This window comes from Megalops cyprinoides, chromosome 8, assembly GCF_013368585.1.
Source record: "Megalops cyprinoides isolate fMegCyp1 chromosome 8, fMegCyp1.pri, whole genome shotgun sequence".
Lineage (NCBI taxonomy): Eukaryota > Metazoa > Chordata > Actinopteri > Elopiformes > Megalopidae > Megalops > Megalops cyprinoides.
The window spans coordinates 7,090,441-7,210,912 of record NC_050590.1 but is presented as its reverse complement, the minus strand read 5'-3'; the positions used below and the strand labels follow the sequence as shown (position 1 = coordinate 7,210,912).

At 43.8% G+C, this 120,472-nt stretch overlaps 3 protein-coding genes across 5 annotated transcripts; all 3 read left to right on the top strand.

Moving 5' to 3' along the window:
* The first annotated feature begins 5,245 nt into the window (after nt 1-5,245).
* LOC118782205 (relaxin-3 receptor 1-like) lies at nt 5,246-6,412 on the top strand. The gene has a single exon (XM_036535507.1). It carries the CDS (start codon nt 5,354-5,356, stop codon nt 6,410-6,412), a length of 1,059 nt encoding a protein of 352 aa, XP_036391400.1. The 5' UTR covers nt 5,246-5,353.
* A 7,689-nt stretch (nt 6,413-14,101) lies between these two features.
* On the top strand, nt 14,102-27,364 carry morf4l1 (mortality factor 4 like 1). Of its 2 annotated transcripts, none has more exons than XM_036534975.1 (12): nt 14,102-14,225; nt 15,791-15,837; nt 16,420-16,487; nt 19,099-19,185; nt 20,207-20,287; nt 21,254-21,279; nt 22,267-22,355; nt 23,622-23,723; nt 24,038-24,126; nt 24,444-24,616; nt 26,276-26,360; nt 27,139-27,364. In XM_036534975.1, exons 1-12 carry the CDS (start codon nt 14,186-14,188, stop codon nt 27,221-27,223), a joined length of 972 nt encoding a protein of 323 aa, XP_036390868.1. In that variant the 5' UTR covers nt 14,102-14,185; the 3' UTR covers nt 27,224-27,364. The 2 variants fall into 2 exon arrangements, with proteins under 2 accessions (XP_036390868.1, XP_036390869.1); XM_036534976.1 differs by lacking the exon at nt 14,102-14,225 and adding an exon at nt 15,313-15,330.
* An 18,769-nt stretch (nt 27,365-46,133) lies between these two features.
* uacab (uveal autoantigen with coiled-coil domains and ankyrin repeats b) lies at nt 46,134-100,725 on the top strand. 2 transcript variants are annotated; one of them, XM_036535027.1, is made up of 19 exons: nt 46,134-46,342; nt 75,117-75,247; nt 80,257-80,345; nt 80,879-80,943; nt 82,215-82,272; nt 84,311-84,381; nt 84,713-84,819; nt 86,156-86,337; nt 90,222-90,259; nt 92,071-92,127; nt 92,563-92,670; nt 92,823-92,855; nt 93,240-93,332; nt 93,717-93,747; nt 93,930-93,979; nt 95,398-98,097; nt 98,380-98,532; nt 99,916-99,981; nt 100,604-100,725. In XM_036535027.1, the coding sequence occupies exons 1-19, from the start codon at nt 46,295-46,297 to the stop codon at nt 100,673-100,675; spliced, it is 4,152 nt and encodes a 1,383-aa protein (XP_036390920.1). In that variant the 5' UTR covers nt 46,134-46,294; the 3' UTR covers nt 100,676-100,725. The 2 variants fall into 2 exon arrangements, with proteins under 2 accessions (XP_036390920.1, XP_036390921.1); XM_036535028.1 differs by lacking the exon at nt 46,134-46,342 and adding an exon at nt 73,745-74,136.
* Nucleotides 100,726-120,472: the final 19,747 nt, after the last annotated feature.

Below are 120,472 nucleotides of genomic sequence, written 5' to 3'. Positions count from 1 at the left end.
CTGGGTGAGGGTGAGGTTGTTTCCTCATCACTGAAACGTTTGCCATTTACAGTCAGTCTTGACAGCACGTTTAATTGCTGGACTGACACTGCTAACAGTTGACCATGAATAAGATTTTGTGTGTGTGTGTGTGTGTGTGTGTGTGTGTGTGTGTGTGTGTGTGTGCACGTGGGTGTGCACGTGGGTGTGCACGTGGGTGTGTGTGGGTGTGCATGTGCGTGCGTGCGTGCGTGCGTGCGTGCGTGCGTGTGTGTGTGTGTGTGCGCGCTTATGCTTATCATCATCATCTGAGGTCTCTCAGTAGTTGCCTCTCCTCCCATTAAAGACGCGGATTCTTCTGTTCTGCTCTAGTGGCCAATTAAACAGCCACCTTACGGTGGAGCGAATGTATTCCTTCTGACAGGAGGTTGCTGGTGTCCTGGGCCAGCATTAATGAAGACACTGACAGTGCTTGGGGTAGCCACTGACTCTGATGCATCAGACGCCAACCAATTCACAGAGTCCCATGAGTAGGAGTCGGGAGTGCCGCATGGAATTAGAGGACCTTGCAAAGTCGAGTTGGACTGCAGTGATGGGGATTAAACTTAAATGGGCCCTTGTCACTGAAGGTCATGCATCACTTGCTGTGCTTGCTCCTTTGGTAAGCCCCCCCCCCCCCCTTCCCCCCTCCCCCCCTCCTGAAGGGGAAATGTGAGGTCACAGGAATGTTACTGACTGTAGGCAGAACAGCACACTGACAGTTGGTAACACACTGTTTGTTTCTGATAGGCTCCAAGTACTTGGCTATGGATCTCAGTATGAAGCTTTGTTTCACACCCACAGCTTCCTTATAGACCACACTTCAGTGGTCACCCATACTAAATTATTAAAGTTCATACTCAGTTTCCGCCCATATATGACCTGTAGCTCAATATATGGATCCAACCAAGCATTACATATATACACCGATATCTGAAAAAAACACATGTCCTTCAATCACAACTGCAAGGTACATTTGGCTATAGTATCTACTGTCTGCTGCTGGTTTTGTAGAGGTTTTACGAAATCTGCAGGGCTCTCCTGTAATGTCATTCCCTCAAGGTCTTACACATGCCGTTAGTGTTGCAGCACTTTTTTCTTTTTCTTTTTTTTTTTTTTACGCCTAATTAGGCTTCTGACAGATATAATAGTCTGTGACAGCCGCTGTTATCAGCCTGTGTGTACAGCACTGTGTGGAGAGTGTAGGTCTAACCAACTCCAGTCTCAGCCGCCCTCCATGAAGCCCGGACAAAACAAGTCACCTTTTCCCCCTTTTTTCCCCCTCTGCTTGTATCTTCTGTTGTAGAAACCACAATGTTCAGTATTTTTATTTATTTTTAATCTGTGTATTTTTTACATTTTTTAAATGTCCAAGGCTGTCACTGTTGCAGCACTTGTTCTTTTTAATATTAATATTAATTCTGTTTAAATAGGTTCTTTGTTTCACCAATTATTATGTATTGTAACAAGCATCATGTTTTTTTTTTCCTCTTTTACATTAGAGAAAATGGAATGGGTAGCATTGGGCACAGCATGCTGTCTCAGTTCTGACTGTTATACAGAAATCTAACTGAGAAAGACTAAGCTATCTTAATGGCTATGCACTCTGCCATCTATTTGTCATCAGGCATGATTAAAAAAAAACTGAAAAAGAAATCTCATATTTAGGACCCACAGATCTCAGCTATAACATTGCAGTGAAGATGTCATCAAAGACTGTGATGGCAAACTTTAAATATTCCCCCAATGGTAAACTGCCGTGTGAAACAGGCAGAGATTGTCTGAAGTACTGTTTGTTTTATATCATATCCCTGAATTATTGACACATTGTTATTCGTTGCTGTCCTGTCATTTATGTCAGCTGACTTTATGTCTGCAAATATTGCATTGGACAGGTGAAGCACAGGCTAGCCTTTAGCCCCGCCCCCTTTCTTTCAAAGTTCTGCAGTCACCTCACAGCCACAGGGCATGTGGCTCTTAGAAGGAAAGCTGTTATTATTGGGTATTCTCAGTGTTGTGGAGTAGCACTTTGGAAGGTATTTGGTTTTAGTCAAGGTCTGTGACCACCAGGATTGTTTGACAGAAAAAAAAACAAACCAGTACCAATTTTTTGAAGTTTCAAAATTAATTTTGGTGGGTTAAAAAAAAAAGATTATCAAAGGGAAAATGTAAAATGTAATGTTTGTATTATTACTGGGAAATCTCAGGCAAGTTGTCCACACAAGGTTCTAGTAACATTTGTCTTTTTTGTAGTATCCAAAACATCAGATTAAATTAATTTATAAATATATAAATATATATTTTTAAAAGAAAAAAAACCACTAAGTGGACTAGAGATTCAGTCCAGCTTTCCAATGATCCTTGAAAGTCAGATTTGCTTACATCTGTGCTCACTGCCTTAAACTCACTGAGTCTGTTTCCTTAGGGCATGTCGAACCAGAAAATGGCTTTTTAAAAGAAAGTGAAGAAAAAAAAGATGTACAGTAAAACAATGTCAGATTGTATAAAGTACCAAGTGAAAAGAAATATTTATTACCTGCATTGGAAGAAATTGTTTACCTATTGAATGTTACCTGTTTATGTAGAAAAGTTTAGATGTAATAAAAAAAAAGCATTCAGCTAACTTGATGCTAATTCTGTCCTTATTTTTCTCAGTAATCTACCATGATCACATTGAACATATCACCAAAGAGTATGTGTGTGTCTGTGCGTCTGTGTGTGTCTGTATGTGTGTTTCTCCTAATGTGTCATATGTTCATCATGAAAAAGATTCATTACCCTTCAAATAAATGACTTTGTTCCAAGTCCATACAGGTGTACTCCTCCCTACAGCGCCTCCTACAGTCCAACTGTGGGAAGTACAGATTTTGGGAATCATAAAAAAGAATCCTCTCAAACAGTGGTAAAGTGTACAAAGGAGATTAGCAAGTTATTTCATATTTCCTTGAAATGTGTTATGAGATTCAAGTTTGCCTCCTGTCCGGCACATGATGATGCAAGTTCCTCCAAGGTTGCGGTTGTTTTTGACATTGAGGTGAGTGAGTCAGAATGGAAAGATCCTGCCATTCCTGCAGTGATGAATGAGGCCCATCTTTCTTGTGTACCCAGTGATGATGTGTCTTCTGATAACCAATGATTCTGCTGCAATGGGGTACTTATAAATATGCTCCACAACCCCCCACCCCCACTGCCCTGATCAGACAGAGAAAGGGTAGATCGGTGAGCAGAAACATGTGCCGTCTGCCTCATAAAGATCCACATCTTCAGTCAGCTACAGCAAAGAAGTACATTACATTGTTGTCATTTACCAGTCGTTCTTATCCAGAGCAACTTACATGGATTACATGTCATCCATTTATACAGCTGGATATTTACTGAGGCAATTTTGGGTTAAGCACCTTGCCCAAGGGTTACAGAAGCAGTGCCCAAGCAGGGAATCGAACCAGCAACCTTCTGGTTACAGGCCCTGCACCTTGCCACTATGTCACGTTACCCCCCCCCAAGTAAATATATATAAGAAAAATGAAAGCTAAATGATGCAAGGGCTGTGGCACAGTTGCTCGATATTGGCCCTCTGTGTTACCCTAAGTGTTAGGTGGCTCTGTATGCTTACGTACGCTGTGAGATGGAGAAAAAAATTGCAGAACTACATCTCTTCATGTCTACATATGGTAAAACATGAAGACAAAATTACTGTGTAAATGGAAAACGTGATGTCTGACAGACCAGTAAGATGACAGATAGAATGCACAATAATGGTATAGGGCAGGGGTGGCCAATCCTCTCCAAGAGAGCCACGTGTCCTGCGTGTTTTAGATCTCTCCCTGCTCCAACACAGCTGATTCAAATGATCAGTTTTATATGAACTCCTGAAGCTGCTGAATAACAAACTGATCATTTGAATCAGCTGTGTTGGAGCAGGGAGAGATCTAAAACATGCAGGACATGTGGCTCTCCAGGAAAGGGTTGGCCACCCCTGGTATAGGGTGCTGGTAGTTGAATTGGCTGTGTGCAAAAAAAAAAAAAAAATTATAAATTAATTAAAATTATAAAATTACTTGGGGAATGGGACGGTTGTGGTATGAAAAAAAAAATGATCGTGACCTTTATTAGGGACACCTTGGTAAATTAGCCGATTAGTGTGACTATTCATCAGATGAAGTAACCTGCGCTGTTACTATGTGTAACACGCAAACGAACCAGTAGATGGCAGTGCAAAACCAATACGGACTTTCTTATAAAATGACCTGCACATTATTGCCTAGAAAATTAGAGAATTGTTCGAGATGAGTAATAACAAACATAACACTTTGAAACAAATTTATTGTCATTGCTGAATCCAGAGAATCTACATGAGTCTACAAATTATAACGACGTGTGTAAATAATTTGAAAATAGGCCTAGAATGTACATTTTCATTAGCCATCGTTAACTTCAGAAATATCTTGGAAACGTGAGGAACTCTGTGTACATCATTGCTGGATTGATTTTATGAAGGAATTCAGTAGTTCCTCGTAAATGCACTCTATAATGACTACATTTCCGACTGTTGTGTGGTATACTAAAGGAGTTTAATGTAAGAGGAGGATTGTGTCGAAGTTTATGAATGATATCAGTCTGCCACCGTGCAGTCGAAACTTGTACCTGAGTTGCATCAGTTTGGGCTCGTATGTTTCAAAACACGGCAACTGATGTTGCTACGCGAAGTGAATACAAACATATCAGTCATACAGTCTATTTAATCCATGTTTACGGACAGACGCAAAAACGTTAAGGCAAACACCATCGCACACACAATCCGACTTGCTGACACAGTTTCTCCAGTTTAGACAGCGTATGTGACCACAAATTACACCAACAGGAATTGCCAACAGGCACACGAACAACGCACTGAACCGAAGCCACCTGCAGATGCATTTCAAATTGTCATTGCGCGTCCTGACACAACACGCCGCTGTGGCACGAGCGCACAAGTGTGCCAGGCGCAGGGAATGGTCAGTGTCAACGCTGGTTCCCTCGCGGGTCGAAGAGGACTGCATACACTGCATGATAAATTCATGAGGTATGTGAGGCTTCGGTTTGTTGTCAGTTCATCCAGAGGCTTGAACCCAAAGTCAATCAAAACAACTTTACCAATCCCCGCGTTCCAGGGGCAGGCTATTCAAAGGCACACGTGTCATAAAAGCGCTCAGTCGCGTACTTTTCCAGCAGATTGATACACGTTGGGTCCATGCACATGAATTTACGGTTGACTTTGACAGAGATATTTAACATCGTGGTGTGGTATCGTACTTTGGATTAGAATAAAGACGAAATACGCTAAACCTTCGTTGATATGATATCGGTCCACTGGCTGGTGCTGGCTTTGTCGTCTGGACTCGTATTCTCGACGGAAATGATGGGGGAGATTCATAACCACAATGGTAGTGGCACGTTTAATAGGTCTTTGACAGGTGAGGACAGATTCAGCAATCTGGAGGACATCGACGTAACTGCTGACGGGAGCCCGGTCCTCAGATTTATGATTTCGGTAGTGTACTCGGTGGTGTGCGCCGTTGGTTTGGTGGGCAACTTGCTGGTTTTTTTCTTCATCAAAGTAAGGCAGGGAAGGAAGAAATCCACTATTAATTTCTTTATTCTTAACCTGGCTGTGACAGACTTCCAGTTTGTGTTGACCCTGCCATTCTGGGCGGTGGACACCGCTCTGGACTTCAGCTGGCCGTTTGGAAATGCGATGTGCAAGATCATCCTCTCCGTCACCGTTATGAACATGTACGCTAGCGTGTTCTTTCTCACTGCCATGAGCATCACTCGCTACTGGTCTGTCGCCTCGGCTCTGAAGAACCGAACTCGACAGATAACTTGCTCGGTGAAATGGGTGAGCGCTCTGTTGTGGATCTCAGCGACTGTGGCTACGGCACCAACATCCATATTCTCCACAGTGACAAACGTGGCCGGGGAAAAACTCTGCCTTTTGAAATTCCCTCACGGACAGTATTGGCTGGCCGTGTACCACCTTCAGAAAATCTTGATTGCCTTTGTTGTACCAATGCTAATAGTTTCAGTTTGTTATTTGTTGCTCCTGCGATTCGTCCGCCTGAGAAGCATGAGCACCACCAACTCAAAGCGGAGGTCCAGAGTCACCAAATCTGTCACTATCGTAGTCCTCTCATTCTTTCTGTGCTGGATGCCAAATCACGCCATCACTCTCTGGGGCGTCTTAGTTAAATTCAATGTAGTTTACTGGGACGAAACCTATTACATGGTTCACACCTATGTGTTCCCTGTGACTGTCTGTCTAGCTCACGTGAACAGCTGTTTAAACCCCGTTCTTTACTGTCTTACGCGGAAAGAGTTTAGGAAGAAGCTGAAGGATTTGATTTTTAGAATTTAGCCTCCAGCTCATAGTTTCTTGAGATTAGACCTTGACAGGATGACAGGGTGTCCTGGAAAAACACGTTAACGTCTTGCAAGAAAAAAAAAAAACAAATTCACTCCTGTGGAAACGGTAAATACTTAGAATTCCGTCCACTGCAGAAGATCAGTCACGAAATGGAAACTATTTAATGTGTGGCAGGTGGTCTGTCTGATGTATAAAGTTAATTCACTCGTGAAAAAAGAAAACGGTTATCGCGTTTTCCATGACATTCCTCACTTCTCCTTTGCAATGTTGCTCATAACGATGAATGTTTCCAAAAATATCCGGGGAAAGGGCGCGCAAAGGCAAAGAGCTGGGCATATAGAAAAAGCAGCGGACACGGTAATACGCTTTCGAGACAAAAAAAAGCATGTTTAACGACAGGAAATTACAATAGCCAGTGAATATAATAGCACGTGGAGACATGCTGTCTCGCTTAACATTGAAATAGCTTGTGATGTTTTGTGTTCAAGTACTACATGGTGTAACGCAATGTGGTAATGCTTATTTATAAACACACAGCACATAAGTATTAATAATGGAGTAAAAATGTACACACTTATCAAACTTTAAACAAGACTGCACACGAAATAATTCTACAAATAACAAACAGCGTGCGTGTAAATAAGTTCAAGCAGGCACGTAGCTAATGGAAACCTAGTAAATGGATTTATTTCCATTTTAAAATGTTTCGAATTGTGCGTTTCTTGTTTTGACTGATTTGTGGTGCATGTAGATGTCAGATCTGCCATTTTATGATTCTATAAGTTGTATAGAACCACCTGCTATGTGCTATATAAACGTATGCTATCGAATGTTTCCCTGAAAAATGTGTTTTCAAACAAAATTATAATGAATGACAAGTCTCTGTGAAGCAATGCTGAAAAACCAATGCGCTCAATATCTAAAATATCTAACATGAAACTGTGAAAATGAGAGCTGATCTTAGTTTGGTCACATCCTGCCATAACTTCACTTTGTAAAAGCAAATTAAAGTGATTACTCAAATAAGGCCTATGTGTGTGTATGTCTGTCTGCCTGTCTGTCTGTCAAAGCGAATGCACCATAATGATCCTGACATCTGCGCAAGAGTCCTGTATGTATTTATAGATTGTCACATAAATGATCACGATCACTGCCTGTTCGTCGAGAAACATATTAGTAAAAAATAGTATTAGTATAATAGTGTCACTTCTTACTATCAATTCTTTTACATGGTCTGATTCAAGTCATTTCTAAGGTTCTGATAAAAAGGTCTACAAATGATTGCTTTACACTTCAAGTGAACAACTCAATGGGATGGGTTGAGCTGAATGAAGCATATTCAGCAGAAAATAACGAAAGAAAATCTATTGTTTTATAGATTGCATGTTGATGACTTGAACATTTTACTATCGCAATTAGGCTACCTTTATCAGGCCTACAACAGTAGTTTCGAAGCCGAGAGTAAAACCTATATCCCTCTGGTTACTGCTTGGCAAGCAAGCCGTTTGAACAAGTCATTTACCACTACTCTATACCGCCACCCCGTGGTGTAACGATAGTTTATAGAAATTGTTCACAATTCACAAGGTCAAGTCCTGCAAGGACTTAGGAAGCTGTTGTGCGCCCAGCACTCTTTATATGTGGCGCTAGTCAGTCTGCGTTGACGGCATACAACTTTCACTTGGTAGTTCTAGTTGGCTAGCTATGGTCATACGCATACGTCATTGCTAGTCGCAATGCCGCACGTACTGTAGCGTTATGGCCCTACTATTTTGAAAAAAGAAGAAATTTCTCCACATTGTAAATCGATCACTAGTGCCTCAGAAGCACATAACCCACCCCACACCTTTTCCATCCTTTTGCCGTCACATTTGGCGATGTGAAACGGTGAGAAACGTGTGTTACCCTGCACTCATTCTCTCGCAGAAAACAACCTGTTGCCACGTAAGGGGAAATAGCGGACGAAATAGGAGTTGCGGTGCGTTTCGACTGCGGGTTCATTGCCATCTATTTTACGCATCATGCGTTCTACCTGTTTTCAAAAGGGACATGTTTCTTTTGTGCCATATTGCAACGACTCATAGCCCACCTGCAAATGGTTAATTAATTTATACCAATTAGTCACGTTCCAAAAGTGAGATGTCACTTTAAAAGCAAACGCCGATACAGTGCCTGTGGAGACGTCACAGGGATGGAGATACAATCTAGGAAAATGCAGGTTTCGGCCGCTGAAGTAGGGACATAACAATTATCCAAACAATTCTTTATTTATTTATTTTTTTCATTTACTTGTTCCTGTATGTATTAATTGTATTGGCAGTATAACACATGGATACACGGTGGTTGCACTTCTACTATTAATAGTTGTATCCATACTAGCTATACAACCGTAGCACAGGTTAAAATAAATAAAATGCATTCTATTGATGATACGAAAAGGCCTACTTTCATTTTGAATAAAATACACATATATTTCCGTTACATTGGTGGAGACGGCTGTGGCACATTGGCATGATTTATGCCTACACAAACTGTATGAAACAAAGTTCAGATACATGATCCATACTCATCTAAACCGACAGAGGCTTGACTGGAGCAAAGATTGCTGATGCATTCTCGCATTTTGACAATTTCATCCGACACATACAGTTTGAAAAGAAAAAAATGCATGTTCTCTTCAGATGGTGAGATGAAACGTAATTGCATCTGAGACATCTCCCAGTCTTTGGCGTGACAAGGAGATCCCTGACGCGTCCCTAACACATCCCTAACCGCTGTCTACGTGCCGCCTGTTACATATAAATGAAGAGCATTTGCTTTGACTCGTACGCATGGCATGGGCGCGTGCTGTTTCAAATTAACGCTGCAACACCTAGCGCTGTTATTGTAGCTCTGACTGCGTCGTACTTCTACAAGCGAATGATTCGTGACGTGAAGCCATTTGTCATGGTCAGACTTTTCTTTGTGGAGTATAACGGCATCCTCGTCCGCTCGCTTTCGTTGGTTGCTGCAGTCGCAACCAGTTGAGACTTCAAAGCCCTCATTGACGCATACAGATGAGTTGTCATAAGCAGTGACAGTTTAACACATTTGAGAGGGCATGTCGTCATTTTGGGGACTTTAATCTCATGAATTAGTGAGCAAGTGAATATTTAGTACATTTTAAAAACAAACCGTACATTTCAAAACACAGCTGATTCTGAATTTTTGTGGGTTAACATTTCTATTATTACTGTATTTACAAAGGCAAAAGCCATAATTTGTCTTGTCTTGTAAATATGTCTTTGACACCACATAAGTACTTAGGCAAACCCACTACTTTTGTTGCAAGCTTGCTATATAGCTCAACAAGAAAGCTAGTCAAGTACACAAGTTAATCAGCTGATATTGATTGGGGTTATCATATCTGAAACAGTTGTTCAACACATGATTTATGAATATGGTTAATATACTAACCTTGTTTTCCAGACATGTCTTATTGTTTTCTGCTTTCTTATTATCACCAAAGATATAATGTTGTGGGCTACAGTAGACATTCAGGTAGAGAGCATTTTGTCTGCCTGAGTTTGCCTTGGGTCGCCCAAGGCAAATAAATAAATCTGGCAGTAAATCTGGCATACAGAAGCATTCACACAAAGTCTAATGCATTTTTCCCTTGTTCAACACTGTCACAATATAAAAATTGAGTCTATAAGCAGTGATGCCTATTTGATTATAATCTTGCTGTCAAGCAAGAAAAAAATAAGTCTGGGTGCAGACTTTATTGAAAAAGCCTCATTGGCTTGTCCAAGAACTGAAATTGTACTATGAGCAAGGCATACCTCATGTTTGTGGGGCAATTTGAAACACTTTTAGAAATGCTAATCCCTCACACAAAAACAGAGGAACAGCTACTGGCATCCCATCAATCCAGAACAATGTTTGGCAATGTTTTAATGGTGAGTTATGCAGGCTATTCCTAAAGATTCCTAAACATGAGATCTATAGACACCTCTTGTAGCCACCCATTATAGTAGATAGCCTAATCATTTTAGCTATTGTTGTCCTGTAAATGCCCAAACTACACTACATAATCTATGGGAGCAAATGATGCACCAGAGATGCACAATTGATTATTTCAATTTCAATTATTTATATTTATATTTATATTTATTTATATTTATATTTCAATTATTATTTCAATTATTATTTCTTCTAGGCAACAATGTGATCTTGCCAAACTTTGTTCAGAGAATTCAAGTCAACAAAAGTCTTTTCATGTCTGGATAGCAGGGGCTACAAGTGGTGGAATAAAAAAAAATCATAGATGACAGCATAGCAGCATAACATGAAAAATTAACAGGGTATAAACAAAATAAGGAAATCACTCCACTGTAAAACAAAAGAGAGGCACAGAACCCAGAGGATATCTGTTCAGAGTGCAATCACATAGGACAGTGTACCCACTTGATGAAAACAAGAAGCATCAATAACAGTTTGAAATGAGGAGTTATTATAACCTGACAAGGCCCCAATGCCATTCCAGACAACCAATCAGATTGCTTTTTGGCAATTTAAATCCTGAGGTGGGCCATAAGACAATGCATTGTATTGGCATTCTTCCCCGAGGACAGATAGCATGTGGGTCTGCCTGACCTGAAGGAGCCACATGGCCTTGGGACTAATTATGAAAACAGGAACAGTCACCTCTAAAGTCATCACAAATCGCAAATTATTACCCCCTAACTCTTTCAAGCAGGTGCACTTATGCAATTTCACTCTGAACAGATAACCTTCTGGGTTCTGTGACTGTCTTTCATTTTTTCAGAGTGATTTTGCCTTATTCCATTTATACCCTGTTAATTTCCCATTCTTTATGCTTTTATCGTAAGCTTTGTTCTTTTATCTAGGCTTTTTTATTTCACCACTTGAAGAGAATAAAACTTGGCAAGATCACCCCCCCCCCCCCCCCCCCCAGAACCAGCTATATCCATCCATGTTTTGCCGCACTAAACTTCTGAGCGCTTGCTCTGGATAGACACCCACAGCAAACCCCCCAGCCTAAGCTCTTCCTACATTAAAAAAAAAAACAAACAAAATTGACCTCAATATCGTTGTTACTTCTGTGTCTCGTTTGGGGTGGCCTTTGGGTGAGCTGAATGGAAAAAAAAATTGAGTTAGTTGTGTCACCTACCTCACTGCAGTCAATTCACCACACCTGCTGTTGCCACGTGGTTTTCCTTTCCTCCCATCTTCGCAATCGAGCGATTTTGGTCTTGCTGCTCGGCGCTTTATACCCTGAATGGATGCAATGGATCCCATGCCTTTCAGTCCAGCCGACAGACCCACCAACATATTTCCTGAATTGTGCAGCTGGAAATGTCAAAGCACAATGCCACACTCAGGGCTTCTGAAAACAAATTGTCCCCGGCTCTCTTTGGGTTGAGACTTGAGATCAAAGGCTTGCACAGTGTCACCGCTTTCCCTGACGCTGCAGCAAAAACAGAAAGTTTGAAGCAAAATTTCACAAAATTCTTCTCTTTGTGTGTAAGGTATGGTTCCAGTAAACAAACAGATATGATGGCTGGCATCAGTATTCATCTGGAGTCCTGGAGTTCACCTGTTCAGCCCTCTTCAGTATTTTGTTATGACCTAAATCGATCTCTAATTCTGATGGTATAAAAGTTTAAGAAATACTCATACTATCATACTATTTAGGTATGGGTTACAGCCTGAGCCTTGTCATTCATTTTGGTTGAGTTAACCTATAATTAAGCAGAAAGTGTGTATCGCCCCCTGGGAAATGCTACAAAGTTCTCACAGCAGCTTGAAATAAATTAATGGAAATAAATGAATATAAATAAATGAACATGAAAGTAAATATGAACTAAATAAATGAAAATGTAATCTAATTTCAGGTGTCTCAGTAGATCATATTTTATGTTGCTGGCATTGGTGAACCAGCCTTTTGGTTCATTGTAAAGGACACTAAAACACAGACAGAAAAAAAAAACCATCCAAATAATCTGAAATTAACACATCAATGCATCGCATAAAGACTTTAGAGAATGAGGATGGTTTTTTCAGAAGATAGTAACCACATATTTGTATTGACCTCAGGGGATCTGGATAAGTTGCTGTGTTTGCAGCAGAAGCCCAGGCTACCAATGGAGGCGGCTTGTACTGTGCATGTGTCTCTGTCAATAAGCCCAGCACATTGGACCCTCCCAATAAAGCACGTGCTCCTATCATGCTACCTCATTACATTATACTACATTACATTACTCTCATTTAGCAGACAGTCTCAGAAAAAAAAAGAAAGCTCTGCCAACATTTTGCAACATTTTACCCCATCTAAATGAGAAGATAGTAAGATGCTTAAAGCAGGACCAGGAAACAAGCCTGCTGGAAGAGGAGGCAGGGTGCAGTGGAGCACTGTGTTACCTCCCTGCTGAGGACAGAATTGCCTTTGTCTGCAGGCCCCCACATAGTCTGCAATGACTAACCTAAGGAACAGAGTTGTGACCAAGCAGAAAGGAAGAGGCGTCTGCTAGACACAGCCAGCAGATGGATAAGCTCACTGGCCATCTTCCGATGCAGACTGAAGACGCACCTCTTCAAACTGCATCTCAGTTCCACCTCGGTCCCCACCCCCTAACACCTGCTATTTGTATTACTACCTGTTTATTTTACATGCAGTATCACAATGTGTTTTGGATTCTGTGGCCTAGTGACTGATGTATGGTAGCATACACTTGGCTTCCCTTGTGTACTCAGGTTGCACATGTTAACTTAGGGTAGAGCTTGAATAGTGTTATGTTCACATTCACTGGTCTGGGATGGTTGTTAGCCTGGTTTGACACTGTTGCTCATTCAACTTGAATGGATACACTTCTGTTCTTTTGTGCTGGAAGTCACTCTGGATAAGACCGTCTGCTAAATGTATGTAATGTAATGTGATGTAATGTAAGATGGCTGTGTTCTCAAGCCCAGAGCAATGACCATCGTCAAGGTCAAAGACACATGGTTCATTACATACCATATTGCTCAACACAATAAGGAGCGGCTAGTGCTTAACTGTTGCTTTAGGGACAGAACACAGTCGTGAATGAGCACTGATCTTGTTTTGAGTCTGTGGTTGCTAGGAATCCTGATTATGCCACCGGTGAAAATCATACATTCTGGGATGCCTCAGAGCGAGCCAGTGGCTAAAAAGCCTGTCTGTCCACCAAGGATGAGTAGAACCATATTCATGCACGTGTATTATTAGTGTGCTTTCCTAAAAATATAAAATCTAATTATACTACTAGCTCTTGCGCCTATCATTTCTAAAAGGGAATCTGGAGCATTACTGTTAACCCATACATTTTTCCAATTATAGTTTACGGCCGAGACTACTTTTTAAGCCAAAGATGCCATCCAGGAAACCGGAGCACAACTGCTGGTCTAGCGCATCATGCACACGCGTACACCCAAAAGATACACATACAGCGCCCTCCATCTTTATTCATACTTCTTTCTAAATAGGGATAATATGCTGCTTAACCTTGATAGCATGGCAGACAGTGACGTTATATTTCTCTCAAACAATGTACTATTCAAGCGCGAAACACTCTCACTGATTTGCGGAACGATACGTTGACGCAACCAGACATTAGAGGCCACCTGACCGATTTGCGTCGCGCATCAGTGACGCAGCCAAGCGCCTTCACTGTGTCTGGATACAATCGGAGCTGGCGATGCCTGAATTTGATTTTTCAGATATTTTAATAGTTTAATCTGTGAATGGCGCCAAAACAGGACCCTAAGCCTAAATTTCAAGAAGGTAAGGAACGGCTGAATTTGTAATTTACGGTTAAAATAAGCCTACGTTTTCTTTGCAGCACACCCTGTTTTTGATGTGCAGTTAGCTCCGATTTGCGTGCGCTTGTTTCAATGGCGCGCCCGGGAGGCTTTGAAAAGGATATAGCCTGCTGGTAAAACCAGCACTGTCAGAAAAGCAACGGAATAATGATTTCAGAAACGTTAAAGCAATAAAATATGCACAAGTCTACCGACATTCTTCGATAAGTCTTTCGGTTTTGCATTTGCTTACGAGCTAGCCATTGTTTTCTCAGAAGTCGAAGGACAGGGCTGTTAAACCAAGGCCCTCTTTAGCGCTACAAGCGGGCTACAATAGGAAGGGCTAAGACTTGAGAGCTAGTTAGCTAGTTATCCGAGCCAGCTATGATCTGGCGTCGAAAAAAAAGCTAGCGACCTCGCAAGCGTTTAAAAAGATGTTGGTTGCGAGTTCGCTAAATTTCTGCAAGGAAAACCACTATCACGTTCTATTAGCAACCGAGTTAACCAGCCTCATTCCGCCGAGAAACACGGGTGTGCTAAGTTGGCTAGTTCCTGGCCGATTGTGAGCTAATTGACTGTAACACAAGTCACATTTTGATACCGAACCACCGTGATTTTTTTATGTAGCTATGTAGCTTGCTGATTGCTTTTACGAAAGCACAACAATGCTTATTTAACGCAGCATTTGTGCAGCCATCTGTCTTTTTGGGCAGGGAAAGCAGTCACACAGAAAGTTAGCCACATTGGCTAGTACATATTACATGGTAAGGTTGCCAGCAAGCCGTGCCTAAGATTAAAATTTGATCCAGGAATCACACAATAACGTATTCCGTTATCGCGTTGTTGACCGTGTAGAATTTCGAATTCCACCTGACAGAATTTCGAATTCCATCAATATTTTTGTCGTGGCTATCAAGTGTTCTCAATAAATAAATAAAACGTTTAGCTAAAGTTTCGCCTGCCTCATTCGCAAGGTGACACATTTTTCTGAGATGCCTCCTTGTATGAACTAAAGTTTACGTCAGTCAACTAGCAACATTGTGAAGAAACAACTTCCTGTACTATGTAACAGCAATTTGCCTTCATTGGTAAGTCTTCCAGGTTATTTCCACCTCTCCTGCAGAATTCTGCTCGTAACATTAGACCAGTTCATTTGACTGTAAAGTACACGTAGCATCTTAAATGACCTAGTAATGTACTCATTTCAAGCTGCACAAAATCCCCGCATTGTATGCCATCACTTTTTCCAATTTTTTGTTCACAATTTATGTTGTGAATACAACAACCAAGAGTGGGCAAGTGTCTGTAGAATTGTTTCAGGTGTACTGTACTGTCTTTGCCCACCCAGACTGTGTACTCTGATCCACAGACAGAGGCTTTGCTCAACCTGGTAGTGCTACTTGTGATTTTTGAGAAGGGTGTGTGCAAGCTTCCTCTTTAAGATGTTAAACTCAGGTGAAGCGGGTAAAACAATGGTGTTCACTCTACAGAGCATCTTGGTCCTGGTGTGATTGTAATGCCGTTAACGTTTGTCGTCTTGCTTTTCAGGTGAACGAGTTCTGTGTTTTCATGGGCCATTGCTCTACGAAGCTAAGGTATACTCCCTACTCCCTTGGTCCGCATTTGTTTTCTTTCGAAGTGGTGCCTGGAATAAAAATTAAATCATTTGCATTGTCTCTTTCAAAAATGGAAATGAGTCCTAACCCTCTGCGGGTGGGCGTAACACAATGAATTCCACGTTTGATCCTGAGGTGCATATTTATGTTTAAACAGACACAAAGCTGGTAGATTGAATTAGCTGTAGCATAGCAGTTTATGTTCTGAAAGGGGGTGGATGAGTACCAAGCATCTGTTTTAGAGCTTAAAGGTGAGCAGTTAAGTGTGGGAAGGGGGCTGTCCTCCTTGACCAGGAGGAATGACTCTGAGGAAGCCTTTGCCAGCCATATAAGAGATCTCTAATCAACAGTCCCTTGATGAATATAAAGGAAAAAATTAATCAAGTAGACTGGCGTTTTGTGATGTTAGAATAGGTCTTCATGTTAATTTGGCTTCACATTGTCATTTTTGTGCATGCTATACTGAAATCGTTATGTTTTCAGTGACGATATGCTGAGAAAAGTCTTTGTCGTGTTCATGTATATTTATGAATTTAACATTTGCTCTTTTTTTTTTTACAGTGTGTAAAAGTTAATATCAAGGACAAGCAAGTGAAATACTTCATTCATTATAGCGGATGGAATAAGAAGTGAGTTTCCAGATACGTTGTTTGTGTTGGTATTGTTGTGAATGGCACATATTTTTTAATCACTTCCCTTTCACACTTGGGAGTGTTTTATATGTGGGTGCACAGAACTGAACTTGGAACTGCTGTCGTTTCAGGTGTAAATGTATCAGACTTTAACTATGAAACACCTGCTAGGGGGCTGTTGAATAATGATTTATCTTGAAGAAAGTGGGAATATGTTAAAAAGGCAAAAGACTGGGAGGCACAGTCCCAGTTTAATTTAAAAAAGTAAAGTCTTGAACGTTTACTTGTCTTACTTTGGTGGTGCACAAAAAAAAAAGTCAAAAATCCCTGAGGGAGTTGCATTTCAGCAGCGTCCAACAGCCAAGAGCTGGAATTGATTAGTGTGTGTTAGGGTTTGCATGGTCGTACTGAGAAGGCTGGAGGTATCATTGACTTTGACTCAGTCCTCCTGTATTCTCAAAAGTGGTGTGTCTGTGCTGAAGCTGAGCGTAAGAGCTCTACAGATGCTTCAGCTGCTGTTGCGGTAGCCGCTGGTCTTCCGTGATTATAAGTCAAGGGTCAGCCTGAGCACTGCAGTGCTGATTCAAAATCAAGCTGATTACTTACGTCTTTTAGAAAGGAATAATTCAGTGCTGAAGGGTTTTGAGAGAGGGGGGGGGGGGGGGGGGGGGCGCGAGAGAGAGCGAGAGAGAGAGGGAGGGGGAGAGGGAGAGAGAGAGGGAGAGAGAGAGGGAGAGAGAGAGGGAGAGAGAGTGTGAGCGAGCCAGTTGCAGGCAACCTGCTGAGGAAACCATGCATTGCGCTTGCCGCCTGTTGTCATTGATTCTTCAGTCAGCACCCACTGATTTAATAGCTGTAAGTTTAGAAGTACTTGTTTCAGAGTTTTAAATGTTAAAATTGCGTGAATTCTGACAGATGAAATCAGGTGACAGTTTTTGTCCTCAGATTTCACGGTTTCAGTGGATCGGTTTTTTTTTTTCGGAGTATAGATTTGAACAGCAGTAAGGATATGCATGGCACCATGCAGGGCTTTTCACACTTACTTTAGCCCTGAGCTAAGAACTGTCTTAGCCCAGGCTAATGCAGCTTTTAGCCTATGGCTGAGCGCCGTTTCACAACTTGCATTCCAAAGTGGTATAACACCACCCTTACCCTTGGGTGAGGTTACTCTGCTCAGAAGCAGGGCTAGCACTGACTTTTTGGGGTCTATGGTGCTAATCACAGTGCTAAACTTGCCAGTGTGAAATGTGAGTCAGTTAACCTGGGGATAAGGAAAGCCCTGGGCTAAAAAATATTAAGTGTGAAAAGCCTGTATTTGTCCTGTTGCAAACTCTATCGGTGCATACCTCATTAAAGTATTCATCCACAGTTCAATGTCAAATATATCTATGTATCGTGTGTGTGTGTGTATATATATACACACACACCCCCCCCCCCCCCCCAATGTGTGCAGATGTAGCCAGTACATTTGTCCATTGATATTTGCATCGGAGTTGTTTTAATATTGTCCAGAACAAGGCAAAACTACGCATATCATAACATATATTTTATGATTTCGTTATTTTCCTCTGCGTATATCCTCTGCACTATTGTAAAAAAAAAAAAAAAAAAATCTTAGGAGTGCAGCGTGCCTGTGGAGGCAAACTAATAGTCTTTGATCCCTTAAACAAACCTGCCAGTCATTCTGAAATCGTGACGCCAGCTTGCAGGTAATAAAGCTGTTACCCAGCATTCAAGAAGCTTAATTTGTATCCACAGTGAAAGCTGATCACAACTGCTGCATTTAGCTACAGGATGAAACAACAGTAAGACAATACTAGCAATAAATATGGCTGCAAGCAGGGATAACAAGAGCAAAGTAAAGCTATATGTTTTATACGAAAAAAGTGGCCATTTTTCTTAAATTATGTGCAAACCTTCTTGTCTTCTTGCCACTCTTGGCAGGGGAAAAAAAAATGTAGAGTTCAAAATGTCCCTCGGAATTTGAATCTGTGGCATTTTAGGGGGAAAAAATGTGTTGCCTATTGAAGTGAACACATGTTGAAAATCAGTGAAAATAACATGGGTCACTAATTTCTTAATTTTTTTTCTATTTGTTTGGTAAAAATAAATATACAGTAACACACCTTTTATTAATGTATCAGGTGTTACACACACTTGAGAATTAGTCTACAAGATGGCATTATTAAACTAAAGGTTATAGTTATGACTACAGAAATGGCTAAAGTGCTGTTAAATGAAGGTTTTTGTGTCATAAAATGATGTTTTTACAAACATACTCATGGATCAGGGTTTACCAGATCATCACGGAAGGGTGACTGCCTGTAATTATGATTATGACACACCAAATTATCATTTGGTGTGTCAAATCATCTCTGCAAATCATCTGTCAAATTTCAAGTTGTATTTAGCCAGTTCAAATGGGAAATTATGAGGGAGCCAAATTGTAAGGAGCAGATGTGGAATTTAGCTAGGAAGCTCCCTACTGTTTTGTGAATGAGATTTCTAATGCAAAGTAAAAAAAAAATAATAATAATAATGAACAGGAGAGAGACTAACTGGTCTACACTTTTCTAGTGAGTGTGTGTTTTTTTTTTCCTGTTTACAGCTGGGATGAATGGGTTCCTGAGAGCAGAGTGCTCAAGTATGTGGATACCAACCTGCAGAAACAAAAAGAGCTTCAAAAGGCCAATCAGTGAGTCTTTTCATTTACGATGAGGTGGCGTGTCGAGGGCTTTGAATTAACCATATTTGGTATATGTGAGTTTTTTGTCTTGATCACAGTATAACTGTTTCAGGAATTTAATATTGCTAAAATGACACGTAAAGTATTTGTTGGTCCTGTGATTTGTTTGTTTCAGTGTGGATGTGGTAAGGAAGTAGGGCTGAGTTAATTGAGTGATGTGGTTTAACATCCTTTGAATTATCTTCTTTGTAAATGAAATTTGTTGTTGGGCTTATGTTTGTGACGGTGAAAATAAGGTGCACATACTTCTTAAAAATTAAGAATGCTGCCTCCAGCAAATTAATATTCAGATTGGTTTTTGTCTTAAATGAAATTCAATTTTCCAAACACTTGGGTCTGAAACAATTGAATAACTGCAATTAAGATAAACTGAACCAAGTGCCCCATATCCTTTAAAGGATGCATAACCGACAAAAATTAAATTTTAGAAATTGAAATACCTTTCCTTTTATATTTTTCACTAGCACAAATATACTTTAACAAAAGTTCATTAGTCATCTCACTGCATGGTTTTTTTTCAGATATCACTTAGAGGAAAATGGAAGACTGAAATCCAGATCAGCAGTCAGTTTGCAATGAAATAAATCTGTGTTTGAACAAAAAACATTATACAGTACAACCCTATGACTAATACTGGCAAATGTCCCTTTATCCTTTACCCTGTTGCACTGTTTCGGTTTTTCCACAAAGATTCACAAGAGTCTACTCTGCTACTTCTAATAGAAGCAGGGCCATTCAATGAAGCTCTCATCTGTTGCGATATTAATAGCTCCTTTGCTTTCAAGTGGTTTATCATGACGAGTTATGGCTGGTCCTTAGTAGCAGCCTATTTTTTTCTTTTTTTGGCCTTGTGAGGTACAGGAACAACAAGCCTTTACCCCAGTTCACTCCAATGCAGGTTGCTGAGAGACCTTATAGGAGGTTTTTCCCTGTGTGCTGTTACTACCTTGTTAACCTCTGTCTTCCCCAGGGACCATTATGTTGAGGGAAAGATGAGGGGCGTCGCACCAAACAAGAAGATTACTGCTGTGCAGCAGAAAAATGTTGATCTGTGAGTACCTCTCCTCGTTTACTCTCCTGTCTCTAAGCGTGTTTACACCAGAGGGAACATTTGAACAGGGTTTTGTTTATTCACAGTGTTCAAAGCCATTGACTACTCCACTCTTCAGTTGCAAGCCCTTAGTATTCAGACTGGTTCCCTGCACACACTTATGTATGTTTTCTGTATTGAGCAAATTTTAACTACAGATTGGTCAACCCTGTAACGCTGCATTGTGACATTGAGCGTGGAAGGATGTTATTTTCATTGGAAAGTTGGTGCAGAAGGTGGTCTTTTTTCCCCACTGATTATTATTCCATAGCATAGTGTAAACAGTGATGTTTTATTCTTGTCTAGATACAAGAAAGTCAGTTGAGGCTGTGTGTGTTGTCTGGCCAGAGCCATGTGGCTGCGGGCTCAATCGGGGGGCATTTCCATGCAGCTTTAGGTGTGAAGCTGAGATTGCTGTGACCTGCAGTAAAATTTCCAGTGAGCCTTTTGTTTCTCCCCCTGATGAAAAAAATGCTAAATATTTTGCTCTGTATGTTTTTTAAAAAAAAAAAAAAAAAAAAAGAAGAGAAAAACATTCATTTTCTCTCAATCGGGGGGCATTTCCATGCAGCTTTAGGTGTGAAGCTGAGATTGCTGTGACCTGCAGTAAAATTTCCAGTGAGCCTTTTGTTTCTCCCCCTGATGAAAAAAATGCTAAATATTTTGCCCTGTATGTTTAAAAAAAAAGAAGAGGAAAAACATTCATTTTCTCTCATGCCTTCCAAAATGAGAAGATACGACACTGTCCTCTGGGTCTGAATTCGAACTGGACTTGTGCTCATAGTCCTGTGTGTAGGCATAGTTAACACCACGCCATGACACAAAAATTAGTGACAGTGACAGTGCACTGGGTGTTGTGTGATCTGGTGTCTGCTTATGGTTTCTGTCAGTCAAGGTAACAATCTTATTTTTTTTTTCCCCTTCTAGGAAAACAAAAAAGAACAAACAGAAAAGTAAGTGGGTGTTGGTGTATTTTTTTTATGTGCCGTTTGTTCAATAAATGTTTGATTATTGCCATTCTCTGTTCTTGGGGTACATCCCTTTGTCACTTTTATGAAAAGGTATTGTTTGTGTTTCATTAAATGACTTTGTCTCATCGGTGTCAGGTGCTAAATTAATATTGACTGAGCAGATAAGACATTAACTGAAAGAGGATTTTACCTGCATAAGCAGAAACTTGGTCCAGTGTGCTGTGACAAATCAAGGATTTGAAAGGGTTTAACTGTGCAATTTTTGTTTGCAGTAATATGTTGTCACCGGCACTATCAACGTTTAAATAAATCTGGGCATCAATAAAAAAAAAAAAAAAAAAAAAAAATTCCCCTTTTCCTGTCACCCTTTGGTGTTTGCCGGCCTCAGAGCAGAGCAGTTATGGCCGACGCATAGATATGCTGTTTGATGAAAAGGGCTCTAACACCAGGAGACTGTTCACTGAATATTCATTCAAGTCGTGTAAAACTGACAGCCCATAGAAGAAATCTTGTTCATGAGCTTAATTTGAATTCACTGAACTGGAAGGGGAGCTGCCAGCTTGAGATTTTCTCAAAGGGTGTTGGTGTGTGTGTGGGGGGGGGATTTATCTATTCCCAAATTGATTCTTCTGTAACAGCAGATTACAAATACAAGTGTACCTATTACCACTCCTGTGGACAGCCTCAGGAGTTCAGCTGGCAGTGACCATAATGAAATAATCCTGTGTAGTGATAGTGATAGCACTTTCATTCATCTTAAATGTGATTTTCAAAATGACAGGGAATCGGAGTCCTCTGGAGTTTACATTGAAACAGGTCCTGAAAGTCTTCACTGCGGTATCGATCCGCTTGCGCTATCCTCAGACCTGGATAGTGTGCGGTGATAACCATATGGACTGACGCTGTAATAGTAATAACATGCACAGTACTGCACTGATATGAGTGTTGCTGGTGATGCTTTGTCTGCAGCTCCAGGGGCGGGCGAGGGTACCAGCATGGGTGAGATGCCACAGCCTCCCCGAAAGAAGAGGGCACGCGTTGACCCAACTGTGGAAAGCGTACGTTTGCCAAAAACGCTCTCTCGCACTGTACTGTCGTGTCCGTCTGAGCCGCACCAGCGTGGACATGCGTGTTTTACCTCTGTGTAATGTCAGCGGTGGGTTGTGCCAGACTGTTTTGGAACAAGGAATTAACGCCGGTACCTGGTCAAACTCAAGCCAGCTGTCTGCAGTCCCTTGCATATCATACCCACCTTGATCCCCAGGGTCATTGCTGTGAAGGAGACATTTAGAGAAATGGAGGAGTAAACCAGCGGTCCTGGTAAATAGCTTCATTGGTTTTGCAGTAACCATGCTTCACTTTGAGAATCTTGAATACGTGTAGCAAAAGCACATCAGTTGTTTATTATAGCTTTATTCAAGTGATTATTATAGTAGTTTCTCATTGAATAGTCTGTTTCCTGTACACTTGGATTAGTAAGAAGGAGTGCATTTGTCTGTCTAACGATGTCTGTCTCATGCATATGTGATAACTGCGTGTAATATTAAAAAAGGGTCTCAGAGGTCCTGGAATGCACTGAACTGATGAAGACCTGTGTAGGGTGAAAACATTAGCGTGACCAGACACATTAAATGGGAATTATTTTTCTTTAGAAATGTAATTAGACTTTAACCAGACTTTAAGCCTGTTGAAATTGAAATTGAAGACCTGAAAAGATCTATTGGCACACGGTTGAAAATGGTAGGGGGGGAGAAACGTGAGTCAAAATATGAATGCGTGTAACTTTACAGCTTGTAAAGATATTGTAGAAAATTCTCATAAAATTATGTGTGAACAGATGATCTTCTGAACAATAATGTGCGGTAAAATAAATGGTTAAATAAAACACAGCCACAGAACCCAGAAGGTTATCTGTTTAGAGTGCAGTTACAAAGAAGCACAGTGTGCCAACTTAACAAAAACAGGTGGTAAAATAAGACTAAACATCCACAATTAGTCTGCCAAGGCCCCAACACTCCCTTTGGTTAACCAATCGGATTACTTTTTTGGCATTGTGCACAACCCATGCCAACCTTGATGTGAGCCTTCAGAACTTAGAACTTGATGTTGGTGTTCCCCTTTAATATCTTGTTGTTCCCCCCCATCTGACGGAAAGGGGTGAGACCACAGTGCCACCACAGTCCCCAGATTATGAAATCTGCCTCTTTCACTCTTGGGGCTGTAGAGTCGGGTCGCTAAATTGTTCTGAGTGAGATGTTGAGGCAGAAGTGGTGTGGCTGGAAATGGGACGAGCATTTCACCTCACACGACCCGCCTGCTTTCAGGAGGAGACGTTCATAAACCGAGTGGAGGTGAAAGTCAAGATCCCGGAAGAGCTGAAACCGTGGCTGGTAGATGACTGGGACCTGATCACGAGACAGAAACAGGTGAATGCAGGACCCCCCCCCTCCCCTCCAATTTCGGCAAGTCCCTCTCCCTGGAAAATGGTCTGCGTACGCCTGGCGACCAAGCACATAGCCTGCTTGCCAGCCTACACTACCATATAGAAGCCATTTATTTTCCGTCTTGTTCCAGCAGTTCCTGGGACACCTTCTTTCCACCTCGTTGAGCTTATTCCTGAAGGAAATATCACAGTGGTTATGTTGCTGAATTTTCTATTAGCGCCTGCTATGAAGCGTTTTCTGGTTTTAACTGAGCCGAGGTCCCACCTGTGTGTTAACTTCCTGATTGATTGTTTCAGCTCTTTCACCTGCCTGCCAAGAAGAATGTCGATACCGTCCTAGAGGACTATGCAAACTATAAAAAATCGAGAGGCAACTCTGACAACAAGTAAGTTTCTTAAAAAAAAAAACAAAAAAAACAAAGAAATGGAGGGGGAGAAGGAGATCCCACTGAATCAATTTAAGTGTCAGTTTTTTTGGACTGCCCTGTGATTAGAGCCAATGTGTCAAGTTCAATTAACTCAGAGGCGGCGCATGTCGATTTTCACAAAGCAAAATGAAGTCAGAAGTTTTCCCAGCTGCCAAAGCTTGTAAATTGCAATATGGAATGGATCGATGTGTTTAAGATTTACTTATTTTAAGGTGTAGACCCCTCCCGGCATCTGAGATGCTAAATTTGCCCCCACCTTTCTTTGTCTGTTCCAGAGAGTATGCTGTGAATGAGGTGGTTGCGGGAATCAGGGAGTACTTCAATGTCATGCTGGGCACCCAGCTGCTGTACAAGTTTGAGCGGCCGCAGTACGCGGAGATCCTGGCCAACCACCCGGATGCACCCATGTCCCAAATCTACGGGGCCCCCCACCTGCTCAGGCTTTTTGGTAAATGGCTGCCAGCAGCACTGCCGCATTTTTCGCTACAGTGGAGTGCCCATCTGTCCGATGTGACCAGCACCAGGTTGTTTCCGTGAGAATTTTTATCATATGTAAGATGGCAGATGAGACTTTCGGAGCAGCCCAGGTTGGCAGCTGGATGTCAGGCTGTATGCGTTAATACATGTTCTAAACTTTTGCGGCTAAAAAAATGTATATTTGATGTTGGCATTTAATAATATTTGATGATAAGATGCTAAGGATGGCTTTTATATCCATCCTGAAGTTGTAGAGTGTGTTTTTGGTCAACAGAAAGGCTTGAGCTTTGGTAGATGTTCTGGCACATTTTTGTTGTTTATCAGCAATACGACTCTAGGGTGACAAATTAGGTCTTCCTTGAGTAATAGCTGATCAGGTCAGAGCTGTTCACAGAATCCTCACCTTGAGTCATGAGGCAGTTCTGTGTGAGGCCTTTGAAGTCATTCTGTGCTAAATGAGATTAACCTTGGCATTACCGTTTCATGACGTTGTCGTGGAGATTAATAAGTAATTGTAAATTACAATGTAAGTGACACATTGACTGAGATTTTCGTTTCTCCTTTTGGATCTGTTCATTTTTTGTTTTGTTTTGTAATTTTCAGGCGTTTGTATTGTCACTCATTCTCTGAGTATGATGACAGGGTCATTTTCTTGATGAAAGACTACAGAAATGTTAATTCATCAAGCAATCTAAACACAGTCTTTCACAGGAAACATTGTATTAAAGGCTCAAAATTGAAGTAAATATACATTTTATATATTTTTTAGCCACTGCAATTAAAGGAAATTAAGCAGCAAAAAGCATAAATGGCATTTCAGTGATACAAAAAAAGATGCAATTAGTGATACGATGTAAAGAAACTGCTTCCATAGCGGCTGCAAATTGCTTGCAGCTGTCCCCAAGTGTTTATGTTGATGAAAGCGCTTTGTTTAAACAAGAATTAGGTCATGCGGATAATGGGGAGCGTGAATGAGTGTGACAAATATAAATATAGTGATGAAAAGAAAACATTTGTGCCAGGTCTGAAGCATCACACAAGCTGTTTCATTCAGCGTGTTGTATATTGCGCTGGGCAAAGGAGGCCCTTGGAGCACAGTTGGTGGGTGTGAGCTAGTGTGTTTGCAGGTGGATAATGACCACACAGGTGTGTGTGATGTGATTGGCTTCACCTCTGTACAAAACTCCTTCTCCCCTTCACTTTTACCTGAACTTTCTGTTAAGATGTATGTGTAGGGAGATTAGTATTGTAAAAATGTTACTTTTCATGGAGTCGTAGACCTGTCTTACCATTGATGAATGGGATCCAAGCTGTTTTTTAGGATTTTGTGTTTGAATTACATGTCAGTCCTGTTGAAGATATTTGAAATCCCCAGTTTAAAACATCTGGGAAAACCAGCTACTGTTTGAATTGTTAACTCTAAAATGTAGAGATTAATGGTCATTCTGTGTCTTCTAAACTAAGGCTGATTTGATACTGTATATAAGGTTACATTAACTTTTGTAGTCAGCTGATAGGCTGCATTCAAAATGAGCAAAGTGTGACTTACATTCTTATGATCACAGACATAAACGGTCATGTGTTTGTGTTTCTGTGTGTGTGTGTGCGTGTTTGCATTTGCTTCGGACAGTGCGTATTGGAGCCATGCTGGCCTATACTCCTTTGGATGAGAAGAGCCTTGCCCTGCTGCTCAACTACCTGCAGGACTTTCTGAAGTAAGCAGCCCCTGTTGTTGACTCTCATTGTTTAATTAAATCAACCAGTCCCGACTGTGGCGCACAGCGGGCCTGAATGCAACGTGCGGGGATTAGTGCGAGGTGAATTGTGACAGGCTGTTGATTAAAGTCGGGCCTTTTGAGACTAAGGGTTTGTGAAGAGGACAGTAATCATCAATTCATGATGTGCTTTACTGGGAAAATTCATGGGTTTTGGCTGGCAGAAAAGAAAGCTGGCTTGACACCTAGCTCACCCTGCTAACACGCTATTCTGTGGCTCAGCGGTGACAGTAGATTGATTCAGTCAAAATAATCCCACATGCTGACCTCCGTGAATATGGTGTATTCTTTCTGATCAGTACTCTTTGGCAATGGGTAGTATCTTCTGGGGAATGTGTTCTGTTTGCAGCAAATATATATTTAAAATGCTGTAAATATATTAATACGAGTTGTTTTACATATTGATGACCATTGTCTCGTCTTGTGGGGTTTCCTGTCCCGCAACAGCTGTGAGGGTGTGTGTGGGTGTTTTTATGTAAATGCAGTGTGGCTAACAAGATGGCGTAAATGCTAACTAGGCTAGATTGTTTCAGCTTATAATTTACCGTTTTCCCCCATCATACCCTCAACAAGGGTGAGGGTGGACATGTAGGAGGACATAAACAGTGGTTTGGCTACACTTTGAGCGTGTTGACTCGGTGTCTCTAGTTTATTTGTGGCTTGGCAGAGCAGGTTGGGTTACAGAGCTCTCTTCATTGGCTTTGTCTACTCCCGCTAGGTACCTGGTGAAAAATTCCTCCACCCTGTTCAGCGCCAGTGATTATGAAGTGGCTCCGCCTGAATATCACCGCAAGGCGGTCTGAGCGGCCGAACCTTTCGGTGGACATTAGCCGATGGAGAAAGAGCAGCTTTGTTTCCTGGATTGCAGGTAACAGGTTCATCCTTTGAAAAGGAGGGGGAAAAAAAAGACTTGATTTTTTTTTTTTTCTTTTTGTTTTTTTTTTTTTTTTTTTTACACTTGGATCCAATTGAGAAGTTGACCACCCATACTCGGGGGGGGGGGGGGGGGGGAAAGAGAGTTTGCAGACACATGTAGATGTCAAGTCATGACTTGTTATTCCGCAGTTTCTTTCAAATGGAGATAGGCATGTTTCTACCAGTGTTAGAGAGACTTTGTACGTACCCCAGCTTTTGAGATTTTAAGCCATTCCATTGGATCATCTGTTTATTTTTTTTTTCATAATTTTCCATTGATCGCTTTTTGGAAAATGATTGAACTTTTTCCACAAGTGTATATTCATAAATATTTTTGGGGGGGTTTCATAGGACGTGGTAATTTGGGTGCTAAACATGAACTCTGATAAGAGGCAGTCAAGTGTGCGTGCCTGTGTGTATGTTCTGGAAATGTGGAAAAACCAGACACATACATATATTTTGTTGACCTTTTTTTGTTGTTGCCTGATTGGTATATTATCCATGCCTGTCTCTGAAATGTAATTATGCTTTACTGTTAAACTGATTCCACCTTGTACTTTTGTGTGTGTGCTTAAGGGATGGTATTTTTTTGTCTGTTTAACAAAACAAATTGAAAATTTGTGTCCTTACTGGAAACCATTTAAACATATTGACATGATTTTTAGGTCAACAAAGCCCCAGAACTGTTCTGAAATTTGAGAGTCAGCAGTGGTCATTTCTGTTTAGGCCTGGGTATAGGCAGTCCATTTCATGCTACTTTGTTCTTTATTCTGAACCTGGGATCCTATTTCAGTTTTTCCGATATCTGTCACAAGGTTCATTTGCATTATAATACATGTTAATTAATTGGCATAAATTCATTCTCAGAGTCGACGAATTGGGATCTGAAATCCTGTTTGGGATCATTTTACAGTTACGCAGCAACTTCTGTTTGGCTTTAATCCAAGACTCATCTGTAATTGGTTTGCAGACAGTGCAACAGGAACTATATTAAATGGAATCAAGGAAATTGAGACTGGAAGTTGAATAGATTTAAGTTTTTTTTTTTTTTTTTTCCCCTGTAAATTTGATCTGCCATTCCTAATGTGAATGTGGTTATCCTTTGGATGTGTTTTGAAGTGCAACGAGTTTCTGAAGTCTTTTTATTCATTCTCTCATTCATTGTGATGCTGATCAGATTTTCTCTTTCTAACTGAAGACCGCGTTATTCAGTGCAGAACTGTCTGTTTGTTTTCATCAGCATTCTGTTCACTCTCCATTAACATTTTAAATAAAACTCCTTTCAGAACTTCCTGGAGAAGCGGCTTATTTCACTTTTATTAAATATTTCATCACTTCAGATGGCCTGGCACAGCAAGACTTACAAGCCATCCAGGGATAGCAGTGTTATTTCACTTGTTTTTTTTATTTTTAGAGGTTAGTCAGTACTGTTTATTTTTTTCAGTTCTTGTGACTCTCGTTGCCTTAAGTGGCACAGATGACTATTGACGTACCCATTTAGGACATCTTCCAAGACTCCAGCGTCCTAGTACTGACACCCCCAAGTACTGTTAGGCAATTGATCTTGGTGTGGTGGAAAGAGGAAAAGTGCAGTAAGAGGAAGTCCAGTGGTGTCAGGTTAGGACATTACATTATAGGGATGTAACGATACCAAAAACTCACGACAATACCACAATATTTATCGCGATATTAAAAAAACGGAGAAAAATGACTTGAAAAAATGTCCTTTATTAAATAATAAATCAGCATTTTTTATTCATATCAAATTTGTTTTTCCTTTTAACTTAAAGTGCTTCTCCTTTCTTTCTTTAATAAAATAAAATTAAGGTAGCCAGCCATGACCTAAGCATGTGCAAAAATTGGCGTGAATTGTCTTTGGTAATGAATGATTGAACTATGTATGTACAATTCGGTGGCGGGTCCTGCCAGATCTCTCAGGGGGAGCAATTGTTGGGATGATGACATTGTCACATTGCATTGTGCAAATTAGTCAGCTAGCTAACTTGACATTGTCACATTACAAACAAAGTGTTAACTACTTTGCAGCCTGCTAAGCACGTTTTCCGCTCATACCAGTTCTGCGAAAATCCCCGGTTATACAATTTACCCCCCTCTGTAGATACTTGCTTGATGTTTAACTTTGGTCTGCGTGGTCCTAATTCTTTAGTTGCCAATTTATCCTGATTACTACGACGACCGAACGGTATTTCTCTTCATGACACGATCGAGTTGCTCTGAGTTGAGGTAACATTAGCCAAGTTGACCTTGAATGTGACAAGATCGCTGGCTGCCCCGGCGATCCCTACACCAGGTTCCGTATGACGAAAGCACGTTGGTGCAAGCCCACCCGGAACCCATACAGATTGCATTGCAGTGCCTGCAGTTCGAAAAAAAATTGACTGAGTCTATCAGAGCGATCTGGGCGATTTTCAGCCAGACTGAAATCGCCCCAAAAGGGGCGGTACTCCACAGAACACGACTTGACGCTGATTGGACTATGATATTCAGAGGCAGGACAAACTGTCAAGGACAGTCACAGCTAGCGTAACACGGTGGTAGAATGTGATAGAAAACTTCCCTTTCCCCCTTTGGTGGTGTGTTTCCCAATCACCCTAAGGAACAAACCACCCTTGGTACAACTGCAAAACAAAAACAATACAATTTTCGACAAGGAGAGATAGTAGAACGCAGCTATACTAGAGAAATAACCATTTAATATCCTGGTAGATTTCGCCACAGTCCCATGACGGTATCGAGACATTTTTTTATCATGATATTGTGAAATTTGATATATCCATACATCCCTATTACATTACATTCATTTAACAGACAATCTTATCCAGAGTGACTTCCAGCACAACAGAACAGAAGTGTATCCATTCAAATTGAATGAGCAACAGTGTCAGGCCAGGCTAACAACACTCCCAGACCAGTGAATGTGAACATAACACTATTCAAGCTCTACCACATGTTGTGCAACCTGAGTAGACAAGGGAAGCAAAGTATACTAACTTGCATCAGTCAATCACAGAATCCAAAAAACGCGATACTACATAAACTAACATAAAATAAGCAGCAAGAAAAACAAGTGACAGGTGTTATGGTTGGGGATTGAGGTGAAACCGAGACACAGTCTGAAGACGTGGGTCTTCAGTCTGTGTCGGAAAATGGCCAGCGATTCCGCTCTCCTGACCCCTGTGGGAAGTTCATTCCACCACTGGGGGTCCAGTACAGATAGGGATCGAGAGGAGCATAGTGACCTTGTCCGAGAGGAGCATAGTGACCTTGGTGGAACATATGGTTTGAAGAATCATTTTTTTCCGCTCAATGCTAAGACCAACATTCCAGCTGAGGAGCTTGAGAAGACTTTTATATATACATATATATATATATGTGTGTATATTTTATATATATATATATATATATATATATATATATATATATATAATTATATATATATATATATATATAAATATATATGAGACATAGGATATATATATATATATATTTAAATATATATATATTCAGCAACATGCCAGTCTGCTACGTTTCTAAATCATACAGTCTTTGCACACTGCTGTTTACATTATGGAGCTTGAAGCAGGAAAATTAACAAATTTCAACAAGATAGCCTTTGTGACTGTATAGAAGCTGGCTGACGCTTCTCCCATAAATGAGCCAAAAGAACAAAAAGTTAAAAGAAAGCAATCATTTATTTTTAAAATCCAAACAACAAAACAAAGGAAACCAGCCTATGCACAGCACCAGCAGGGACAAAATGAGCCTCTCTCCTGCTCTGCAGCCATACCTGTATTTAAATAGCCTTCCATTACTCAGGTGTGACTCGTTAGCCTGGTACCCCCCCACACAACTTAACACAGGTGCCCACTATTAACAAATGATTGACACACAATTGACAATTAGTTCAAGGGAGAGGTGGTGAAGACTCCCCTTGACAGTGACCACCTCTGAAATTCACCTCCGTTTAGGGTCAGAATTTGCACCCCTTTGAATTAGAAATGCCTTCATCCTTTCCTGGCCGTCGGTGAACAAGCAGCTTGATTGTGTTATGAAATTCTCCTACTCGAAGATGACATGAGGCAGGGTCCCGTCACATGACCTTTATTTCTCTGATCAGAGGGAACACACCAAATGCCTGGAACAAGCTCAAGAACATGCATTGAGCTTTGGGCTTATATATGGCAACACTGTTCGATCCTGTTTAAATGGTATTATTCTAATGATATATTTAATAATGCTATGGCCCCACATGGGCTCACATCTCAGAGTGTAAACCCTGTATGGGTCACCTCTCACAGGGCTCTCACACACAGGCTCTCCCCAAAGGTCACAGAAACTTTGTGTTACAAAAGGACACGCTTAAAAGAAACTATTACAAGCACACTGCTATTACGAAATTCATCCAGGCTTAGCAATTGGTACAGAGTGAAAATGGTGCTGGACAAATGTGCATTGTGAGTCAAAGACCAACACAATTGCACAGAAAATATCAGGGAGCAGTAACACTTCTGAGTATAGGAAAGCAAGTTTAATTCACAGGTCTGATTAATGTCATGAGACTTTAACTGTAGGAAAAAAACTGAATTCTGATTTGCACAGCTGAGCACTGATTATTACAGCAGTCATAATTATAGATTATTACACTGCGTTTCAGTGTTGTTTTCTTGATTCATACACTTTATAGACCTTGTGGAAATTGTAATGTAGATGCTGACTTTGGATGCATTATAGATCATTGGTAAATGGGGCATTCACTTTCATTTGCAACACAGCAATGCAAGGTTGTGCACGGGAAACTTTGAAATCTATGAACTCGGCTAAGAGCACAGAAAAGAGGGATGGTTATCACTCTGAAAGCTCCTAGCTGTGTTTGTAACAGGTCTTTCATTACACAGGAACTTATGTGCAAGGCATCCAGTGAGATACCTTGTAATGATTTCACTGTTCTATATATTTTTACCTCCCCAGTTAAGAGATTCTTAAGGATCCTGTTCCTCATTTTGAAGTCTTACCAGGAAATGTACACAGCCCTCATGGTTTGTTTTGTATAGAGGTTATTGAATTGACTGCCTGTTGTCCTGTATCAGTCAAGATGTCTAATGTGAACATCTTACCTCAGACCGAGTTCAAATCAATAATTTTCCAGCAATGCTGAGTCCAAATTGGAATGCTTCTTGGGTGTTATTAGTTGGGGGTGAATTGGGGTTTCTGTCTGCATAACAGTGGAGTGACAAGGTTCACCTTGGGGGTCTGTGTCTTCCAAGTTCAGCAGGAACAGCTGAAACCCTTATCAGAGGAAGATTTGGTGGAACTATGCCCTTTGTGCTTCAAGCACGGATATATCAGACAGAAAAAAAAAAAAAAAAAATTTACCAGGGACAGTTTGGAGGGGGAGTCAGTGGTAGTCTCACAGATCTACATTTCCCTGGATGCCCCGAAACAAGTTTCCATCGAACACAAATAAGACAATATCAGAGCACCCCACAGCTAAATCTGCCTGACTTCAGGGAGATCTGGAGTGCCGGTAAAGGTGAGGCCGAAGTAATCAGCCAGCAAAAGCACCTGATGGAGTGGAAGAGGGTAAAAGCCCTGGGGAGTAGGGGGCAGGATAACCAGGAGAAGGAGCCATTCAGAATTAGTGTCTTTGTACACTCTGTTGCATCAGTCTGTCTTGATAAGCGGTTTAATTACTGCACAGATAGCCCCCAGAAACATGAAGGGTGTGTGTGTGTGTGTGTGTGTAGAGGGAGTCGGTGTGGAGGTGCACTGCATGTCTCGGGAATGCAGAAGGACTTTGGGTCTTGAGGGCTGCTGGGGTCTCTCGGTGCTCGATCAGTATTTTACCTGTTGGTCAGGAAGCAAATCATTTGTGCAGCAGTCCTGTTATTATGTGCTTTGTCCCTCCAGGGGAGGTTTCCCCTGATGCCAGCCACTCTGCCAAGCTGATTGCACCTAGCACTGAAAGCTTTAATAATTCTCTCTCATATCTTTTCATTACAGCAAGGACATTTTTTTGATTAATCCGGCATGAACCTTCACAAGACGAGCAGGGAGTGCTTCGCAAACTATTTATTTGGGGAGTGGGGTTCCTCCAGGGATAGATTAGTGGTGGGAGAGTGAGGCTGTGCCTTTAATGGGTGGAGCTACAACGAGCTGACCCAATCAAAAGGCGCCTGCACCGCAGCAGAACAGTACAAAATCAGTGAGCCAATAACAATGCAGTACCACTCAGTCTGGAGGTCATGAAGCCTCGTCCATCACTGGGAAAGGTCCTTGTTTTTTTTGTTTGTACTTCTACAGCCCGTCTTAGGTGAGATATGGGATGTGACATAATTTCCTGCATAATTTCACAGGCTGCGCACGCCTTTGTGTGCATCTTGTCTCTTCAACACCTCATCACCACCTGTACTGTGCGTGTAGTTGAACGGATTGATCATTACAGTGATTGGTGGAGACAAACAGTGATGGAATCGGGGACCACAAACTCTAGTTTGAATAGAACGTCATAAATTTCACATTGTAGCAGTCGTGCACCTGCGTGATGCTCCTCATCAAAATGCCTCACAACCCACCTTGAGAATTTGATTCCCCTTCCCAGCTGTCAGATTTTTTTTCCCTGACTCTAACTTTGCTATATCCACATTTCAGTTTGAAAAAAAAAATAGACATTAAAAGTCGGTTGACTGCTTGCAATTTTATTGTCTTCTGGTTACTCAGGTCAGAGTTTTACAAAAAAAAAAAGAAAGATGTGCATATTGGTGTGTTAGAGCTACATCAAGGTAAAGCAAACTCCAGGCAGTCTCAAGGTGACATGATTCACATGGAACACAGTGCACAAAACCTTTACTTACTACTGTGAATCCAAATGCATCAGGCAGGCTTGATAGATGTACTAGTGATATGGCATAAGCATCAATGTTGTGTGTGCATAAGAGAAAGTCAGTGAAATGAGATGGATGTTACAGAGATACATGCACCTCCCTGCACACCTGTCTACTTGTTACAGGTGCACATTGAACAGGTAAGCTGTATCTTAGGCATTTCGCCGTGCTGGTTGTGGTGATGACCATGGGGGACAACATTACAGACGAGCAAAGTAACCCAAAATGTGTTTGTTTTTCCCTTTCATCATTAACGCATTAAGCAAGTTTGTAGACAACTGCTTGATTCCTTTGCATTACATTACATTACATTACATTATTCTAGCAGATTCTCTTATCCAGAGCAACTTGCAGCACAGAAGAATAGAGGTGTAGCCACTCAAGCTGAGTCCACTCCCAGAGCAGCGAGTGTGAGCGTAACACTCTTCAAGCTCTACCATCAGTTAACTTGTACAACCTGACTAGACAAGGGAAGCCAAGTATACTGCCACATATCACGGTCACTAGATCACAGAAACCAAAACACATTGCGATACACAGTGCGACACCAAGTAATATGAGTAATGCAACCTTTGCTCGGTGAATAAATGTATCAGCGCTGGCCATATTTTGCATGATGGTAACCAAAGGAGTGTACTGTCTGGCCAGGTCAGTTTGCTAATTTTACAACTGGTCTTGTGCATTCCTGGCCTGTTGTGGCTACCCAGAGGAATCACTTTGCCGAATGGGTTTTAATTAAAGCAAAGAAGGCTAGCTGTGCCAGGGAATGACTACATAACTATATAACTGTCCTACTTTAGCTGTCTATCCACCAGCCAAGCTAATCTCAAGAGCCAGGAGTCTCAGGGAGAAGCTGCTTTTATGAACAATAACACTGCCTACTCAAGCCACCAATTCGATCTGTGTAAGGGTTTTCAGGTGCGACTTGTGTGCAGGTACAGAGCAGTGATGATACATATAGAATGAGTGAAATACACCCAACTGTAGTGATAGCAATTCATTGAACCCCAACCCAAAGGGCAAGCCGTGCCTGCTGTTTTTTTTTTCTTGTTGTTTTTGTTTTTGTTTCTTCTCCAACATATTCACTTCCCAGAAGGGTATAAGTTTCTCAGAGATTCACTAGAGCATTGCTGTAATTAATGGATTCAATTAAATAAGCATTGACTTCTCTGGTAGTGTTCTCCTCAAATAAACTTCCAATTAAATTCTGTTGCATGGTAGATGTGTGCTCTTCATTTAAAAATATGACATTAATACTGCATCTTGAATAATGACCTTGATTCATTTATTTATTGTATTTTAATTACATGTAGATTTCCTTATTAAAACGATAATTATCCGTGAGGAGTCCATCTCTGGCTTAGAGCTGAGTGTGATTTTATACCACTTCTAGTTTTGTGAGTAAGGTAACATCCCCTTTAGTCTCTCCTCACAAAAATAAAAAAATAAAAAACAAACAAAAAATCCATTTCCTTCATTCCCTCCACTTTGTTGGATTATCAAATTATTTGAATTTTTTTTTCTCAAACTAAACATTTTCTAATGCTGGTTTAGCTTTGATTTGATTTGTCAGTGACACTAGCAACAGGCTGAATGACGTTAGACACCGCCATTGACGCATATCGGGCTAACCTTATTTTGTTCATCATTAGCAATAGCAGGGGCTATTGCTGAGAGCTGTTAGCTACAGCATTTCCTACTTAAACAGTGAGTCCTGTAGCACTGTATGTTATTTTAGGTCACATGTTACCCCAGCAAGAGACAATTCCATTTTGATTATGAGGAAATCATTGTAAATTTATGATAAATGTTAAAGCTGGAAAAAAAAATGCATAAGTGATTTTAATATTGAGCCACTACCTACGCTTTTCTCAGCAACACTGATCTACGGTCAGCACTCAGCAAGTGAGTGTGTGATGAGCAAGTATTTTGTGTGAGCTGCTGAGTGCTGGTCTGAGATCAGTATTGATTGCATGACATTAAAATAAGCCCCAGATGCAAAATGTACAGAAATACAAGAGCACCACTGGTAGATAAACCATAGATCAAGGAAAGAACAGTAGTAAGTATACCTCCATAAAGCGAAAAGAAAAACTGCTTTCACTTACTTATTTTTTCAGAGATGCATATGGCCAGTATGCTAATCAAAAGCGTCTGATGGGGCACTTCAATGAATATTCATCATACACGAATATGCAGATCATGAGATGCACTTTCCACATTTCCTGTTATAACAGGCCAATCTTTCACTGGTCTTTCAAAACATCTGATGAGATTCTTCAAAACATTAAGAAGGGTGCTTTAAAACTATTATGAATTGGCAATTTGAGATGCTGAGAGCCAGCAATCCAAGAGGAGCACTGTACAAGAGAACTCACACTTCTAGGTTATGTGATATTTACTTTTTAAGGATGCAATGTCTAATCTGACTGTAAGGAATATGCTAATGGTACTCAATAAAGAATTTTAAGATGAATGGAAAAAAAAATAATGAAAAATGAATGAATTATCTGTATAACAAACAGCTCTGCCCTTGAGACAACATGTGACAACGGAAAACTAAAAAAAGGTAATACGTTTTCCCCATTTTCTGATTGCAGGGCTGGTTTTGAAAATTGAAGTGTCAAGCAGTATATGGACTGTCCTACCATCAACTGAAAGCACTTAGATGATGACACAATTCAATGGTTTTGAAATTATACGTTTTCATGCTTTGATCTTTACTTTCTTTTAATAGCAATCTTTTGAAAAGACTGCTATTATGCTGAAAGGAGGAGGAAAACAGAAAATGTCATTGCTCTGTAACACCTTCACTGTGAATAAAATGACACCATACCTCAGAAAAGGTTGTTGGACTTTGGGCGTGAATGTGTTAGGTTTAAGGTGAATGAGGGGGGGGGGGGGGGGGGGGCTTTACGTGAAATTAGAGCGTAGATTTGTAAATTCACTGCTCCATTACTCTATCTTCGAGAGTCCCATGATGCTTTGGAACTCTCCCTCAAGGCTCCGTTCTAGAGTCCTCGCTTTCACAGTCACACGTGGCCCTTTTCACAGACACATCACAGGCGCAGACTGTAACAATGCCTTGCCGTTGGACTGCTTTCCCGATCCACTCTTTTTTACAGTCCAGCCAGTACACACACACACACACCACTGCGTCAAAGACCTCGATTGGACCTCATCACTCCACTGTACCTGGGGGCTGGAGGAGAACGGACGGTGAGGCTGCCTCACCTTTGCCACCTCTGACTTACTCGTTGGGTTCGTTTGAGGTTTCTTTTCATCTGCACCGCAACTGCCTCAAAGCAGGACCATCTATGATAGGCAAACCTAAAGGGGCTTATTTTAATTGACCAGCAAAGAATGGCTGTTGCCATTTCTTCCTGATATTTTATTGAGCTCTTTTTTGGTGTATTTTTTTGTGTCTGTCTGTTTGTGTCATTGATTTAATCCAGTTGTATCATTTAAATGGAAATGCAGGCATCCTTCTTACCATTGCTCTGCCATTCTGTTACATAGCTGTAATTTCATACTGTTTCTGTTATTGCTGCAGTATATTGACATGCTGTATCCTGCTATTATTTTTCCAGCGTTGTACAAATTTATTCACCCATTTCTATTTCTTGTTTTGTCCATACTAGTTCATTTCTGTTTTATTTTTCACATTCCCTTCCGTGTGTTTTAAAGTGGTTCTTTTTACAATGTTTTAATGTTGTGAGACATAATTAAAAATTGATTTATGGCTAATTGAATTGTTCTGCAAAGTGAGCTGCCGGAAACCTAAACTTAGTGTCATTGACCACTGCTGATATGATATTCGGGATGTTGTAAACACGATTGTCGCTGATTATTGCGCGCGTGGAATTAGAAAATTAGGAGGCAACACTGCAAGCTTCAGTGATTCCGCGGGGTTTATCAGTGTTGTTTGATTGTGTTCCGTCTTCTTCTGTGAACCCTCGTTCCTTTTTTACATCATGCTTTTGGCCTGGTAGAATGGTCCTCTGTGCATTATTTGAATTTCAATTTTGCAAGTAAAAAGTAATCTGCCAAGCCGGGGCGCGAATTGTATATTCCGCTCTTTGGTAATGGGCTTATGCAAATTGGGTGAACACACTGTCTCTGGGAATGGGAATGAATCAAATGAAGTGCATTACCTCTATGTTTATTCATTTGCTTAAATTAACTTCTGACTGTCCGAATGCTAAAAAGAAAAAAAACACACACATCTCAAGCCTTTAATCAAGATAGGAAAGCAACTGGTGTGCCTATAAGATCATGCAGATCACTGGAAAGAAAGAAAGAGAGAGAGAGCACTCATTCGAACAAATGGATCATTCCGATGGTGCCAGATAGTGAGGCTCATTGCTGTGGAACTGCCATGTAAAAACAGAACATTTGGTCCGCAGTGACATGCCGTAAAGCGGGTGGATGGTTGGCGTTGCGAGCAGCATGAGTTTCATTGTGTACCTGCCTCTCGGCAGAATGACGGGTGTCTACGCATTTGGCTGCGCGCTTCTCCTCTGATTTGCCTTCTCCTCCGGAGGTTTTCGAATCTCACCGCGCGCTGAGCAAAAGGCCTGCGGAGCAATTAGCCAGCGAGAGCACCTGAGCTCATAGAGAGGACCAGACAGAAAACATTCTGGGATGTGAGCGGACGATAAGGACGGCCGCTGGGAAAAGAGGCCCTCGCTCGCTCCCAGTGAATCCCTTTGTAGAGCCTTTTGTATCAGAAAGCACGGGGAAAGTGGTCCGTAATTACTGGATAGCTGTCACAGCTTTGTGTAGGTTTGTTACGTAACCTGTTCTGATGAAAGCTGTTCTTGTCTCCACATCTGCGTCAAACGCATTATTCCAGAAGTGAAAAGGAGGAATTGACCGCTGTCCAGAACTTCTCAGTCGAACAGGGTATTGTACACCAGCGCTAAAGAAGAGGTGCTGTTCGCAGTGCCAGGATTCACTAAGGGTTTGCAAAGGGCCTCTTCCCTCCCTAAGTGCTTCACTGCTTCTGTCAGCCAGCTCCTGGACAAGGCAACAATTTTGGAACAAGGAATCCATGGTAACGCTGTTACTATGGAGACCTGGAACAGCATGGAGGAAATCATCACCTGTTCCGGTGATGGACAGTGGGTAGGTGGGAGTCCTGAAGACCAGGGGTGCCGAAGCAAGACGATGTTGGAGCTGTGCGAACGTTTGCACTCCTCCAGCTAATGATGGCGCCATGCAGTTATCCAGTGATTTTAACTGTGATGAAAGTTCCCAAAATAAGACAGCCCTGCTGTTAGCTCGGATCTCAACAGAGGAGCAAGCCTAGGTCCACTGCATGGATTCAAAGAGCCCATTCACTCTGAGCGCAGTTTGCGGTTCAGCATATTGTTACAAATGTGCCAAGCTGGAACTCGGCGAAATCTAAAATACTCCCCCACTCTAAAATGCTTGTTAATGCTCCCTCAAAAAAAGAAAGAAATGTTTCAATTTCTGGGCTTGTTTCTGGAGAAAACCCGTTGATCGTTAAAATGGCCTGCTGCTGTCATTAGAGTCTGTTCCTATGACAATGTCACGTGAGACACACTGGAAGTTTACATGCGTTTAAAAGGACTTCAGTTCATGGTCCATATTTACTCATAGAGGGAAAAAAGTATGGTGCCTTTTCTGAATTATAAACTCGCTGCTTGTAAAATTCTGTCTCTCTCTTTTACATGTTTAGTATTTTTCTGCAGGTACCTTAACCTGGCTGAAGTTCGTAGTCAAAAGCAACTTCCCCAACAGTAGTTTTAAAACCACGGCCGCGGAGTCGCGGACAGTCATTTTACAAAGTGCTTTTGTTTCGCCTTAAATGGGTTAAACAAATAATTGGAGCTTAGACTCTGACTTAATGCGAAATAGTTTCTTTTGCTTTTTTAAAGTTAGCCTACTTCTTTCTTTCCTTCTGCATAATGTAGCGTTTCTCCATATCCAAAGTATCGACTGTTCGACGAATCAGCGTTTCTATTTTGACCAGAAGGGGGCGATCATACTGTTTTAGGTGGTATGTGTTTACAACGATTAATTAAAATAATGCTTGGGCATTATTTTCTCAGTTAGCTGGTGCGGGGTTTGTCCAAGGAGTCGTGCCTACATAATCTCGGTATCATTTTAGTTCTTAATATTTAAAGAGCAACAGTATAGTTAATTAGTTAATGTCGTAAGTTTGGTCTACACTGCCTGGAAGAATCAGTTACGCCTGATAACTAAAAGCCTTTGAGTTAAATAAATGAAATTAGGTCGAAACAAACTAAAATATGATGAGAAATATCTGTGTTTTCGGTTAGTCAAATAACACAGCGGAGTTTTCATTATGGAAACAGCGGAATGGATGTCATTATACAGTTTCTTAAAATGTATTTCTTTTCTTTTTGTGGCTATGATGAACTTCCCCACTCTTCAGAACCGATGGCAAATACAAGGGATGTCTTTTAAAATTGTCCTCTAGCAATCAGGCTACTTTCTGTTCTTATGTCTGTATACCCAAGAACCGATATGCCATGAAATCATGTTAGTTAATTTTGTTCAAATTATGTTAGAGTTACAGAGTACTGAAAAGGCCTTGTTTATATTTATGATAGCAGGTTTAAATGCAGTCAGGACCTGTTCCATTTTGTTCTGAAACACTTGAATGGATAGGTGAGCATTCTTCCAACCAAATCTTACCATTTTATTGTTTATAGTTTTCAGAAATAAAAAATGAATGTCATTCTCAAATTTGCATACCTTTTTGGAACAGACTGCAACTATTTTTCTCTCGTTCTGATTGTCTCTTCCACCCGTGCTATATGAAATCCATAAAAAAAGTAGAATCTCTAAAATTCTAGCACACAGGATGGGGTGTCTCTTAAATTTGCCGTTGGAATATTGTGATTCAAAATCAACTGACTCAGTTTCTGCTTGAGTCAACAAAACAAATCCTGATATGGTCGAGAACACAATGTGGTTTTCCATTAATAAAATGTTTTCTAAATGATCCAGAATTTGCATAGTTATGAAATTCACATATGGGCTTGATCAAACTATCTGATGAGCAAGCTTTAAAGGAATGTCAGAGTTGTCATTTTATTAATTTCTTGTAATATGAAAGGAATATTTTTTTTTACTTGATCTGAACCAAAAATTCTGTGAAGAATGACAGACAAATACAATGCCTCACTATGTACACACCCTCCTGCCAACTACTGTGAAATACATTTGTTCTGCATATTTTCATATTTTAAATCTGTTTTAAACTTGTTATTTTATCTTGTTAGTGTATTTATTGCTTTTATTCTTACTGACCCGGAGCACTGTAGGAAGTGCTGTACAAATGTATTCTTCCTCTCATTACTATAACAAAGCCCCAAGTTCAGTTGTCTCATTAATCCGATTGTACCATTATAATCAGATCACACACTGAAAAAGTAAATGCATGGTTTATAGTATGTTTTTACAGCAATATAGAGCAACTGAAGACAGGGCCCAGTGTTTTCCTCCACTCAGGCCCGACGGCAAAAGAAAATACAGAGGGGTGCAGTTGCATTGTTGGGGGGGGGGGGGGGGGGGGGTGTTATAATACTATGCAGACACCAGGATATTAGGAGATAACTGGGAGTGCACTGAGGTCTGTCTGTGGGTACAATGCACCCTTAAGTACCCCCATAGCGCCAGGCCTACCTCCGCCCTCTTTTCTTGCATGTATTTCAACCCTCCAGTCCTTAACACATAGCTATAGCTTCACGCAACTTGTTCAACAATTAGAATTATTGTAGTAACTCAGTTTACCCCAACTGATAATTTCATTACCACAGATTAAACACAAGCAAGTGTGGCATAGTGGTAAGGAGCAGAGCTCATAACTAAAAGGTTACTGGTTCAATTCCCCACTGGGGCACTGCTGGTGCACCCTTTGGGAAGGAACTTAACCAAAAATTGCCTCAGTAAATATAAGCTGTATAAATGGATAATAAGTGAAACCGTAACCTATGTAAATTACTCTGAATTAGAGTGTCTGCTAAATGACAAATGTCACACATACGGTTTATGAAAGAAAGTCTGGTGTTCTAAATATTGTGGTTACATTTGATCATTGTCTTACAGTCTCTTCTTGCATGGATTGACGCTACTTTGTGAAGACTTGCCTTTATGAAAGCCCAGCTCTCTCAACATCAAGAGAATTCTTGAACAACTGCCACGTATCGTCAAGTTTTTTTTCTCCCAAATCCCAGACCTGCCGTTATCATTTCCGTTTGTGTGCTGTCTGTATCTGTCCAGGTTAGATTTACATGCTCATCAAAACCAGTAATAAACCTAGATGGGAGGGTTGCCATATCCAAGCTGTAAAGTTGTTAAGCGTTAGTAATCGGGACAGACAGATTTTCTCAGCTGTTTCACTGAAACCCGTTTTCGTCAGTTCAGATAGACCTTGTGAAGTCGGTGGAGCTGCCCCACCAATTATCACATACGTGTTTAAAAATGCACACAATTTTGGCTTCTCGTTTTTTTTTATCAAAGGGAATATTTGCGGAGATGTAGTCCACTGTCGAGTCACGCATAGCATCCTTCTTTTCCACTCCGTTTTGAATGAAGATTCTCCCTGGTCTGCATCAGTCTCAGACTCTGTCTACTTGTGATTTTTAATGCCAGTCAACTATTATCTTTTATGTGTGGTTTAATTATATATTGCAAGTGGCGCAAAATGATTAACACCCATCAGCCTGCGGCTTACCACGCGGATATCATTGCGCTCGCTGACTCATTGAAATGCTGCTTGACGTTGCTGGTGTGTCCACGTTTCATTTTGTCCTCATTTACCCATGATTGCGTAAATATTTTGTTTTTCACCTACGATTTCCTCATTGTTACACATGTGCTAATTTTATAATTATTTAAGGGCCGGTGTTGATTGCTCCAAAGTTTGTCGAGGTGGGAATACCTGGAGGATAACGATTGAAATTCAGGTCGAAACCGCGCGTGTGGCATGGTGGAGGGAAAAAAAACCTCTCTGCCGTGGCTATAGACACTCAGGAAGCATTAACAAGCAGACTCGCTGCTTACATTGTTAAACCCATGAAACTTACATTGACCTTCCATTATGAATTATCCTGTGGTTAAATTCATTCGCACAACCACGGTGCAATGTTTTCGCTCACCCTGCTGTCTAACACAGGGCTGTTTAAGGACACATTCAAACAAAGACTCTGGTCATCGACTTGCAGATAAGGCACGCCAAGCAGCGGCAAAATCCAGTGAAACCTCCCAATGTGTTGTATTGGAATGCAAGAACGATTGTTGGTTCTTTGTTGTTGTTGTTTTTTTTTTTTTTTTTTTCTGAAAACCGCCGTGGGTTATTATATCTGACAGGCGCACAGTTGCCTCAAATCAACTTCTTCAATAACAACATAAACAGTAGTTGCAAAGTCAACGTCAAGTCAAAGTTTTTTATTTGTCACATGCCAAGGTACAATGTACAGTGCAGATGGTCGGCAGCAGGGCAGACTGTGCAAAACTCAACAACAGAAAAGATATAATTCATTCACAATTGCAACTCACAATAGAAAAAAATATAAAAGAATAACTTAAGGAAGACATAAAACACAACAGAAAAATGTACAAGACATAGAAGAATGTGCAAAACGAAGTTAGACTCCAGTATGAGCTGCATTTAGTGTTCTGATGACCTGGGGGAAGAAGCTCCTACGGAGCCTCTCAGTGTTGGCCTTGAGGTTGCGGAGGTGTCTGCCTGACCACAGCCACTGAAAGAGTCCATGGTTTGGGTGATGGGGGTCCTTCATTATCCTACCGGCTCTGGTGCTGCACCGCCTAGTATGCAAGTCCTGGAGGGGAGTTAGAACGGTCCCTGTGGTGCACTCAGCTAGTCACACCACCCTCTGCAGGGCCGTATGGTCCTGTGAAGAGCAGTTCCCATACCAGGCAGTGATGCATCCTGCCAGAATGCTCTCGATGGCACCAGAGTAGAAGGTTTTTAAAATCTGTTTTGGCAGTCTGAATTTCTTTAGCAGTCTGAGGTGATAGAGGCGCTGCTGTGCCTTTTTCACCAGGGTGGAAGTGTGAGTGGTCCATGTCAGGTCCTCGGTGATGAGTACGCCGAGGTATCGGAAGCTGCTCACCCTCTCCACTGGGGGCACTGTTGATGGACAGTGGGGTGTAGCTCCTCTGTCGTGTCTTGCGGAAGTCGACCACCAGCTCCTTTGTTTTGCTGATGTTAAGGGAGAATTAGTTGACCTGGCACCATTTTGTCAGGTCAATTATGTGTTTACCCCTTTATGCATCCCTGTAGGGAATTACCTATTACACATTAGGCTTGCCTCACTGTGGCATACAGGCCTCTGCAGTCATGCAGGAATGACGAAGCAGGACGAATGCGATCCTCTGACGCGCTCGCATGCAGCCGTTGCATATAAAATGCCGTTGCACACGGCAAGTCACACAGGGCACCACAGCAAAGCGGGTGCCAACTGGAGCGTAGGCGCTATTCCACGGACATCATCTTAGCAACTCGCAGGTGCCTGGTGACTCGCAGGGTGCCTGAGAGTGGTGACAGAAAGAAGCAAACCCAGGCTCAGCGACCGAAGAAAATACAGAGGGGTGCAATTTGCGGTGCACAAAAATTCACAAATACTATGTGTAGACATTGGAATATAAGGAGACAATTGGGGGTGCAATGAGGTCCATCTGGGGGTGCAGTGCACTTCTAAGCACCCCCATAGTACTGGGCCTGAGCACACCTTGCTATCCCCTATCCCTCCCCTAGTTTGCTTTGTCACTGTGGGCTCCCGGTCATTGTTGGCAAATGACAAGGCTAATTTTAAACTCATCAAAAACATTGTTAAGGATCCAGTATCACAAATATCAGCTCAAAGTCCGTAAGGTGCGCACAATGACCCTGAAGGTCACAGAGGATATAAGCCATCAGTCACAGAGCATGGAGCATTCACTGACCTTATGTATCATACAGAGTGTCATTTATGTGTAGTCTGAGGTTTAGGGTCCATTTCAAAGCTCCTCTCTAATAGCTGTACAGTGCAGGACATATGTTGGCTTTGAATTGTCTGAAGCCAAACTTATCATGTAGAGAATAATCAGAAAATTAAAGTTGCTGCATTTGTGACTGAACAAGTTTCCACTCCAAAAAGTGACATCTTTCTTATTAAAGATAAACACATGTATATTGACACCATTACAATACACTTACCATGTCAAGTTTGGGTAATGAATAATGGAATAGTGTTAGTGAGGCTCCTTAATTTGGCTTCATCTCAGAATTTCAGATTCAAAGCCATATGGTGCGTGACATAGGGATATTACTGAATTGAACGGAACGGGTGGAAAAGAGGCACAGCAAATCACGGTGGGAGCTTATTTCTCAGGCGTGATTCCGACAGCCAACAGGACACCAGAACGAACGCAGATTATGTAAATGACCGCAGATCTACGGCTTTTTTACTTTTTGAAAACATGGGTGACGGATTTAATATCTTATAAAGGCCACAAACAGTTCTCACTTATAACGTCTTAATATTGCTAATGCTTGCGTAGGATTTTCACAATCCAAAGATGTCCTTGAGAGTTTGTCTGTAACTTTAATTATAAAAAACAATAGCTATCCTCAGAAACCTAAACTCTGGCAGTCACGGCACTGAACGTAAACACTCCCAGCGGTACGGTGGCGGTTAGAGTCGTTTACCAATAAAATGAGTCAGCCCATTTGCAGGTACAGTGTTTTCGACGTCACATCGCCACAACATCCCAGGTTGTCCCCTGCAATTCCAAACTCCAGGAAGTCCCTCCTCAAAATGTAGCCGATTGGTTACGGGCTAAAATTTGTGGCACCGATTTTCCCATCATTGGTTTTTAGAACCGTCAGATTTAGCACAGGTCGGGACACAGTAGTCGGGCGTCAGGTAAACGTGCGAGTTAGCTAATATTGAGAGAGGTAAATTAGAAAGAAACGTTGTAAATACAGCGGTTAGTAGTAATTGTCTGTATCTATAAACCACGGTAGTGAACGCGTTCACCAGAGAAACAGTGAAAATGAAGAGTTTGAAGTATCGGCTGAAGAAGCACGAAGTTACAATCACAGTAAGTTCAATGCAAAACTTTTAAGTTGTGTTCACTATACCTGTGGCTGAACGACGGGTGTAACTAGCGAGGCAACTTTTCAAACTAGTTAGCTACTATTTCCCCAGTGAAAGGTCGAGATTAAAGATTTCAAAAATATTAATCGTCACATAACTCCGTGTCCACTTATCTCAGTAGCTTGCTAAGTGAATAAAGCATCACTCGTTGTTTAACATGTTCTGAGCGTCAGTCTACTAGCAATAAACCACTCGTACGTGAATCTGCTTTGGTTTATGCCAGCTTGTTAAACGAATCCCTTGGAAGTGGAAGCGTTTTCTTTCGGCCCTGGTGCTTTGTATTGTGGTGTGTAAAATCATTAACAAGCACTGGATGAGAACTGATATCGCTTGTCAGATTTATTTATTTACGTACTAAGACACACGTTGACAGCGGCGCGCAGAAGTTGTTGTCGGTTTTACCGTACCACAAATTTCTGGAATAAAGTCGTTCAGCCTGAATCCCCATTTTGAACGGGGGGCAGACACCCCCATTGCACAACGATGTCTATGAGACCAGTGTTACCGCGAACGGAACGTGACAGCAGTGCTGTGATAAAGTTTCGTCCTAACTTAAGTAGCAGCAAAGCAAAGCATACAGTTGTCGTAGCTGTAGACTTCATTACACGGACAAAGCGATGCGCATGGGAGGTAAATTGGCAATAATGTTGCGAAATGGACCCCTCTCTTCTCTTTTTGTAGTCTTTTACAGCTGATCAGTGTACAAGAAAAGTAGCAACAAAAATAATTCTGATACCTAACCACGGGTTGGTTCTTGTTTTTGAGATAACTTTTTTTCATTAGCCTAACTCTTGTCTTCTGTGTATACTGGTGTCTTAAAATGATACATTAGTCGCACTCGGTTTAGAGAGATGAAGGGTTCATTTCGTCGTTTAGGCACAAATCTCCTGTAATAATCGACCCGTTCGTCTGTGATATGGACGAACATCCCCTTTAAAATTGCTTTCCATTTTGCAAATCTGTCAGAGTCTTACAGACTGGAGTCGGACACGGTGATTCAGCCCCATCCCTCCGGCCCGGCCGGTGTCTTTTACAGTAATTTTCAGTCTCTCTGGGATACGGCGAAAGAATAGAGCAAATGTCACGTTTTGGGTCCAGTGTGTGCCGTCATACTGCTGATCAGTTTATTTGTAGTAGGTTACATTTCACATCTGCTTTCAGTAAGCCAGTATTAAAACAAATGCAGGCTCAATACAATGGCAGCGGGTTAGGGTAAGCTAACATTAGGGTCGTGATATGCTGTTACGTTATACTGATACAGCTGATCGCGATATTAGTCATTCCACGTGGGATTGGGAAAACTTTGGGATCGGTTTCTCATATTTAGCTCAAAGGTGGCTCTTACATTTGACATGCCTATAGTCGGACACAGGAGAAAGATCGAATCGATATCTTAAATAACGTTTGGCATATGGTCAATTGAAACAGTAATTTTGTCATTTTGCACCTCTTCAGGTGCCCTTAAGACGCTGTCAGTTTTGATCCATGTCTTGATTCTGGAGTCATATTAAACCTCTTGTCACATTGTGAAACACTTGTGTCCACTTTATTGAGCACAACTTTGACTCAGTTAACTTTCTTTTTTAAATGATGTTCTACTGTATGAGCTTAGCTATTTTCAAAGTGGGACCTCTTGTAATGTTAATTGTAGCCTAGACAATGATGGAGTTTTGGGGGGTTGGGGGCAGGGGGTGGAAGTGTGTCTGTGTGTGTGTGTGTGTGTGGGGGGGGGGGGGGGGTGGTTGTATGGAGGCAATTTAAACAAGTACGATTGCCACTGCACTGTTCAATTACTCTCATTCATTATCTTTTTCATTATTTATGAAAACCACTGTTGTCCTAATTAACAGCTTGAGTGAGCCTTATGTCCTTTTTTCGATACATGATAGCGCTTTCACTGCTGACGTGAAAGGCTTAGTGTTAAGACCGGGTTCCCTCATATCACCAGAATATCCATTCCATTCATCACGTGTTGGGGGGGGTGGGGGTGGGGGGGTGGGGGGGGAACCCTCCATCACACATCCAGGTCATCACCTCCCACCATATTCCCCCTTGACAAAGCCTGTGATAGCTTGAACAGCTGGCTTCACCGGGCCAACAGTGGCCACCCAGGAAAATTGGATTCCAAGCTGTTTGAACAGGCCCTCTCGTACAGCTCTTTGGTATGTGGCTGGGACATGTGTGTGCGACAAGTATGTCCTCCCTGTGATTACTTTATTGCCACTGATTGTGCCCTTAAGCTCACACCATTCATCTTCTTCTTTTCTGTTGTTAAGGAGTTGTCTCAGTGTGTTCGGTTGTTTAAGGCCTCTGAAGGCTTGGTTTTGCTGCATGTGAACTCCCACAGCCTATAGCCTACATAGTTATACAGAGCCATATTGTCAAGGTGGCGCTGGCAAATAGTAATGTTGTGTGCACTGCTCTCTTGTATATCTTGTTTATTACATAGCTTTTTTAAACCAAACCGTCTCTGTGTCTTATAGATCCTTTCACGCTATTTTAGCCTACTGTCAGCATTTTATCTGCCAGCGCTTTTTCTGGCCCTGCCTACTTAGTATGTACAATACTGACTGTTTGCTCTGATTATTTTTTTAGTGTATCATGTGTGCTGTGCTATGCTCTTTGTGAGCTTTTACAAAGAAATGAAATGTATGTACTTTAAGTGCTGCTATCAGGTCTCTCTCAGAGCTTCATGTAGTCTGTGTATGGTTTGTATTGTATTTATTGTGTTATGTTCTTTTGTGACAGTTTTTTTTTATAAAGAATTCTGTTGCTTGTGATTAATACCTACAAAGGGGAGACAAATTTGAATGTGAAGTACAGCACATGCATTTTTGCCATGAGATGTGGCAGAGGAATGCATCTCTGCCTGTATACTAAAGTCCTTTTCACGGTGACCCACACTAGGAAAGATATTACAGTTTACAAGCTACAACCTGTAGCTTGGGGGGCGGGAGTACAGTGGAGCGGTAGCAGTGTAGCGTAGTGGTAAGGAGTGGAGCTTGTAACTGAGAGGTTGCTGGTTCAGTTCCCACACTGGGGCACTGCTGCAGTACCCTTGGGGAAGGTACTTAATGCAGAATTGCCTCTGTAAATATCCATCTTTTTAAATGGATAACATGTACAAATTGTAGTCTATATAAGTCCTTCTGGACAAGAGCATCTACTAAATTACAATAATGTAATGTAATGTACAGCTGAATGCCACTTCAACTGTGGATATTCTAGTCCTCCCAGATACTGCCACTGCCACTGTATAGTTGTTTTAACTCTCACTGGCACCGCTAGTGTAGATTGCTTTGACCAGAGAACACTGTGAACCTGCCATTTTGCCACAACAACGACGAGCCTAGTATTTTACTGTCTGGAGCTGCCTTTGAGAAATCAGCTGAACAAGTTTAATTCACCGTGCCATCTCTCCGCCCCTCTCTACGCTGGAGATCACGGCATAATTGCAACCTGACTTGTTTTCTGATCGCTCTCAGGTAAATGCGCTGTGGCACAATGCAATAATGCATATCAAGGGGGTGTCTTACCTGTCAGAGTGATTATAAGACAACCAGTGTTGCACAGGTGGCATATAAAATTAATAAAGGTCTCTTTGACAGAGAGCTGGCTTGATTTTTAATTCTGTTCAGTTTCTGTCGTTCATTTTTATTTTCTGTTTTAATTGCTCGTTTTATTTCATGCCATAATATATGTCTTCAGTTCAAGGCATTGTTGTTGATATGTTGTTTACAGACATTGTTTACATTCCAGGAATTGCATTACATTTCAGAAGGCTGTATGGTATAAGCACAATGTGCTCTTATTTGTGTGTTGAAGGTTGCAAATACCTTCTCTTTTATAGATTTGTCTGTATAGCCTAGAATCACAAAATAGCAGTACAGCACTTCATCCAAACAATCCAAGCAAAACTTTTACAGGATTGTATTGTGTTGCAGTACCACTGAAATGGTGGACAGGATTGAAGCTTTTTTTTTTTCTTCTGTGCTGTTACAAGGTAGATTTGTGCACAGCACTCTGATTGTATTTATGGCTAAATGGCTGTTTTCTTCCTAAGTGATGTGACCTGTGAATGGTGCTTTGCAGCTGGGTATTCATTTTCTTAAGTATAACCTGTATAAGATGTAGTGGCATGCCAGTGATGTTGCAGAGCACATTGAAAGCACCGAGTGAATCATTATTAATGCAGAAATTTCTTTAACCTTGGCTTGCAAATGGAAGTAGGCTAAGACGGCAGATACTCAGAAGTACTTACATATGCATCACGTGTAAACATCTTTTATAATGCTTCCAAGCTACCCTGTGTTTGTAGTTTGAGACATTAATGTAAAATGTAGTTATGTTTCACATCTGGGTTGTTGTGTTTTTACCTCTAAGGAAATCACACATTTAGTTAGAGACTTTTGTTATACCTGATTCATAAAGCTCTAGCATCATAATACAGGCAGTATCAGATTCCAGATACCCTGAAGTTATGGCATTTATCTTACCATACCTCCTTTTGCATTTGAATAGCCAGAACATAAAGCCTTTTGAAGTACAGTTGGTTGTATAAGAATATGGATTTTCTGTTTTCACAGAGAACTGTTTTTCCTTCTTTGTCTTTATCAATTAAAAATAAAAAATCATGGCAAAACTAATATTCACTTTAATTTCTTTGCCTGTGCCGAGCATGAAGGAAATGCATCTTCACCTCTGTCACAGTTGAACTGAGACTAATCTGTTGTCAGCCCATCCATTATGGTAATTGGCTGTCAGATGTCTATTAATGGTGCTGGACCAACAGATATGTGTGTCCTCTAATTATAGTTTACATGATGATGTTTTTAATGGAAATTATTAAAGCCAGGAAGCCGGGCACCCATTTGTACTTCATGTTTATTATTGCCTTGTATGTAGTCAGAGTCCAGCCAGTGAAACTGGTTCAAGGACAGGGAGAAGGAATTGAAGATCTGAACACGCAATAGACATGTGGAGCATTCTGCAGGATATTGAATGTTGTTACTGGGTATGAATTAATCTGTCAATATGAATTCCCTTTCTGTTCTGTCCCCTATTTGTTTTTGTTTTTTTTTTAATTGAAGTGGTCAACCAGTGCAATATGCACACTTGAGTCACATAAAAACTTTGATCGACTGGCAGCACAGCTTGGAGTTAAATGCATGAACTGCGTCTGTTAACAACGGTGAAGTCAATAAAAAAGCAGCAGACAGTGGCATCCATCTCCTCAAATGACGTTCACCACGTCGTATAATCATCTTCACCCGTTATTGTCTTCGGGTTTTCTTGACAAGTCACTAGTAGTCCACCTCCTCAATGACCTGGAGGGCGTTTGCAGCTTGATGGATGAACGTGTTTGTTTTTCAGTGGAATAAGAGGAATGTTCTGCCCAGGAATGCCTGGCGTTCCCTCTAGGAAATTGTAACGAGCCAAGGTGCGCAGAAAGCAGAACGGAGTCCTGTTTCTCGGGGTGCTGCGATCGGGAGGTGCAGCCGGTCGCCTGCCTGCTTCCCCACACGCTACGGAGCTGAGGCTCCTCTACATCTTAATGTGTCAGGGGTGTCATTAGGATTCTCCTCAGCCCAGGTTAGGACAAGGATGTCCTCACCACTGCCCACCCACCATTCACTCCCTCATGTATTTACATGTGAAAGCGAAGGAGCCAGAGGCAGAAAGCTGTTGGGAGTTTGTGAGCCAGTTTGTGCACAAGCGCCCCTTTTCAGGGGCGGTAATCAATGGGACTGGGCGGGCGGACAATGGGGAGTATTCATGCAATGGCCAGAGCCAGAGAGAGCAGAGTGAGGACTCAGGACCCAGGCCCCAACGAGAGTGAGTCGCCTACAAACACGGGGAAGTGTCTCATCCAAAAAGTTAACATCCGCTCCCAAGGCCTGTTGCAGGCTTCAGTTTCTTGCCTAATCAGAATCAGGATCAAAAGCAGAACCAGAATTTATTGGCCAAGCCTGCCTCTTCAGTCTTCACATGCAAGGAATTTGACTCCACTGGTTCCAGTGCCTCTCGTAGTGTTTGCATACAGCGTCAAAACTGACAACCGCAAACTCCTAACAACAGTAGTGTTACAATAAACAACAGCAGCAGTGCAGGACACACACAGGGAATATGCATGGAATGAATGAGGTTTATATGAACAGCTATTACACAATGAACATGAGTTAAAGTGAACATGAATGCAGGCTATGAAAATGTATAACTATTAGTTATATGCAGGTGTTGCACTGTGTTATATACAGCTATTGCACAATGAGCATGAGATAAAGTGTACCTGAGTGCAGACTATGGGTATGTACAGCTGTTAGTTATATACACCTATCACACTGAAGCAACATCCAAAAATGGTGTATATGTCTAGGAGGTATCAGATATTTTGTTACATGTGAAGGTGCACTATGTTTTTTTGGCACTAAACTACTGAATCCATATTTTTTGATGCTGTCGGTTGTTGACACGCGTGTAACAGGAGGACGTCACACCTTACGGGAGCCTCCCGTCGTGTCTGAGACAAAGAAATATCCCACGCCCTCAAAGAAGAATTTTCAGATTGTCACAAACCGGTCCATATTGATTTTACTAAACAAATGAACAGAAACGCCCTGTCATTCTGTGCAATCAAAACTGTAGAGGTGCGTGAGCATTTTACAGGGGGAAAATGTAGTGGTGGATTGGCTGTCAACAAGAAGCACAGCTGCTGATCTGAGGATGACCGGCTGAATCCTCTACAGCCCACGTCCTCTTTTGCAGCCTTCTGCATGCATTTTTGAAATTAATTTTTTTCCCCCCACTGCCTACGGCTTATAAAGTGATCTCCCCAATCAACCTATTTCTCGGAAGATTTAAACTTTGGTCCCGCAGGACAGAGGTTAAAGCAGCTCATCAAATTGCCTGACATGCATCACCATTTAAATGTCAAGCGAGCAGGATTTTTTTTTTTTTTTTTTTTTTTTTATGATGATAGGCATTTTGTCAATGACATTTCTATTTTTCTTTTTTGTTTGCATAAATCAGACCAAAACCAGTGTGCTGTAATCATATTTGATGATGATGATATCCAGGAATGGCATTTGAAAAGACGTTAGTTATTCTGATATCATAAGCAATCTTGTAGCTTGTACTTTCTGACCTCCATCACTCCTGTTTATGTATTGCTCAGATTTGGATGGGAATATTGCATTATGTATGGCTTATGGTTAGATTTGTTTTCTCCTTTTTTGACTAACGTGGCCCTTTTTATTATACCGAGTCATGGGTTACCTCGGGAACACACATTTGAGAGGAATGTCCATCATTCTTACACAGCCTGCTACCTCTTTAATATGTCCAGTCTTGTTTTAATGCAGGGATGAATGTTTTTAAGAGGAACGTCCATCATTTTCATAGCACCAATTGCGTTTCTTGAAGGCACACTACCAGAAGTCGAAACATCATTCACCTGCTGCCTTAGTCTTTTGAAATTTCTTTTTTTTACAGAAATACAATGACTGACCTTTATTTAAATAGGAATTCAGATAGGAATACAGTGACACACTGGAGTATTTGTGGTGTCACGGTTAAGAGCTCCCTGAAAAAAAATTGTAACAGATTTGTCAAACATTTGTGGAGGGATCTAATTTTCCTACAGCTGACTCTGAGTGCATTAAAATGAATGTGTCCATAACCAGCGCAATGGAATTTACATGCATTAACTGTCAAGGAAGCAAATTTCTGTTAAGTCGCTTGAAATGAAAGTATATCAGTTCCACATTTGGGGAATGTATCATCACACATATAATTATCAGAGTGTGCAAAGGGAGAGTAAACATTTTCGGCATTGAGGGTAGTGGGTGATTCACACAACATTTTGGGTGTAGATTGGTCTGAACCTGTGAATTTTGATAAAGAGCATTGTGGTGAGTGGATGGGAGATTGTCTGAGCACGCAGACGGAGGTTGTCCTCCTCCGGGGTGGTGTTTGCATTACAATCGTTATATTATGAAACTGACTCCTCTCTGGGCCACTCCTTTGACAGGAATCTGTTGGCAGTGCGGTCGCGAAGTACAGCTGTTCAAACTGATTGTTTCTCTGAGGCCCTGCTTATTATGATTCCTGGGGGTTAAACTTCATTGAAAAATAATCAGGATAATCTGGTTGTAATCCACCGTTTCTGATGTGTTTCCAGACTTGTGGATCTGGACATTTCCTTGTTTGGACACCGATTTGAGTTCTGCAAAATGTTCTTGAGAACCTTTGTCTCAGAAGTGGCTTTACTCTTGATGCTGATACATATGCTTTGGGTTCTAGATCACAAGATGGATACCATCAACAGCATACGGTAATGTCAGGGGCAAATCCGTAAATCACATTTCTCGCCTTGGTTTCTCTCTCAATTTTGCTCTCAATTTGCACCTTCTTTACACAACACCCCAGTTTTAACCATAACTATGTATCTTAATGGTGACCTGACAAAGACTGGATTTAATTTAACTTCATTTTAACACCACAATTTACTTAAGGCTCCTAAGTACTCCTTCAGTTATAATATGGAAATGAGCTTGGAGTTTTTGAGTCTTGTAGCAGTTGTGTCTACAATATGGGCGCCAATACAGGTTATGTATTACTCCCTCGCACACTCCATCACGCACGGCTGGATTATTTTACTGTGTTTGCATTCATTTCATGGCATTCATTTTTTTTTTGTCTCTCCCTCCCCTATGACTTTGCCTTTTGCATTTTGTTCGGAGACGCTCGCCGGAAAAGCTCTGGCACGCTCGAGCATTTTCACTCCGATTGCACATCGATTGCTTCTCAAGAAGCATGTGTTAAAAGCAGGGGGCTGTCTGGTTTCTGGGGGTGGGTGAGGGGGGGAGTGGGGGGGGTGGGGGTGGGGGGGGGGCCACGGCACTTTGTTCAAAGCAAGGCTGCTCCGCGTGTGGGCCCCAGAGTGGCTGGGAAGCAGACAATCGCAGATTGAAGTTCATCCAGGCATTGGCAAATTCTACAGGAGCACGGGATAAAGTGTATCTAAAGCTCTCCCCCGGCAGTGCTCACCGTGCGGGGGGGCCTGCACTGCAACGTCTGCGCCACACTGTTTTTCTACCCACCAAAACCCCCACCCCCACCGCCCCCACCCCCCAAACAAACCCCCCCACCCCCATCTGTCCCCCACTCCCGCCCCATTATATGAAAAATCAGACACGCTTAAGCTTAAACAACACGGTCTTCCAATGGAATTCTTTTCCCCATCTTATTCACCCGCATCCCTGACAGGAAGAACAGACAGGGCCCCCGTGTGAACCTGTTGAGATGAATTTATCGCGCCGCGCTTGAGCGGTTATAGTACGATCGGAGCATCTGCTCGGATTAATGCATTAACCGGCCTCCATGCCTGTAATGAGGCTGGAATGCCCCTGTGAGGTTAACAGACCCGTAATTAGTGTCTGTGTTGTCTTTAATCTCTGTTTTTAGCTTTCTCCCCGTCTCGATATGAAACGTTCCCTCACCTCTCCTAATGACCTGATCGAAGTTCTTTGTAGTCCACCTTTTACAAATCATTCGTGGCACCTGTCAGAGTGATATCGCTCAGGCGTTTTTAAATCGATGGGTTCTGAGAACACTTTTGCTGTCCCTTTAATTAACCATTAGAATCGAGCTGTGTTTCTGAATACAGATCTCCTTTACCTCATGGTAAGGTATGCGGTGGGAGTGAGGTTATGAATCTCTAATATGTTAACACAGCCACAAGCCACATATATTTCAAGGTATTTCATCACCTCTCAATTAGCAAGATAAACCAGTCAAGCACATATGAAAACACACAAGCACATGAATGTTTTTTAAACATATGTGTTTAAATGATACCGGGGCAGTACTGCATGTGGGTTGCAAGAGATATGTTCTTTTATTTCATCAGGAAGGTGCACTGTGCACTTAAAATTAATTGTAAATGATTCATTGCAAAGCAATTAAAAGTGTGGTACATTGGTGTTAAGTTTGGATTTAAATGTCTGGTTTGCTTGTTAAGAGTCCCTTGGCATATAAACAAGAGCAAATTCAGGTCAAGCTGAATTATTAAAAAAAAGAAGAAAATGTTTGTATTTCAAATGTGAAATCAAACCGTTTGGTTGTATTTTCCCAAATTTAGTCAGGTCATAAACTTGTACCATACATTAAAATATTTTACATTATTTAAGGTAATGAAGTAGCTCAGTAACTGTTGGAAAGAAGGTAACATTTTCTTTGTCTTCCTCATGCCTGTGTTTTTTCTATACATTGTTGTGATCATGTAGTAGCCTGAGAAACAATTAAGTTTGAATGGTGTAAAAATCGATTTAACTAAGTGATATTGATTTTAGAAATCCAATTGAACTCACTGACAGCCAGAATCTTCTAAGCATTTCTTTGTAGCCGCTGGATCAATGTTTTACTAAACATTCTGATGTTCCTCTGAAGATTTGCTGTCATTGGTTAGATGCTTATTGGATTGTCTGACAGAAATGGTAATTTAGAATTTGAAGTTTGAAGATCATTTTTATCAGTGCTTTGTCCTGATATTTCAGTGCATTGCCAAAAAATAAATATTTTTGGTTTCAAAATAGATGGCCACATGCAGTTACATACAGGTAGGAAATTTCAGGTATCTGTTGATGCTGTAATGTAATAAGTTGATGTTTCGAAGCTATAAGGCATTTAATTTTGCCTTCCAGTTAGGAAGTACAAAAGAAGGAGATCTGATTTATGTCATTTGCTGAGTCATTGTGAAAGTAAACCTTACAGATACCTGAGCGCTATGGATGAGATTGAGCTTCCATTACATATGAGAAGGTAATTACAGAGGGTGTGTCTGTGTGTGTGTGTGTGTGTGTGTGTGTGTGTGTGTGTGTGTGTTTGTGTCTGTGTGAGAGACCTTGAATCTTGGTTTGAAAGTTAGGATGAAACAACAATGAACTGCTACCCAAAATTAGGTGGCCCTTTTGGGAAATTTTAGCCAACAAGTTCTCTCTTGCCTTGGGGAATGGCAGTCAGAGATTAAGCAAGAGCTGTCAGCTCCATAGGGTAGCAGAGGTGCTGAAACGGAGCCTGCCCAATGGCCAAGTAACAGAATCCATTTACATTTACATTTACATTTATTCATTTTGCAGCCACTTTTATCCAAACCAACTTACAAGGGAGGCAGAGTACAACGTAAGCAAAAAGCCAAACAAGGACTCAACAATATTAGAAGTGCTGCATGACCAGGTTTCAATGGTTGGCCAGACAAGGTACAAGCTAGCTGGTAGAGATACAAGTGCATTAAACTATTAGATCATTTTTTAGTAAAGGAAAGCAAAGGTTAAGATATAAGAAATTGCTTTGGGTGGTAGTGTTTCAGGTGATCAGGTGAGTGCAGAAGAGCTATGGGTGAAGACACAGCTCCACCCTCTCTCGCTCTCTCTCTCTCTCTCCCTCCCTCTCTGTCCCGAGGGCACACTGGTACACGGACGGCAGGCTTGCTGGAACCTCGCCCCTTGAAGTCGGCTCCTTTTACACCCACTGCATTCTGCTATGTGAGGGAGAGACTCCTCCGATTTCACTGTTTGTTACAGATCACAGCAGGAGAAAAGGAAACGCGGGTATGTTTGCTTTCATTGGAGGAGATTTTAAGCTGTTATGACTCATGATGGTTTCATTAGGTCTGTGGAACAGCATTCCTTGAGTGTCCCACCCTGATAATAAGTGCTAAAGATTTACTATTCAGGCTCAAAGGCATATTCAGATAAACTGATAACTGAGAAAACAACATGCATAAATGGTCTTTGGCTACTGAGTTATGCATAATGTCAGCTGCCAGAGGAAATGTGTGCGATTTTAAATTGTTTGTCAGCATGGAAGAAATTGAGGACTTGAAGTTAATTTGAGTTCTGATGCTGTGTGCCTTCCCCTCAGAGTCCCTCCTGCTGTCTATCCAAACCTACACGCACACACGTGTACATGTGACCCCTACCAGTCACCTCCAGATGTTTCTAACAAAGCCTGTGACAGTGCCATTCTCTGATTATGTTCATGCTTTTCCCACACTGTTATGAAAAGGATGATTTGGAATCCCTGAAGTCATCCTTCCTGGGTAACTGTATTGTAGGCCTGGCTCGGGTGGGACTTGTCTGGCAAGGGGTGGGGCCTACCCAGGCACAGGGCTCTGGGGGCCTGGGGTTTTGTTGGGTGGGGCTGGTGCAGTGATACCTTAGGATGAATTCCTGCACTGGGTTCTCTTCATGTACAACAATCTCTATAGTGTGCGGGTCAGCTGAAGACGACATGGTCAATGGGATGAGCCAAGCAAAGGATTTGAGCAGAATTGTGTACGGCACAATGCCCTGAAACTGCGGTGGTTTCCTACTCTTGGTCAGTGGAAAACGAGGAGCTGAACACCCCCCCGCCCCCCCCGCCCCCCCCGAAGCACGTTTCAGAGCATCAGAGTTCACTTGGCACCCACCTCAAAACTCCTCTCTCTCTACTGTATGTCTTTCCACATGACATGACAGTGAAAATGCCGTGTTAAAACAAGGGCTTATTCAAAGTGCCCATACGGCTATGCGCTTCCTGAAAGAGCACTATGACAGACAGTTGTTTTCTCTACCCAGTTTAGTATTGCATTGGGAAGTGAGCCGATTAAATGGCCGTCAAATCGCGCCTTCGAAAATACAGACTTGTTCAAAACAGAGCCGAAACGCAGCTCTTCAAACTTAAAACATCTGCTCTCTGCGTTCCTCCTGGGGAACAGCCTGGACTCTCATGAAAACTGAATTTAAAAAGGTAGCTATAACAGGTAGACTGCAAGGTTCACTAATTAAGTCCGCAAGCTGTTCAAATTTAAAGACTAGATCATATATTATTCATTTATTGGCACTTATTAATTAAAGTGCTTCATTCAAGTCACTTTCTGAAGTCTGTCAACTATGAAGTACATTTCTGTGGAAATTGTAATGATTTTCAAGTGAATATTTTTGACAGAGTAAATCTCATTTTGTCCCCTGCTTAAAAAAAAAGACAAAACTGCATACTCAAATCATCATGCCCATTATACAGAGCAAATATCACGATACAATGGAAGAAAATGTGGACTTGATTGTCAGTAGGTGTAGTCTTCACAATTTAGCATACCATGGCAGGATATAATAAGACTTGTAATGGCCTGATCCTCTGTGTTGTTTGAGAAGCCAGTGCATTGCTTATAGAGACAAACTTGCATACTTTGTAAGGGTGCAGTTAGGGTAAACATGGAGCAGTCGCGCTGTTGCTGTTGTAAGCAGGTGTAGTCTGTGTATGACTTTGTTGTTTGTGGAGAAGTTTCTCACTGGCCGTGAAGTTTGCTTTGCATAAAACTGTCATCGGTGTGTTGATCTACGACTTTTGCCTTGGTGCCCACGGAGGGACACGGGAGTTTTCTCCGACTCTGCGTTGTTATGGTATCGCTCGGGCGCTTGAGGTCATATGTCACGCGCTGCGCAATGTGTCGCTCGATGACTTGAGTTGATTTTGTCTCCTCGAACATTGACCCTCTGTGCATTGCTGAGGGTTGAATGCTGGCTGCTCTGATGTTGGCATGCACCCACGCTGTTGCTGTGAACCGCGTGATTGGAGCGGGGTTGCTTGCTAATTGGGACCTCTCGTTATCCCCCTGCCGCAGAGAAACGCCGTGTCCCGATTCGTGAACAGGTGAACCTTGATTCCATTCAACTTCGTCTCAGCACCTTGGCTGTGACTGACTTCAGAATGCATGTTTCCTGTAACCAAAGCTGTACCTGAAAGGATGATGGTGTCCTAACTTCAGCTGATCACAGTGTTTAAAACTGAGGGCCATATTATAGTGCAGTGTACTGTGTGTCTCCCTAGATTTGATTGATGAATCAAAGTTCAACCCATTTCTGCTTTTGTTACCCAAAGATAATCGCTTAACTGACTAAATGACTACAGTGCAATTTTCTTGTCTAACTAGCTACATTGTACTTGTTTAAGAGCCTTGGCCAAAACTATGCAATAGATAGTGCAGGGCTGTGTCTGCATTTGTCTCCTGTGATTTTCATAGACACATACCAAAATAACCCAAAATGGGATGAAAGGTTTAAATTATATGTTTTAAAGTGGAGGTTGTGCAGATATAGGGTAGCAAGAGACTTTGTTTGAAGAATGTGATGGACATCTACAGTCATTAGTGACAATTGCACTTGTGCGTCAAAGCAGAAAAGTGTTGTTTTGGTTGTCAGGATACATCTCATCTGTGTCGCAGGGATTTTGTCCTTGATTTCCTGAAGTTGTTTTGTCGCTTATCTAGTGAAGAGAACATTAACTGACAAGATGTGTGAACAGAGGAGAAGGAAGTGGAAACAATGGAAAGAAGTAGAATTGAATTCTATTTCATTGATAAGTTGGCAGAAACTAGGTTAACCAAAGGCAACGCAGGGTTCCCCCTCAGGTTTCTAACCGCACATGCTTATGTAATCTACATTTAAATCTGCTGATGGCAATTTTTCTAAAAATTGATTAAACTATGCAGCGAATATGTGTCATGTTGTGTTTAAGGATGTGGGTAGCGTAGTGTTGAGTGGTATGTGATCTGTATGTTACAGGGGTATCACATGAAGGGGTGAGTTTTGCTGGTCTGAAAAAAAAGTTGTACCATTGCATGGTGGTGTGGCATCTTTCAGGTGAAAATGTGGTGACACATGTGGGCTTGTATTCGGGTCCTATTTCTCCAGCCTGGATTTCAAAGTGGTTTAAAAGATGAAATTTCATCCTTTTTTAAAATCGTCAATGGCAAAGTGGTATTAAAATTTTTTTTTTTTTTCCGTCTGGCTCTGGATTAACACTGAAACCAGAAAATATATATTCCTTGCACGTAGTCTTTGATATCAGGCTTTGAAGAACACAGAAGAAGAGAAAGAAGAAACATTTTGCTAATACTCGTAGCTTGAACTTTCGTACTGAAAGGTGCTTAGCATTTTGGTGTGAGCTTTGTGCGGGCTCACTCTACCCCTTGACTGTGCCCTCAGGTTGAATTGAACATTGCCAGTTCCGCTCATCGCCGGGAGCAACCTCTCAGAGTTCCGAGAGCCTTGTCGTGCAGACAGAGGTGCATCTTTTCAGGGAGATGACACTACTGTCTGCATGGAGCCAGACAGATGACTGTTTGTCGCTGGGTCCTGAATGTGACAGCGATAACTTCGCCCAATCCCTTGGGAAAGTGCAAGGAGGGAGACTGTGCCATTAGGGTTTTTGGGGGTTGTCTGACCCCTCATCTGAAGACTGTGAAATAATCTTGCTTTTTATGTGTGTGTGTGTGTGTGTGTGTGTGTGTAGAAGTAATAAAAACAGAAGAGTGAAGAAGTAATGAGCAAAGCCAACCTACAAGCCTAGAAAGTGAGCTCTTCTTCTCTCAGTGTAAAGTGGCTTTCGTGTGTCTGCGCTGCCTTTTGGTTATCAGATGAAGGTTTAAAAAGATCTTTGGAGTGGCGTGATCGGAAATCTGCGATATTGAAAGAGGGCTTTTCGATTAGCTCATGCAGTTTTCTTCAGCCTTGGCTGGTCGTTGTGTAGCCTTTCTTTGTGTATTCTAATGAACCTTGTTTTGTATTACCTTTTGGATTGTGGTGAAAATGCTCGGAAGGAATTCAGTTCATGTCATAAACCTAGAAAAGAATTCTAATGCAGTAAAAGTTGTGTATCGATCAACACGGGTAGATAGAGGGAGGTACATGTTTCATACTTTAAAAAATTCAATACGGGCTTGTTTATATAGGCTTGGGTATTCATGCCAGACTAACTGATCCCTGCAGGACGGAAGGCCGATTGTATCAGCATTAATGTACATGTCAGGATTAAGGCTGAGGGCCATCGGCCGACCATGAGGTCATCACAGCGGGATTTGTCTGGGTTTCCCATGGTGCAGTTTGGTTTTTTTTTTCAGGAGCTGCTCAGGAAGCGTGACGATGTTGCGGGTGGTCATAGGGGGGATTATACCTCCTGAGGCTTGCGGGTAGGGAATTTGGGGGTTGGGGGGAATATTGTCTTTGCCTCTGAATCTCTGCCTGCTGACCTACACACACACACACACACACACACACATACAGAGGGGGGCATTGCCACAGAAAGAGGGATACAAATCTGCTGATGACAGGGGAACACTGTCAGAAACAAATCCCCCTGTCTGGGGGAAAAGAGAAACTCGACCACGACGCCGCTGTTGGTGTTGTTTCATTAAAAGACTGAGGCAGGGAATCAGACCCTCCTAATGTTTGAAGTAGTGTTAAAGAAACATGATGACCCCAGGCCATAGTACTGTGGGTGTCTGCGGAGACAGGGGTATTGCATCAGGGTTGCCTGTGGAGCCAGCCATGCCACTTCCCTAGCATGCATGCTAAGTGGAGTGGGGCTCAGTGCTGCCCTCTGGAGGACAGTCGTTGCAATGGACAGCGGGCGACATTACTGGATTTACTACATTGCACTGAAGGAACAATGTCTAATTTCTTCTAGGCGTGGCCGGATCAGTGAAAGTAACTTCCATTTCAGTGCACCCTCATAACCAAGGAAGTGCCATCATAAATTCGGTATAAATGTGTCCTAACTAACCTTGAACCCTGTGAAAGCAGCTCCTAAGGCGAGAGCAAGGATATCTGTAAGAGTGGAGGCTTATTCCAAATGCTTCAGCTTCCTTCTGCAACAGTAGGCAAAGCAGTGAGGCTTTGTTTCATGTGCGTGAACAGTGTCGGTCATAAAGAGTAGCCTGTGAATTACCTGTGTGGAATTTTTTTTTGTCAGTCAATGGTACAGATTTGGTCGGTGTCTGGTTTGGTGGCAGTTTGAAAGGCTGGAAAGCCTTCCTTATTAATGGACCATCTCATTACTCAGCCTGGCAGTTTCCCAAAACCATACTTTCCCAGGATATCATGGTAACTAGGGTCTTTGAATTTTTTATTATATAAAATTCTTGATGTTCATTACATTACTTTTGAGAATGTGGTATCTCAGCTTCCCATTTTTTGGGGGATCATTAAATAAAAATGTTCCTTTTCATAGATGCTGGGCTGTCATAGATAGACAGAGGGCAGATACAAGTAGAGATCTGAGGGACTGACCTCAGAGACACAGAGATAAACAGTGGGTTACACCTGGAAGGTGTGAAGTTAATGATCAGTTTCCTAAGTCTAGTTATGTAATGCCGGTAATTAATCAGTCGCTATAAAAAAAACACCCTACCGTCACAGTCAGCACCACACAGTGGACAGCACGTTGCCTTCCTCAAGTCAAGAGGACAAGTGAGGTCGGCCAGAAAAAACTGTCACAGCTCCAAAATATACATGAAGCTTGAAGTACATATGACAGCGGAGATGGGAATATATCAGTACCTAAAATGAATGTGCTAAGAGTTACAAAAAGAGTAGATGAAATGGAGAAGAAATTGAGAAATGATGGCACAATATTCAGAGGTGCACACATTGGAAATGTTTTTGTGATGCAAATGATATAGGGTCTGGTTGGGGGTACAACTGAGGAGATACCCTTGCCACGTCTGGCATGGGTAGGCACTTACAGAGGAAGCAGACAATGCGCACATTGCTAAATTGTGAAACCCTGTGAGACATCTGAAGGTTAGGACACTTCCTTTGCTCAGTTCATGGTGCAACTTATTGGACACCAGTTTGGTTTCATTATTTGATTAATGAGTTATCCAGAGTTCATGTAGCTCTAACGCATGGTCTTAAATAATGCAAGCAAAACATTTGACAATAAGTAGCTGTTATCTGCTAATGCCCGTTCCCAATGTACCCAACTGATTTGTATTTAAAACCGATAAGACCCATGTGTTAAATACATCAGTAATAGCAAGGGGGCAGGAACCCACTGAGTAAACACACCAAGCGGCACAGGACTTAATTTCTGCCATGTTCAATATAGCCAATCACCGAGAGACATTGGATAAAAGGCACTTTGCCTTCACATGTGTGAGATATACTTTGTTGAGCACTTAGAATGCGTGTGTACTTTGCTTTGATTTTAATGTTTAAAAAAGATATGTTCTATCTAATCCATCTAATCTGTCTAATCTATCTATCTATGAATAGAATGTATAGGTACTTCTTAATTGTGAGATTTCACCCATTAGAACTTTGTTGAGCACTTAGAATGCGTGTGTACTTTGCTTTGATTTTAATGTTTAAAAAAGATATGTTCTATCTGATCCATCTAATCTGTCTAATCTATCTATCTATGAATAGAATGTATAGGTACTTCTTAATTGTGAGATTTCACCCATTAGAACTTTGTTGAGCACTTAGAATGCGTGTGTACTTTGCTTTGATTTTAATGTTTAAAAAAGATATGTTCTATCTAATCCATCTAATCTGTCTAATCTATCTATGAATAGAATGTATAGGTACTTCTTAATTGTGAGATTTCACCCATTAGAACTTTGTTGAGCACTTAGAATGCGTGTGTACTTTGCTTTGATTTTAATGTTTAAAAAAAGATATGTTCTATCTGATCCATCTAATCTGTCTAATCTATCTATCTATGAATAGAATGTATAGGTACTTCTTAATTGTGAGATTTCACCCATTAGAACTTTGTTGAGCACTTAGAATGCGTGTGTACTTTGCTTTGATTTTAATGTTTAAAAAAAGATATGTTCTATCTAATCCATCTAATCTGTCTAATCTATCTATCTATGAATAAAATGTATAGGTACTTCTTAATTGTGAGATTTCACCCATTAGAACTAGTAAGTAAAACCCTACCTTTTCTAACCGTGCTGTACATGTTTAGTTCTTTAATAAGTCTAGGCCCTTTTTGCACTGTACTTTGGCAGTCGCTGTGCTCTGAGGCTTTCTTTTCCTAAAATTGCTTGGGTAGGGCAGAACAAAAGCAGTTTCCCGTGTGAATTTTGCCCTGTCAATATTAAGGGTAGTTCTTAAAGGCCAGTTTACATCACGTCGATGACACTGGACAGGACCCGTCGAAACCAGCAGGATCAATTTTTATCGGCATTTTGGGAGGAAATTGGAGATGTCGATTACCTAACCTTTCTTGACCAGATTGCCCATGTAGAAGCCTCAAGACTCGCTGGGCATGTCTGAGCTAATTGGAGATTGGTAGAACACTTGAAAAGTGATTTTTTTGGAGGGCGTGGAGCAGTAACTGAACATGCAACCGCACTGCACAGCACTGAGACATCCACTTCATAAAGTCCTTAGGACAAACATTCGGATATACGATAAGAAGAGTGGTTAGTGGATGTGGTTCAAAGGCATTTATGAAACCCCAGTGTTTTGCACAACATGCCAAAAAAAGTATTCAAAACTAATAGCAAAGTTGATGGTAGACCTGATTTAAACCCAACATAATGCAAAACATGTTATCCCATCAGGATTGCAAAGCTGATGGTGGAGCTGATTGAAGCCCCTGGGTGAATCCTCAGGTTTGTAGAACATAAACCAAAATAAATAAATAAAAAGTTAAACCAAACAGAGTTGCTGGAAGGAAGAACAAATCGGCAGTGATTCTTTGTCTGCTGTGTAAATGAAAGCAACCACAAAAATCCTGCTGTTCTGGTCTGTTATTTTTACTCCCCTTGTGGGAGAAATGGTCTTGACTGCGCCGGGTAGCTGCAAACTGTCTGTTCTGAGAGACTCGAAAAAGGATCATTTGTCCTGACAGACTGGCACGCAATTGGGATTCCCTCAGTCAAGAGTCATCATCTTGATTTCAGCTGGCCTAAAGGGACGCTCGGCACCGTGTGAACAGGAGGAGTGAAAACCATGAGCGTGGACCTGTTTGGCAACTGTTGACATTATTGGCTTTGGGACAGGGAAGAAATTATCAGCTTCTGCGGTGGTCACATATTTCGTGCGTTGGCATTCGCAAACTGGCTTCGCGATACCAGAAATACCGCTTGTCTCGTTTGAAAGCCGATGTTTAACTATGCCACCTTGCAGAAGATTCTGCATAAAGGGCTGGGAAGGTTTGCTCTCTCCCGGGCACCTGTTATTTCATACGTACCTCATCCACTCAGGTAGTTGGAAGTGAAGTGAAAGCCGACTAAATGCACAGCAGGGGCTCTGTTAGCATCCACAGTGAGGACGTCTGAACAGAATCATGTATGGTGTCCCCCCTAAAGATATTTTATTTCAGCATTTGTAGTTTTTAAGAAGCCTCTCTGGTCTCATCCCCTGCTGAGCTCTCAGTCATACATCACGGCATCATGTATTTTCTCATTTCGCAGCGGGAGTCCCGAAAATCTCAAAAAGTTGGCGTTCCGCTCGGCTAGATGTACTGCATTGTGCTGGAAAGGTGATAATCACAGGTTTACAGTAATGTGCGGGAAACTGAAACGTTACACTGAGGGAGAAGGAGTTGCAGTTGGAGTTGGTGTTGGAATTGGGGGGGAGTGGGGGGAGTGGTGGTAGAGGAGGGGGGGGGGGGGGGATAACGAGCAGAAAATTGAGGCAGGGAAAATCCGCAGCATCTTTCTGTAACAGCACAGAGTGTCTCGGGCTCATCGTGTTCCTATCCAGTCTCTGATTTACGGCCCGTATAAAGTCTGTCCTACATCCCAGAGGATGTGGTCAGTGGGGTTGCCTGTTACCCATCCTTGCAACGGAACATTGTCTTTGGCCTCAGTCGGTCACTGTCCCCTGGAACTGAAGCCTCGGCAACAATCTCATGTTATTGGGTCAACAGCCCACGGCGTGGACCAGCTGAAGAATGCGGTTACTGTGTGGGATTGTATTAAAATGTGTTAGTGGGGTTTCTGTCAGCCTGTGGAATTTTAGTGAGAAAACCAATACCGAGAGTGCAGAGAGAGTTAAGGTCACTGAGGTGCCGTCCAAAACATCCAAGGAATTTTTCCCCGCAAATGTTTTTTAAAGATAGAATTGCTTTCAGCTGGCAAGCACAACATGCTTTTCTTCTGTTTTTTTTTTCTTTAAAACTCTTAAGGCTAAATGAGCCTTAAGATCCTTTCAGGACCTATAATATAAACTTATCTCTACTTCATACAGGATTATTTTAAAGAACACAATCTCAGGAGCAGGCTCAGCAGGAGTCAGAAAGTTGGCGTAAATAGAAACTACTATGCAGCCCAGGCAATCTGCCATAATCCAGTGTAATTGATCCTCAGAAGAGGTATATCCGTTTTTAATTTTTTAAGCTTAGATTTTCTTTTTGACTTTTCAGTGTTTTCTCCCCCACAGTAAATAATCAGTCTTAGCAAGATAAAGAAGATTAATTGAATGGAAAAAAAGAATGAATATTTATTGTGGCTCTTCTGTAACAGTGTATTTTGCCTCCTTTCTTTCCCGATCCACATCCATCAGCCTACTGCGAACAGAAAGCCGTTGTTTTTTATATCTTTAAATGAAGACGGGACTGTGCATTCGGAGGACCTCACTGTTTTCGCATAGCAATTATACGAAACTTCCAATAAAGGTATCTGTTTTGGTCATGTCTGTGCACACACAATTCTGTTCCACCCCTGCATACCTGAGCTATTGTTTAGATCAGGTTAGGCCCTGAAGGCACAGGGATGCTGGTTGCTGGTAGCTTGCTCCCCCAACAGGAACTCTTTTTAAAGAAAAAAAAGGGGGTGGGGGGAATAGATCACCAAAATTTTCTTTCATATTTTTTCCCTCGAAGACTAGGCTGTATTGAAAACTTTTCCAACACAGTAATCCATGTGCAGTCAATTGGGTGTTCTTATTTAGAGGTAATTGCAGCTAATGGCACAGTAAATATTGAAAGCCATGCTAGTGCATTCTGAAGTAAAGAGCAAAAGCCTCAGCAATGGAATCCCAACATGATTTTTTTCCCTGCACAGCTTTCATCTTTATATCCTTGGTTATGCAGAAAGTATAAAGGCGTTTCAAGTGTCAGATACCTGTGAATAAACCTGCAAAATTGTATGCACTCAAGTATTCACTTCTTGTATTTTGAATAAGGAGTTTCTTATGTTAATTTGAGGCCTGTTATTCAAACAGTGAGATTGCAGGCTGCTGTACTCTGCTCTGAAATGTTCTGTGCTTACACTGCCTTCAGGGCTACTTCTTACCACAGAAAGAAAAAAAAATCAAAGATGAGCTGTTTGAAATATTAATGTTATAAACTTAAAAATTCCTATTTGAAAATTCCTTAAAAGGTAAAAGAATACATTTGGGTATGCAGAGCTTTACTAAAACACCCACGTCTCTCTCCATCGCTCTCTTGATTTCACATGCTGCCAACTGAACACGTTTTCAACCCATCATAGCTGTGTTTTTTTTCAGGTTCTTATTAGCAATTTAACGTTTCACTATCGATTTTTTTTTTTTCTCTAAAGTCTTTTTTTTTTTTTAAGTCTCCGACGGTCTTTAGGATGTCAGCCTTCATCCTGGTTCCGGAATTGGGCAGGTTAGAGGTCACAGGTCAGAAATGGACAGCTGATCCTCCTGTCGGAAGTGGCAGGGAAACAGCAGGCAGCTTGGGGTCAGAGGTCACAGTCCACACTGGGCGACAGGCTGGCTCCGGCCCAGCAGCTGTGTGGGTTGGGTCTTTGACTGGACTCTGTAAAGCAGAGGATAAAAGCTGTGCTTCCACTGACTGACCTTAAATATCGGTCCGCTATACTGTACCTGAGATGAGACAGAAGAGTGTGTACATCAAATGGACCTGGGCTAACAATGTATTTGCGAGTTCCCAAGTATGATAGTAGATTCACTCTGAGTCCAGGTGAGTCAAGGAGTTGTAAGATGTGTTCATCCTGTAAAAAAAGTATCAGTTTGTTACAGAATGTAGGTGTCAGTTCATTCCAGAGAATAAGCATTTGCGTCTTTGCTGCATGGTGGTCGTTGTTTAGGGCTCCATGTGTCTCCCCCATAAGCGCAAGGAAAGGGGAGTTGGGTGGAAATTACAACACAGACATGTCTGTCTATTGTGCGTCACCAGAAAACTGGTGGCATATGGTGAAGATTGATGTCAACACAGAGGGCTTGGGAGTGTTTCCCTGCCTTCGTAACTTTTGTGGAAAAAAAATGCTTCAGCTTCCTTCCGTCAGTATAGCTTGGGGAAACGGTAAAAAATCTGCTGGCTGCTCCGTTTTGTCATGGGGCACCAGCTGTTGTTGTCCAGAAAGCCTAGAAAATGGAACAATACTCCTTTTTGTCCTGCTTACGTTTAAATGGAGGCCTGTGGCTAGCCAATCGGAGGATGCGAGCACGTCTGAATCCCCCTACAAACTCCCTTACTGCATATACACAGATAAGTAACCGGTAATAATTCAGAAAATCTGCCTCAGAGTGCAGAAGCAGATGTTGTTTTCCCATGTATTCTCGGTATTTATGTTTCCTTATTTTCAGTATCTGCTTGCCAAATGCATCTTTTTGTCAAGCAGATGCATTTTACCACTGTAAGGCCAAACTGTGTATTGCTCTCCCTTCTGTTATTTTCCAACTCTGCTGCTAAAAAAATTTTCCTTCCACTTGTGTGTGTGTTTGCTCACTTGCTAGTCATATTTATTTTGAGGACACAGGCAGCATTTTCATCAGGGGAGGTGTGTAATTGAAGGACAGTGAGGGGCGTTTGTGCCTGTTGGCATTATCGTGATCACTCTGAGTGATCCTGGAAATGAGGAGATATTAGCATGCGTAATCTCAGGCACAAAGCACACCCATTTCTGCTTGTGGATAAATTACACTACTAGTGCTGTGTACAGAAGCATATTTTGTCCATCAAACAGTCCCGGAATGCGGCCGTTTCAATTTGAAATTGCCTGAGCTCTGTCATCGTGTTCAATATTCCTGTATCACCTCTTTCTTCTGTTTAAAATCCTGCATTTATCTTGGAAAGTGTGTTTTATTTATGTATTTTTATGTTATCACCTGTCTGCAGTTGCCAGACATCTGATGAGGACACCCAGCAGAGGGGCAGGGCCGGCCTGTCTGTCACAGCTTTGGAGTCGACCCCATTGGGTCGCCCAACAGTATGGCTGGCTGCCGAGGCCCCGCCTTTCTTTAGCAGGTCTGCATACCAGCACCCAGCACACTTCACAGGGGTCACCAGCATTCCCCTCCCTGGGGTAGTTAGGGTTGCTAATTAAAGCATCAATTTCAGCCAGCCCCATAACGACAGCCACTTCTCACACCCAGCACCCCCCCCCCCCCCCCCCCACTGCATCCATCAGTGTGTAAATAGTTTGTGCATTACAACATCGTGGGCCTAATTTCGGTTTATATGCGTCCTTCCCTCGCAGTCTAATTGGCCTTCAGTGCGCGGATGTTCGGTGTGGACCAGAGAGTGTGGCTGTGTGAGTGCAGTTAGCAGCTGCTAAGTGAAGCTCTTAAGACCTCTCAACACGGCAGCCCTGGTTTAACACTGTGAATGTGACCCGCTCGGATCTAGGGGGCTTTGAATTTCTTTCAGCTGCTGTAGTATAATAAGCCCAACCCCCAAGATGTTTATTTCACACACATGACAGCCATTTTCCCCTCATCGCTCATCCTCCCATATTCCTCAGGCACGTCTCACTTTTGAGCGAACCTGACCTCAAGAAATTTTGGCCTGTTGAATGCCCTCTGCAGATGTTTTTTTTTTTTTTTTCTTTTTTCTTTCTTTCTTTCTCTATCTTCTTCCTTGGCCCTTCTTTGTAATTGTATTTTTCCTTTCGCTTAAAAACCTTAGCACAAGAAAGCAAGGCTCATTCTGGTCTAGGAGACCGTATCTGTGTAGAGCCGCCTCCCTGTGAAGTTTGTTCATGTAGTAATGAGTGTGAAAGTTCTGATGTAGGCCAGGGTTAAGGCAGGACTCTCTCTCAGGGGGGTGTTAGTGATTGTTCTCTGGGTGGGGGCTTCTTGCACAGGCTCACCATGGTGGAGGTTTTAATACTGCATTACCCCCCTGGGGCTGTTTTTGGTTTTCTCTCTCCTCCTCCTGGTGCCCCGTGTGACCGTGAGTCCGACTCCGTTTTCAGACTCTCTGCATGCTTTGAATTTCATCTGAGCAAGCCCTGGCAATCCCTGCCTTTTCTCTGGGCAGGAAAGCTTTTGGCCAAAGGACAGCGCTGGAGCGTTTCTGACAGTTAATATTGCCCACTAAATCAGCACTAGTGAGGTGTTTGAATGGTATGTGTCGGTATTTGTGTCACGAGCACTCGGGATGATGAATGTGTTGGAGAGGGAAGAGCTTTAAGATGTTAGCCCATGTTTTTTTGGTCCGGTTTTCTGGTCCCAGGTCCCCCCAGCCAGAGGGTTAGAGTCATTAAGAAGGGGAGCTGGATCGGAGGTCTTCAGAGCCCTTATCTCGCCCCCACCGATGGCAGGTTTAATTCAGGACCGTCGCTGTTTTGGCCTTGGGGGGCGTTTTAGCACTCTGTTCCAGCTGACGGGCGGTGCCGCGTCCAGGGAGATGGCACCACTTCAGATGCAGGCGCTCGCATGTCGTCTGACCTCGTTTGTGGAGCCCCTGCTTCTCAGATATCGGGAAGTGGGGAAGTGTGTTTACAGCTTTTTTTTTTTATGTCCCCCCCCCCCCCCCGTCCCCACTGTACCCCCCCCCTCCCGCATCTGTTTGGATATAAAGCAACATTAGGCTGGAGTTGCCAGCCGCTAGGGCTGGGCTGGGCTTTGGAAGCTGGCTGTCAGGATGAGCAACAGCATACAGAGTCACACCGCTGTCACATGACCAGGTGACATCATCCGTCTTCATGTGTCATCATACGTCATTATGAGACATGGTTTTTACATGACAGTGCACAGCTACGGTGCTGTGTTCCGACCAGTCTTACAGTTGTACAGTGAACTGTAGGTGCCCTGAGTCTGTGTATGTATCCTCCTCAGACATCTGGCAACTGGGAGCAAGTGTGTGTTTGTGTGTGTGTGTGTGTGTGTGTGTGTGTGTGTGCGAGCGTGTGCATGTGCATGTGCGCGCGTGTGTGCACGCATGTGTGTGCACACATAAATGTGTGAGTGTGCACGTGTTTGTTTGTGTACGTGTTTGTGTGTGTGTGCGTACGTGTGTGAGCATGTGTATGTGCGTGTGTGTGTCTGTGCATGTGTGTATGTTTGCATGTGTACATGTACGTGTGTGTGTGTGTGTGTGTGTGTGTGTGTGAGAGTGAGAGAGAGAGAAAGAGAGAGACGAGGGCAGATCTATTGGGCAACACATTGCTGCCGTTTGACCCAGCAAATATGAGAACATCCTTTGTAGCCATACCACACACATTTTCTGGACTGGGGATATGCATGCCAAACAAAATTACTGCCACAACATTGTACATCAGTGCCAAGTTGATTGTGACAGAGTGTGTCATCTGTTCCTCTGTGTGCCAAAATTGACAGATGTTGTCATATAGGATGTAGTTTTTCTTATGCAAGTGCACAAAATGGAGGAGGAAGTAGAGCTTTTTTAATATAAAAAATTGTATTTTTTTTAAAGGTCTTTCGGACAGAGCAGGGAGGTAAGGGGACACCCTGCCCTTCATATTCCACATGACATGCAGAGGGCCTTTTTCTCATGTGTGTGCACTATCACCGCCACTGAGCTAACTGCGCCCCCCCCCCCCCCCCCCCCGCCCGTCTGGCAACGGCTGTAAGACGAGACCCCGCTGACGCACAGTGTGTAAATTAAACACATCCCCCCCACCCCCCAGGACTGACCTCCTCCCCTTTATACTTCACCTCCAAATAAAAAAGCTGACGTCCTCCTTTAGACATGGAGCCCCATGTGTGCAATGTTTACCATGAGGGTGCAGTGGCAGACAGCTGATTGTAAGAAGCTGACACATAATCCAGCTACTGTGCGCTGAGATCAGCCCCCACACTCAGTTTAGCAGACAGTTTAACTGTGCCTGGAACTGTTCCCTGGAGGGGGGGGGTGCTGGGGCTGGCCATGGTGGGGGGGGGGGGGGGGGGGGGGGGTCTGCTTAAATTTGAAACCGTAATCCCCCTGTAGATGAATATTTCTAGAAGCTGGGTGCATACCGACACTAGTAAGGTTCCTCCTTGGGCCAGGCCGCGTTTCGCTGCTGATTGCCACTGATACGCAATTACTCATTTTCGGGGCATGCTGAGAATGTATTATTAGACCTGTCTTCCTGTCAGTCATCGGAAAAAAGGTTGGTGGGTCAAAAAATAAAGGGGGTAACTAGTCTGAGGGGGGCTGTCTGTGTGGTGTTTACCAGGGGGTGTGGGGTGGCGGTGCGGATTGGGGGTGGGGGGGGGGTATTTTAAACCTGGGAGAGCACACATATTTAGCGTGGGGGGTTGGTTGTCCTTGTCATTTAGCGGTGGAAGGCGTTTGAGAGAGCAGAGAGAGGAACTCCCATTCTGTGAAGAGAGAAGGAGGAGGAGAAGGAGGAGAAGAAGAAAGAAAGAGTAAAAGTGAGGGGGGGGGGAAAGTAGAGAGAGAGAAGAGGCTGGTGAGAACACAGACTCTGCCCCAGAGGAGGAGCCGGGGCTGTCCCAGGGCCGAGTCGGGGCCGGGACGCCGTGATGCAGTCACAGACCGAGGCTGTGGGCAGGAGAGCACAGGGAGTACCCTCCTGCAGCACGGCCTCGGGAGAGCTCTGAAAAGGGGACGCTGCACGCGCTCTCTCTCTCCCTGTCCCGCCATCCCTTTCTCAAAACTCGCCTGGCCTGACTGCGTGCCATCGGAGAAACTCCATCACCGCACCGGCCCGCCGACCCAAGGACCAAGCCCTCCGCCAGGATGAGCCGTTGGCTGAAATGCACCTCTATGTACTTTGTAGGTATACAGCGGTGTAAAGAGCAGGGTTGACTTTTACAGAGTTCCCAGAGAGTAGAAAGAGTAAAAAGAGAGAGAGAGAGGGATGTGCGGCAGACGGTCGTGACTGCCGGATTGGCTGCGGTGTGTGGGAACCCGTTCAAAGAGCCGTGTGTTTGACTTACGGCTTTTCATAACTACAAACAGTCCGGGGAAGGAATGCTGGTGGAGAATGTCACTGTGCAGATTGGTATCTGATAGATTCATGCCTCCAAGGCTCTGCTGCTTGTTTTTACTTGTTATCGAGTCGGATTCCCTGCATGTTGTTCATTTTTTTGCCATGGAAAGTGTTTTTTTTTTCCCCAGTTTGCGTTGAAATTTGTAAAATTCGGTGGCGTTAAGAATTTTTAACTGCTTTTAAGCGTTAAAAGTGCATGAACTTTTTGTTTTTGTACAAAGATACTTTGTATCTTCTCATACATTCTGTAGTTTTCAAACTGTGTTTTTGTTGTGTAGTGTAGTCTGATAACCTTAAGGAAAGCAAAACACTGTGCTTTTATGACATGGTACAGCATTGGATGCCAAAGGAGTGGTGCTGAAGGAAAAGATTTTCAGGGCTGTCTGCTCGACTACTGTGTGCTTGCTTGTTGGTACATAATTAACCTTTCCTATTCACGTTCATCCACATGCTCAGCTTGGTATATTCTGAAGCACGAATTCCAGTGTGTTTTTCAAAACAGGTCTCTTTGAGTGGTTGTATTCTCTTGCCTTCCATTATTCACTGTGGGCTTTTGAAAATGTGTCCTACCCTGAACTGATCTCCTGCAAGGTCCCTTTGTTAGAAACCTCTATCTAAGCAAGGCCAGAACCGGTTGTCCTCCCGGTAAATGATGACAAAGCTCCATCGACCCGGCTGGGGTTACGTTCTCTTGACCTGTGTGTGTGTATGTGTTTTTTTGTGTTTGTGTTTTTGACATGCTCTCCTGTGCCCGCTCTCCCAGAACACAGACTGGAACAAGTATGACGACAGGCTGATGAAGGCAGTGGAGCGGGGCGAGGTGGACAAGGTCGCGGCCGTCCTCAGCAAGAAGGGCATCGTCCCCACCAAGCTGGATGTGGAGGGACGCTCGGCGTGAGTTTGCGGCCTCGCGCCACGATCCATTCACACACCTTCATCAGAGTGTTCTTCTCCAGCTGACCCCCCCCCCAAGAGTCACACACACTTGCACACAGTTTACGGCTTCACTCTCCCAAGTGCATTCCCAAGCCGTCGTATAAACTCACAGTTTCACACGTCCCTCCCCAAGCAACAAATACACTGCGTTCCCGATCCCTCGTCTGAACTCTCACCTCACACAGCACCTCACTGACCCCTTCAAGCCCCAGCATGTGCGACAGTCAGCAGCGCTCACTGCTGCGGTTTAAGGGCGGGGAGGTTGAACCACACTGCTTGATTTTTCCCCAATTCCAACAAAAGTTAACTTCTGTAAATGAAATGGCCGAAAGCCAGCTGAAGAAACACACAGACACAAGTGTCATTATTTTTCTTTTTCCCTCCCTCCCCCCCACCCCTCTCCTCCTGCAATGCTGAAGGTACATGTTGAAAGATTGAGACTAACCTTCATTTCATCTCTTTGTGATACCTGCAGGATGAAATTCAGCCTGTCTGGCAAAGTTATCAGATCATGCAAATTGTTTTTTTCCCGTTATGTACAGAAAATTCCTTATCGGCTTTTGTATTATTTGTTGAGAACTAACTTCCGGAGATTGTGCGTGTGTGTGTTTTTTATTTATTTATTTATTTTAGATTTATGTCTTATAAAAGATGATTCAAATGCAGCCCTCTTCATTTCGTGAGTGAGTGTTCTTACTGTCCTCTGACGATTCTCTGCCAGTGTGAGTAACTTTTCCATCCATGAACTTTGAACGTCAAAATGATTAACAGTAGAAATTCCTTATTCTGAGGCCATATGGGAACGGTTAGGATATATTTGAACACACAATGGCAAACAGGCTGTGGTAAAGAGGCTCCTGACCAGAGCCGCCTGGAGAGACTTTTATGGGAAGGAAGTCTTTTGGTGTCAATAAACTCATTTTACACTCACTGGTACACAATGGAAGAACAAGGATGAGTTTTGGCTTCAGTACCAGAGGGGAGCCGACATTACATTGCATTTCATTCATCCAGAGCGACTTAGTTTTTTTTTGTTTTTACAATATTACCCATTTATACAGCTGGATATTTACTGAGTCAATTGTGGGTTAAGTGTCTTGCCCAAGGGTACAGCAGCAGTGCCCCAGTGGGGATTCAAACTGGCAACCTTTTGGTCACAATTCCTGCTCCTTGACCACTATGCTACACTGCCACCCTCTGTGAGGACTCGTCTTGCAGAGACTCTGATGTAGTGCTTTTTAGGATGAAATCTATGCAAACCAGGCACAGAACCCCAGACTGAATATCCCATTGGTCGCAATATCCCATAGGTCACACACTAACGTAAGTGAATGGGAATTTGTATATGCTTTTTCACTATCTTTTTTTCCTCGCTCTTTCAGTCTTATTGGTTTTGGCTGTACTCAAATTGTAACCGTGACTGAAATTGTGATACCCAGTTATGCTTTGAAGTGTAGCTATCATTTTTCATGTCTGCTTTACCTTCATGTAATTACCCAAATCCGTCAAATTATGGGGAGAGTTGATCAAAACTTTATATGGCCTTGATGTGAACTGCTGAAAATGCAGAGTAAGAGTGAGATACATCAAGTCGGCATGGTCTTAAAAGCATGTATGAGTTTATTTATTCAAGTGTCATGCTCTACGCCTTAATGGAACATACTACATTGAACATGTAGCTGTGATGGGGTCTTTCTGCACTAATCAGATGACCAATACCACAGCAAAGTGGCTCGCTTTTTTTCCATTTGAGCGGAGCAGTCGGGGGTTTTGGGGAATGTATTCCCTATAGTTGTGCTATTGACATGAGATCATCTCATTTGCAAGCCGGGTGTAGATTCACAGCTAGATGTTTTCTAGAGTGAAACTCATTTTTCGGCAGCTTCAGGATGCAACTAAATCTTTTATGCAAGGTGTTGTTGGCAGTGGTGCTTTCTTTGCCAGGTGGGGAATCTTAACAATGGCAAAATTCTCTGCTTTTTGCCGAACACAGTAAGGATTGTGCTTTTTTTTTTTTTTTTTTTATGGAAAAATCCCGTTATAATTGGCTGCAGCGCCAGAGATATCCAGCTAAGCAAGTGCATGGTGCTCGGCGCGTGTCTGTGTATTATAACTCTGTGAATACTCGAAGGAAAGCAGTGTACCTGCTTGTGAGCCAGTATCATAGCAGAGCAAAGATTAAAGCAGGTGGATTCGGCAAAAAAAAAAAAAGCACTCAGTCAGAATAACCTTCAGACAGTGCCACGCGTGGGATCCGTCATATTCGTGGATTAGCTCGAGCCAAAGTATCACTGAACAAAGCTCATGTTCCCTTTCCTGAAAAAAAAAAAAAATAGGATTAGTTTCAGCTTCTGGTAAGTAGCTGCATGGAGTTTATTGAGTACTTTTCTGTTTTCCATTTGTTCATTCCCCCTGATCTCTGCGTGCATCCTCTCTCTCTCTCTCAAAAAAAAAACCCATGCATACTTCTACAGGGCCAGAAGATGGGTTTTAGCCATATTTTCTTCATGTTTTAGAGCTTCTATCCCCCCCCCCCCCCACCCCCCAAGGTTTCTAAAAATACTTCCCTTCCGGGGGACTGCAGAGACTTGAAAGCCACTGAAAGGAGAGAGTGCCAGGATAAGATGACAAGTCTCTGTGGTCCCTAATGGGTCTGTGTCCAGTGTCACACACAACTAATGACCGTGGACACACATCAAGGGTTTCTGTCATTCCCCATTAAACTGAACTGGGGACACGCTTTGGATCGCATAAGACGGAATGGCATTTCTGTCCTGTGTAAAAAAAAAAAAAAAAAAATCACTTTACCTGGATTTCAGTATTCCTCCATACTGTTTTTTTTTTTTTTCAATGGACTTAAGGAAAAAAGGATTCCCTTTTTTCCTGAATGTTGCAGCATAAATTGGATCATTCGATTGGCCACACAACCCCGTTATATCCAGATAATCCTGTAGGGTGGGAACTTCTCTTTAGATGTACTGTTGGCCTGTCACCCAGTCACAGTCACCCAGTGTGGGGCTTAAACAGACTGCCTGGGCCATATTTCATTTAAATCGGTGCCTGCAAGGGAAAATAAGAAAATCATTATTTGGCATCTTGTTCCCCTCCTTTAAAGTCATCTGGGTCATTCCAGCAACTCTAAGTGGGTGCCTACCCTGAAATTACTATTTTATCTTATTAATTAATTGATAAATTTATTTAGTATTTTAGCATAGTGGACCTTTCTTATCCCCCTGATTATATCCCCCTGACAGTATCACTTAAGGCCTCCCTCTCTCGTTTGAGCAGCTCTTTAGCCTTTGATGACACTGTTTTGAGATGAGAGTGGGGAGGAAATGAATTTCATTATTTACAAACGGGTTTCATCACCACGTTACCTATCTGATGGAATTTCATCAGGCGAAAACCCTGAGAGCTGGTCTTTCGAAACACTTACAGCCCATAATTGTCCAGATAAGCTCAGGCTATATGCGTACATATAGATATATATTTTTTTTCCTTCTACTTTTGAGAAATGTGCCTGTTCTTGAACTTGCGCATTAAAAGTTAAAAAGGGTAACATCCCCATGCCCGTGTGAAGTACAGCTCTCATTGTTTTTAATGCAACTCCTACTTAGCTTTTTAATGAGCTGGAGGGGGTAAGATTGATGGAAGAGCCACAGGAAAGGCAATTTGCAGAGCATGTCATTAAAGCCCGAGAAGTGCCAAAGAACAAGTCAATCAAAATCTCCTGAGTGGAAATTATGAATGGGCTGCTTTTTATATTTGATGTGACTGACATGCTGGGCTTTTAAAGGGCCTTTGACCTGTTAAAATGCCTTTCCGAGGAGAGGTGCTGGTCAGCACATATCCTGTTGTAGGGTGTTTTTTTTTTTTTCAATGGGAACATCTGCACCAGCTCATCTGATAACCTTTTCTCATTGTTTGAGTAGACAGCTCTGCCCTATAATTTGATTGGAGGGTTCTGTCCTATTGTTTGATTGGACAGCTCTCGGCCCTATCATTTCTTTGAACAGCATTGCCCTATGGCAAGATTGGACGGGTCTGCCCTGTTCTCTCTGTCTTCTCTGACTTCTCTGTCATTTCAGTTGGACAGAGACAGAGGGGGCAGTCTAGTCAAACTGAATATCTGTTCTTTTTTTTTTAAAGCAGTTTTTTTTTGTATGATTCATAACACTGCAGTGAAATACTGAGGTTCAGAATACAAATGCCCGACAGTTATTACAATAAACAGATCAGTGGTGTAACTGGTTTTGTGGTGGGATTAGGAGAGAACCTCATGCTGATGGTTTCGGGTGAGATTCAGAATGCTGATTGTGGCTGTCATCGATTGACACAGTTTCTGTGTTTGTCCCACTCCCCTCCTGTTTCTCATTTTCCATCTCTCACACCCCCCCCCCTCCCACCGTCCCAATCTCCCATGTCTCCTTGTCCCCCCCCCCCCCCCCCCCCCGCCTGTACTTCTCTCCCTCCCCTGTCTCCCATATCCTTAATTTACCCTTGCCTCCCTCCCTGTCGCCCACCTTTTCTGCCTTGCACGTCTCTTCCCCATCCTTTGCTGTATCTCCCCCTTCTATGTGTTCCCTCCATTACCTGTCTCTCCCCTTCCCTCTCTCTGCGTCTCTCCCTCTCTCCCTCCTTCCCCCCTTCACTTCTCTTCTCCCTCTTTCCCCCCTCCCATTACCCTTTCCCCCCACCTCTCTCCTCTTCTCCCTCCTCCCCCCTTCTCTACTCTTCTCCCTCTATCCATCCCTGTCTCCTTCCCTCCCCTTCTCCCTTTCTCCCTTTCTCCCTCCTCCTCCTCCGCTCTTCTACCATCCCACACCCTCCCCCTCCCCCCCCCCCCCCCCCCCCTTGTGTTTCCATTCTCCTTCCCACCCCCCTTCCCTGCTCTCCTTCTTTTCTCCCTCCTCTCCCTCTCTCCCCATCCCTGACCCGCCCTGCCGTCCTGCTGCATCTGTATGCAGGTTCCATCTCGCTGCTACCAGAGGACACCTCGACTGCCTCAACCTCATCCTGGGCCACAATGTCGACGTCACCGCCACCGAGGCCACCGGTAAGACAGACCCGTAGCGGGCTCACATTATTGTCCTGAAAGAGAGAGAGAAAGAGAGAGTCACCAGTGAAGCTTATTAACAAGCTGATCACCACAGCACTGCTGCTGTGAAGCTCAAAACATCCATTACTGGCTGTTTTTATCACGGTGTAGCTAGTGTGGAATTAAAAAGACCAATAACTGACCCACCCATCTGTGGTAGTTTACACGCTGAGGGGTGATAGACCATTTAGACTGCAATCAAGTTGTGTGATTACAGTTTCAATGTGAGTCGGGGGTGGCCAGGTCATGGTATTGATTTTAGCTAAGCCAGTGGGATAATTTTATGTCTTTAAACCTCCATTCCTTAAGCCCCATTTATTCTCAAAGATAAAGAACAGCTTGACATTTCAGTTATGGGATCAACAGGGCTGTTTTGTGCTACACCAGAGCGAACGGCACGGTAATTAGAAACGAAGGTGTCCGTCTGTTGGGCCTGAATGAACTCATCATTATTGTAATTATTTTCCTGCATACCACGCTTTCCTTTTCAGGTAAAAATGCTCTGCATTTGGCCGCGAGGAATGGGCAGTCTTTGTGCGTGCAGAAGCTGTTACAGGTACAGTCAAACATATTAGGAAGGCATAATGTGTTTATAGCTTTGGATGGAAAAAGTGTGTGTGTGTGTGTGTGATCTTTTACGAAAAGCGCAGGGTCATACAAATTCATGGGTGCATTGGAATTTCAAGGTGCGTCCACCTGTCATGCTGCCAAACACCTGTCAGAGCTGGCTTTTGTTACCCCTTCAGCTTGTGGGGCACTGGCAGTGTGTGATGGCTGAGCTTTTAGCAGCCATTCGGCTCAGGGTGATTGTTTCAGACTGGCACGTGGGACCTCTGCTGTGAGTCCTCCCCGATGTCTAACATCTGGAGGGGAGGGTGAGGGTGCTACTTTGTTGTTGTGTGAGCGGGAGGCGGGCCCTGGTTCGGAGGGTCTGGGAGGGGAGCGGCCATAGTTTTTGGGACAGAGAACAACCCACCCCCCCCCCCCCCCCCCACCACGGAACGCGCAGTACCGTTCCAGGCAGGGTGGCTCCTGTGGCCTCTTTGGGATGACTGCGGGGGCCCCCCTGCCCCTGAGACTCTCTGAGTACAGTAGTGCTGCATGCGCCCCTCAGTATAGGGTTTCCCAGCCCGCAGATATGTCCTGGTCATCTGACCTCAGCCGCTTTGGGACGTTGTTGCTAGAGAGAGTGGGGTTTTTATAGGGGCCCTTTGGAGAGGGGGGTAGCTGAGGGGGAGGTGTATGGCCTGGCCCGGTGCCATGAGAACTTTCAACACGGCAACGCAATGCAATGTCTGCACGGCGACGGCGACGGAGACGGCGCCGACCCACCACCTCTCCGGTATCATAGCAACAGCTTCCCAGACTTGACCTAGTTGCAGCCTGTGCAGATTCTACAAGTAGACAACACGTCACGGCCAGAACAACTATGGCTGTTAATTAAAAAAAAAAAACTCCCATTCGCAACTCGGCGCTAAACTGCGCGGTGCATTATATGTCGCCCAGGTGTGCGAGGTAGCCCCGTTTTAGTTTTGGCGCAGGTCAGGTTTTCCAATTACCTCGCAACTAATGGAATTCAAAATAAAACAAATACCAGCCAGGCAGTGCATTATGGAAGGATTACGGGCCCAGATATGAGAAATTTGTTCCCTGCTTTTTCCAGACTGTGCAGTCAGGGGGCAGAGGCTGATCACGGAAGAGATACGAAGCGCACGCACGGCCAAATCGAGAAGATTTACGAGCCGGCTGGTCCTTACGGGTGTTATTTTGGGGTGGTGTTTGAGAGCGCGCGTGTGTGTCTGACGTGGTTGCTGTGTCCTCCTGCAGCACAACTGTCCGGTGGGGAACGTGGACCTGCAGGGTAGGACCGCACTGCACGACGCAGGTGAGCCCACCCCCCCCAAATCTCACCTGGCAAGAGCTCCCACACCAACTGGATGCAGGAATAACAGCTGTGAAAATTCCATCTGGCATAGCTCAATAGCTCATACATGTGCTTTTTTAAAAAAAAAATTGTTCATTACATGTCAGTTACAACCATTCAAACATTTTGATTACACGGACAGTACAGTTTAAAGGTGATACAACTTAAAGGCCTTGTTGATCACAGTGGGATTACTAGAGTATTACATTCATATTACAGGTTGATGACCTTTCAGTGGCATGATAGCTATGCGTAGATTGTGTGTTCACCACATAGGGATTGCATGTTGATACTGTTGAAGTTACCCAGTGCAGTACTGCCACCCTATCCGTCTCTATGACTCTTACCTGACTGTTGATGTAATGCATATTTGCAAGATTTGTAAGGGTGTTTCATAAGAAACTTTCGAAAACAGCCCCAAAGCCTGATGAAGAATTAATATCATACCAACGTGAAAGCTGCAAAACAGACACACTCTGTCGCACGCAGTTGTGTGATAAGTGAAATTCTTGCCATGTTTAGCGCTTGCTTTTTACACAAGCAGTCACACAATCTAATGCACAAGGACAACTGACACAGCCAGTTAAAGGTTGCAGTGCTGCAGTGCCACACCTGATTCGATCTCTCTGTTCCAGTAACTTGTTCTAATTATGTGCCAGGGAACACAGGTTGAATGGGGACCACACTTTTTGTGTTTGAGGTTTGACATGTAGAGCCCCCCCCCCCCCCCCCCCCCCCCCCCCCCCCCCCCCCCCCCCCCCCCCCCCCCCCCCCCCAGTCAGCTCTGAAGGTGCTTTTGAATTACGAGGCCCCTATCATGTTATTCTGTTTGACATTTCCTGCAGTTGAGCAAGGTGCTGTGCATTTAAAATGTTCGGGGAGACGAGCTGTCTTTTGGCACCACGTATCAAGAAGGGACAGGCACTTAATCGTCCGATATATTCACCTCAAATGATACATGCCAAACTGCTCTCTGCTGTAAACATATAAATCTGCTTTCAGAATGACAAACTGATTAAAGTTTGACTAATACCTAACTACTTTTTGCTGTCTTTCTTTTTTTTACTTTTCAACATTTTCAGAGGTGTTATTGGCAACAAAACAGCCCACATAATTGTATCTTTAACAAGTGAGTCAGGCTGCAATTTTATGAATTTCTCTTTGAAGCAAAGCATGGATATTTTTTTTTCTCAAGCAATATTTCGCAAAGCAAGCAAAGGGAGTGTTTTCATGGTTCACCTGGATCTAGGTCATTGATGAATAGTGTTAAATGTTTTCAGCGATACACCTTGCTCTTAAATTATGTATAGTATACAGTAAATATCCAGCTGTATAAATGGATAACATTGTAAAGAACTGTGACCTGTGTAAGTCGCTTTGGATAAAAGCGTCTGCCAAATGAATAAATGTAAATGTAAATGTAGTATGTAATTAGCTTGTATGCACCCCTGATTTGGTGATGTACTTTTAGTATGAGGAGTTTCCATTTAGTGTGTTAATGAGGATATGCATGGGGAACAAATGAGCCTTTAGAGTTGGTACTGACTGTTTTATCTGTACTGTAAATGAAGTGAACTTCTTAAGGGTTCAGGTATCGCTGCAGTTATCTGCACATAGACTACTGTAATGAAATGCCAGAGCCAACACTGATACTGATGCAGTTACTGGTACTGTTAATGGTACTGGTACCGGTATTGGTACTGTTCCTATTCCTGTTACTGGTTCTGTTTCTGTTACTGCTACTGTTGCTGTTACTCCTACTGTTGTTGTTGCTGTTCCTGGTACTGGTATTGGTATTAGTACTGGTATTTGTAGTGGTACTGGTACTGTTCCTGTTACTGGCACTGGTACTGGTATTGTTACTGGTATTAGTTCTGTTATTAGTATGGGTATTGGTACTGGTACTGCTTCTGTTAATGGTACTGGTGCTGTTACTGATACAGGGTGGAGGCTGTGTGGTGGTGCTGATGGCCTGTTTGGTTTTTTTTTTTTTTTCCAGTGATGGCTGGCTGCTCCTCAAGTGTGAAGCTGCTGTGTGACAGTGGGGCTTCAGTTAACGCCAGCGATTTCGTGAGTATTCACCTCTCAGATTCTCAATGGCCAAAACTGGGAATACAGTATTTAGGAGGTTATTAGGATTTTTTTACAAAAAAACATGTAAACCTGAAGCAGCCTGTAGCTTAAATGTAATGATATGAAATGGATCAGGGAATTAAAAGACACAAGATATTTTTCCAGGAAAATAAATGATTTGCCTACACATGTTTCATGAGTGAGTGAGTTCATGAACACGGATCAATAAGGCAGTGAATCATTTTTTTTTAGGTCCAGTCTTCTAGATACTGACCCGTGTGTGACTCCCAGTTGTCTTTCCTCTTGTTATGACTCCCCTCCCCTGCAGGATGGCCGGACCCCCCTAGTATTGGCAACCCAGATGTGCCACCCCCGCATCTGCCAGCTGCTTCTGGAACGAGGGGCGGACATCGCTGTCCAGGACAAGCAGAACAAGTAGGGTGCAGCATTCCTGAGCTCTGACTCTGAGTGTGTGTGTGTGTGTGTGTGTGTGGTACTGTTTCTGTTTCTGTATGTTTCTGTGTCTTTGGGAATGTTTGTGTGCATGTCTGTGTGTGTGTGTGTGTGTGTGTGTTTCTGTGTCTGTATGTTTCTGTGTCTTTGGGAATGTTTGTGTGCATGTCTGTGTGTGTGTGTGTGTGTGTGTGTTTCTGTGTCTGTATGTTTCTGTGTCTTTGGGAATGTTTGTGTGTATGTCTGTATGTGTGTGGGTTTCTGTGTCTGTGTCTGTATGTTTCTGTGTCTTTGGGAATGTCTGTGTGTGTGTGTGTGTGTGTGTGTGTTTGTGTGTATGTCTGTGTGTGTGTTTGTTTCTGTTTCTGTGTCTGTATGTGTTTGTGTGCCTTTGGGAATGTTTGTGTCTTTGTGTGTGTTTGTGTGTATGTCTTTGTATATGTGGGTGTGTGTTTCTGTGTCTCTGTGCATTGTACTATGCCTGTGTCTTTGTGTGTGTCTGTGTGTCTATGAGCATGTGTATGTGTTCAGTGATCAGAGAACTCACATCACAGATATTATTTTATGTTTCCACCAAATTTATGATCCTTTATGTCAGTTAAGAATGACAGTGATCCATGAGGTTACCAAATGTGTGGTTTAATCTGAAAAAAATTTTGACACAGTTGAAAATGCCTTCCCTGCTCTGTTTGGTGAGTCTGCTCCTGAGTGAGAAAAGGAGAGAGAGAGAGACTTCTCTAGAAACTGTCAGGCACAGGGAGTCTTTGAAGTGTAAAGGAATATCAGTGCTTTTACATATTATTAAGCTTTGAGAAATCCGTCTTTCAGGAGTGAGGCAAGTGATAGGAGACATTACACGCATAGCTTCCAGTAAATGTTTGCGTGTTTGGAATGCTGGAAGTGTTCTGGTGGATAGTTCAGGTCGTCTGATTCCTTAATTCCATTTCATTATTTCCATTCCACCAGTTATTGAGTGTAGGAGGTCTCCATCACAGCTGTGTAACTTGCCCCAAGGGTTTCCATTTGGCTAAGGCTCTGAGCTTGAATTGCCATTTCATGTAAGTTCAAGGTCAGGCTCAAATAAAAGCCTCCAGACACTGGTGGGACTTTCTGCAGCCTGTTCAACCTGTGCTTCAACCTGTGGATAAACCTTGCTTGCTTTGTTTGTGTGTGTGCATTTTTGTGTGCGTTCATGTGTGTGCGTGCGTGCGTGCGTGCGTATGTGTGTGCATGTTCATGCGTGTGTGTGTGTGTGTGTGTGTGTGTGTGTGTGTGTGTGTGTGTGTGTGTGCTTTTGTATGTGCGCATGCTCATGCAGAACGGCTCTGATCCTCGGGTGTGAGTACGCCTGCAAAGACGCCGTGGAGGTGCTGCTGAAGAGCGGAGCTGACGTCACGGCGGTGGACGGCTTCGGGCACGACAGCTACCACTACGCCCGCCTCAGCAAGAACCCCGAGCTGGTGGCGCTGGTCAAGAGCTACCTGGACGCCGCCACTAAAGGTCAGCAGCTGCCCCGGTTCACACCACCCCAGGTTCAGCGTCCCCCACTGCCTCAGACCGGTGTCACCACAGCTGGCGTGTTTCTGGAAAGCCCCCCCCCGCGTGCATATACTGTATCTGTGATGCTCATTCGTGTTCAGATTGTTGCTTGTGTTCATGTTGTTCGAAACTGTCTTCTTCCTTTAAAAACTCTCAGCGTGATGTTTCGGTGTTTGCCACAGCGGGGGTAGGAGGAGAGCTTCCTCTTCTCTGGAGCAGGTGGTCCCGCACACACATACACAGACACACACACACACACACACACACACACACACACACACACACACACACACACACACGGGGAGGGGGGCTAGACGTGCAGTCTGAGGAGGGAGTGCTACGGCGCGGCAGGTGATCCCGCGCACAGGAAGCGCAAGGCGGCAGGGTGCGCCACAATCACCGCCAACTCTCACAGCGTGCTTCATAAAGGCCTGTTCAAGAAGAGTCTGGAACCTTCTGCGGAGAGTTTTACCCGGGAAGGAAATGTGAAAATTAGAGATGAGAGGTGGGGGGGGGGGGGGTGTACTCGGTAGGGAGGCAGCAGTGGTGGAGGGTGCTTCAGTGCACCCTCAGTGCGAATCTCCTCTGCACTGAGGGGGTCTTCAGAAACCCCCGGCCGTGTCTGTGTGGAGCCTGTGCAAGTGGTGACTAATGCCCGCACTTCTAAAACGATCCGCTGAAAGTGCATCAGATGTCTATTCAGGTTTTTTCCCTCCATTAGCGCCGAGCAGCCCTGAAAGCCAGCGTGCCATTACCTGCAGTACAAGAATGTGTGTGATTGACGTGGGAAAAGGGGAAAGCAGGATGCGGAGAGCTCTGGCTAAATAAATTCAGCTTTTTTTTGCTGTGCACCCACGGCCAAGCCCCACGGCAAGCAAAAATAAATTCTGGAGTCAGCAGCGTTGGTAGCTGATACTATTATCACTTTAAAGATATGTTCTACAAACGTGTTAACCACCAGTTTCTTGTGTATTTTAACCAAAGATTTTAATTGATAGCCCCATCTAAAACACACACACACTCATGGCTGTCTGCAGAAGGAGAAATACGACACACTATGCTCTGTACCTGTAAACAAACAATGAAATCTCGAGTTCCGCAGCGTTCTAGATTGTAACCATGGGAACGGCAAATGCATTCTTCAAGCACCAATAAGAATGCGACTGACACGTGTCACATAATTTGAAATTTGAAATTTCTCGTAGAGATCAAAGAATTAATGAATGAAATTTGCAAGTAAAATAGCATATATACAATAGATCATGGATCAACGAAGAACGGGGCCACTGACCAAATATTTCAACAAAAGACCCAGTGCAGGTAGGCCACGTAGGCAGACGCTGTCAATACATAGAGTAGGCTAATTACAATAGCCTATTCTAATGCTAAATGGAGCAATCATGAAATCCAGCTAGGCCTACTGGGTAGGCTATCCCGTTAGACTAGGCTACAAAATCACACAACTTCATAGGTTTAATTTAGCTACTGATTAAAAGGCTTTCCATCGCACATTCCTAGACCACACCGGTGAAGGTGGGCAAGTCGAGGACATGAACAGGTAGCTTAAGGACCTAGAGCAGAGTAGACTGCAGCAGGAACCACCAGAGACAGCAGCAGGAGACAGAGCGTGGACAGGACCGAGAGCAGGGAAATGATGTGCGGGGAGAAAAGTCGGGCAGTGAGCTAGAGATGCTGGCATGCAGTGGGGTTTTGACATCCACGATTGACCCTCAGCAGCCCTACCCAGCTGACCCAACCCTGTTCATAGACACTGTGCTAACACCAAACGCTATAAGACCGCTCATCACAGCCGGCCCGTGTCAACCTGGATTACACGATGCATATGCAGACTTTGCTCTAGGAGTAGATGACAGAAAATTTCACGTATCGTGGTACACTAGGCCAACTGGAACTTGCAAGGTGGAGAGAAACTGGTTTGTGTACTTGCCACGGCTCCCACGGCTCACAGGGCCTATTGCCTCTGCTGCTGTTTGTCTGGAGCTCTCCACTGGCCAGGTTTTAGCCTTTCTTATAGCGTTCCCAAATCTGGCTACTTTTTACAAAATATATCTCACAATTCCTGTGAGCAGCGCAAGGGCAGAACGTTCCTTCAGTCGCCTTAAACTGTTAAAAACTTACCTGCCTGCCACCAGGGGCGAGAAGCGCCTCTCAAACCTTGCGTTACTCTTTACCGAAAGAGAGTTAGCTGCAAACACCGATTTGGATAAGGTGGTCAACATGTTTGCAGGAATGAAATCTCACAAGGTGAATGTGACAGGTTGATGTTGCTACAATTAATATGTTGAAAATTAAATCTGTTCTGTTTTTTTCTTTTCTTTACCTTTATCCTACGTCCACATTTCAGTTATTTGCGCTTGGCTCATGATGATTATGGCTACGGCCTGCGTGTGCTGTAGCATATGTGTTTATGTTTGCATTAAATAAAGAAAACACACACACGCACTAACAGATGGACATAATAAGCTGATAAAAATGTTGATTTCATGCAATTCACTGACTCTGAATTAGTTGATCATTGATTTCCTTTCCCACCAAACAAAATTGTCTAGCCTAAACTACGATTTAATTAGGACAGCTGTGGTCTAGAAATAGCGTACTTCAGTGTGCAAACACGTTTTTTTCCGCGGCAGTCTGTAGACTATCAGGGACAGAAAGTTGCGTGCGTGAAAAGAACGCCCATGGTTCCACTGATTCGGATCATTCGCACCCGTCGCCAGCAAAGGCAAGCTCCGCCCCTGGCAGCGCCCCTTACACTGCTGCTCTGGCAGTAGAATTAATTATTTCGTAAGCAGCTTTGCATAACCTATGTTTCACCACAGTGCTCTTAAGGCAGGGGTGTCCAAACCTCTCCTGGAGGACCCCTTGTCCTGCATGTTTTAGATTCTCCCTGCTCCAACACAGCTGATTCAAATGATCAGTTTGTTATGAACTCCTGAAGCTGCTAGAAAACAAACTGATCATTTAAATCAGCTGTGTTGGAGCAGGGAGAGATCTAAAACATGCAGGACAAGTGGCCTTCCAGGAGAGGGTTGGACACCCCTGTCTTAAGGGGTTCCGGTGCCATCATAACTTGCCACTATCCGCCTTGTCAGTATTGATGGTGTATTCCAAACTTACCAGAAAAGAAAGGTGTACACTCTTCAAGAGCAATAAAACAGGCTTTCCATTGTTTTCCAGTTTATCAGCACGAGAGGGCAGGAACACAGATGTTTTGGCGTTTATGGCACCATTAGTTTGCATGTGAGCAAAGTGCCTTTTTTTGCAATATTATCCACTAATCCCCCTTCCATGGAATGGGAATGGGTCATTAGTGCATCTCTGTAAAATCATGCAAATAATGGTGTAACACTGACCAAACATAAGCCCTGTTGGACCAAAATAAGCTGGCACAACCTATGCAAGTATGAATATGCAGGTATACGGGTTGCTTTACGGAAAAGATGGAAGCAAAGAAGAAAAGGGGTATACTGTATGCTATGCTTTTTCTGTACCATCCCTGATCTCCCTTGCCATCTGCATTCTAGGCGACAAAGTAACCCGCTTGAACTCCCTACCAAGCTCTTCATTTCGATGCAGCGAATTGACTTCCCCGGTACTTCCATAGCAGCACCTGTCCTGGCAGTTCAGCGGTGCACCCAGGATTACAAATCTCCCCTCAGATGGCTAGTTTCACAGAAATGACAAAAGTGCGATCGAATCGCTTCCTGGGGTGACCTCACAAGGGCAGCTCTGTAATCTCCGCGGCGTCTGAACCCCCGGCATCGTAGCACCAGAGACAAACAAAAACCAACTTTGACTTTTTCCTTTTTGTTTATCTCTGACAGCAAAAGAAGCTGCCAAGAAGGAGCTGAGAAAGCGACAGGTAATAGTGCATGTTTTTGTACTCCTGGGTGGGAAAAAAAAGGCCTGATGTCTACTTTTTTACCTGTCAACCGTTCTTGTTTAAAGTGCATTGTCTGCATATACTCAGTGGATCATCTCTGACACTATGCCTGTGCGCTTGAGGTTTCTTCTTTAATAATTTACTGGAACTTCATCTGATGTTCAGTGCTACTATATAATTTCTTCAGTATTACAAATTCGCCTTTCCTGAAAACCACACTCTTATGAGCACATTAGTATATACAAAATGGTCTTCAACACACTTGACCTGAAAGTGTAGTGTCATTGTAATGTGTAACAAAATGTGAAAGAAATTACTTTGAGGTTTCAGAATTGCATAGATAATTACTTCATTGCCATTTAGTAGACACTCTTATCTAGAACGACTTACATTACAATAGGCTCTAATATTTCCCATTCATGCATGCTAGTTATTCATTAAGGCAATTGTAATTGAGATACATTACTCAAGGGTACAATAGCAGTGCCCCAGCGTGGAATTGAACCAACAACCTTTAGGTTATGAGTCCTGATCTTCTTACCATGACACCACAGGGCTGCCCCCCTCCCCCCCAAAAAAAAGAAAAAGATAATGAGTATGGTTAGACATGGTCTTTAGCATCAGTCATAACCCTTGTGATGTAATATTTAAGGACACATGCTCTGTCATGGTAAACAGATATTTAAAGAAAATGTTTGGTGATAAAAATCCCCTGCTCTTAAATTCATCCCTTCATCTCTCTGGTCTTGTGTTGCCCTGAAGTGAGCATGAATTTGTGTGGCACTGAGCAAGTGGCAGGAATGTAAATATTTATGGATGCTAAATATTTATGTATTTGTTGGCGTTTTTTATGCAGCCCAACTCTGTATGTTACAGTGCAACAACTCCCTCTCCAGGGATAGGGAGAATTCAGTCTCTATTCAGCTGAAGGTCGACTTGGCATAGAGGTCATTGTTTTAGCTACGTCCCAGGGGCAGCACCACTAGAAGAGCGCACCACTGTGACTAAATATTAATGAAGAGCCCATGCAGCACTTTGGGAGCATAGAGAAACGTTTCAGATCTTCTTTAAGAGCCCTCTCTGGGTGCTTCTTCTGTTCCTGCTTCATTTGAAGGGATGATTAAGTCTGGAAGCCAAAGATGGTATTCCCGTAGCCCGCTGGCTCTTACTATTCTGTTTTGTAGTGGCTGTTAAGTTATTATCTTCTAATGCCTCCTAGCCTCATGCTAGCTAATCCAGCAGCTCACCCTGTGCTGTACTGTATGAGTGGTGTTTCACAAATTTTGCCCTCAAATAACCCCCTTCCTCATCTCAGACTTACTGCAGTGGCACGTTCCTATCTGACTTTTGAATGCCTGATTCTCCGCTGCCACTCAGTGGCTGACACAGAGTACTTGCGTCTTGGGGATAGCAAGTGGCTGTGCTGGACTGGGCTCCGGCACGGTAGCATTGCCCCCTAGTGCTCCAATTATGTATTGCAACTGTCTCGAGCGTCTGTTCGGCAGGTTTCATATCCAGTTTGGTTCAGACCTTTCAACAGCAAGAAGGATTGCAAGAAATCTGTTAAAGCAATTAGCTGGTCTAATTGGAGTTCAGGTGATGTAAAAACTTGTCACCCTCTCTTAGGACTGTAGTGGGTGGAGAGGGATCCTGGTGTCCCGGTCCCTCTAACATCTTAGTTGTTTTAGGATATGCATGATTGCTCTCTCTCTCTCTCTCTCTGTCTCTCTGTCTCTCTCTCTCTCTCTGTGGCGATGTAATCAATAAATGAAAAATGTTTCTCCCTACAGCCATCTGTGGACATGAATTCAGAGTCTGGAGCAAGTGCTAGGGACCAGATTATACATGTGAGTGGAATTTGTTTTGGCAACCAAGTGACCTCACTTCAACCGAAGGGAGTTTAGTTCCCGGCTGGCTCACTTTTTTGACATTGAATTTTGTGCTTTTTATGGAAACGCAAGGGAATGGAGATGAATTGGGTGTGCTGAGTGCTATGAAATACGAGTTTCATTAAAGACATCTTGCTGAGTCATCTTGTTTTTTTTTTTCCAGACACAGGCAGAATGTATTTTGTGCCTTCTTTTTTCATATAGAAAGGAAAAAAAAAAACATGTAAATTAAGTTCTTTCCCCAAAATCTGTTGGTGTCTGTTGTGATGTGAGGAGGGTGATTGTTCAGCGAACGGGGATTAATGCTGGCCCTGGGTGAGAAGCGATTAGTGCCATGTGTTGAGGGGCAGTGTGTGGGACACGTCTGATGGGTGTTGCTGAATTTCGACGCAGGACCTGGAGAGACAGAACGAGAGCCAGCAGGAGAGCTTGCGGACCTTCCACCAGGAGCAGAGGGTTCTGCTGGACAAGGTCAGCCTTCTGCAGCAGCAGCTCAGCCAGGTAAGACCACACCTGGCTCAGCCACCTGCGCTCCGCGGCCCCCTTCCTTACCATAGGACATGAGCCGTGAGGGAAACGTGTGAGCCGTGCAGCACAAATATGCATGCTGTAAAACCCTCTGAAAAATTGATAATCACTCTGTTGTTGTGCAGGAGAAGTTGGCTGTGGAGGACATCCAAAAGGAGGTACATAAAAGCTTATATCTACCTCCCAAACACCCCCCAACCCCCCCCCCCCCCACCTCCTATACATTTATTTATTTTCATTTATTCATTCAGTTGGCAGATGCTTTTTTTCCAAAGTGACTTACAAGTGAGGCAGAGTACAACACAAGCAAAAACCCATACAAGAAGTCAACAATATAAGAGGAATATTAGATACTGTATAATGTGTGTGTGTGTGTGTGTGTATGTGTGAGAGTAATGAAAATATTTTATAAGGTGTTTTAGTGTCCTTTTGCCATGTTTGTGAGTGGGTAGACCCGTGTGTGGGTAAGTGGGTAGGCTTGCTCTGTGACCCCACGTTGAAGACACCCCCACACCCCCCATGTCCCTCTCGCTTTTATGCAGAGAGAGCAGCTGAAGCTTCTGCTCTCGGCCAAGGAGAAGGATGAGGGTGCGAGAGCCGCCGAGACTGTCAAGGTCCAGATGAAGAGCCATATGGTGAGTCCCAAGCACCCAGCCGACACCTTCATTCCATCTGCGGGTTCCCTTCCCAAAAAACAGAGTGGTCCATCAGTCTCGAAGTGCAGGGTGCTCACTCTGGTGGTTGAGTAATGCTGAGTTTTTAAATATTGATTCTTAATTATTATTACGTCTGCGCATGTGTGCACAATTTGTTTTTTTTTTTTGTTTATATCCCGTGTCCATATTTATTTATGTGTTTGTTAGTTACACTAAGGCTTGTCTGAATTTGAATTTTTGAACTGAATTGGAGATTTTTAAGATTATGAATGAGATTGGATCTGAGGGGCTGGATGTGTTTGAAGCTGCACCAGTGATCAATTATTAAAGTGCGTGAGGACCAGTCTCTGTGCTTTCTTACAGGGGGAGTACTCAGGCCAATCTGTTGTTAAAGGTGAGTTAAGGATTTTTTTTTTTTTTCGTCTCTGGAATGGATCCATGAAATATGGATGATGAGACCACATGGGTCCAGACAGTAGAGGCTACAGTGTGTTGGGGGGGGGGGGGGGGGGGGGGGGTTGGGTTTATCAGCATTGAAATGGAATTGGATTTAACAATTGACTGTCTGCTCTACAGGAAAAGACCCTGTTCTTGTGAAGCAGTCTTACAGCCTCGATGCTGCACAGGTATGCCTTCCTCTCTTTTTTTCCTGCTCTATATATCCACACACCTGCTGACTTAGACGGAAGTTCAGGTTTTGAGGGATTTTCAGCGCGGCTTTAATACCAAAAAAAGGTGACAGGGAAACAGGCTGCCTGAGCAGCGAAGAAACGGTAAACGCTGAGTTAACTGCGTAACAGTCGTGGCGACGTGATGTTATTTCATTGTGTAGAAGTCCATTCTTCATCTCCTTTGCATGTTATAGTATTTTATTGATAGTCTCTGCATATGGAATTTTGTATTGTGTGACAGCACCCCCCCCTGTCCACCTCATATGAATGCTATGCTGTGTCAGCTAACGCTGAGGTTGTGAGAGTCACAGAGGGCAAGGTAGGGCTATGGGATTTTTTTCCCCTCATATTATCTGGTCATTGTCCCTCTGGAAATTGAAAAATGAATCATTTATACAGGCCCCCTGCAGGTGTTTTTCCACTGTGCAGAATAAAATTTATAATGTGGCAGTTTCTTTCCGAGAGTTTGAATTTTTTGCACGGATTGGTCATAAAGTCCCAATCTTATTTCTATGAAACTGTCTTTAATATCAACCCAATGGACTAGTTTTGCTTCTCCCGGGTTACACCTGAAAGTGAAAAAAAGTTTTAGCCCATATAAGTAACTGAAGTCGGGTATTAGCATTTAGATGTAATTCTGTTCAGCCAAATAGGCTGGGACTTCATGATCACCCTGTACAAGGCCTCTGAAATCCTTACCGCTGCACCACAGGAATATTAATTCAGCATCCACAATTGGCCATGTTCATTTCTGTATGGATTACTGCCACTTCGCGTAGCTCAAGATGATCAAACGATCACTCAACTAATAAGGAATAAATGCTGTAAACCCCATGGGATTTGTAAACCCAAGGGACTCAACAGCAGTGTTGTGAGAGATGCTCATTTTGGACATATCCCTTGGGTTGTTTCAGACTCTTTATGGTGCCATGGCATTACACTGTCATGTGAGGGCTGTACTGTAAAGAGACTAATGCATTCACTGTTGCATTCAGAACCACAGCCAAGTGTGGGCCCAGGCATTCTGACAATTTTATGACAGTTGAAGACAGACAGATTGTTAGCTTTATAGATCCACTAGTAAGTACTGGAGCTGGGAAATTTGATTTTTTTAAAATTTTGTTTGGCATGCAGCACACACTAAAATGTATTTTAATAATGTGTCATGGGTCGATTGCAGTAGTATTGCCCTCAGCTGAGCTCATTTTCCCAAGCGGTTGTGTTTTTTTCCCCTGTCAAGACCAAGCTCTGATTTAAAAGTGAAAGGGATCCCATGCCCTACACATGTGAAAGTTCATAACCATTAACCCACATCTATGTGTCATCAGTAGCTGACCTTATGAAATGTTGGACTCTCTCCTCACCTGCTGTAGATGCTGCAGCCGTCCGCACCTTCACGTTCAATGTCCAGGCCCCTGGAGCTGTCACGGCAGTGTTCGGTCTCAGCCGAGGAGGTGGAGTCTCTGCGGAGGGAGCTGGAGGTGGCGAGGCGGAGGCAAAACGCCACGGAGGAGGAGGTGAGCCGGCTGCAGGGGGCGCTGTCGCGCAAGAACCAGGAATGCGAGGAGCTGGCGCAGAGCCGGGACGCCGACAAGCGGGAATCGGACCGGCAGGTGCGGGAGCTGGAGGAGGCCCTGGGCGATGTGCAGAAGAGGATGCTGGACTCGGAGGCCAAGGTGAAGCAGCTCCAGGCCCACGTGGTGGCGGTGAAGGAGCACCTCAACAGCCAGCTGGTGGAGGACCTGAGGGCCGAGCTGCAGGACGTCAAGGCCAAGTACGAGGGCGCGTCGGCGGAGGTGGGACGAGTGCGAAACCACCTGAAGCAGAGCGAGAAGGCCCTGGAGGAGTACCGGCAGAGTGAGGGCCGGCTGGTGCAGGAGGAGGAGAGGCTGAATCAGGAGCTGGCCAGGTCCAGGAGGGAGAGGGATGAGGTGGCCGCGGCGCTGGCAGACAGGGAAGCCCGCGCGAAGGACGTCGAGGCCAGGCTGGCCTCCACTGTGCCCAAGGAGAAGTTCGACAACATGAAGAACCTCCTGACCAACGCGGTGGATGAGAAGGAACGGCAGCTGGCGGAGCTGAGGGAGGACTACGACCGGGTGCTGGAGGAGGCGGCGGAGCTCCACAGGGAGCTGGACGGGCAGGAGACGGTCGCCCTGCAGGAGCACGAGAGGGTGATGGCCGCGCTGGAGGAGCAGAACGCCATCCTGAAGAAGAAGCTGGCGGACGTCACGTCCAAGAGCCAGGCGCTGATCCGGGAGGTGCAGGAAGGGGAGGAGGAGAGCAAGCGGCTCGGCGAGCACATGCAGGAGCTGACCAGGAAGATCCAGACGCAGTACGTGCCCGTCAAGTCCCACGCGGAGGTGAAGAAGTCCCTGGAGGGCACCGTGGAGGAGCTCAGCAGGAAGCTGGAGCAGGCCGTGCAGAAGAGCTGCAAGGCGGAGGCGGAGCTGCAGAGGCTGCAGGTGGAGAGGGGCACCCTGAAGGAGAGCGTCACGCACCTGCAGACTCAGCAGGTGCCCCGGGAGAAGCTCCAGCAGGAGGTGGGCGCGCTGACGTCCCGAAACGCGGAGCTGCAGGAGGAGCTGGAGGAGCTTCAGAGGAGGTGCCGCGACAAAGAGAAGGAGGCCGGTGAGCTGGCGGCGGAGAACGGCAGGATGAAACGGAGCGTGAGCGAAGAGTTTGTGGCGAGGGAAGAGTACGAGAAAGTGAAAGTAGAACTGAGTGAGGCCTTGGAAGGAGCCCGAGCGGAGATGGAGCAGATGAGGAAAGAGGGTACGGAACGTGAGAAGGAGTTGCGGGAAGTGAAAGAAGGGAATGCGACGTTGAAGGAAAAGCTAAAAAGTGTTCAGATGGCATTGGAGAAGGACTATGTTAGCCTGAAAGACCACAAAGCGGTGAAAAGCAAGTTTAGCAGCACCTTGGCGGAAGCTGAGGAGAGAGCGAGGGAGGCGACGTCCAGCTGCGAGTTGGCCCAGGAGGAGACCAAGAAGCTCCACGGCGAGATCGAGGAGCAGAAGAGAGAGTTGGACACCATTCAGGAGGCCATTCAGTCCCGGTTCGTCCCGGTGGCCGTCATGGTGGAAAAAGAGGATTCCTTCAAAGCTGCCCTGAAGGACCTGACAGAGCAGCTGGCAGAGGTGCAGGAGAAACACAGCCAGGCCAAGATGGAGGCGGAACGTCACAGGCAGGATAAGGAGAAGCTGAAGGTGGAGGTGGCGTCGGTGCAGCAGAGGATGGAGACGGGCTTCATCCCCAGCGAGAAGCACCGGGAGGTGGAGGACGTGTACAAGGGGAAGATGGAGGAGCTCGGCCGGAGGCTTGGGCAGCTGCAGCAGCAGTGCCAGGAGGTGACGGCGCAGAAGCGGCAGCTGGAGGAGCAGAGCGCTCGGTGCAATGCGGAGGTGCAGAGCCTGCAGCACCGGCTGGAGTCTGAGTACGTGCGGAGGGAGAAATTCGAGGCCATGCAGGAGTCCCTGAACGGCACCATCCAGCAGGCCCGGGAGGAGCGAGAGAAGGCAGCGGAGGCCTACAAGAGGGAGGCGGAGAGAGTCGGCGCCCTGGAGAAGGAGCTGCAGAGCCGCGGCAGCGGCGCCGCCCTGCAGGCCGAGCACGTCCGAGCCAAAGAAGCCCTGGAGAAGGAGGTGGCCCGCCTGCGGGTGGCCCTGAAGCAGGAGGAGGAGAACAGCGCGAAGAAGGCTGAGGACGTGGCCTCCCTCCAGACGGAGCTCCTGCGGGCCACCCAGGCGATGGAGGACGCCCGCCGCAGGGAGGAGGAGGAGGTGGCGGAGCTCAGGGCGGAGAAGCGGAGGTTTGAGGAGGAGGTGGAGGCTCTCGGCGGGCGGCTGTCGAGCCTGGCGGCGCAGTGCGAGGAGTTGCATGCGGAGGCGGCCAAGGCCAGAGAGAACGAGTGCAGAGCCAGGACCGAGATGGAAGCGCTGGAGACCAAGAGCTCCTCCATAGAGCGAGAGATCAGAGAGCTGAAGGGGCGATACGATGACTCCCTCAGCACCATCGGGGACCTGCAGAAGAGAATCCAGATGTCCTCAGAACAGACAGAAGTCAAAGATAAGAAGGTAAATCGGATTTTTGTTCAGCAAGCTCTAATATGCATTGCCCAACCCCCCTTTCCAGGGAAGGAAGCATAGTGGGAATTTTAACACACAAATATGTCCTCTGATCATTTTAACTCCAGCATAGCACTAAAAAAAAATGTAAAGCTGGTTTAAAGTTTCGTCCTTGCAGGGGTAATGGGTTGTGTTTTTGATGCCGGTCATGCCTGTGGGAGCTTTGCTGTGGGTGTGTGCACCGCCAGGCGGATGGCGTGAGTGTGAAACAGCTGTATTTGTGTGCCACAGATCACAGAGCTGCTGACAGACGTGGAGAGACTGAAGCAGGCCCTTAACGGCCTGTCCCAGCTGGCCTACGCTGGCTCCGCGCCCAGCAAGAGGCAGACCCAGCACATCGACACACTCCAGGCCCAGGTCAAGAGCCTGCAGCAGCAGCTGGCTGTGAGTATGAGGCCCGCAGGGGAACCCCGCGCCAGGGTGGTAAGAACTCTGGGAACTTTCACCAGGCGCGGAGAGATTCCTGCCCCTAAAATGCTGATCTAGGATCAGTGTCCACCTTTTACGCAGAATAGTTGGGAGATAGGGTTATGTGTGGGTAAACTGTTCCTGAATCGATCTTCAGAAGTGTTTGGAAATGTTTCTGAAGGTTTTTTTTTGGTGCTGTTATAGAAGTTAACTTTCAAGAAGGCCTTCCAAGTTACTAAAGAATGTCAGTTGAGTGTGGAGATGTGCACACATCAGGTTGATCCTGACAATATTATTTCAGGTTGTTTTCAGATTCTCATTTTCCAACATCAGTGCTCAGGTGACGTTACCTGGTGCTTGTTTAAGAATTCTTTCTAAGCGCTTCATTGCTGAATATAATATTTCAGTACCAGTAAAATGCTTTAGAGGGCTTCCAAAGCAATATTTTATGTTTGATTTCAAAAAAATGCTTTCCATATGCAACAAAAAAGCAAAAAAATGCATTGCAGTGCGAACTGTATTCCAAATGAGGCTTTGTCCCCCGCTGTGTTATTGCTGAGCTTGTTTTGATTTCTGTGCCATCTTGTGATTTATTTGAGAGCAGAGATCCATCAGTGTTCATGGATTGACTCGTAGACCTTCCCCCAAAATTGCTTTGGTTTTTTTTTAGTGATTTGTGATTGTATGGACGCATGGTGTGGCAGCACCGTTATCATTAAAGCACTGTCACAGGGGAACTTCTGCTTGGGAGCCACTTTAATTTTACAGTTTCACAAAGCGTAGCATCTCTGAGAAAAGAACGATTTTTCAAATTATTTCAAACCTGAATGCATCCCTATCGATATATAAGCCATTCATATGCTGTTACTTTGCAATATGGTGTCATTTGGCTTTTGAAAAATCTAGAAAGTCATTGCCTGCAATGATATAAGAACTAAAAAAAAATTCTAGCCTTCAAAATTCATGAGGTTGTATTTCATGCTGAGAAATGGCAGGTTTTAGGAGGAGGAGGAGGAGTACTGTGTAATGAAGTGTTGTTCAGCTTCTGTTTCAGGATATGCTGTACAGGCAGAGGCAAGCTGAACCTCTCTAACAAATCAGTCCTCTTCATTCTCCTACCTTAAATGCACTTCTCTGATTGGTGGAAACTCTTAAGTCACCTTCCCTGGGGTTGTTTAAATGTGTAGTTTGTAATTCCGGAGACTGTTCTCTAATGCATGGGAGACGCGGATGGTTTTTATTCTGTACGCGTTTGTAGTTGGGGAGAGTGGAGCGGAGAGGAGGTAGACTGACTGTAATTGAGTCTGACAGATGGGTTTGATGCCACCTCTGTCTCACGCGTCCTCTGTGCTTTAACAGGATGCTGAGAGGCAACACAGGGAGGTGGTCTCAATCTACAGAACTCATCTGCTCAGTGCAGCACAGGTACAGTGGTCCTCTGTGTGTGTGTGTGTGTGTGTGTGTGTTTATGTGTGTGTGTGTGTGTGTGTGTGTGTGTGTGTGTGTGTGTGTGTGTGTGTGTGTGTGTTTATGTGTGTGTGTGTGTGTGTGTGAGTGTGTGTGTTTATGTGTGTGCGTGGGTGTGTGTGTGTGTGTTCATGTCTGTGTGTGTGCATGTGCGTGCGTGTGTGCGCACGCGTGTGTGTTTGTGTTTATGTGTGTGAGTGTGTGTGTGAGAGTCTGTGTGTGTATGCACCAATTTCTGTGGGTATATGTTTGTATTTGTGTGACTGATGTCCGGTCACACTTGTTTGTTTGTGCTTATTACGTACAAGTTTCCATCAACTTACAAACACTCCGAGTCATCTCAGCTTTAGCATTCTCTGTAGTCGGTAGGAGAGCATATGGGAGGTATTTGCAGTGCTGGGGTACAGGGTTGCTGATGGAGGGAATTCCGAGGAAGTTCAGGTTTATGTTTGAGCAGAGAGCAGGAGGAAAGAGATGGCCCCCGGGACAGGGTGGTTTTTTTTTTTTTTTTCCACCCCCACTGAGCCACCGTGACCGAAGAGGCTCTCTCTAAGCACATGCTGTGTACTGTGCTTCGCAGGGCCACATGGATGAAGACGTCCAAGCCGCCTTACTGCAGATCATCCGGATGAGGCAGGAGCTTGTGTGTTAGACGCCGCCGATGATGGAACAGCTGCCTGTACCAACACCCCCACCCCACCCACCCCCGCCCCCCATCATCACAGAACCACAGCCACTGAAAATCCCTCCGTTAAAAACCTCCCCTTCTCTGTCTCAGTGAGTCACTGTCCTGGAAGAATCCACACACTCTCCACCAATCATGCAAGAAAAAAAGAAATCCACCTCAAGTCCACAAAAGAGCCTCAATAAGCTCACCCCCGCTGTATTTTTCCTTTTTAACCGTACATTTGAATTAAATCAATAACTGGGGTTTTTTTTAGCCATGATGCTAAGGATTTATGTATTTAGGTAGAAGTGAAAGGTGATTCAGTCCCAGGTTATCCTCCCCTGGTTCATGAAAAGCATTATTAATCAATCATCTTAAGCGCTGGTCACATTTCAAAATCACTGAGCCACTGTTGACTGCATAGTAATATTAATTTCATTCATTTTAATTAAAAAAATTTCTTTGCTTGTAGTATTGCACTGAAAATGGTTTGCCTCATCGATTGTAGTCAGTACAAGATGTTGCACACAGTGGTTGGAGGTTGGAAGTTCTTTGAAGCACTAATGTTTGGGCTTTTCAAAATAATAAAAAAAATTAGCTTGAAATGACAGAAATGTAAACCGGTAGTTAAATACTGCCTGTATGGGCTTTGTGGAGATGTGCCGGTGTTTTTAAGATTTTTATCGTTTGGTCACATTTTAAACTGGCCTCAGGATGGAGTGATCTCTCTGCACTAAGTGGTTGACATTCCCACTGCCCACTGATTGACCTTTGACCCCCCTCTGGTTTTTCCACTGTTCTCTACAGGGTAGTGGGCTGTGGAGTGTGATGTGGTGGATAGTAAATTTATAACCACAAGGTAACAGTTCCTGAGAGAGGGGGGGATTATTCTTTGATTAAGGTATTAATTAACCATACTAGCTTACGCTGCTGGTGTAGGTGTACCTGTGTGTATGATTCTCTTAACCTGAAGGTGTAGCGAGGTTCATACCGCTCTGCCATTTCAATCACTGAGAAGAAAGCTTTTTTCACTCAAGCGCTCCAGTGGAGCTGCTGGTCTGTCACTTCACTTTGGGAGCGGGACTCCGAATAACAGGGCCGATGCAGCCTTTTCCTGCAGTTTCAGATTGGATCACTCCAGCACTGTTCACTGAATTTAACCTGAACACGGTGCCTATATATGTATTTTTTTTTATAATGCTTTCATTCTCACAGTGCAGAAAGGCCACTATGTCCCCAGTCCCCTACCCTTCTCACTCAGCTCAGTATATAAGGTGCTGTGCAGGTGATTAGACTGGATTCAGGTTGCTGAATGTGTCATTCTGGAGGCAGAGAGGTTGCTTTCCTTTCTTCTACCTGGCGAACAGCACCCTACAAAAAAAAAAAAAAAAAAAAAAAATCCCTGTCTCACCAGTTACTGGGATGAGGCTGCCCCCTAGTGTTGTAACTTGGCAGGCCAAGTTCCCTGTGGAAGTTGACGATCCCTGGGTTTTATGGTTTTAAGATGTGAGATTTGAGATTCAACAATCTTTTTTTTTGTGCATTTACACAGATATATTTTTTCAATAATGGCTTTGTAATACTTTGATTGATAAACATAACTATGTTATGATAATATTCAGCAGGACTGGAATAGAATAGCACGACACTGGTTGGTAACATGTAGAATGTCATACTTAAGGGATGAATTTATCTATCCCTCTATTTATATTGTAAGAAATACACTAATGAAATGTAGCTGAACAAGTTGATGGTGAATATGACAGAATTATGTATTTGTGGTATTTGATCTAATTTTCCCAAGATTAAAATGTATTAATAAAAGGCCTCAAAATGGATTCATTATATAAAAAACATAACCTGTCTTTTGCTACTGCAATGTTACAGCAATGGCTAAGGTTATGGAAAAAAATAAATCTGAATTATGAGTTTTTTAACCCAAGATGATTGAGAAAAGAAAATGACAATTGTATTCCTCTCCTGAACTGTTTTGAATTACTTCTCAGTAAAACACAGCTAATTCTTCTGTTTACTGATCTGTTTGATTGTTTTCAGATGCAAGACATTTTCTCTCTAATTTTTTTTTTTTGTTTTTAATTTTGCAAATTAGTGGTACATTACCAGCATTTATTAAAGTGCCTATGTTAGAAATGTGTGTTCTTATGTGCCTGTCAGCTCATGTTACATACCATTACATTACATTCGCTTCCAGAGTGACATCCAGCACAAAAGTACGGACAAGTATGTTACATCTGTGTCTGTATGTCCCCATGGTGAGAGAGAGAGAGGGCTGTTTTTGCACTGACTCATAAGGAGCATTAGACAGAATGAGTAAAAAGGGTAAGCACTGCCGTCCGGTCATGCCCTGCACAGTTGGTTTTAATCCGTCCTGCTACTGTCATGTGTGTGAGACGCTGTCAATCAGCACATCAAAGCTTGCAGTAAGGTGTGCTGTACGGAAATGAGGCTCCCTTTTATCTGCGTTTATAATGTCAAAACACGCCATGAGGATGCAGGAAAACAAACCAGAAAAAAAAAAACAGGTAAAAGGGCACGGTTTTAGATCTTTACGTAATAGTTGTGCAATATTGAAATGCCATATTGTTAAAAATGCACTGTGACAAGATCTGACTCATTATGCAGACCAGTTTTGACATTAATACTGAAGTATTAATGCTTCTTACTAGACATGTATTCTCCAGTGTGTTACTGGTCATAAATGGTTATAAATGGAATGGATGGTCGAAAAATATAGGTGATAATGGTAACCTTTGTGTAACTCTACCAAAGAATCACACGAAATTAAACTATTTTTTTCCTCATTGCTAAACATTGCAGTACAACCTTGTTACTCCTTAATTATCAATTATCATGTTTTTGATTGGTGTCTGCTTGGAATTTGTAAGTTGTTTGTTTCAAAACATCTCAGTGCTTGCCAGACTGCCTCATCCTGCTTTTTGGAAAGGTTAATAATAGCTGCCTTCTCCACAAACTGCCCCACTCTCATGTGAGCCAAGAATGCTTGTAACGTCATAAAAGGACCAATATAGTTTTCCATTTTACATTTCTGCTAATTTGTTTGAATGACATTTTTATCCATAGAGACTTACAAAACAAGGATTGTAAGTACATATACAGTAATATGACTTCAGCGATAATGGCGCGGCTGCAGAAAATGTCTCCATGCATGACGGTGCTACTATAAACTGATTCTATACCGTAAAAAAAAAAAAAAAAAAAAAACTGTGGATAGTAATAAAGAGAGTACGGTAAAACAGCAATAATAAAAACAAATAAAATTAAGAGTTCATAAATAAGGAATGGAGTTAGGCAGGGGAGCCAAGATGCGGTCCAAAGAGATGGGCGTTTGGTCTGCACTGGAAGATGGCCAGTGACTGTGCTATTCTGACTGTTCTGAGAGGATTACTCCACCACACAGGGGGCCACAACAGATGGGAGATGGGCCCGCGATGTGCAACCCCACAAGGGAGTGACAGCCAGACCTCCCAGGGTTGCCGAGCGGAATGGTTTAGACAGTATCTATGGTCTGCTGATTGTTAGGGGAGACGGGGGAATCGTTCTCCTCGCCGCTCGGTAGGCCGGCAGCAGCTTTTTCGAGCAGGTGATGACTGTTAACAGTAGCTAATGGAGGGGATATGAATAGAGGTGAGACCTGGGACTTTTGCCGGAGGTCGTTGGTAAGTTGAGTAGCAGCATTCTGGATGAGAGAAGGGGAGGAGGGAGTTACAGTAGTAGTAGGGACGACCAAGGCCTGTATCCAGGAGCTGAGTTGAAAGAGCAACGAGGAAGGGATGGAAAATCTGGATGTTGTAAAGGATGGATCTGCACGCCCGGTTCACTGCGTACTCAGTGAAGGTCAGCTTGTTGCACTTCACTGAAGTTGTTAGTGGGCTGGGAGGTGGGCACATCAGTATTTCAATCGCCTCAGGTTGATTGAGAGGGATTGGCATGGGGGGGCTTGGCAGGGATAGGTCCGGGTTGACAGGAGAGAGTTGGGATTAGGCACCCATAATGGCAGAAGAGCAGGCAGCATTGAAGTCAGTGTGGTCAATCATTCTGAAAGAACAAATAGGACAGTTTGGCAAAAATGGCATGTTCAAGGGGTTCAAACCGAAATTGGAGAAGAGTGTTTTGTCTTCAGTGAGTAATGGCAGTGTTTTCGGCATGATCTGTAGATGTGTGTCGTTGCAGTCATTTCATGAAAAAGAGCAGAGTAGAAATGGCTATCGCTGTTGTCCACCTGTGTACATTGCTTCAGTTTCTCTGTCCAAAATATATATCAGCAAACGTGATAAAGAGAAAGTGGATGATAGTTCCCTAAAGCAAGGGGGTCCATTCTGAGTTTCTTCGGCAGGTGTGTAACAGGCCTGCTTGAAGGCTAAGGGAACACATGGAAAATAAGGAAGGAAATGAATGGGAGGAGGTTGGATGACATGGTCTGGCGGAAGGCAAAGGCAATTATAGCCAACAAACAGGTGGCTGACTGTTGAGACAGCAGAAGTCCTGAGACGTTAGCACATGTAAGGGCAGAGGGAGATTTTTCCATTGTAATGAAAACAGAACAATGCCAAACGGATATGGCTTAATAGCAATCACACAATTTCCACATAACGCATAATTTAGTTACAGTATGTTCTTAGTAAATTTCTGTGATCTAACTGCAACTGCAACTCATTTGTCCTGCTAAATGTCAAGAAGATGCAGTCATTTGGAAGTAGGAAAGTGGCACTGCAATAAGATGTGGCTGTGTTATGAAGGCATATCCACAAGGCGAGGTGTATCAGTGCTGAACACGGGAGCTGTGTGTGGAGTGGGAGAGTGTATGTGTAGAATGGAAGTGTCTGTACTGAACAAGGAGCCGTGTGTGGAGTGGGAGAGCCTATCTGTAGAATGGAAGTGTCTGTACTGAACAAGGAGCCGTGTGTGGAGTGGGAGAGCCTATCTGTAGAATGGAAGTGTCTGTACTGAACAAGGAGCCGTGTGTGGAGTGGGAGAGCCTATCTGTAGAATGGAAGTGTCTGTACTGAACAAGGAGCTGAATGTGGAATGGGAGAGTCTATCTGTAGAATGGAAGTGTCTGTACTGAACAAGGAGCTGAATGTGGAATGGGAGAGTCTATCTGTAGAATGGGAACATGAGTGCTGAACACAGCTGTATGTGGAGTGGGAGTGGGGATTACTGCCTGTCTGCCACTGATATCGTCCTGAAACACCTGGGCTGCGTCTCACTGTTGCTTGTGGTGAGGGGGGGGCTCCTAACATGTGCTTTTGCTTTAAACACAATCAAACAAGGAATGAGAGTGCCTCTCTGGCACGGAGAGAGACGCCTTTTATCTTGCGGCGTTTATTGCGCTTTTGATTTGTACTTTTGTTTTGCTTGTAAGATTTCTTTATTTATTCCAGTTATTTATTTATTTTTCTAAAATCCCTTAAATCTGGGCCGCTGAGACTAAATCGTTGAATGGTGATGCTCGCTCATGCCGAGATGATTTGTGTGTCGTTGGCGTAGGTAACTGTTGGCGACGCTTTGAGGGAGAGAGAGGCAGGAAGAGGGCGCTCGTTTAACAGGCGCTCATGGGAAACTGCAATACCCCACATTTGCTCAAGCACCTGTGTCTCCTTTTTTTTTCTTTCTCGGTAAACGTAATTTATAATTAGATCCAATGCTTTCTGTGTGGTTTCTGCACAGGTTGAGTATTATTGGATTGTGTGTGTTTCAAGGAAACTTTGGAATAGTAGAGGCATGCCGTATACCACATGTTCTAGGCTCAGCCAGTAAGATTGTTTTGATACGGGACAGAAACCCAATACAGCATTAATTTTGAGGCCTGGCCAACTTCCCCTCCTCCTCAATTTGTAATATTGTAGCCTCCCCCACCCCCCATGTAATTAATACAGCTCTTGTCTGATTTAATTGGAAAGAGATCCAAAAAGCGTGGGGTTTTAAATTTTATTATTTTTTTCCATTTTATTACCCTGTCATTTGCGGTCTTCTCTGTGTAAGCTGTTCTCAGCAATTATGGCAAATACAATTCAGCCTGTATGGAGATTTCCCTTTAATCTGATTTCCAGACCCGTAACCAGGAACAGATGTTCTCTCTCGGTTTTTCTCAAAACATTAATCATCTCGTTAAGGATCACAGAGCAGTGATGGCGTTTAACAATCCCTCCTAAAAGAAGGGCCTGCAAAGGCCCCTGACCCACTGCAGGCTTTCATGCGGTTTGTTACCCCACTCAGAACACTTCCATAAGGCCGCCACTCCCCTTTAGCCCCGCCCACCCTCTCAGTGCTCCATCACTGAGTAACCCCCACCCCCGCCACTATCACCACTGAATACTTTGTCAACAGGCCTCCGACTACAGCCCCCCCCCAACCCCCTTACTCCTTATGCCTGTATTCATTAGTCTGACACTTTTGCCCGACTCTACCCCCCTTTCTGTAGCTTGTCGATCTGCATATGACTCCGCCCACTATCGGTAGCCTGCCACTACAATCCACTGCTCAGTCCCCCGCTCTGCTGATCTGTGACAGACTCCACCCCCTTTTGCTCTGATGAGTCATAACAGAGAGCTGCACTCGGTTACGCGCCGGGCCGCTGCTGCAGCCCCGCCCACATGTCATACAAATTGCTCGCTCGCTCTTTTGGCTCCGGTCCCGCTTCTCATGTTATGTTTTCTTTTTTTTTTTTTTTTTTTCTTTCCCCCTGCTTTCGGTTGGGTCAGTTAAGAGGTTGCTGCCGTCTCCGTTTCCTCTTTGGGATGTCGTCCGCGTCTCTGTCAGTAATAGGCCATTAGCCAGCGAGCGCTCGGTCTGCGCTCCTCTCGCCCCCCTCTCATTAGTCCCCCAGGGCTGGGCTTCTCTTGGCCTCCGCAGCTCTTTAATGTTTTTGCAGAGTCGAAACACTTTGTTGCCTCAATAAAGTTCATTTATAGGATAATAAGGCTCTGAGGAACACATGGTGCTGATTTGAGCTGGATGGCTTCAGCATGTCCCTCTCCCCAGCCCTCCACCCCCCCCTCCTGGCGAGTCTCTGATCCTGGGCTGACCTGTGATTCACACACCTGGGACAGCCCACTAGAGATGGGGGCAGGAGGCCCCCTTTAATTTCCCAGGACTTACCGGAGGATGGGGGGGGGGGGGGGGGGTAGCAGGGGCAGGAGGGGAGAGGGGAGGTGCGGATTAGAGAGGCCAAACACAGCGGGAATGCAGGCTCCGCAATGCCCGCACCAGAGGGGCTGAGATTTAATAAGGGAAGAGACTCTTGTTTGTGTAGGTGTGTCGGTATAGAAAGAAAGATACAAACACAATTATACACAATACACAATTCCCTGCCTCCAGAGACAAGTAAGTTAACAGTACACATACACACACACACAGAGCAGAGGTTTAAAAGTCTGTTTTTTGCCACTAACTCTAAACAGGCCCTAAGCCACACTGTAATCATGTGTGGGGGGCTAATTCAAGATGTATCTTTCCTAGAAACGCAATAAGTACACTGTATACGCTGCTTGCTAAATGGTTTCATTTGAGCTCCATGTTTTTCTTTTTCCCCTCATTAGCTTTTGGTTAACCGCTAATGCAGAGCGTATCCACTTGCTTTTTTTTTCACCCCAGTCTCTTTCTCAAAAGGCCTACCAAGAAACAGATGTGACTCCCTCCTCTCTCTCTCTCTCTACCTAATAATCTCCAAGCCTGAGTGGAAAACCAGCCCCATTTTCACATGTCTGCTTAAGGCTGACACGTACACCGTGTCCGCTTTTAAACAGGATAAACGTGCGAATAGGCTGGCCCGGGCGCTGGAAAACAGAGAGGAAACCAGCGCAGACCAGACCGGTCCGGTCTTTCAGCAAAAGGATGGCACCCCCCCGCCCTGTGATGGAGCTGGGGTAGGCGAGTGGAGTTTAGTCTCAAGACCCGGGGCAGGGTGCACTTTGCAGCTTTACAGGTTCTTGCTAATTTGATTGATGAATGGGGAGACCTGCTGTGGAGTTTGTCTTTATACCCTTTTTGTTGCAGATGGATGACTTAACAAAGACAACTGTAGGCTGTTGGTGGGAATGTTTCTGTACCCAGCTCAATACAGACCTGTCGAAGTGAAAATATAACTGCAGGAAACACTTATATCCACAAGATGGTGCAATTGCAACAATCACACATGAAGCTATTGACAGTATACTGGAGCTGGGCTTTCATTGCATGGTTGCTGCTTAGTGTAGTCTGATAGATTAACTTGTCAGAATATGTCTCTCTCTCTCTGCAGAGCCAGCAAATACCCTTTAAATATAACTAAATAGCTTTAAATATAACTAAATTTAATAAAACGATGCCTCATAACCAACCTTGAATTATCACCATTGTGTATGGAGCTTTGTATCCCTGTTATTTAATTTGTATTGATATTTTCTCGGAGCGGAAGTTTCAATGGTTTGGCCAAAGCATAATTCTCACTGCAAGTACTAACTGCCTTCAATTTAAAAAAAAAACTGTTTTACTTACTAGAAAAAAAAAAAACTTTTTCCCATGGAGGACTGAGAAGCAGCTTATTTATATCGTGTCTCTCTTGACTTGGTGATGGAGAATCACAGGATCTGCTGGTTTTTATTCTGTCTCATCTGTTAATTGCTTTAGCAAAGTGTTTATGTGGATTGAAAGTTAAATTCACATGCCTTTCCAGGGATGAGTTAAATGCTAACTGGAAGGTAGCTTACAACACTACATATCCAGGAGGACTGGGATTGCTCAGGCCTACCTTAACCGATCTTTGCCAGATGTATCCATGTTCATGTTAGATGCTTTGGATCAAATTAAACAAGAGAGAAAGAAATCTCCTTGTGCTTAGAAGTGTTGAATAACTATGTGTGAATACTTGCCTGGTATTGTGATTTGACTCTATAATCCCGACCCCTGTTGATTATGGCTCACTGTTTATCGCTGGAATCTGGGAACAGTTCTATACCTTAAATGTTACTGTGATTTTTGTCAACAGGATTTATTTAAGTCTCAAAACACCCACTACAGTCATTCTTTCTGGAGCTTGAACAGTTCAAATGAGGCATGGCCTTTCTAGGACTGTCTGCAAGTTAGGTATGCCGGAACTTCATGAAGTTAATGTGTAAGCCCCTTATTCCTGGACAAGAAAAGATTAACAGTTTGATTCGGCTGTTGAACACATCTTTTGCTGCTCAACTCAGATTGTGCACTTCCTGTAAATAATTCCTCCGGAGGAGATCCAGCTGGTAGACTATACCGTGGTGAAAAAGCGTTAAGGTTTAAAATTGTTCCAAACGTTCCCTCGGGAGCAGAAGTTAGTGGCAGACTAATTACTGACTGGGCTCAGGGCCCAAGCTCCAAGGTGGACCAAAAGAGTGGGGTAACTGTTGATCATTAGTATTGGAAAATTCATTTGTTGTATGAGGCTGTAGTCACACAGTCCCATTAAAACATGAAAGTTCTCTCCCTCCCTCTCTCTCTCTCTCTCTCTTTGGGAAGAATTCAGCAGACGTAAACAGCCTGTAAAATGGAAAACTACATCTGCGTTCATTTGTTTTTTCTGAAAGACAGCCACATTTGGTAATCTTTACGCTGAAAAATTCCTTTTCGAATAATCGGGACCGGTTTTATGAAGAAAAAAAAATACGCTGTCCCATCTGCTTTCAATAACGTGCAGGAGGGGGGTTCTGAGCAGAGAGGATGTCTACGCTGTTGGAGAGTGTGTTTCTGAGGGTGTTGAAGTGTGCTGCCTGTTTGACATCGGGCTGTTTTACATAGCCTTGCTTGCAGTCTTTTCAGCTCACGGTTACCGCCACCCCCCTTCACCCCTCCTCACCCCCCCCCCCCCTTCCCCCCCTGTTTGCAGCTTTGATTTTGAGACATGAAGCAAGATTTGATTGGAAAACTCTCTGATGGGTTTCAAACCGGCAAATAGACCATCTTGATTTATCAAGGCCCTTTCACGCACATCCTGGCCTCTCAACCCCCACGGCAACCGCGAAGACGCGGGGTGATACCTGTTTCCTCCTCTCTCGTTTCCGGAGAAAAATTTGGCACGTAAATTAAACTCAATCAAATAGCCCTATAGTCTATCCCAGCGGAGGGTTGATAAAGACACGACCATTAGAATTCCAGTTAGTCAATGTCCTACGGTGCTTAAACATCACGCTATGCCGTTTTAGCGGCTAATGATACTTGCGTAAGTGCAAGGGCGGTTTGCGGTCTATATCGTGTGGCACTTCAAAGAAAGTGCCAGTCAAACAGCTGTTTACTGCAGCACAGAGCACAACGGCGTGCTTCAGCAGTGATAATGCACCATAATTGCCTTCTGAATCAGCAGGTAAAAGAAATAATTAGATCTTTTTTTTTAATTGTATCTATTGAGATTTTGCCTAAAAATAAACGGCATTACTCTTTTTCCTAACATCCAGGGTTGTGTCTTTTGATGTGCAAGCGGAGGTGTAAAAGGCTCTCAACTTGCTGCTCTGAATTTTTAATTGAATTACCTACTTTCTCTCCCTCATTAGTCTGGGTACTGAGTTTACACCTTTTAATATCACTTTTAAAACTGGTTTAATCTGCCCTCTTTCATCTTGTCTTTTTCAGACTTTTGCATCACTTTGATCCCCCTGCCCCTGTCTTCTTTGATTGCACCTTTGTGCTTTAAAATTTGTCTTTGAATTAAAATGCAAATTCCCTGATTAGCAACTTCCCAATTCCGCCTCGTGCGCTGTAGTCTGATTCCATGGGGAGCGTCATTATTCGGCTAATTCTGATTTATTTTTAACAGATGAACCGGGCGCTGCTGGAACAGGGCGGGGTGGGGGGGTGGGGGGGGGTGTGGGGGGGTGATGGGAGTGGGTGCGTGGGGGGGGGGGGGGGGGCTGGCTTTCATGTCCTCGCTTCTGAGAAAGCGAGTGTGTGCCTTTCAACCCCTCGTTCCCCCCCCCGTTGGAAACCAAAAGGGAGCCATTAACAAATCGTCCACGTAAGGAATGTTACGCAGGGTGCATGCGCTGATGACGCCCAGCGCCTCTCTTTAATCCTCTCCGCCGAAGAGCCGACGCCGGCGTTGCGGCTTTGACTCGGCGTTCCAGTCAGATGTAGTAGGATCTACAGTGACTTGCCCCGCGGGCCTGAGAGAAGTGTCTTTAATCCTTTTCTTGTATTTTTTGTATTCATCTATGGTACAATTCAAATCCCAGTTTTGTAGCAGCAGCTAAGTCTGAATGGAAAGTATCTGAGGGCAGCACTGCAGATGGGAGAGATCCTGCAGGATGTGGGTGGGTTGACTTCAGGTTGTTGGAAGAATGACAGAGTTACTCCGCTTACAAATCAGAAATGGATGTGACTGGCAAAACATGAAATATGGGGAAACTTGTGGTGTCAGTGTTAGGATTCACCAGTACTCACCACATTCAAATGTATTGTTGCGTTCGGAAGCAAACCATTATGAGCTGTCCATAATATTAATCACTAGGGAGACCTTGGTGTCTCAACAGTTAATTAGATGGAAAGAGCATGTCAGTTAACACACAGACATGTGGCAGTTAGTGACAGATCTTGGTGCTGTCTGGCTACTGGTGGCTTGGCCTTTCCCTCTGTCTGATAAAGCAGCCAGTTTTTTTCTTTTCCTCCAAGAGGTGGAGTGGCTGATGTAAGATCAGTCAGTCAGTCTGTCTGTCTGTGTGTCTGTCTGTGAGTCTGTCTGTCTCTCTGCCTGTGAGTAAGCGCCAAGAGTGAGTGAATGAGTGACTGGGATGAGGAAAGTTAAGGAGCGGATTGGGTATGAGACTTAGTGAAGCGATTACCCGCGGGACCGGGAAGAAAAGAGTCCATTTTAGGGCTGACGCGACAGCTGTCAAAGGAAGCAAGGGTCTGCGCTCCACCGGCTGCCAAGTTTGAGAGAGAGACCTGCTGCCGTTGCAGCTGCGCCAAGCATTGCTAAATAGTGGCATCCCGCATAACTTTATATGTGAATTATTTTGGCTTGGTTCAGAATAATTGGATTAAAGACACACTTCTCTGACCCTGACACCAGCCGTCTCATTCAGCAATGGTGGGAGCCTCTTTTCCGTAATTCCCTTATACGGCTGATATGTGCTGCCACTCCCAAAAACAGAGGAAAAACAATGTTAAAAATATTAATAAGATTAGGTATATTTGGACTGTATTACATACCTAGTGAAAATGATCTTAAGTTAAGTTTCTTTCTCCTCCTCTGGGTTTTTGAAAGCTGTCCTTGTAACTGTTTTTTTTTTTTTTTAAACCAACAGATTCATGATTTTACCGCCAATAACCAGCTTTCACCTTTTCACTCAGTCGGTTAGGCACGCAGCCATCCCCCTGACTGCGATCCAAAGCTCGCTTTATTGGTCCTCAACCTCTCGACATTCAATATCTCTGCCCCGAAATGAAGTCTGTTCTGTGGAAGCCTGGCTGCTCTCTGAGGGGTACTGTTTGCCATGTTGGGTCGGTGCCCCCCCCAGTGCCAGCGGTTTGACCTGCGGTATCATTTCCACAGTGGTGTAAAACACTTCCTCTTCCAAAACCCCCAGACTCTTAGTCTCCTTCGTCCTTGCGGTAACACAGCCAAGATGCCTGGTATTCCTCTGGAAATATTTCGGCCCCATATCCTGAGGTGATTGTTTCCATCTCATCACCCCCCACTGCCCCACCCCATCCTACCACGCCCTACCCTGCCCTACCACGCCCCGCCCTTTTAAACCTAAAATCCAGATTCAGTCCGGGCTCTAGGCACGTTTTCCCCAGAATGTTTTGTAGCAGATTTAAGTAGGCATGAAGTTTTTGGCAGCCACTGAAAAGGAAGGGGAAAAAAAAACTTAAGTTTGCTTAAATTTGTTACACAAAGTTAAGAAGGAAATGCATTGCGGTCATATTAAAATCTGGGCCTAAATCATTGTGGGAGTTTGACATTGTGACCAACTATTAAGGCGGTCTCTGCAGTATTTATATCAGGAGTTCCACTTCACCAGTGCAGTAAATGAATAAAAGTACAGGTCTTAATATGCCTAACCCCGCTGCCCTGCTGCTGTTCTAATTACCATACCAACACACTCCATTGGATATTCACCATGTAATGCCTCATTATGTTTTGCAATCTAAGTGCTTTAGATGTGCCCGTGATCTCGTACTGAATGATTGCCTCGGGCAGCAGTGTGACTGTGGCACAAAATTATCCATGGCCGCTGGGAAGCCTCTCGAAAAAAAAAAAAAAAACTGCTCCCCAGCGAGGCCGGCGGCCTGAAAGCCTCTGCTGTTGCCGCCGCTGTTGTTACCGCCGCCGCCGCTGCCGCCGAGCGCGGGCGCCCATTTTGACGGACGCGTCACGTGGTTCCGCCGCCGGCTTCTGTCGCGACGCTGCAGAGGGCAGCCTTGCCTTGTGCTTGCGGTTTTTACTAAGCGACGAGAGAGAGAGAGAGTGAGAAATTGACAAGGGAGGGCTTGTCTGGCTGTGGAAAACACCAGCGCTTGTAAAAAAAAAAAAAAAAAAAAATCCCACAGAGAAGGAGACTGTGTTTCGACCACTGCGGTGAAAGACATGGGGAATGATTTTGGAAAGTCGTGGTGCAGGACTTACAAACCGACCACTTCCTTTTTAGGGTTTTTTTTGGTGTGTGTGTGTGTGTCTATTTCATGAAAACTGTTTCAAAGACCTCTCTGTGTCCTTTGTTGGGGATATTTTATGGTTGGTGTAGATTATAAACCCTGGAACCCTCAAGTTCAAGGCACGCCCAAGAAGTGAATTCAAACTGAAATGCTATGTGAAGGAGTCTGTGTTTGGCTGATCGTGGATCAGAACTATTGCCTTCATTCTCAGATGGTCACAATAGGTCCATGTTAAGGTAATATTGGCAAATTGCCTTTGAAGGTCTTGTAGTTTGGACAGTTTTTTGTTTTTGTTTTTTTTTTGCACACAAACACATACACACACAGTATATGCATACACGTGGACACATAAACACACACACACACACACACACACACACACACACACACACACGTACACATATAGTATATGCATTCACACACACACACACACACACACACACACACACACACACACACACGTACACATATAGTATATGCATTCACACACACACACACACACACACACACACACACACACACACACACACACACACAGTTTGTGCCCAGGCAGGCCCTGCTCTCCGCAGCCCTGGCTCTCAGAAGGCCCAGCTGCCGACCCCACTGTCAGCCTGCATGGAGGAAGTGGTCCCGGAGCAGGATGACAGCGCTGCTCGGACCGCAGCTTGAGGTTTTCATCCTTGGAAGTCTGGAGCGATCTCTCCCACCTCTCCGACCACAGAAATATCCCAGAGAGCACTGCTGTTTCCCCACTGACCTCTTGACACGGGCGGGGCGGCAGAAATGGGCTGGGTTGGGCGAGCGAGCGAGCGGGCGGTCGGTTGGGCTGGGCCCCGCTGGGATTGGTGGTTGGCCTGGCTCAGACAGCCAGTGTGAGGTCACCGAGAGCTGACTCATCATATACTCTGTACAGACCTTGCTCTCTGATACAGTAGTCACGCTACAGCTGCATGAATCCTTTCTTAAGACGTTGAGGTGGCAGAGAGATGTGGCAATTTTTATTACATAGAGAGGCTAGGCTTGCAACATTAATTAAAGATATATTTGGAGTGGAGTGTATTGGTCAAGAAATGGTGTGATTAATCACGGCTCGGTTGTATACAGTGATAATGTACATGAGCAGCTTATAAAGATGATACACGAATGGACAGAGGCTAATACAAATAAAAGAGATATCATAAAATGTGTAATTGCTTTTAAATTTGCTCCAAATGTCAAATATGTATTTATAAGCCAGTTCATCATATTGATATATCATCATCAACATTTTTAGAACGATCAACCACAGGAGTCTGGAGAGGGAAAAAAAAACAAACAATATAGAAACCCCAAAAAAGCACTTTCTATAAAAAGGAAGAAGACAGTCTGCCATCCTTCACCAGGATAGCTCTCTAAATGACAGTGTGCTCTTGGCACACGTTTTGGGGTAAGATGAGTTTCTGAAAACAGCAGCGAAAAAAATCTTGGATGGATCCTGTTGTTTGTTTCCACCCAAAGCAGGTGCGGTGGAATGACATGGAATAGGATCAAATATTTGAGTGACTTAGCACACAGGTGCGGCATGCCGATTGGCTAACAGGTGATGGAAGATAGCGGTGTTGCCTGCCCTGTTCCCCCAGCGGGCTGCTGGAAAAAAAAGCGGGAAAATCGCTCCGTAATGCCTTAACGAATATTTACTCAGCCGCCTTCCCTGCAACATCTGCTCTAATGATTGTGGAAAATCCTGCACTTTAAGCCTCGATCGGAGCAAGCCAGATGTCACCAATAATGGGAGTAAACACGGCTAGGATGATGTGTTGGAGCACAATGGAGGTGCCCTTGGTAGGTCAGGTTAGCCAAGCTCCCAGGCACACACAGGCCCAATCAGCCAGATTGACCAGGAGGCTGGCTACTGAATGGGCGGGCTGCCGTGAGAGAGTGAGGGGAGAAAAGGAGGAGAGAGGGAGGGAGGTAGGGAAGGAGAGAGGAAATAGGAGAGGGAGGGAGGGAGGGAAAGAGAAGGAGGGAGGGATGGGGGGCGCAGGCCAACTGTCCTTCACTCTGTTCAGCCGACAGCATTCTACACCAGCAGCAGCATGAAAGCGCTCATCTGGAACGGGGTTGTTTTTTTTTTTGTGTTCTTAATGAAACAGTAATTGGGTAAAGGGTATTAATGATTTATACACCGTATGCTAGCAAAGATTGTTGTGAATCCTAATAAACCCCCGGGGATGTTTGATCATCTGATACCTTTGTGTTGGAGCAGGAAGCCTGTTTGGGAGGCATTTTATGGCAGTGACTCAGTTCCTGTCTGTTCATCTATCCATCTGCAGCTATGCCTTGTGGTTATTGCTTTGGATAAGCAGCAAAAAAAAAAGAGGTCCACAGGGCCTGTATCAGTGTCTGAAAACCGCACCGACCGGAACTGTGATCACACCACGGGCACAGATCCATTCATTCCATGTATGTGTCCTACTCTGTCTTCAGTAGCCTTGGAGTCCAGGCGTTTTGTGGGGGCAGGAAACAACAAGCTCATAAAAAAGGTGAATATTTTCCTGGGACTTTCCAGGTGTCTACGATCCTCCTTCTCTTTGAGGAGGCGGCCCCAGCCACCAGGACAGGGTGCTGACAGGTACCCACTCTGGGGGAACTCAACCCTTCCTCACAGCTTGGAAAGCACGTTTCAAACGGAGGGTGGGGGGGGGGGGGGTGGAGCAGACTCTGTGCCCCTTAGCTGGAAGTATGGTATAAATTATTAGGGCCTGGCAGATGTTCACAGACCCAAATATCCATGAATTAGTTGAATTGGCAGCTTCTCCCCCAACTTATTAGTTTTCACGATGCGTGCAGGAACAGTTGTTACTCTGGCTGTTTTACAAAGACCATTAATCTGGGCTGTCATCACCTCAACCACTTTGGTAGAAATGATTTCGCCCTCCTAGTAAAGGACCTCTGGTGCAACATTACTAATGCCATTAAGGTTAACAGCCTTGGCAGCTACACCGTCTTGCAGCTACTCCTGGACTTCAGCGCTCTACATGGGGAGTGAACTGAGAATCGAGAAGAATGTAAACGGAGACCACGACCCCCCCACCCCCCCTCCTTGCGGAGATCTCAGACTCCCGCTGAAATGGAATATTGTGCAGGAGAATCGGCCTTCTGTTCACATTAGTTTAGGTTCTTTGGAAAGGGAAGGGAAATCCACCTGGATATTCTGAGCCCATGCGAGGAGTGCTTGGCTTATATTTAGCATGGCTGCGATTTATTGTTTTTAAGATGTTTGCTCAGTCCTCTACTTACAGCGGGCTGGAGCTCAGACAGCCCTTAGTGCGAGGGAGCTGACTGCTGGGCGGGAAACCACACTCTCACCGCAAGCCCTTATTGAGAAACTACACTCTGTTGCCCGACAGCTACAGTATGACCCCAGCGGTCGGTGGTGCGTGCACTTCTCGGTTGCCTTCCCCTTTTTCAGAAAAATGGGGAAACGTAAATGCTCGAAACCCTTTCTGACACGGGTAACATACCGTAAAAACCCCTCCCTGATCCATGCCTCATTTGTTTCCAGATATGTTTTGAATATAGATTCGTTCCCGGAGCAGGTTGTAATTGCTGGGCTATCTGCAAGGGTGGATCTGAGCCGAGATGACTGGACGATTGGGTCTGCAAAGCGCCGAGACAGCTTGCTCACAGCGGGGCACTCTCAGTGTGTCGGCCTGTCAGAAAAACGCCAGCATCCGGCGTTCATTGTGTTGGAGAACCTATCTTGAGTAGTTTTCAGCAGAGACAGAGAATACATGAAGAGTCCCAGGACTATGGAGAGCTGGTGTGAGGATGCTAAGAGCCAAATGGATGGGTGTTAGAGGATGTTGTGGATCAGTGCCTGGAACAAACCACTTCTGAACAGAGCATTACAATCCTCCAAGACCTACTTCAGTCCAAATTTAGGATCAACAGGCTTCTCCCAAAACGCAAGAACAAGACCAGCTTAATGGCCACCCAGAGCACTTCCACACTAAAGAAGTGGATCAAATGAGATAATGAGCCTAATTTCACATGACAGGCTCAAATTACTATTAGCATCCTATTTAAATGTATGCAATGTAAGACATAATTCTGGACACTGTATGTGGTGTTAATCCATGCCATGGAATATCTGATAATGACACCAGTGTAGAGTACCAGTGTGGTGCCCTGTAGATTGAATTATTTATTTAGCATAAATGATAATTTTTTTTTGAAAACACTTGCCGTCTTTCTCCCCAGGGCTGCCGCACTCTGGGAGTTTTTACCACGCCGCTTCAATTGCTAAAACCAACAGGATTGCACACCATAGAACCCGGCTGCCATAGATTTATTTTACCATAGAATCATCCCCAAAGGATGGAATCACCTGCCCTCTAGTGGATCCAGACTAACTGTATCTTTGACAAATTCCAGCAGGGGGTGGGGGTGGGGGGGGGGGGGGGGGGGGGGAATGATCTAAACTCTTTTTTTCTCCAGCAGGGCCCTGGCAGATTTCCACGAATGGTGTTTTCCCCTGAGGGCTTTTAGCCATGAATCACAGAAAGTAGGAACTGTAGATATTAAAAATGCTAAATGTGAGTAATTACCGCGCTGGGAGGCAGTGAGGGGGTCGTTGTGGCCTACTGCAGATTTCTTTCTTTTTTTTTTTTCAGGAACCACTTCCTAAGCAGCTAACCGCTCTGCCGGGCCAGCAGCTCCCCTCACCTCGTCTGCTAAGTGACGAGACCCACAATGGGTTCACCTTTATTTATACAGTGTTACCCCATCCAGCCCTGTCAGCAAGGGCTTATCTCCGTATCAACACCGCAAACTGGCATTCCAGCATGGAAGCCGATGACATCAGAGTTCTTGGAATCTCTCAACGCTTCTGCCCTGAAGACGTGGGGGGGTGCAGGTTGGGGGGGGGGGGGGTGGGGTGGGGGTTGGGGGTTATGGTTGGGGTTGGGTTGCGGGGTGCGGTTGACGCTATGAGGTTAGCTTGTTTTCAGTAGGTCTAAAACGATCCCTTGTGTATTCATGTTTCTCTCCCCCCCACCCTATGGTTTTCAAAGGGCTGGGGCCCAGGAACCTTGATTCCTTGCATTCCCTGGCAGCAGACGCAAAACCCTTAACAGGGAACATCTTGTTTGTTTGTCTGGTGAGCAGGGTTCACACACACACCAGCGGTGAGGTTTTCGGAACTGCGGTGAAGGCAGTACGGGCCAGAAGAGAGCAAAGAGGACAGCAACAGGGTCTGGCCTATCTCTCCCTCTCTCTCTCTCTCTCTCCCTCTCTGTACCTGTCTCTCTCTCTCTGTGTCCCTCTCTCTCTCTCTCTCTCTCTCTCTCTCTCTCTCCCTCTCTGTACCTCTCTCTCTCTCTCTCTCTCTCTCTCTCTCTCTCCCCCTCTCTGTACCCGTCTCTCTCTCTCTCTCTCTCTCTCACTCTCTCTCTCTCTTTCTCCCTCTCTGTACCCGTCTCTCTTTCTCTCTCTCTCTCTCTCTCTCTGTCTGTCTCTCTCTGTTTATGCTGTTCTAAGGACGGTTGTTGTTGTTTTTTTTTAAGGGCAGACCACCAGGCCTCTGTGGAAAGAGTCCTTCACTGTGAACCGGAGATAAGAGGCCTGGATGGGCTCCAGATAAGTCAGTGCTGCATTGAGGCCCTGACAGTAAACAGCACTCGGGGGAACCGCAGGCTTCCATAAATATTTAGACCCAAAGAGCTTTATAGAGCTTGTCTTGAAGGATTTATGGCGGGCTAGATAACCGTCCAGCAACGTTGGAGGGCTACGCACTACTTGATGCGATGTTCGACGCACAGCAGAGAGAAGCCGGGGATGTAACCCTGGCCTGACGCGAGACCAGAAATCAAATACTAGCACTCAAAAAAATGAGAAATGTAAACAACATCCTCTCACCGACAAGATGCCATAAAAACAGATGTGAGCTGATTGAGTTTTTTTTTTTTTTTTTGCCATTGAGTCAAGAGTGCGTACTTATATATACGGAGTAGAGTGCAGACTCTTTTGAAGCCTTTTTTGGAGCAATTTTGGAATACCCAGTCCAAGCTCTCAGGAGTACTGCTGGGTTCTCACTACTGTAAGTTTCACTGCACTACCTGCCAGCAGTATGTTCCTTCCAATATTTGAGTGCAGCCTCAG

Excerpts from the sequence above, each read along its gene's own strand:
- LOC118782205 (XM_036535507.1), top strand. The coding sequence starts at position 5,354 with ATGATATCGGTCCACTGGCTGGTGCTGGCTTTGTCGTCTGGACTCGTA.
- uacab (XM_036535027.1), top strand. The coding sequence starts at position 46,295 with ATGAAGAGTTTGAAGTATCGGCTGAAGAAGCACGAAGTTACAATCACA. Across the intron at positions 93,333-93,716 it reads TCCAGATGAAGAGCCATATG|GGGGAGTACTCAGGCCAATC; the intron begins GTGAGTCCCAAG and ends GCTTTCTTACAG. Across the intron at positions 93,980-95,397 it reads ACAGCCTCGATGCTGCACAG|ATGCTGCAGCCGTCCGCACC; the intron begins GTATGCCTTCCT and ends CACCTGCTGTAG.
- morf4l1 (XM_036534975.1), top strand. The coding sequence starts at position 14,186 with ATGGCGCCAAAACAGGACCCTAAGCCTAAATTTCAAGAAG. Across the intron at positions 20,288-21,253 it reads CAGCAGAAAAATGTTGATCT|GAAAACAAAAAAGAACAAAC; the intron begins GTGAGTACCTCT and ends TTCCCCTTCTAG. Across the intron at positions 21,280-22,266 it reads AAAAAAGAACAAACAGAAAA|CTCCAGGGGCGGGCGAGGGT; the intron begins GTAAGTGGGTGT and ends CTTTGTCTGCAG.